Raw genomic sequence first — 144,179 nt, 5'->3', positions numbered from 1 at the left:
TTGACTGTATGTAAAAGTCTGACCCACTGGGAATGTGATGAAAGAAGGAAATCATTCTCTCTACTATTATTCTGACATTTCACATTCTTAAAATAAAGTGGTGATCCTAACTGACCTAAGACGATTAATTTTTACTAGGATTAAATGTCAGGAATTGTGAAGAACTAGATTAAATGTATTTGGCTCTGGTGTATATAAGCTTCCATCTTCAACTGTTCAGTATATGCAGATGATACAGTCATACCCTGCTGGCTCCTCCACGGATGTTGTGTTAAATGCTCTACAACAAAGCTTTCTTTGTGTCCAAAAAGCTTTCTCTGCCCTTAACCTCGTTCTGAACACCTCCAAAACAAAAGGTAATGTGGTTTGGTAAGAATAATGCCCCACTTCACACAGTCACGATTACTACCCCTGTGGATTTAGAGCTTGAGTCACCTCATACAATTACTTGGGAGTATGGCTAGACGGTATACTGTCCTTCTCTCAGCACATATCAGAGCTGCAGGTTAAATTAAATCTAGACTTGGTTTCCTCTATCAAAATCACTCCTCTTTCACCGCAGCTGCCAAAATAACCTTGATTTAGATGACCATCCTACCCATGCTAGATTACGGAGACATCATTTATAGATTGGCAGGTAAGGACCCTACTAGATTACGGAGACATCATTTATAGATTGGCAGGTAAGGGTGCTCTCAACGGGCCTGATGTTCTTTACCATTTGGCCATCAGATTTGCTACCAATACTCCTTAAAGGACACATCACTGCACTCTTTACTCCTCTGTAAAATGGTCATCTATGTATATCCGGCGCAAGACACACTGGTGGATGTTAATTTATAAAACTCTCTTAAAACTTCTTAAGGCTAGGGGGCAGTATTCAGAAATTTGGATGACTGAGGTGCCCAAAGTAAACTGCCTGTTACTCAGGCCCAGAAGCTAGGATATGCATATGCATGCTAGTATTGGATAGAAAACTCAAAATTTTCTAAAACTGTTAAAATAATGTCTGTGAATATAACAGAACTGATTTGGCAGGCGAAACCCCGAGGAAAATCCATCCATTACATTTTTTTGAGGTCATTGAATTTTCCAATGTTTTTCTATGGGGAAGCTGAATTATTAGGACCCAGATTGCAGTTCCTATGGCTTCCACTAGATGTCAACAGTCTTTTGAAATTGTTCCATTTTTTTTTTTAAACGAAGAAGTAGTCGTATTCTTTCTAAGTGTCACTCAGGTGGACTCTAGTCTTTTGCTGCGTGTGAATGAGAGCTCCTTGTTGTTTTCCTCCGGTATTGGAAACAGTTTATTCCGTCTTAAATTGTATCGATTATTTACATTTTAGGGAACCTGAGGTTGGATTAGAAACCTTGTTTGAAATGTTTGGTCCAAGTTTACAGGTCATTTATTAGATCCTTTGTAGGGATGTTGGGCGAGTTAGAACCGGTGTACTTCTGAATCAAACGCGCCAAATAAACAGACATTTTTGGGAAATAAAGAAGAACTTTATCGAACAAAACGACCATTCATTGTGTAACTGAGACCTTTGGGATTGCAAAGAGATGAAGATCTTCAAAGGTAAGCAATTTATTTTATCGCTATTTCTGACTTTTGTGATGCATCTGTTTGGTTGGAAAATGTTTTTCATGCTTTTGTATGCGGGACGCTGTCCTCAGATAATCGCATGGTATGCTTTCGCCATAAGGCCTTTTTGAAATCTGACAAAGCAGCTAGATTAACAAGAAGTTCATCTTTAAGCCGATGTATAATACTTGTATTTTTATGAATGTTTATTACCACTATTTCTGTATTTTGAATTTGGCGCTCTGCAATTTTACCGGATGTTGTCGAGATGGGTCGCTAGCGGAACGCCTGCGCCAGGAAGGTTAAGCCTCACTCACGTCCTATCTGAGACATCTACTGCAGCCCTTATCCTCCACATACAACACCCATTCTGCCAGTCACATTCTGTTAAAGGTCCCCAAAGCACACACATCCCTGGGTCGCTTTTCTTTTCAAGTTCGCTGCAGCTAGAGACTGGAACAAGCTGCAACAAACACTCAAACTGGACAGTTTTTTCTCAATCTCTTCATTCAAAGACCCAATCATGGACACTCTTACTGACAGTTGTGGCTGCTTTGCGTGATGTATTGTTGTCTCTACCTTCTTGCCCTTTGTGCTGTTGTCTGTGCCCAATAATGTTTGTACCATGTTTTGCGCTGCTATCATGTTGTGTTGCTACCATGCTGTGTTGTGGTCTTAGGTCACTCTTTATGTAGTGTTATTGACTCTCTTGTCTGTTCTTTATTTATATATATATATATATTGATTTTAAGTGAATACCAGTCCCTATCCCCGCAGGAGGCCTTTTGGTAGGCCATCATTGTAAATAAGAATCTGTTCTTAACTGACTTGCCTAGTTAAATAAAAGGTTAAATAAAGGTTAAATAAATAGAACAAACAGCATGATTCCTCAAAAGAAAACAAGAAAATGAATGCCTGGACCACCATTTTGTAATGCATTCAACTCAAATGAAAAAGCAGTACCAATGTTCTTCATGTTAAGTTGGCTATGAAGGAGGAGAGAAATGTGAAGAAGCAGCAGCAGTAGTACCAATGTGCTTCTCAAACTAGCACCAGTCCGGGGGTCCCCATATTTCCATTTGTCAATTAAAAACCTTGCTACCAATCCATGGCTATTCATTGCTTCAATCACTTGAACCATCTGTTGTGGGAAGTACTGCATCTCTGCTGGCTAGAGTCCATTTTGTCATTGTCTATCTCAGCAGCCATGCTGTTTGAGGTCAATGTGAAGCCATGCTGTTTGAGGTCAATGTGAAGCCATGCTGTTTGAGGTCAATGTGAAGCCATGCAGTTTGAGGTCAATGTGAAGCCATGCTGTTTGAGGTCAATGTGAAGCCATGCTGTTAGAGGTCAATGTGAAGCCATGCTGTTTGAGGTCAATGTGAAGCCATGCTGTTTGAGGTCAATGTGAAGCCATGCAGTTTGAGGTCAATGTGAAGCCATGCAGTTTGAGGTCAATGTGAAGCCATGCTGTTTGAGGTCAATGTGAAGCCATGCTGTTTGAGGTCAATGTGAAGCCATGCTGTTTGAGGTCAATGTGAAGCCATGCTGTTTGAGGTCAATGTGAAGCCATGCTGTTAGAGATCAATGTGAAGCCATGCTGTTAGAGGTCAATGTGAAGCCATGCTGTTTGAGGTCAATGTGAAGCCATGCTGTTTGAGGTCAATGTGAAGCCATGCTGTTTGAGGTCAATGTGAAGCCATGCTGTTTGAGGTCAATGTGAAGCCATGCTGTTTGAGGTCAATGTGAAGCCATGCTGTTTGAGGTCAATGTGAAGCCATGCTGTTTGAGGTCAATGTGAAGCCATGCTGTTTGAGGTCAATGTGAAGCCATGCTGTTTGAGGTCAATGTGAAGCCATGCTGTTTGAGGTCAATGTGAAGCCATGCTGTTTGAGGTCAATGTGAAGCCATGCTGTTTGAGGTCAATGTGAAGCCATGCTGTTTGAGGTCAATGTGAAGCCATGCTGTTTGAAGTCAACGCAGCATGTCCTTGGTTGAAAGCCCTATAACCACCATCACCAAGTATGATTCTAGTATGTTGTCCTCCTTCAATCTGCTGTAGAGGGACACTTGATGGGACTATGACATCCGTATGTACAGCCAGTAACTCCAGGGACGTTCCCATAGTCATCGAACTCTACCTTGTAGTTGGCTTGGGCAGCATCAGGAACTTGACGTACACTGAACAAAAATATAAAAAACGCAATATGTAAAAATCTTGGTCCCATGTTTCAGGAGCCGAAAAAAAAGAAAAGATCCCAGACATTTTCCATTCGCTCAAATTTTGTGCACAACATTTGTGCACAACAATCCATCCACCTGTCAGGTGTGGCAAATCAAGTAGCTGATTAACTAGTTGCTCCTACCCTCTACTTTTTTGAACATTTTGTTAAAAATTGCGCAACATTTCAGCGCCCTGCTACTCATGCCAGGAATATAGTACGTTCATATGGTTAGAATGTGTGGATAGGAAACCCTCGGACGTTTTTAAAACTGGTTAAATCACGACTGTGGCTATTACATAACGTGCGTTACATCGGAAAGCGCAGGAAAACCTGATCACAGAAAATGGAAATAAATATCCTTGCGCCACTTCCAGCAATTGTTAACAGTGAGCCGAATTAGATAAGACCGAGCATTCAACTCCCACAGCATCCCCATGTTGTCTAGAGTCTTGTGAATTGAATCATCTTTGATTCTTGGTTGAACCGAAACAGGGGCACCACTTACCTCCGGTCTCCGCCCAGATCATTCCGGAAGAGCTCTCTCGTGAAATTTTTTCGAAGACGACAGCTAATGATTTTTACATCGCCTATGGATGATTTTTATCGCTTATTAACGTTTACTAATACCTAAAGTAGCATTACAAACGTATTTCGAAGTGTTTTGTGAAAGTTTATCGTCTACTTTTTGAATTTTAAAAAATGACGTTACGTTGTGAAATCGCTGTTTTTTTCGTTTATCACACAGTCTACATATAACGATATCTTGGCTTTATATGGCCCGATTTAATCGAAATAAAGACCCAATAGTGTTTATGGGACATCTAGGAGTGCCAACAAAGAAGATGGTGAAAGGTAATGACTGTTTTCTATTTTATTGTGCGGTTTGTGTAACGCCGAAATGCTAATTATTTTGTTTACGTCCCCTGCTGTGCTTTTGTGTTGTAGTGTATTGGTGCATGCTATCAGATAATAGCTTCTCATGCTGTCGCCGAAAAGCATTTAAAAAATCTGACTTGTTGCCTGGATTCACAACGAGTGTAGCTTTAATTTGATACCCTGCATGTGTATTTTAATGAACTTTTGAGTTTTAACTAATACTATTATCATTTAGCGTAGCGCATTTGCATTTCCAGAGCTCTAGTTGGGACGCAAGCGTCCCAAGTAGAGGCAAGAGGTTAAACAGCCTGATCATTACACAGGTGTGCCTTGTGCTGGGGACAATAAAAGGCCACTAAAAATTTGCAGTTTTGTCAAATAACACACGTCTCAAGTTGAGGGAGCATGCAATTGGAATGCTGACTGCAGGAATGTCCACCAGAGCTGTTGCCAGAGAATTGACAGTTCACGTCACTCTTTTGAGTATTTGTCAGTACATCCAACTGGCCTCACAACTGTAGAACACACGTAACCACGCCAGCCCAGAACCTCCACATCCGGCTTCACCTGCGGGAAAAATAATGAAACTGGGTTTGCACAAACAAAGAATTTCTGCACAAACTGTCAGAAACAGTCTTGTCGTCTCCACCAGGGTCTTCACCTGACTGTAGTTTGTGTCACGAACCGGCTCGAAGCCCGTAACAAAAAGGGAGACAACGTGGAGATAAAAAAATACCAAAACATATACATTAACTGAAGTAAAGTAAGTACAACTAACAATGGTGCGTGTTTAGTCAGTAGTGTAAGTGAGTGGTCGCGTCTACACATGTGATAATTAGGGGTGTTGAAAAGGTGCCAACGCAAACAAACCAAATAGCCACATAAATGCCACAACCCAAATCTGTCTGTGTCTGCATGGAGAGAGTCTCCCAATGAATGTGGAAAAGGTCTATTTATCCTGGGACACACCCAGGCCCAGGTGTTTCCCATGTCCCTGCCGACCCTCCCGGCTCCGCCCACCGGCATCCTAATAAGGAAACAAGAGCAAAGAGAGAGAATATGGCAGACAGAGTGGGAGGGTCGTTATATTTGGCATCGCAACAAACTTTAGTGGGCAAATGCTCACCATCGATGGACACTGGCACGCTGTGTGCTCTTTACAGATGGTTTCAGCAGTTTATCGATGGCAATTTGAATGCACAGAGATACCGTGACGAGATCCTGAGGCCCGTTGTTATTCGGGTTCATCCTTCTCTATCACCTCACGTTTCAGCATGATAATGAATGGCTCCATGTTGCAAGGATCTGTACACAATTCCTGGAAGCTGAACAATCACTCAGTTCTTCCATGGCCTGCATACTCGGACATGTCACCCATTGAGCATGTTTGGGATGTTCTGGATTGATGTGTACAACAGCGTGTTCTAGTTATCGCCAATATCGAGCAACTTCAAACAGATATTGAAGAGGAGTGGGGACAACATTCCACAATCAACAGTCTGATCAACTCTATGCGAAGGAGATGTGTCGCGCTGCATGAGGCAAACGGTGATACTGACTGGTTTTCTGATCCACGCCCCTACCTTTTTAAAATATATCTGTGACTAAACAGATGCATATCTGTATTCCTAGTCATGTGGAATCCACAGATTAGGGCCTAAACTTCAGTTCAACTGATTTGATCTCCTTAAATGAACTGTAACTCTTTGTGGACTATTCTGCATACAGGTTGGTTAAATTATAAATAATAATAACAAATAATAATAATAACACATCTCCTGTTTCATGATGGAAGGTTCCAGGTGATCAGAATGTTGGGGAGAAGGGATGGGACCTCCCCCTAAGACAGTCAGGTGATCAGAATGTTGGGAAGAAGGGATGGGACCTCCCCCTAAGACAGAGTCAGGTGATCAGAATGTCGGGAAGAAGGGATGGGACTTCCCCCTAAGACAGTCAGGTGATCAGAATGTTGGGAAGAAGGGATGGGACCTCCCCCTAAGACAGAGTCAGGTGATCAGAATGTTGGGGAGAAGGGATGGGACCTTCCCCTAAGACAGAGTCAGGTGATCAGAATGTTGGGAAGAAGGGATGGGACTTCCCCCTAAGACAGAGTCAGGTGATCAGAATGTTGGGGAGAAGGGAAGGGACCTCCCCCTAAGACAGAGTCAGGTGATCAGAATGTTGGGGAGAAGGGATGGGACTTCCCCCTAAGACAGAGTCAGGTGATCAGAATGTTGGGAAGAAGGGATGGGGAGAAGGGGGACTTCCCCTAAGACAGAGTCAGGTGATCAGAATGTTGGGGAGAAGGGAAGGGACCTCCCCCTAAGACAGAGTCAGGTGATCAGAATGTTGGGGAGAAGGGATGGGACTTCCCCCTAAGACAGAGTCAGGTGATCAGAATGTTGGGGAGAAGGGATGGGACCTCCCCCTAAGACAGAGTCAGGTGATCAGTACATGTCGGTAAGAAGGGATGGGACTTCCCCCTAAGACAGAGTCAGGTGATCAGTACATGTCGGTAAGAAGGGATGGGACTTCCCCCTAAGACAGAGTCAGGTGATCAGAATGTTGGGGAGAAGGGATGGGACCTCCCCCTAAGACAGAGTCAGGTGATCAGTACATGTCGGTAAGAAGGGATGGGACTTCCCCCTAAGACAGAGTCAGGTGATCAGTACATGTCGGTAAGAAGGGATGGGACTTCCTCCTAAGACAGAGTCAGGTGATCAGAATGTTGGGAAGAAGGGATGGGACTTCCCCCTAAGACACAGTCAGGTGATCAGTACATGTCGGTAAGAAGGGATGGGACTTCCTAAGACAGAGTCAGGTGATCAGAATGTTGGGAAGAAGGGATGGGACCTTCCCCTAAGACAGAGTCAGGTGATCAGAATGTTGGGGAGAAGGGATGGGACTTCCCCCTAAGACAGAGTCAGGTGATCAGAATGTTGGGAAGAAGGGATGGGACCTCCCCCTAAGACAGAGTCAGGTGATCAGAATGTTGGGAAGAAGGGATGGGACTTCCCCCTAAGACAGAGTCAGGTGATCAGTACATGTCGGTAAGAAGGGATGGGACTTCCCCCTAAGACAGAGTCAGGTGATCAGAATGTTGGGAAGAAGGGATGGGACTTCCCCCTAAGACAGAGTCAGGTGATCAGAATGTTGGGAAGAAGGGATGGGACTTCCCCCTAAGACAGAGTCAGGTGATCAGTACATGTCGGTAAGAAGGGATGGGACTTCCCCCTAAGACAGAGTCAGGTGATCAGAATGTTGGGGAGAAGGGATGGGACCTCCCCCTAAGACAGAGTCAGACGAAAGCCTTGGCTCAAAAGCAAACAAATTACGTCAGCTCCATTTTCTTTGTACGGAAAAAAAAGGTCAAGGAAATTTGATTTCATCAAAAATGATTCGGTGGGTTGCTCCGGTCTATAACCGTCCTTCTGTCTGGTCTCGGTGGTGCTCTGAGATCATCATTGAAATAGTCCAGGTAATCCAGTTTCTCTCATTGTCAAGGTCAACCTGGGGGCAAACGTCCATTGATCTGAAATTAAACCCGCCTTTGGACAGATTTAATTTAAAACCTTCACTTAGCTCTAGACTAACTAATTGGCCTCTTGGAATTCAAATTTATAATCCAGACTAGTGCAAGTCTGAGACTATATTAAACCATGTCTGGAAAATGCCATTTCAGTTCAAGTGCAAAACCGCCCTTCAATGTACGGTGTACCCAAATCATTATTGGCATTTCTTATTTCCATTTCATCTCTATTTTGACCAGGCATGTTCAGTGTCGCACCACAGAATTACAGACAAGGTTCTGCATACAGCTCATGTAATGCATTAGACAGGGGCTGCATAAACATCTTGTATTTTTTTGCATTATCATTCTGAGATACGTTTGTGTTAACTAACCCCCCAGGCCCGGTGTCGATTCCTCCACACAGCAGCATGTAATGGAGTCAGACAGCGAGGCGGCAGCACAGTCAGCACAGTCTTCTGATGCTAAACTTCTACACTCCACCCAATTAGCCCTGCTGACCGTGGTTGGCGTTTTACAATGTCACAGCTGTCTGGGGAAAGAGCTGGCAACAAAAGTACTGCGGCGAGGGACTACGCCACAATGTCCCCCAGCTGATTGACAACAAAGGAGATGAGGAGGTAAAAGGTCACGTGTGAAGGGTCAGTACAGGGACATATTTCACCATCGATTCAACAAGAGCCTGGTGGGTCTGGTGCTCTGCGGGTTTTATGTGGTGACAGATGATTTGAAAATAACTTTTGCAACTGGCTTCTTGAGTGTGGTTATATTTCAAATCGGATTTCTGTTTTTATTTATTTTATTTCACCCACCTTTATTTAACCAGGTAGGCAAGTTGAGAACAAGTTCTCATTTACAATTGCGACCTGGCCAAGATAAAGCAAAGCAGTTCGACAGATACAACGACACAGAGTTACACATGGAGTAAAAAAACATACAGTCAATAATACAGTATAAACAAGTCTATATACAATGTGAGCAAATGAGGTGAGAAGGGAGGTAAAGGCAAAAAAGGCCATGGTGGCAAAGTAAATACAATATAGCACAATAAAACACTGGAATGGTAGTTTTGCAATGGAAGAATGTGCAAAGCAGAAATAAAAATAATGGGGTGCAAAGGAGCAAAATAAATAAATTAAATACAGTTGGGAAAGAGGTAGTTGTTTGGGCTAAATTATAGGTGGGCTATGTACAGGTGCAGTAATCTGTAAGATGCTCTGACAGTTGGTGCTTAAAGCTAGTGAGGGAGATAAGTGTTTCCAGTTTCAGAGATTTTTGAAGTTCTTTCCAGTCATTGGCAGCAGAGAACTGGAAGGAGAGGCGGCCAAAGAAAGAATTGGTTTTGGGGGTGACTAGAGAGATTTACCTGTTGGAGCGTGTGCTACAGGTGGGAGATGCTATGGTGACCAGCGATCTGAGATAAGGGGGGACTTTACCTAGCAGGGTCTTGTAGATGACATGGAGCCAGTGGGTTTGGCGATGAGTATGAAGCGAGGGCCAGCCAACGAGAGCGTACAGGTCGCAATGGTGGGTAGTATATGGGGCTTTGGTGACAAAACGGATTGCACTGTGATAGACTGCATCCAATTTGTTGAGTAGGGTATTGGCGGCTATTTTGTAAATGACATCGCCAAAGTCGAGGATTGGTAGGATGGTCAGTTTTACAAGGGTATGTTTGGCAGCATGAGTGAAGGATGCTTTGTTGCGAAATAGGAAGCCAATTCTAGATTTAACTTTGGATTGGAGATGTTTGATATGGGTCTGGAAGGAGAGTTTACAGTCTAACCAGACACCTAAGTATTTGTAGTTGTCCACGTATTCTATGTCAGAGCCGTCCAGAGTAGTGATGTTGGTCAGGCGGATAGGTGCAGGTAGCGATCGGTTGAAGAGCATGCATTTAGTTTTACTTGTATTTAAGAGCAATTGGAGGCCACGGAAGGAGAGTTGTATGGCATTGAAGCTTGCCTGGAGGGTTGTTAACACAGTGTCCAAAGAAGGGCCGGAAGTATACAGAATGGTGTCGTCTGCGTAGAGGTGGATCAGAGACTCACCAGCAGCAAGAGCGACCTCATTGATGTATACAGAGAAGAGAGTCGGTCCAAGAATTGAACCCTGTGGCACCCCCATAGAGACTGCCAGAGGTCCGGACAGCAGACCCTCCGATTTGACACACTGAACTCTATCAGAGAAGTAGTTGGTGAACCAGGCGAGGCAATCATTTGAGAAACCAAGGCTGTCGAGTCTGCCGATGAGGATGTGGTGATTGACAGAGTCGAAAGCCTTGGCCAGATCAATGAATACGGCTGCACAGTAATGTTTCTTATCGATGGCGGTTAAGATGTCGTTTAGGACCTTGAGCGTGGCTGAGGTGCACCCATGACCAGCTCTGAAACCAGATTGCATAGCAGAGAAGGTATGGTGAGATTCGAAATGGTCGGTAATCTGTTTGTTGACTTGGCTTTCGAAGACCTTAGAAAGGCATGGTAGGATAGATATAGGTCTGTAGCAGTTTGGGTCAAGAGTGTCCCCCCCTTTGAAGAGGGGGATGACCGCAGCTGCTTTCCAATCTTTGGGAATCTCAGACGACACGAAAGAGAGGTTGAACAGGCTAGTAATAGGGGTGGCAACAATTTCGGCAGATAATTTTAGAAAGAAAGGGTCCAGATTGTCTAGCCCGGCTGATTTGTAGGGGTCCAGATTTTTCAGCTCTTTCAGAACATCAGCTGAATCGATTTGGGAGAAGGAAAAATGGGGAAGGCTTGGGCGAGTTGCTGTTGGGGGTGCAGTGCTGTTGACCGGGGTAGGAGTAGCCAGGTGGAAAGCATGGCCAGCCGTAGAAAAATGCTTATTGAAATTCTCAATTATGGTGGATTTATCAGTGGTGACAGTGTTTCCTATCTTCAGTGCAGTGGGCAGCTGGGAGGAGGTGTTCTTATTCTCCATGGACTTTACAGTGTCCCAGAACTTTTTTGAGTTAGTGTTGCAGGAAGCAAATTTCTGCTTGAAAAAGCTAGCCTTTTCTAACTGCCTGTGTATAACGGTTTCTAGCTTCCCTGAACAGCTGCATATCACGGGGGCTGTTCGATGCTAATGCAGAACGCCATAGGATGTTTTTGTGTTGGTTAAGGGCAGTCAGGTCTGGGGAGAACCAAGGGCTATATCTGTTCCTGGTTCTAAATTTCTTGCATGTTTATTTAAGATGGTTAGGAAGGCATTTAAAAAAAATATCCAGGCATCCTCTACTGACGGGATGAGATCAATATCCTTCCAGGATACCCCGGCCAGGTCGATTAGAAAGGCCTGCTCGCTGAAGTGTTTCAGGGAGCGTTTTACAGTGATGAGTGGAGGTCGTTTGACCGCTGACCCATTACGGATGCAGGCAATGAGGCAGTGATCGCTGAGATCTTGGTTAAAGACAGCAGAGGTGTATTTAGAGGGGAAGTTGGTTAGGATGATATCTATGAGGGTGCCCGTGTTTAAGGCTTTGGGGGGGTACCTGGTAGGTTCATTGATAATTTGTGTGAGATTGAGGGCATCAAGTTTAGATTGTAGGATGGCTGGGGTGTTAAGCATGTTCCAGTTTAGGTCGCCTAGCAGCACGAGCTCTGAAGATAGATGGGGGGCAATCAGTTCACATATGGTGTCCAGAGCACAGCTGGGGGCAGAGGGTGGTCTATAGCAGGCGGCAACGGTGAGAGACTTGTTTTTAGAGAGGTGGATTTTTAATGTAATGTTAGTTTTAATTTTAATAATTTGGTGTTTTAGAAGTTTTGTGTTTTGAGAATGTGCCCACTTTATAATGTTTTTATTTATATTTATTTTTTATTTCACCTTTATTTAACCAGGTAGGCCAGTTGAGAACACCTTTATTTAACCAGGTAGGCCAGTTGAGAACACCTTTATTTAACCAGGTAGGCTAGTTGAGAACACCTTTATTTAACCAGGTAGGCTAGTTGAGAACAAGTTCTCAGTTACAACTGTGACCCTGGCCAAGATAAAGCATAGCAGTGTGAACAGACAACACAGAGTTACACATGGAGTAAACAATTAACAAGTCAATAACACAGTAGGAAAAAAAAAGAGAGTCTATATACATTGTGTGCAAAAAGTCCATTAGGTGCATGAGGCACTTTTGAACACCTCCTGGCTGCAAAAGCCATGTCCAAATTATTTGTGATTAGAGCTAAAAACATAGTTTCAATACCAGGCACAGACAGGGTCTTAGATAATGCAGAAACCTGAAATCTCTATGCAGCGGCACGAGGAGCCTGGATGTCTGCCAATGCCATGCTTCCCATAAATAAACTAACACATTTTTTACAACACAGCGTTTGAACCTCTGACGCTGGACCGAAAAAAAGGATTCTTCATTACTAAGTAATGTCAATTATACATTCTGTTGCCCTCTGATTCTTTGATACTACTTGGCTGAAAGTAGGAGATGGGAGCTGCCAATACTGCATGTCTGAATTATTCAGTGTTCCTCAAAATGAAAGATTTGGGCAGTGATTCTGTTCCAGCTGTTCTAGAATCCTGCTTACATGCCTTCCAAATAAGTCATGGCAACAAGCAGAACTCTATCAATACAGTCAGCTAATGGTGTTTTTTAAACTTTACTCCTTACGACCGGTCTCTTACCGCTGTCATGCTTGGTTTGGTTCTCGCTGACGGGGGGAAGAGAGGGTCAGAAGCAGGGCGGATCAATAGATGTCAGGAGAGAGCACACAATCTTTATTCAACACCCATCCACCACCACCCACCCCCACCCTCCGATCTCCCTCTGCCATGGCCGTGGGAAGATGTTTATTATTATTTTACTTGTGTCACGTTCGTCTTAATGATGAGACCAAGGCGCAGTGTGATAAGCATACATTCTTCTTTAATTAACGAAGAACACTAAACAAACTAACGTGACACTATATAACGCGAGTGCTGACAGGCAACTACACATAGACAACATAACAAAAATGGAAAATGGCAACTTAAATAGGATCCCCAATCAGAGACAACGGTAAACAGCTGTCTCTGATTGGGAACCAATTCAGGCCACCATAGACCTACATATACCTAGACATACCAAAACCCCATGGAATTACAAAAACCCTAGACAAGACAAAAACACCTCCCCAGGGCAAGGTCAGGAGATACAGCCTGGATTTGATTGGAAGATCCTGCTCTCTTTCCCTGCCATCCTCGTCACCAGAACACTAACTACAGCTCTACATACTTATCTAAAGCCCTTAACCAGATAAGACAGTCATTAAGATAATCATTGATAATTCATTGAGCTCCAAAGTATTGGGACAGTAACCCATTTGTTGTGGTTTCAGCTCTGTACTCCAGTGCTTTGATTTGAAATGATACAATGACTAGGGGGTTAAAGTTCAGCCTGTCCGCTTTAATTTGAGGGTATTTTCAATCATATCGGGTGAACCGTTTAGAAATTACAGCACTTTTTGTACATAGTCCTCCATTTTAGGGGCCCGAAAGTATTGGGACAAATTTACTTAATTTAGTCGAAAGTTTTGTATTTGGCTCCATATTCCTAGCACGCAATGATTACTTCAAGCTTTTGACTGTACAAAATTGGATGCATTTGCGGTTTGTTTTGGTTGTGTTTTCAGATTATTTTGTGCCCAACACAAATGAATGGTAAATAATGTATTGTCATTGGAGTCACTTTGGTTGTAAATAAAGAACAGAATGTCTGAACTTTAACCTCAGTCATTGTATCATTTCAACTCCAAATTGTTGGAGTACAGAGCCCCCCAAAAATAGTCATTGTCCCAATACTATTGCTGCTCACTGTAGCACACACACTGGTATGTAACAGAGTTAAGAACATAACGTAAGCTCACGCTGGTATGTAACAGAGTTAAGAACATAACGTAAGCTCACACTGGTATGTAACAGAGTTAAGAACATAACGTAAGCTCACACTGGTATGTAACAGAGTTAAGAACATAACGTAAGCTCACGCCACAGCTAACTTGAAATGTCGTGGACGGAGGCATCCAATTGGTACCTTTTGGCAACGGTGTAAAAATAAGTTTTAAAGTTTTTTTGGAGGGTATCTGTACTTTACTATTTATGTTTTTGACAACTTTTACTTCACCAGAGAAAATACCAAAAGTTGGTCCAAATTCCAGCATTTATCAAGGGAATGTCTGGTTTCCGAGCTGGTCATGGGTGCACCTCAGCCACGCTCAAGGTCCTGAACGATATCGTAACCGCCATCGATAAAAGACAACACTGTGCAGCTGTTTTCATCGACCTGTCCAAGGCTTTCGACTCTGTCAATCACCACATTCTTATCGACAGACTCAACAGCCTTGGTTTCTCTAATGACTGACTCGCCTGGTTCACCAACTACTTCTCAGACAGAGTTCAGTGTGTCAAATCGGAGGGCCTGTTGTCCGGACCTCTGGCAGTCTCCATGGGGGTGCCACAGGGTTCAATTCTCGGGCCGACTCTCTTTTCTGTATACATCAATGATGTCGCTCTTGCTGCGGGTGATTCTCTGATCCACCTCTATGCAGACGACACCATTCTGTATACTTCAGGCCCTTGTTTGGACACTGTGTTAACTAACCTCCAGACGAGCTTCAATGCCATACAACACTCCATCCGTGGCCTCCAACTGCTCTTAAATGTAAAACTAAATGCATGCTCTTCAACCGATCGCTGCCCGCACCTGCCCGCCCATCCAGCATCACTACTCTGGACGGTTCTGACTTAGAATATGTGGACAACTATAAATACCTAGGTGTCTGGTTAGACTGTAAACTCTCATTCCAGACTCACATTAAGCATCTCCAATCCAAAATGAAATCTAGAATCAGCTTCCTATTTCACAACAAAGCATCCTTCACTCATGCTGCCAAACATACCCTCGTAAAACTGACCATCCTACCGATCCTTGACTTCGGCGATGTCATTTACAAAATAGCCTCCAACACTCTACTATGCAAATTGTATGCAGTCTATCACAATGCCATCCGTTTTGTTACCAAAGCCCAATATAGTACCCACCACTGTGACCTGTATGCTCTCGTTGGCTGGACCTGCTTTATATTCGTCGCCAAACCCACTGGCTCCAGGTCATCTATAAGTCTTTGCTAGGCAAAGCCCCGCCTTATCTCAGTGCACTGGTCACCATAGCAACACCCACCCATAGCACACGCTCCAGCAGGTATATCTCACTGGTCACCCTCAAAGCCAATTTCTGCTTTGGCCGCCTTTCCTTCCAGTACTCTGGTGCCATTGACTGGAACGAACTGCAAAAATCACTGAAGCTGGAGACTCATATCTCCCTCACTAACTTTAAGCACAGCTGTCAGTGCAGGTCACAGATCACTGCACATGTACATAGCCCATCTTTAAATAGCCCATCCAACTACCTCATCCCCCATACTGTTATTTATTTTACTCCTTTGCACCCCAGTATCTCTACCTGCACACTCATCTTCTGCACATCTATCACTCCAGTGTTTAATTTATTTATTAGTCAAATTTTATTAGTCAAATTATTTGTTGGAACGTTGTCAAGCGGTCACGTGTGTTAACAAAGGTCCTGAGTTCCAGCCAGGTATCAGGTGGAAGTGGTAGTGGCTAAGCAAGCAATGTGATGTCTAACCCAGGCAGAATGTGTATGTGTGTTCTTGTTGCTCCACAGCTGTGGGTTCCCATGGCAACAACTCACAATCCCAACTCAATCTGTTTTGGTTTGGAGAGATGATTTATCACCAATGAAGCTCAGTACCCTGTGATGAAGCAGGGATCAACAGTTGCTTCCCTCCAGGTGGGTTCATGAACTTGACAAAATGACAAGCCGCTTCTATCAAAAGGCCAATTTGTTTTAAAAAGGTTTACTCCACCAGTAGGTATATAATGCTGGTGACATTGCCTGTGTCTGAAATGGCACCCTATTCCCTATAGTGCACTGGTTTTGAATAGAGCCTTGACCAAAAGTAGTGCACTATATAGGACTGTTGGGGTGACCATATTACTGCCACACGAGTCATGAAGGCAGTCAAATTTCACGTGACCGTTTAGTCACGGTAATTAGGCTTCTCCAAGCTCTGATGCTGCTGATGGTCATTAGTAGCCTACTGAACTTTCTAACTGCCTGGTACTCAGCACTCTATTGTCCCTCTAATCACTCTGACATCAATGCAAATGTGATCGAAAAGGTTATCAAACACTTTACGAGAGCCCATATTGCGCAACATTTCTATACGTTTTTAAATTGCGGGAGAATGGAGTGATGGCCGCTAATAAAAAGAGGAGGATCCCATCAGCTTTCTATAGGCTAGACCTACCATATTTATTTCTCAACTTTCCTAATATTAAGCACATTGCTTATATTTACAACAGGAGTATAGCCTACCTGGCTGGCATGGAAATCAACCACGGGCAAAAGCGTCCTCCATTCACTATTTAAGCGCATAGATGACACACATTTTTCCCCGCTGCCCGTTTCAAGACAGGTGCATGATTAAGGTCCATTCTAAATCAAAACCAATTGCATTATTTATTATATGTAAAGATTCGAATCAGTCTCACACCTCATGTAGTCTTGCCCATAGGCCTATATGTTTTGATAAGGTTTATATGGCCAAATAAGGTCTTAAAATCTTAAAATGAAGCACATTAATCTGCTTTACAAGGGGTGTAGAGCCTAACTACATACATAAGCAGTGTGTCAGTTTCAAGTTTGGGGAAGATCATTTTAACCATAAAAAATGCATCATCCTAATAAAAGCATTGCATTCCTAATCACATTTGTGGTCACTTTTGGTGTTTTCCAGCTAATGGAATATTGGTGCTTATAGCCTACTACCATGTGCTCTTTGCTGCTCTGATAATGTAAAGAAATAGACTCATAGTTTATCAACATTTTAAGCTAAACAATCTGATCTTTTGCGTCAGCCACATTGCTTAAAACGTTTTTTTGGATGCTAGTGGTTGTATTAATTTGGGATTTACTGTACCCCACAACTGTCCCAGACTACGTTTGTAATATTTATTTATCGCACAGAACAGGTCAACTGTTGTACTATGGACATAGGTTAGTGCTTTTGTTCGGTGTACTCATTTTGTTGGCTGACGAAAAGTAAACGTGGACAGTTCTTCAAATATCTTCAATATGCACCTCGGAATTGGATAAGGATGCGCGCAGTTGCGTCCCGACGTGTCCGTCTTCCCTTGTAGCCAGTGAGAAAGACTCGATCACGTGACCGAGAGCCATGTGGGTGCAGCACTCCGGGCCGCAAAAAGCATGGATTGTGTTTCGGGTGCATTACGGCCACAAAGGGGATTGCGCTGTGAATGAGAGAGACTATTGGTGTGTACAGCCTGCGCAAAAACACAAAGCAGAGCTCATTCGTTTCAAGCGACTTTAAAAAAAATCATAATTAGTCTCAGCCTTAGAATGTATTAAAAATCTAAACATGTAGCCCAACACTTGTAGAACAACTAAAAAGCTACATTCATAACTAAGGATAGAGTACCTATTTATTTGACAGCTCAACACAGAAGCCCCATGTGCACACTCCCTTAAATCGTCTGGAGAAAATATTTATATTTTATTCATCTTTTTTTCCAATTGTATTCTTCATACTATAAAATATATATTGTAAATGCCATGGAATTGGAAGCAAAACTTGTCTGTTAAATGAACTAGTGTAGCCCACAGCCATTTGGCACAGCCACATCATGACAACTCAGTGCTCTATTATGTTCTTCAGACAGACTACATTTTCTTCACAACATGTTTCTTTAGACCTGTCTAAAATAAATCATAGATTTATTGTGAAGGTGTAGGCTATATTACATGGATTTATTGTGAAGGTGTAGACTATATTACATGGATTTATTGTGAATGTGTAGGCTATATTACATGGATTTATTGTGAAGGTGTAGACTATATTACATGGATTTATTGTGAAGGTGTAGGCTATATTACATGGATTTATTGTGAATGTGTAGGCTATATTACATGGATTTATTGTGATGGTGTAGGCTATATTACATGGATTTATTGTGAATGTGTAGGCTATATTACATGGATTTATTGTGAATGTGTAGGCTATATTACATGGATTTATTGTGAATGTGTAGGCTATATTACATGGATTTATTGTGAATGTGTAGGCTATATTACATAGATTTATTGTGAATGTGTAGGCTATATTACATAGATTTATTGTGAATGTGTAGGCTATATTACATGGATTTATTTTGTTTTAAATGTTCCAAAGGTCTGCATCAGTGGCTTGTAGGCTGTGTGAAAGCCAGGAGATGTGCTAAATGTCTTTTCTTAATTAACTGTCATTTACCATGAGACCCGACAGTTATTTGCTTTGACAATCACTGGCTGAAGCTATCGTGACCACCACAGCCCTAGCACTATAGAGCCTGCCATTTATACCACCACAGCCCTAGCACTATAGAGCCTGCCATTTATACCACCACAGCCCTAGCACTATAGAGCCTGCCATTTATACCACCACAGCCCTAGCACTATAGAGCCTGCCATTTATACCACCACAGCCCTAGCACTATAGAGCCTGCCATTTATACCACCACAGCCCTAGCACTATAGAGCCTGCCATTTGAGCCTCAGTCCGTCAAAGTAAAGGCAGGAGTAGAGAGAGCACAATAAAGCCCTGTTGCTAGGGAACGTAAACATCTTACCTGTGGAAAACAACTTGTTTACAAAACAAGTCAGAAAGAAAATACGTTGACATTCTATGGCAAGTATACTACAGTACATTATCTAATATTGCCAAATGAGCTTTGGCATTCTTAACCCGTCCTTAAGCAGTCTACGAAAAATACTTTCCAGTTCATTTCAACACATACAAAAGGACATTAAGCACCAGTGGGATAAATGTCCAAGGACACTAACATAGTCAATGAGAGCCACTGACAAGGACACTAACATAGTCAATGAGAGCCACTGACAAGGACACTAACATAGTCAATGAGAGCCACTGACAAGGACACTAACATAGTCAATGAGAGCCACTGACAAGGACACTAACATAGTCAATGAGAGCCACTGACAAGGACACTAACATAGTCAATGAGAGCCACTGAGACACACTGAGAGACTGAAGGACACTAACATAGTCAATGAGAGCCACTGACAAGGACACTAACATAGTCAATGAGAGCCACTGATAAGGACACTAACATAGTCAATGAGAGCCACTGACAAGGACACTAACATAGTCAATGAGAGCCACTGACAAGGACACTAACATAGTCAATGAGAGCCACTGATAAGGACACTAACATAGTCAATGAGAGCCACTGACAAGGACACTAACATAGTCAATGAGAGCCACTGACAAGGACACTAACATAGTCAATGAGAGCCACTGACAAGGACACTAACAAAGTCAATGAGAGCCACTGACAAGGACACTAACAAAGTCAATGAGAGCCACTGACAAGGACACTAACATAGTCAATGAGAGCCACTGACAAGGACACTAACATAGTCAATGAGAGCCACTGACAAAGAAACTAACATAGTCAATGAGAGCCACTGACAAGGACACTAACATAGTCAATGAGAGCCACTGACAAGGACACTAACATAGTCAATGAGAGCCACTGACAAGGACACTAACATAGTCAATGAGAGCCACTGACAAGGACACTAACATAGTCAATGAGAGCCACTGACAAGGACACTAACATAGTCAATGAGAGCCACTGACAAGGACACTAACATAGTCAATGAGAGCCACTGACAAGGACACTAACATAGTCAATGAGAGCCACTGACAAGGACACTAACATAGTCAATGAGAGCCACTGACAAGGACACTAACATAGTCAATGAGAGCCACTGACAAGGACACTAACATAGTCAATGAGAGCCACTGACAAGGACACTAACATAGTCAATGAGAGCCACTGACAAGGACACTAACATAGTCAATGAGAGCCACTGACAAGGACACTAACATAGTCAATGAGAGCCACTGACAAGGACACTAACATAGTCAATGAGAGCCACTGACAAGGACACTAACATAGTCAATGAGAGCCACTGACAAGGACACTAACATAGTCAATGAGAGCCACTGACAAGGAAACTAACATAGTCAATGAGAGCCACTGACAAGGACACTAACATAGTCAATGAGAGCCACTGACAAGGACACTAACATAGTCAATGAGAGCCACTGACAAGGACACTAACATAGTCAATGAGAGCCACTGATAAGGACACTAACATAGTCAATGAGAGCCACTGATAAGGGCATTAACATAGTCAATGAGAGCCACTGACAAGGACATTACCAGAGCCAAATGGAATGATTTTGCACAGAGATGGAAGCTTTCAACAAGACCACAGCAAGACTAGTTTAAATGTCCAAATGAATCCACGTCCCAGGCATCAGTATACAGCTCCAGTTAAAGGCTTATACTGCAATTCTGAGCACCATGTTATTTCCAAATTTGCAGTGCTCATCTTTTTATTTAATTTGGGGTTGAGCCATTCAGCTGGATCTACACAACCGATGGCCTGAGACACAGCTTATTTTTGGAGTGTAATGTCTCTTTACAAGCTGCAATTCACATAGTGAAACTGCCACTTCCGTTTGCTATATTACAACAAAGATTTTACCTCAAACAACAAACGCAAGTTTTCACATGGACATCACTGCACATACGATAGTAAATACTCTGCTGTTGGCTGGTTGCTAAATTCCTCAAATCACGGATCTCAGCTTTTTAAACAGGCACACCATCCACTCAAGTAACCATCCACTGAGTAAGACTCAATCAACCTGCAGTGTGGCAAGCTTAGGCCGGGTGAGTCCATGAGCAGTTACCTTCCTCTGCTGTCCACTCAGAGATAGCGCCAATAACATCTACCAGAGCAGCACTGAACCCTTCACGCTTTCGTCAATGTACCCTCCCTAACTGTCAAAATTGATATTTGAAGGAGCTCCTCAGGCAAAATGAAGTTCTGACATGGTTATTTTAGTGGGATGTGTCAAGTGTGTTGGGTGGTTGAAATTTAAATAAGTTTGAGGACCTGTTTGATTTGAACAGTCAAACAACGTTTTCAGCAACCTCTGAAAAGAGCTGTGGCACATACTATACTGTCAACCCTATTTTTTATACTCAACAAGCACCATACACACATTTCTGACCAACCTAAGGCAATGAACACCCTTTGGGGGTTTCAAACAAAGCCTGAAAAGTCTGAATAGAACAGGCCAGTGTTCTTACTCAGCAAGAGTGATCTCTGTTTTGACCGGAAGCCTTTTTAAAAAGGCCAGGGCATGGCGAGTCTTGATCTGTAACAACAGCTTGGTACTTTGAGCAAAGTGTCGAGATGTCAAAGGATTTTGTTTGGGAAACCTCTGGAGGAATTCTTCAAACTGGCCTTGTGCCCATCAAACCTTTTTTTCCCAAAGATGCTGCGTACACCGTTCCATTTACAGCATAGGCTCTGGATAGTGAACTGTGCACTTATACCAACATCAGTGTCAATACAGTATCAAAGTACAGACATTTTAAGAATTTAAATGTTTGCTTACAGTGTATTTGTTTAGGAATCAAATCTATAAGAATAGGTTATAGGAATAATATAGTCGAGTGCAGATTTAACATGTTAAAATTGTGTCCTTGGATTTGAGTGAGACACTGTACGGTCTGTCTCTATCATGACAGACGAGTGGCCTTGTAATTGATGCGACGCAGGCCCATGACATGTTTACGGAGATGTCACCTCGCTCCCTCTGTGGGGAAACTGGGTTTGTTTGTTAAGCCTCAGTTACACAGGATCAAAAATAAACTAATTTGCGGAGATGGAGGGAACGCATGAATAATATATGATATCCTTCTTGTCCTAAATTGATTTGTGCAAAACTCCTGTGGGTAACATTTCAGAGCTTGTTAAAATACTGGTACTTCAACCGAGTATACTGCAGGCCCTAGCACAGCATCTTCCACTAAATTGTCTATGCATTGATGGCCATTAGCTGCCCATGCTCACTTGACATATTCACAGATAGGCCGACAGTGCATTCAGAAAGTATTCATTACCCACTTATTCCACATTTTGGTGTTGTGATACAGCCTGAAATCTCATTTAAAATACAGTTGAAGTCGGAAGTTTACACTCACTTAGTTTGGAGTTATTAAAACTCGTTTTTCAACCACTCCACAAATTTCTTGTTAACAAACTATAGTTTTGGCAAGTTATTTCAGTTATAATTCACTGTATCACAATTCCAGTGGTTCAGAAGTTTACATACACTATGCCTTTAAACAGCTTGGAAAATTTCAGAAAATTATGTCATGGCTTTAGAAGCTTCTGATAGACTCAAATGATGTCAATTAGCCTATTGGAGGAGGTGTACCTGTGGCTGTATTTCAAGGCCAACCTTCAAACTCAGTGCCTATTTTCTTGACATCATGGGAAAATCAAAAGAAATCAGCCAAGACTTCAGAAAATTTTTTGTAGACTCCACCTCCACAACAGTACACAAGTATAAACACCATGGGACCACGCAGCCGTCATACCACTCAGGAAGGAGACGCGTTGTGTCTCCTAGAGATGAACATACTTTGGTGAGAAAAGTGCAAATCAATCCTAGAACAACAGCAAAGGACCTTGTGAAGATGCTGGAGGAAACAGCTACAAAAGTATCTATATTCACAGTAAAATGAGTCCTATAATCTTTACCTGAAAGACCACTCAGCAGGGAAGAAGCCACTGCTCCAAAACCAACAAAAAAAAGCCAGACTACGGTTTGCAACTGCACATGGGGACAAAATGTGTACTTTTTGGAGAAATGTCCTCTGGTCTGATGAAACAAAAATAGAACTGTTTGGCCATAACGAGCATCGTTATGTTTGGAGGAAAAGGGGGGAGGCTTGCAAGCCGAAGAACACCATCCCAACCGTGAAGCACGGGGGTGGCAGCATCATGTTGTGGGGGTGCTTTGCTGCAGGAAGGACTGGTGCACTTCACAAAATAGATCGCTTCATGAGGCAGGACAATTATGTGGATATATTGAAGCAACATCTCCAGACATCAGTCAGGAAGTTAAAGCTTGGTCGCAAATGGGTCTTTCAAACGGACAATGACCCCAAGCATACTTCCAAAGTTGTGGCAAAATGGCTTAAGGACAACAAAGTCAAGGTATTGGAGTGGCCATCACAAAGCCCTGACCTCAATCCTATAGAAAACTTGTGGGCAGAACTGAAAAGGCGTGTACTGAAAAGGCGAGCAAGGAGGCCTACAAACCTGATTCAGTTACACCAGGTCTGTCAGGAGGAATGGGTCAAAATTCACCTAACTTATTGTGGAAAGCTTGTGGAAGGCTACCTGAAGCGTTTGACCCAAGATAAACAATGCTACAAAATACTAATTGAGTGTATGTAAACTTCTGAGCCACTGGGAATGTAATGAAATAAATAAAGGTTGAAATAAATCATTCTACTATTATTCTGCCATTTCACATTCTTAAAGTAAAGTGGTGATCCTAACTGACCTAAGACAGGGAATTTTTACTATGATTAAATGTCAGGAATTGTGAAAAACTGAGTTTAATGTATTTGGCTAAGGTGTATGCAAACTTCCGACTTTAACTGTATGTATTCACATTTGGCAACGATTAGAGCTGTGAGTTTTTCTGGGCAAGTCTAAGAGCTTTGCACACCAGGATTGTACAATATTATGCACATTTTTTTAACTCTTCAAGCTCTGTCAAGTTGGTTGTTGATCAATGCGAGACACCAATTTCTAATTCTTGCCAAAGATTTACGATGTGTTTACAATACCGCGTTGGTAATGAAGCATTATTTATTCGACCGCAACTTCTGGGGTAGCTAGCATTAGCTTGGTACCTAGCTAGCACCAATACAACCAGCCTGAAAACAATGACCAGAAGAAACTGCAGTCATTTTCATAGTTCTTAGCAATGATTGTGAGTAATCCTTGTGAGTAAGTATTAGCTAGGTTGCCACTTGTTAGCCTATTGAAATTGAGCTTTAGTTCATGAAAACAAATAGCTAGCCAGCTACTTAACCCTGTTGCCCAAAGCTAAAGTTATAGGCAGCCAGCTAGCTTTATCTGTTTTGTGACACTCGACCGGACCGGGTTATGTGTTGCCACAATAAGGATTAGGAATAATAGTGTAATTTGCTGTTTGCCTTCAAAATAAAAGTATGTCATTGACTGATGGCATAATTCTATTTGTATTAATTTGCATCAGTCAATGACATACTTTTATTTTGAAGGCTAACTGCAAAGTCCACTATTGTGGCTAGCTTCACATAGATGGGTCCGACCACCATTAATCAAATAAGAACGGTCTTATAAATTTGTGTTATTTTAGATGATGACACCTAGCTATATAGTTAGCTAGGTAACTATAGCTACTGAAACAGATGTCGTTTTGCTATGTTTATGGGGAAGAACATTGTTTGCATCCATGAGCTATCTAGGTTTAAAAAAACATGTTTTTAATGTCCAGCACTGTAGGTGCTCGAGACTACTTTACCGGCATCATAGCATATGTATCGACGAATCGTTGTGACATATAAAATACGAGTGACAGTGTAATCAATGTGTAAAAATGTATGAATGAGTTAAATTATGTGACATGCAGTCATATTCAGGTTCTGATTGGTCAACAAGCTTATCTGACATGTCAAATAGTGTTATTTGACGTGTATCTTTTTTTTGACACGCAAAGACCCAAACGGCGTTCCATAGAAATCCTGGTTGAGAATGAAACAACTGAACGAAACAGCAAGTAAGTGAAAGAAAGAGGTTTTGATGATCAAAATCAAATGTTATTGGTCACATACACATGGTTAGCAGATGTTATTTGTCACATACACATGGTTAGCAGATGTGATTGGTCACATACACATGGTTAGCAGATGTTATTGGTCACATACACATGGTTAGTAGATGTTATTTGTCACATACACATGGTTAGCAGATGTTATTGGTCACATACACATGGTTAGCAGATGTTATTGGTCACATACACATGGTTAGCAGATGTGATTGGTCACATACACATGGTTAGCAGATGTGATTGGTCACATACACATGGTTAGCAGATGTTATTTGTCACATACACATGGTTAGCAGATGTTATTTGTCACATACACATGGTTAGCAGATGTTATTGGTCACATACACATGGTTAGCAGATGTTATTGGTCACATACACATGGTTAGCAGATGTGATTGGTCACATACACATGGTTAGCAGATGTTATTGGTCACATACACATGGTTAGCAGATGTTATTTGTCACATACACATGGTTAGCAGATGTGATTGGTCACATACACATGGTTAGCAGATGTTATTGGTCACATACACATGGTTAGCAGATGTTATTGGTCACATACACATGGTTAGCAGATGTTATTGGTCACATACACATGGTTAGCAGATGTTATTGGTCACATACACATGGTTAGCAGATGTTATTTGTCACATACACATGGTTAGCAGATGTGATTGGTCACAGACACATGGTTAGCAGATGTTATTGGTCACATACACATGGTTAGCAGATGTGATTGGTCACATACACATGGTTAGCAGATGTTATTGGTCACATACACATGGTTAGCAGATGTTATTGGTCACATACACATGGTTAGCAGATGGTTATTGGTCACATACACATGGTTAGCAGATAGTATTGGTCACATACACACGGTTAGCAGATGTTAATGAGAGTGTAGTGAAATCCTTGTGCTTCTAGTTCCGACCATGCAGTAATATCTAACAAGTAATCTAACCTAACAATGTCACAACAACGACCTTATACACACACAAGTGTAAAGAAATTAATAAGAATATGTACATAAAAATAAATGAATGAGCGATGGCCGAACGGCATAGGCAAGATGCAGTAGATGGTATAGAGTACAGTATATACATATGAGATGACTAATGTAGGGTATGTAAAAAAATATATAAAGTGGCATTGTTTAAAGTGACTAGTGATACATTTATTACATCCAATTTTTAATGATTAATGTGGCTAGAGATTTGAGTCAGTATGTTGGCAGCAGCCACTCAATGTTAGTGATGGCTGTTTAACAGTCTGATGTCCTTGAGATAGAAGCTGTTCTTCAGTCTCTCGGTCCCAGCTTTGATGCACCTGTAATGACCTTGTCTTCTGTATGATAGCAGGGTGAACAGGCAGTGGCTCGGGTGGTTGTCGTCCTTGATTAGCTTTATGGCCTTCCTTTGACATCGGGTGGTGTAGGTGTCCTGGAGGGCAGGTAGTTTTCCCCCGGTGATGTGCTGGGCAGACCTCACTACCCTCTGGAGAGCCTTACGGTTGTGGGCGGAGCAGTTGCCTTACCAGGCGGTGAAACAGCCCGACAGGATGCTCTCAATTGTGCATCTGTAAAAGTTTGTGAGTGTTTTTGGTGACAAGCCGCATTTCTTCAACCTCCTGAGGTTGAAGAGGCGTTGCTGCGCCTTCTTCACCACGCCGTCTGTGTGGGTGAACCATTTCAGTTTGTCCGTGATGTGTACGCCGAGGAACTTAAAACTTTCCACTACTGTCCCGTTGATGTGGATAGGGGGCTGCTCCCTCTGCTGTTTCCTGAAGTCCACAATCATCTCCTTTGTTTTGTTGACATTGAGTGTGAGGTTATTTTCCTCACACCAGGGGAATAACCTCACACTCAATGTCAACAAAACAAAGGAGATGAGGGCCCTCACCTCCTCCCTGTAGGCCGTCTTGTCGTTGTTGGTAATCAAGCCTACCATTGTAGTGTTGTCTGCAAACTTGATGATTGAGTTGGAGGCGTGCATGGCCACGCAGTCATGGGTCAACAGGGAGTACAGGAGAGGGCTGAGAACGCACCCTTGTGGGGCCCCAGTGTTAAGGATCGGCGGTGTGGAGATGTTGTTGCCTACCCAGGGTCTCGAGCTTAATGACGAGTTTGGAAGGTACTATGGTGTTAAATGCTGAGCTGTAGTCGATGATCAGCATTCTTACATAGGTATTCCTCTTGTCCAGATGGGTTAGGGCAGTGTACAGTGTGATTGCGATTGCATCGTCTATGGACCTATTGGAGAGGTTAACAAATTGGAGTGGGTCTAGTGTGTCAGGTAGGGTGGAGGTGATATGGTGCTTGACTAGTCTCTCAAAGCACTTCGTGATGACAGAAGTGAGTGCTACGGGGCGATAGTCGTTTAGCTCAGTTACCTTAGCTCTCTTGGGAACAGGAACAATGGTGGCCCTCTTGAAGCATGTGGGAAAAGTCGAACGAGCACTAGATGGCGTGAGCGAGCAAGATGAAACATCAATCCGTGAGCTAACACTCGTGTAGAGAGAGAAGAAATGTGGCCGAGCGCAAATTAAACTTGTGACTGAGCGAGCAGAACTGCATTTCAGCAGTAAATAAATTTGAGGGCAGACATTTTTGTTCGCCTGAAGAAATCCTTACGACATGTAAGGGAATTACCCCCCTGTATTGGACAAAAATGAATGGGATGTCATTGGCATCGGACAAACCATATACACATCGTCCAATACCACCCAATTCGGCGTTGATTCATGCAAAGTGTATTGCAAATGCCATATGGCAATTGCCAGTTGTAACACTTTAAAAATTCAACAGGTGGCGAATCCGCTCCACCGTGGTTTTTCATATTGGATATGTAACCCAAGTCAACATCCAAAAGCAACATTTTGAAAAAATGATTTTTTTGTCAAAAACTTATCACCCCTTAAAAAAGTGCTTTCTGGACCGTTTTTCGAAATTCTTTCAATTTTTTTTGTCAATTACACATGTATAAGAACTGTAACAACATACTTTTGTCCAATTTTATTATCATAATTTTTATTTTATTTTTTTTACATGCGCATGAGGAATATGTTTTGTCCATTTTCAATATGATTTCATAGGAAGTCAAAAGTCAAAGTCAAAAGTCACTTTTTTTGGGGGCCAATAGTTGCTCCTTTCCATCGCTCCTTGTGTTGACTTCATCATGTCCATTTTGTGATGTTTTTCACTGTTGAATCATATTGCAAGTCGTGCATGCCATAAGAAATTTGACATGCTCAAAAATCCTGCAGAAATGCAAAATTGACTGGCCTGATGAACACAGGATGGCCTGGCAGTGATAGTTGTTCCTTTCCATCACTCGTTGTGTTGACTTCATCATGTCCATTTTGTGATGTTTTTTCACTGTTGAATCATATTGCAAGTGCGCGTGCATTTGCAATATGGTTCAATGGGCATTTACCATATGAAATTTGACATGCTCAAAAATGCAAAATTGACTGGCCTGATGAACACAGGATGGCCGAGCAGTGAGAGTTGTACCTTTCCATCACTCGTTGTGTTGATTTCATCATGTCCATTTGTTTATGTTTTCTCACTTTTGCAAAGTCACTGTGCATTTGCAATATGGTTCAATGGGCATGTACCATCACGAATTTGTCATGCTATAAAAATCCTGCAGGAATGCAAAATTGACTGGCCTGATGAACACAGGATGGCCTGGCAGTGATAGTTGTTCCTTTCCATCACTCGTTGTGTTGATTTCATCATGTCCATTTGTTTATGTTTTCTCACTTTTGCAAAGTCACTGTGCATTTGCAATAGGGTTCAATGGGCAGGTACCATCACGAATTTGTCATGCTATAAAAATCCTGCAGGAATGTGAAATTGACTGGCCCGATGAACTCGGGATGGCTGGGCAGTGATTCTGGTTCATCTCAATGGCTCGTTAGGGTTGATTTCAGAATGTCACTTTGGTGATGGTACCTCACTATTTAAACATATTGCAAATGGACAAGAGTCACCAGCAAGTCAACGTCCATCAGTCAATTAGATATCATTCTGACACCAAACTGATACAAACTGACACTAAACCCACTTTTTCCAACTCGTTTAGTAGCCAACTATCACATACTTCAGAGCTGGCCCAAAATTCACAACGCCTTCGTTTCAAACCATAAAAAAACCATAAAACACGTAGTTACATTCTAGCTGCGGGTCCATTTCTTATGTTACGTGTAGGCCTAGCTGAGGCAACCCCGAATCCCAAGTTTCGGCTTGACCGGTCATTTGGTGTCCGAGCAAAACCCTAATTGGTGCTGAAAATCCACTTTTTTCCATGACTTGCTACGGGGTCCTGAATGAGCTATCGGACAGAAACGTTGGGGTCTGTCTATATGGGCCGAGACGGTCGCAATGCACCTAGTCTTGCGACTCTGGGACATTTCTAAATGTCGCCATTTTCGTGATGCAAAAATGAATTGCAGTCATTGCAAATGTACGAAGCTGTTTCTCGGTCCGAGAACCGTCTAGAGCCACGTAACTCACCACGCACTATCGACCTAAGGTCTAGAACAGGATTCTAAAGTTTCGGAACTCTAGGTCTGACGGTTCTTTAAAAGTTCCAACAAGGTTTACTAATGCAGGCAGTGTGGGTCCCTACTTCCAAGCTGTGTGTGTGTGTGATTTAGTTTTCCTTTTAAATTTTATGGGACAAATGACTGATTTACAGTTCATGGGGGTTGCCTAATCACATATATGAAGTTTTGGAAAGATCTGACTTTTTTAACCCCTCGAAACAGCCCAAGAGACACCAATTATGGCACTTCCGGTTGGCACAGGAAGCTATAAGTCAACACATATCCTCACTGGGGTATGCTTTTACAGAATCCTGAGTTTTAAGTCCTTACGTTAAGAATTGACTGATTTACACAGGGTTGAATGCACTATGTCTATCAAACTGCAGGCAGGGTATGGATAAACACTTTTAGGGTGATTTTAACCACTTCCGGTTGGTCCAGGAAGCTTAGAATCAACACAGGTAGACCTCGTAGTGGCCTGATGGACTGTCATCGAAGACAGGTTCATACGACGTTCATAACCCACATAGGCTTCAGGTTGAATTTAGGGGTGCAGGCAATGTATTCCTATGGGGAGAGAAGTCCATGCAAACTCTTTGAAGTAAACACCTTCTTTTAACTATTAAGGGTTAATGCCACACGGTCAAGGTTAGGCTTGCACAGATCGGAAGGACCTTAGGGTGAGAAGCACAATTCGACCTCAGGTATGTTCCTAACGGTTCTCTCACTGTCACCCAAAAGCAAATGACGTTGTGGGGCAGGCTTCATTTTGGGCCTACTTTTCTAATGGTCGCTGCGCTTAGACCGAGCAAGCTACGGTCAAGCGGGATATCTCGTTGAACTCGGCACGGCCTAGAGATTATGTTTATGCCATTGCCTGCTCTCTGTGTCTTTGAGCACCGCACTTTTTCACTCCATCCTTGCTGTGTGTGTGTGTGAGAGAGCTTTTCTTTGACATCTGTTGGGAGAAATGACTGATTTACAGTTCATGAGGGTTACCTAGTCACACATATGAAGTTTAGGAAAGATGTGACTTTTTTAACCCTTCAAAACAGACAGTGTGACCCAATTAAAGGCACTTCCGGTTGGCACAGGAAGCTATAAGTAAACAGATGTCTTGATTGACATAGCCACTTACAGAATCCTGAGTTTTAAGTCTTTAAGTTAAGAATTGACTGATCTACGATCTACACAGGGTTGAATGTAGTCATTTTCACCTTTGAAGGTTATGTACATCAAAACACCTTTTGGGTCAATTTAACCACTTCCGGTTGCTCCAGGAAGCTTAGAATCGACACAGGTAGACCTCATAGTGGTCTGATGGACTGTCATAGAAGACAGGTTCATAAGGCATTCATAACCCACATAGGCTTCAGGTTGAATTTAGAGGTGCAGGCAATGTATTCCTATGGGGAGAGAAGTCAATGCAAACTGTTTGATGTAAACACCTTCTTTAAACTGGTAAGGGTTAATGCCACACGGTCAATGTTAGGCTTGCACGGATCGGGAGGACCTCAGGTACGTTCCTGAGGTCGAATTGTGCTTCTCACCTTAACGGTTCCTTCACTGTCACCCAAAAGCAAATGACATTGAGGGCCAGCCTTCATTTTGGGCCTACTTTTCTAATGGTCGCTGTGCTTAGATCGAGCGAGCTACGGTCAAGCGGGGCATCTTGTTGAACTCGGCACGGCCTAGAGAATATGGAAATGCCATTGTAGGCTTTGTGTGTCTTTAAGCACCGCACTTTGTCACTCCATCCTTGCTGTGTGTGTGTTTCTGTGTGTGTGTGTGTGTGAGAGAGAGCTTTTCTTTGACATCTGTTGGGAGAAATGACTGGCTTACAGTTTATGGGGGTTGCCTAATCACACATATGAAGTTTTGAAAAGATCTGACCTTTTTAACCCATGGAAACTGCCACTGTGACACCATTTAAGGCACTTCCGGTTGGCACAGGAAGCTATAAATAAACTCATATCCTGATTGGGGTATGCCTTTACAGAATCCTGAGTTTTAAGTCTTTACGTTAAGAACTGAGTTATTTACGGAGGGTTTAGTGAGTGTGTTATTTCAGAAAATCATAGAAAATCACAGAAATCTCGCAGAGCTCCGCAGCACACTTTAAAAAGATTCGTAAGAACACCCTGCAACTGGATCTGTAACCGTTGAAAAAAAAAAACCTATCCGTGAACATCACCAATCTGTCATTGTACGATTTCTCTTAAATTACGATAGATAAATGGCTGGTTCTTTTTTTATTGACACCGGAGGCTCCTTGACTTTGACGTGAAGTGGAAAAATAATTTCTCTATTTTCATTTTGGACCTTTAATCCCAGATAAATGGCCATAACTCAAAAACCGTTGAGGCCTAGTTCGGGGCCAACTGCCCATTATGCCAAATTTTCAGTTTTCGAGATAAGGCCCTGTCGTGAATCGTGATGTTTTGTCCAATAGCAATATGATTGCTTGTGCCCTCTTGTGGGATTTTCCGGGACAGCGGAAAAATGACCAAAATCTGATTATTTTTGTAAAACGGAAACCGAATGTCCGACAAAGTTAATTTGATGACTTCCCGGTAGGTCCGGCCCTGCCGCTCGGCCTGACGCCGTCCGCAAATTTTACAAACGTTTTCGGACGTCTAGTAAGGGACCGTACATTTGCAATATGGACTTTCTCACTAACCATACAGCTACTGCCGAAATGTTCCCTTAAGGTATGTCAAGTCTCAAATCACTGCACTCACAAGTATGCCACTTCCGGTTGTCTTTTGCCCCCCCCACACCAAAAGCCATTTTGCTCTCACAACTGCTTACTATAATTGCATAACGTGGAAATTCTAGCCAATGAACATAGCCTGTAGCAGTCTACTGAAACGCAATTGGTCAGGTTTTTGGACTAATCACGACTTGAATCTGTAACCGGATTTTTGACCATGGAAATGAAAAGGGACTGTGAAAGGTGAACGATGGCTGAAATAAAAGAGGTATGTTCGATAGTTTCAGTAGAGAAACTAGCTAACCAACTAGCTAGCTAATCAACTATGATTTCATGACGTACGTAGTTGTTTGGTCTTCTGTTATTAAAGCAGGATATTGATGAGGCAAGCTAGGTGTGCTAGGAAGCTAATGCTAGCTAACTATTGTTTATCTATGTAGTTTATCCAAAGCTGTTTCTATTATTGGTTAGAAAGATGGTTCTATACTGAATGTGATAGTCATTGCTAAACAATAGGGATGAAGTGGACAGTGGTCGCTCCACTAAAAGTTGTGTGATTATGATGCGGGACTTAGAGATACTTTGTGGTTTAGTACGGTACCCTGCGTCACCACTTCAATGCTCCAGACCACCACAAGGGGGAGTTAGAGCACTGATTATGCTTTTGGGTCCTACTGTGTCTCTAACTGACAATGAACGGGCGACATAAACCTACATAGAAAGTGATAATTGTGCACGACTTCAGTAATACTTACTAAAACTGCTGTTACACCAAGGCTTTTATTATTTTATTAGGATTATTTTTCTCTCACTGTAGTACTGTAGCCCACTCCCAACCGGTCAAGCTGTACAGAGCCTGGGTGGCGCAACGGTCTAAAACAGTGTCAAGCTGTGTTGCTACAGATGCTGGTTCAATAACCGTGCCGGCCTCGACTGGGAGACCCATGAGATGACTGTAGGTTTTTTGGTTTCTCTCCCTCTAAAAACATAAATAAATAACAAACAGGTTTTATACACAAATTAGTAACAATGTCTCACCCCATGTTCAAGAATGGCTAATTTTACATGATTTGAAAACAAAATAATCTCCAAAATATTTATATTTTTTAAACAAAGCGATTATTTTTTAAATTTAGAATTATATAAAAGCCCTTTTGGATATTCTCACAGATATAAAGTCAGTAAAAAAAACATCCCTTTCTCAGGACCTGTTTTTCACAGATAATTCGTAAAAATCCAAATAACTTCACAGATCTTCATTGTAAAGGGATTAAAACATACATGTATGCTCATTTAGGTTTCTCTTAAAGCGCCAATCAGCAGTTGAAACAAAAGCGTTCTCCTAGCTCGTTTCGTAAAAATCTGAGGGACGTGGCTGGAGAAAATGTAACCATTCAAATTCATAGACAGCTATAGATGCAAGGACTGACCATCGTGCCTCCTAAAACCCCATTGGGAGGAGACAACCCAAGGTTCCTCGCCGAAGACCTCCAAATGGGTTTTAAGAAGTATGCGAGAGGAAGTGAGGAGTTGAGCAGAGATGCATTGGGACAGGGCTCATGTCATTGTTTTAGGTGGAATCGGATGTTGAATGATACATTTATTCTGTTGGCACTTCTATTTTTACTCTTGTGCTCTTTCCACAGATGGCTCTGGCTTGCTGATAACATCTGATCAGATGAGACTCTGTGCGTGATTTGACTCCTCTATTACTGAATCTATTTAATAAAACTTCCCATGTAAAATGATAAACAAGACAATGTAGACTATGGTAGCTCCCAATCAGACAATCACTATAATATTTAGTTAAATCTGTTTTCCCGCAGTGCAATGTTTGGTGAATGTATGTGCAATGTTTGGTGATTGCATGGTGTTTTGATCCTCAGTCCTCCTTTTGAATGCTGTGTATACTGATTAAGTTCTAAAACAACCATCAGAGTCCATCCTCACCTCCTCCATCACTGCAACGGATTGTCTGGGCTGCTTAGAGGGTCCTGCAAGACTCCAGGGCAAGGAAGCGGGCTGGAAAGATAGTGGCCGACCCCTTCCACACCCTCTTCCAAAGACTCCCCTCTCGCAAACTGTTCAGGTCAAGCGTGACCAAAACCTCCCACCACCTGAACAGTTTTTTTCCCTGGTATCTCTGTATATTCAAACTGCTATAGATAAAATGCAATTGTGTTCGTTGTCCGTAGAGTATGGCTGCCTCAATGTTGAGGTCCGGGGTTGGCATGGTTACACGTGGTATGCGGTTGTGAGGCCGCAACATTGGAGGCGGCTTATGGTAGAGAAATTAACATTCAATCATATGGCAACAGCTCTGCTGGACTTTCCTGCAGTCAGCATGCCAATTGCAAAACTTGAGACATCTGTGGCATTGTGTTGTGTGACAAAACTGCACATTTGAAAGTGGCCTTTTATTGTTCCCAGCATAAGATGCAACTGTGTAATGATCATCTCTGGCAGAGGAGTGCACCGAAAGGGCACTCTCGTGTGACTCGGCCGAATATCGAACTCCCAAATCTCTGTGCAGACAATGACCACAAGGGCACTGAGTTGGTACACTACATCTACACTCAAAAGTATGCATGGTTACACATTGTATGCGGTGGTCCATACAGAAATGGTTCGTCGAGACTTTAGCATACTACAGTCATCAGCATTTCCAAAATAAAACACTGTAATAAATAACGGAAGAATATCTTCACTTTTCCTTATGCAAAACCATAGACTGAGCTGTGATGGACATTTTTATCATGTGAAGAGGCAGCCTTGAAAATGTTAATCTTGTCTTAGTGTCATAAATAATCTTTGATTCCTGCCTGTGCTTGGTAAAGGCATGGAAGGGGGGCGGGGGAGGACATGACCTCCTCCTTAGGACCATCTGGCAGAACGCCCAGAATATGTTCTATAAGATAGGAAATGGTGCCAGACATGCCGGAACCAACCCTATGTAACGTGTCAGTAACCAGTTTATAAAGGATCATTTCCCATCTGACCTAAATTGACGAGACACGCCCAGACCAGGCCCTTACTGTGAGCTGCCTAGGAGGAGACATCCGCAAACAACTGAGGGACGGCAACTCATTTCAGTAAGTCAAATTAAATGAATCAAAAAGTATAAACATTGAAAAGAGAATTACCCAATAAAACATTAAAATGCTATTAACATTAAAATACTAGAACCAAATCAAGTAATAGCACGAAGTGAATGTGGATGTGAGTGTAGTGAATGTGAAAGTTGTGTGAGTGTGGACTTACTGAGTGACTGTGTGAAAGTGTGTGTGTTATAGAGTCAATTGCATTTATGGCTATGTAAGCTATTGATACTATGGATGCTGTAGGGACTGTCGCTATAGGGACCATAGATGCTATAGGGACTGTGATGCTCAGGGACTATAGATACTGTAGAGACTATGACGGCTGTAGAGACTGTAGAGGAATCGCGGCGTTGATACATATGACAGAAAAAGGGCTACAGCTAGTCTTAGTTAAATAAAATAAATACATTATTAGAGACAAGACACGTTGCCATGCCCCGCTGACAGCTGTTTGTAGGCATTTATAAGAGAAATGTCTACGTGGTCTGTAGCCATTGATAATAGCAAAGGTGCTATTCAAAGATTCTATATGTATCGTGAAGATCCATAAGGTGCATAGGAAGTAACGACATGAGAATCGTTGAAGATGCACATGGGGTAATATGGGAGATTACCAAGTATATGTGGGAATAGTACTAAGTGAATGTGGATGTGAAAGTTGTGTGATATGACATATTAAACTGATTCAAATTTGGATATTAAGCTGATTCAAATTTAGATATGACGTACTGAGTGAATGAGGACTATCAGGGGACTATCTCCAGTGTGAATGTGGAGTGAATGGGAGTTGAGTTGTCCAGTTCTGTATAAGCAGAGCCCCCCCCATCTATAATGTTATCCAGGGGTTCCGTCCACCACCACCCATTTTAGTCTGGGAGAACTACTAATAATATGAGTGTTATTGAATACAGGGTGTTTTTTATATATATATATATATATATATATATATATATACACATATATAGGAAGTAGCAGTTTATAGGCATTTTTGAATTGTCTATGTGGTCTGGAACCACTGTCTCTGGGAGGATATAACTGTTGAAGATACACACTGTGCATAGATGCACATGGAGTGGATGTGGCTGTGAATACCTAAGTATAGTTAAATAAAAGAAAATAATGAATACCCCAACCAGCTCTACATATGTGTGAGCTGAGTTATGACTTTATACACCCTGCTATATTGAGGATAAAGAGTTAGCTGTCTAACAGACTCCCATTGTGGACCCATATAGCCGCTCCAGCAGACTCGCATTCTGAAAAAAAAAAACTCAGCCTCACCTGTATTCTTCATGCCCCTCTCTGAGGCACACCTGCTGTGTAACCAAAAACTAGGTTCACTTTGTTGCCTCCCGCTGCTGCCTTTGGACAGATATTATTCAGAATAGGCCCACTCCTTCAGTACATTGATAAGAGAAACGAGAGAGTGAGATGAAGTGATTTACGAGCTGGTGCGGCCCGAGCCAAGGTCCTCTAATCATGAAACCCTGGATTTTACCCTAACACAAATGTTTCATCTGAATGAGGGAAGGCAGGAAGGAGAGAAGGAGGGAAGGAAGAAGGGCGAGCGAGAGCGACAGAGGGGGAGAAAAGGAGACAGAAGAGCAAGAGGGAGGGAGGGGAAAGCAGAACTAATGTTGAATCAGAGACCAGAATCACACTGATGTGACAGTACCATCAGCGGACGGTGGCCACTTGCAGGGACTGTATGTTGTAATAATGTCTCCAGTAAACATGTGAGAGACATGGCAACACACCTACTATAAAAACACTGATTGCTTGAGAGAAGAAGCAGCGATTTGGGTATCTGCAAAAGTCACACACACACACACACACACACACACAAAATTTGCCGACGAGCAATTTCCCTGACAGTGGGAGAGAAAGGACAGTGATCGGGACATTAGGGTTGATATCAGGGAGCCGCCATATCATCCTCTGAACGTTCACAACGAAAGGTTAGGGCTGCAGTAGGGCTGAGCAATGGACCAGGCACGTGTGTGTATACGAAGGTGTGAGAGTGATTGGGAACGGGATCAGTGTCAGACCAACACTTCTGCCTTTGCTCCTCTCCAACTGATGGCCACGTTTTCCTCAAATGCCTCAAAAAGCCCTTCATTGCGTTACCACTGTACATAACCCAGCCGCATTCTATCCGCCACTTCATCATTCGCTGCCACGGCTATGGCGCGGTACGTCCCCGAACATCACACTCGGCGTGGCTGGAGGCATTAAATCCAGATGGGTAGAATGATTAGCGCTACGGCGGGGTGGATGCAAATGCAAATCCAACACTTATTCCAGGCCTCAGAAATGCGCTGCGCTATCTATAATTGGTTCCTGCTCAGTGAACTCTTGCCTGGCCCCTTAGGGAGAACCTGAATCTTTTTAAACCCCCAAGCACAAAGCTCTGGCGTTTGGCTGTGGGCGAGGGGAATCCCTTCTGGAGCATGCAGTCAGAGGCCTGTGCATTAATCAGGAGCCCCTGATGATCTGCCCTCTAACCAGGGCTGGGACTTTAAGACCACCCCCTCCACCCATAGACACCATTGGACAGCAAAGAACTTGGAGGTATGATCTGATTCACCCACTGTGTCCTCATGTAAAGACTGAACACCGGTGCTGCCAGTAGACATAGTACTCTGGTCTGTATATGATGGGTTGTGTAGTTTCACTCTGATAGCACAGCAGCTACATACATACTATTTTTTTTATTTTTTTTAAGGATTGTGATCATTTTTGACAGTACAGCTGGAAACAGAGAGGGAGACAGTAGGGGCATAGACAGAGGGTGGCATATGTGGTCCACAGTCAGGAGCTTAAAGGCAAGAGGAAGAGGACAAATGTTAATTTCTTCCATTACCTACATGACATATCTCTTCAGAGGCGCACACTCATCCCATTACCTACATGACATATCTCTTCAGAGGTGCACACTCATCCCATTACCTACATGACATATCTCTTCAGAGGTGCACACTCATCCCATTACCTACATGACATATCTCTTCAGAGGCGCACACTCATCCCATTACCTACATGACATATCTCTTCAGAGGCGCACACTCATCCCATTACCTACATGACATATCTCTTCAGAGGTGCACACTCATCCCATTACCTACATGACATATCTCTTCAGAGGTGCACACTCATCCCATTACCTACATGACATATCACTTCAGAGGCGCACACTCATCCCATTACCTACATGTCATATCTCTTCAGAGGTGCACACTCATCCCATTACCTACATGACATCTCTCGTCAGAGGTGCACACTCATCCCATTACCTACATGACATGTCTCTTCAGAGGTGCACACTCATCCCATTACCTACATTACATCTCTCTTCAGAGGCGCACACTCATCCCATTACCTACATGTCATATCTCTTCAGAGGTGCACACTCGTCCCATTACCTACATGTCATATCTCTTCAGAGGTGCACACTCATCCCATTACCTACATGACATATCTCTTCAGAGGTGCACACTCATCCCATTACCTACATGACATGTCTCTTCAGAGGTGCACACTCATCCCATTACCTACATGACATATCTCTTCAGAGGTGCACACTCATCCCATTACCTACAGGACATATCTCTTCAGAGGTGCACACTCATTCCATTACATCTCTCTTCAGAGGCACACACTCATCCCATTACCTACAGGACATCTCTCTTCAGAGGTGCACACTCATTCCAGGCGCACACTCTCATTTTATTGAACAATGGCCGACACCGGTAGTTACCAGCGAGGGGGAATGGATGTAACTTTTTTGGGGCGAACAAATTCACATAGAAAATATATATAGTTATAACAGTAGAGGTGTGTGGGAAAAATCATTGGGGAAGCCAAGTTTCCAACCCCCCCCCAAAAGCCACATTACAATGTGTGTTGTGACAATCGCATTGTTTGCTCGCTAAGCTGTTAACTCATATGCCTTGCGACCGTGACAAAACGACTGTGGCAGAATACATTGAAACACACCTGTTTTTAATCACAAAACCGGATAGCAACCTCTGTCCAGTCAAGTCCACAAAGCATATTGCATGTACATTAACAGACAAGTTACATGAATTACAGCATGGAAAAGCAAGTTAATGTTTCCGACATTTTCGGACGACTAAACCGCTATTAATTTAGAACCACTGAGAGTTTACCGCCAAGTCGTAAAAGAAAAATAGGAGCTGCCTCCACTATTTTAACATCTAAATCACCTCTGCTTATTCTAATACAGTGACAACTAAAAGATGCCAAAAACAAATGTAGTTCAAATCAACATAAGCTAAACATGTGTCTGTCCATGGTTCTGATTTCTGTGTGCGTGCGTGCGTATTCATAGGCAACATTAGCTAGTTAACATTAGCCTTTTACATCTAGCTACATATTGAACTTAACATCCTCTCAGACCAGGGGCCCAACAATGTATGAATTAATGGTTGGATCAGAATCTCCGTTATAATCATTAGCCAGTATGGAGAATTATGAAGAAAAAAAACAAGTTAAAATCCCTATCTCCATCATGGCTAATTTAAGGCCAATTTTAGCTACCCACCAGAGGACAACACAACGAGATGGAACAAGTCAAGTGACGCCAAATCCAAGCTGGCTTCGCTTGACACTGTTTTTCGCTCCAGGACCATTTTACAGTTGAGCTCGCTCAGTTTAGCTCAACACTGAATGGCACATTTATTATAAAAAATTTTAAAAAATCAAGGGAGTCCAGATGCTTGCTGGCTACACTTGCCTTCAATGCTACAGGCAGGAAAATGTCACTCGTTCAGACCAGACAGATGGGCTACATGTAGAAAGAGGGGGGCGCTATTCCCATTCGCTCGGATGCTTTCTCCTGTGAGCTACATTCAGCCTCTTGCGACATGAAGGAAAATTATGAAACAGATGAAAGATACATAATTACATTTTTTTTTTTGGGGGGGGGGGGCCTGGCTTCCCTTGGCATCCTTGAATACACACCACTGCGTTATAGATCTGTCATTTTAATTGAAAGCAAGTCTAAGAGCATTAGATCTGTTCTATGTTCCGTATTTCTATATTTCCCATTTTTAAGTTTAGTTTTTTGGGACTTTTATTTTGTTTTGTACACCAGCTTCTAACAGCTGAAAATACAATATTTTTTGCTTATATTTCAGAGGTTTAGATGGTACAATGATTTTCACACACACACGCACATGCACACACATACACACACACACACACACACATGCGTGCACACGCACGCACGCACACTAAATTGTAAAGTGTTTTATCTGTAACGTCTTTGTCGTTACAGTATGTGTGTCAGACCCCAGTAAGACTAGCGGTCTCCATTGGCGTCGGCTAACGGGGATCCTAATAAATCAAAATCAAAACCAACACTTGTGCTTGTTTTGTCACATAAACTGAAACTAGGCAAACTATTAAGAGTTTTAACAACCAGGAAAAATGGCAGAGCGATTTCTGCATAGTACAGCATTAACCGGAGGAGATGGGGTCTGAATTAAAGGCCCACGGTCAGAGGGAAGGGAAACGCAAGATTGCTTAGACTGCGACATTAACAGGTGAAATGGCCACAGTCTCACACATATGTATGGAAAGCCTTGACAAAAGACATTTGTGTTGACTCAGATTAGATGGATTGCCTCAGACACTATGGTTCCTCTGAATAGAAATGTTAAATCAAACAAAATGACTGTTATTCATAAGACCCCACCATTTGGCGGTATGTAGCTTGTTACCGATCACAATATGATAAAATCGGCCATGTACAGTACAATACATATTGTGACAGATGGTACTTACATAAAGTAGATGGGGTATCCGCCTTCAAAATACCAGCAGTACTTTTTGGCCTCTATGCACTGCAAGAGGGAGAGGAAGAAAGTAAGTCCATGCTCTTTACATAATGAAATAAAACAAATAGTCCCTCCTGCCCCACCCACAGTGAATACTATGACCAGACATTGGACAGACCATCTCTCCCACAGTGCAGACTGTATGACCTGACATCGGCTTCAAGCCTACATTTACTAAGTCTCGTTATTTCAGGCGTCAACCAGGTTGTTTAATAACCGCCATTCGCCGTCAAGTTAGCGCTAGACGAATCGGCATATGCTCTGGGCTTCACTGTTGAAGAGATTATTTTCTCCACCTACAGAGAATTGGATAAGAATTTGAGACAGTCTTGCGATAAAGAGCGTACCAACAAACCATTTCAGAGCGGCATGCCATCTGCCTGCATCCCATTACGCCAGGATTCGTTCATCCCGGGCAGGAGTTGTTTCTTAATCAATACGCCTTGCGGCAACCCTACGCAGCTGCCTCCAACCGCACTCTATCAAAATGCTGACTGAGGCAGTCTCTGTAAAGCGTAAGGCATATTTCAGTTTTATAGCCCTCATAAGATGTGCTTTGTAGCTTAGTAGTGCGCTCTCCATCCTTTCTACACAAAGCAAGGAGCGATAAAAAAAAAATATAGGCAAGATGAGGAAAAGGAGGATCTGTCCTGGGAGTGTTATGCACAAGGCCAGGCATAACCTCCATGGCTTTATGCGCAAGTAATGCTTTTCATTGAAAAATTAGGCACCATGTTGAAGCTTTGAAAGATAAATGAAACCGCTCTGTTCACATATGAAAAACACGTTGGTTATAATACAGCACTGAAACTGGTATGCTTTGCAGTGTCAAGATGATCCGTTTGCGAATGAACAACCTTTATGGGTTTGTTAACCCATGCAAATATTCTTGCTGTTTTAAATCATACATACAGCTTCTCTGGCAGCCCTGGCTTTATGCAACACACAATACAGTCCTGCGCAAAGCCTCACTGCCGACTCAGTGATATGACAGATGTAGTGTAAACAGCATAGTGGATCATACAGTGTTGTCTAAATAAAAACAAAAGGATGCCCCTTTGCTCTTCAATGTAACTGAAATCCACTGGCCTCCAACATAAAGGCTATAAAGTCAGACCTGGGCTGCATCTTAGTAGTCTGTGGCTGGCTCAGAATAGGTGACCATGATGCCCTACTGCTCTCACCTGCCCAGTTGTGGAAAAAAGTCAGACTATTGAGGTGCACCCACATACATCTCTCAACGAGGTGAGGGATTAACTATAGAAGACATTGAAGCCTGGCTCATCTTTGGAGAGCTGTGGGTGGAGAGGCTTTTATATAGAAGTGAAAATGGCCGCCAAAGGACTGGCCGGATGGATGGCAGACTGAGGTGACATTTCATCCCAGGAGCATCCAGGAATCCCCTTTGTGGTTTGTGCCATGTGTTTTTCCCCCACAATGTGTGGCCACTGAGCGCACAACGGATGTGGGTTCTACCCAATGAGTTATACCCACACACACGATGAGTGACAAGGGGCTCTGTTTTGGAGCCACCGTGCCTCCCTTTTGGTACACCCCACCACACATTTGTTTTTGCCATGTTTATTCTATTAGACACCTTAATGCACATATGTTTTATTATGAGCCAATATAGTCCTTGAAACATTTAATTAAAACATTTTACATTTTAAATACTGTAGGATTCCATTCATTCCTATGGAAGACTGCTTCTTCTGAGGAGTGGTGGCTTCAAAGCCTCTCATTGGCCAATACATAGTGTCGGCAATACAGGGTTTATACACACACACACACACACACACACACAAAAAAAAATACAAACGCAATTTCAACAATTTTACTGAGTTACAGCTCATAAGAAAATCAGTCAATTTAAATGAATTAAATAGGCCCTAATCTATGGATTTCACATGACTGGGAATACAGATATGCATCTGTTGGTCACAGATACCTTAAACAAGGTAAGGGTGTGGATCAGAATACCAGTCAGTATCTGGTGTGACCACCATTTGCCTCATGTAGCTGGACACATCTCCTTCACATAGAGTTGATCAGGCTGTTGATTGTGACATGTGGAATGTTGACCCACTCCTCTTCAATGGCTGTGCGAAGCTCAGGGAACTGGAACACATTGATCCAGAGCATCCTAAACATGCTCAATGGGAGACATGTCTGGCGTGTATGCAGGCCATGGAAGAACTGGGACATTTTCAGCTTCCAGGAATTGTGTAAAGATCCTTGCGACATGGGGCCTTGCATTATCATGCTGAAACATGATTTGAAGGCAGTGGATGAATGGCACAACAATGGCCCTCAGGATCTCGTCATGGTACCTCTATGCATCGAAATTGCCGTCAATAAAATGCAATTGTGTTCGATGTCCATAGCTTATGCCTGCCCATACCATCACCTCACCACTGGTCACTGTTCAAAACGTTGCCATCAGCAAACCGCTTGCCCACACTACACCATACACACTGTCTGCCAACTGCCCGGTACAGTTGAAACCAGGACTTATCTGTGAATAGCACACTTCTCCAGCGTGCCAGTGGCCATCGAAGGTGAGCATTTGCCCACTGAACTGCAGTCAGGTCAAGACCCTGGTGATGACGACGAACACGCCCATGAGCTTCCTTTAAGACGGTTTGACAATTTGTTCAGAAATGATTTGGTTGTGCAAATCCCACAGTTTCATCAGCTGGTATCATCAGATGGTCCCACAGTTTCATCAGTTTGTACGGGCAGCTGGTATCATCAGATGGTCCCACAGTTTCATCCGTTTGTATGGGCAGCTGGTATCATCAGATGGTCCCACAGTTTCATCCGTTTGTAAGGGCAGCTGGTATCATCAGATGGTCCCACAGTTTCATCCGTTTGTACGGGCAGCTGGTATCATCAGATGGTCCCACAGTTTCATCCGTTTGTATGGGCAACTGGTATCATCAGATGGTCCCACAGGTGAAGAAGGTGGACGTGGAGGTCCTGGGCTGGCATGGTTATACGTGGTCTTCGGTTGCGAGACCGGGTTGGACATACATACCAAATTCTCTAAAACGACATTGGATGCGGCTTACGGTAGAGAAATTACCATTCAATTATCTGGAAACAGCTCCAGTGGACATTCCTGCAGTCAGCATGCCAATTGCACGCTCCCTCAAAACATCTATAGCATTGTGTTGAGTGACAGAACTAGACATTTTAGTGGCATTTTATTGTCCCCAGCACAAGGTGCACCTGTGTAATGATCATGCTGTTTAATCATCTTCTTGATCTGCCACACCTGTCAGGCGGATGGATTATCTTGGCAAAGGAAAAATGCTCACTAACAGGGATATTATTTCGAAGTAAACAGCTGGAGGCAGGGCTTTCTCCTATAGAGCTCCGTTTTTATGGAATGGTCTGCCTACCCATGTGAGAGACGCAGACTCGGTCTCAACCTTTAAGTCTTTACTGAAGACTCATCTCTTCAGTGGGTCGGTCATATGATTGAGTGTAGTCTGGCCCAGGAGTGTGAAGGTGAACGGAAAGGCTTTGGAGCAATGAACCCCCCTTGCTGTCTCTGCCTGGCCGGTTCCCCTCTCTCCACTGGGATTCTCTGCCTCCAACCCTATTACAGGGGCTGAGTCACTGGCTTACTGGTGCTCTTCCATGCCATCCCTGGGAAGGATGCGTCACTTGAGTGGGTTGTGTCACTGACGTGATCTTCCTGTCTGGGTTGCCGCCCCCCCCCCCCGGGTTGTGCCGTGGCGGAGATCTTGGGCTATACTCGGCCTTGTCTCAGGATGGTACGTTGGTGGTTGATGATATCCCTCTAGTGGTGTGGGGGCTGTGCTTTGGCAAAGTGGGTGGGGTTATATCCTTCCTGTTTGGCCCTGTCCGGGGGTATCATCGGATGGGGCCACAGTGTCTCCTGACCCCTCCTGTCTCAGCCTCCAGTATTTATGCTGCAGTATTTTGTGTCGGAGGGCTAGGGTCAGTTTGTCATATCTGGAGTACTTCTCCTGTCTTATCCGGTGTCCTTTGTGAATTTAAGTATGCTCTCTCTAATTCTCTCTTTCTCTCTCTCAGAGGACCTGAGCCCTCAGACCATGCCTCAGGATTACCTGGCATGATGACTCCTTGCTGCTATGGAACCCTGACCTGTTCACCGGACGTGCTACCTGTCCCAGACCTGCTGTTTTCAACTCTCTAGAGACAGCAGGAACGGTAGAGATAGTCTTAATGATCGGCTATGAAAAGCCAACTGACATTTACTCCTGAGGTGCTGACTTGCTGCACCCTCGACAACTACTGTGATTATTATTATTTGACCCTGCTGGTCATTTATAAACATTTGAACATCTTGGCCATGTTCTGTTATAATCTCCACCCGGCACAGCCAGAAGAGGACTGGCCACCCCTCTAGGTTTCTTCCTAGGTTTTGGCCTTTCTAAGGAGTTTTTCCTAGCCACCGTGCTTCTACACCTGCATTTCTTGCTGTTTGGGGTTTTAGGCTGGGTTTCTGTACAGCACTTTGAGATATCAGCTGATGTACGAAGGGCTATATAAATACATTTGATTTGAAATTGAATTTGATATAAACAAATTCGTGCTCAAAACTTGATCGAACACTACACTAACCCACACTACACATCCCTACCCAAGCTTAAGGTGCTTAAAGTACTTGAATTTGGCACTCTCAAATATGTTTATGAAAAATATTAGAAAATTAATTTCCAGGCAGACAACCAAGTTCCATTTGGGCTGGGCGGTATACCGTATTTGATGATGCAGGTGACCGGTTTGGGTTTTACTTTACATTTATACCTGTATTTGAATGTTTGGTTTGTTAAATGTGATACACCATGTGTAATGTCAATATTTATTGTTTACTTCGCTACTTGAGTCATCGCTCTCCACTCTTTCTCTCCGTGACACTTTCCACAAAGACCTAGCCACGCCCCCTGTTACTCAAGGAGCACATTTGATGCTCCTCAACCACGACAATGCTGTTTTCACTTTGCTTCGTAATATAAATCCACTAGCGTTCTATAATGGCACTATTAGTTTGTTTTTCTTACATCAGCTAGGTTTGTCTTTTCTTAGCATGTTGCCCTAAATCTTGTGAGATGCTAATTGTTAGCCGCTAATGCTAATAGCTAGCTAGCTCATAAAATGTACTGAGTAAGAGCAAATGTAGCAAGCTAATACTGCCTGATAAAGCAGTGATGGCTTCGACCTAAAATCAGCATGTTGGTTGTGCAACAGTATCTTTTAAATCAAAGAGGAATATGCAAAGCAAGAATATGTTAGCTACATGAAAATGAGAAAACATGCAATGTAGTCTAAGCTTATAGGGTCCCCCAGGAAACACTTATCAACACTTTAGTTCCTACCCTGTCACAATAACTCCTCCCCTGGCATTTTAATTCATTGTATTCTCAAACACTGTATTCAAAGTGCCCACTATTATATTCTAACTATAGAATTAGAATAGTCATTATATTTCCATGATTCCAACATAACATTTGGTTCAAAATAAGTCCTATATTATGTGCCCATATCGTGCAGCCCTACGTGGCAGTGTGGACATTATCTCTACTGAGCAGTGGTGTAAAGTACCTAAGTAAAATTACTTTCAAGTACTACAAAAGTATTGAAAGTATTTTTACTTAAGTCATATTTTTTTGGTATCTGTACTTTACTATTTTATTTTTGACAACTATTACTTCACTACATTCCTAAATAAAATACTGTACTTTTTACTCCATACATTTTCCCTGACACCTAAAAGTAGTCGTTACATTTTTAATGCTTAGCAGGGTAGGAAAATGTTCCAATTCACCAAGAGAACATCCCTGGTCATCCCTACTGCCTCTGATCTGGAGGACTCACTAAACAGAGAACATCCCTGGTCATCCTTACTGCCTCTGATCTGGAATACTCACTAAACAGAGAACATCCCTGGTCATCCTTACTGCCTCTGATCTGGAATACTCACTAAACAGAGAACATCCCTGGTCATCCTTACTGCCTCTGATCTGGAATACTCACTAAACACACACGCTTTGTTTGTAAATTGTCTTGAGTGTTGGAGTGTTCCCCTGGTTATCCGTAAATAAAAATAAACAAGAAAATGGTGCCATCTGGTTTGATTAATAAGGAATTTGAAATGATTTACACTCTTGATACTTAAGTACATTTGAACAATTACATTTAATTTTGGTTGGCCATATTGCCCAGCCCTAGCCAGGCGGGTACAGAACTGACTGATTAGGCGCCGCCAAACGTCAATTCGATACCTAAAATGCAAATGGCGAATCAATCCTACCTTTTGTGCGTAAGGAACATTTTCAGGATCTTTTATTTCAGCTCATAAAACATGGGACAAACACTTTACGTGTTGCGTAGATCACTGGTTCTACCGCTTAACGACTCTAGGATGTTTCCTAGCTCTCACCACCAGAGAAGGGGGACAGTCAATGAAGGTTGGGAATAGGGCCATACAATTGAGCATTTGGAAGGGGTTGGCTGTTGGGAAGAATGGACAATACGGGGACTCCCTGGCAGCGAAGCCCTGGCAGGAAGAGGGCCGCCATGGTTGGAACAAACTGCCTGTTTGTGGGACCAAACTCCCGACTGTGGCACTGCCAAACAGCAGGGTCCACAGCTATGTAGTAGCTCAGGAGCTGAGAACCCCCCCCCCCCCCCCCCCCAGATACCCAGGCCAACCACAAAGACCACAACACTCCCACTGCACACGCTTAGTTAAAGTAGGGGAGTTTGCAAGTATGTTAAATTATCCCTCTAATGTATTATCTGAAGACCTGCCAGAGCGTCAGTTGCTTGGTCGGCTGTTGGTTGTCCCCTTTCGGCTACAGAGACAAGACGAGCGAGTGACCGTTTAAACAACAGCAAACTGCGGCATCCTGCTTGGTTTAATCCCAGATGGGCGGGGATTTTGGGAGGACACGTGTTATTGGTTTAGGAGTAGAACTGGCTATTTTTTATTCAGCCTCAGCCATTTGAAGCCTTGATAAAGTGATAAAACTACTCCAGAGATTTTATTAACTCACAGTTGACGCAGGCCATCGGACAGTTTTACGGCTGGTTTAATGTAAAGTGAAGTGGAGAAATCCATCAAAAATAGGATCGCAAAGCTAATTTACATCCAAAAGGATATAGGATTGCTACATTATTTTAAAACTGCTGCATTAATCCGAACCAGTCATTCATTAGTCATATCATGTCACTGTACTGTAACCTGGGTCATAAATCATAGACAATGGAGGTAGAGTCATAATGTGAAGACTACTATTACATTTACTAGATTATAAAAATGGTCAAGTTGATGAGATACTGTTTGGCTCACTACAACCAAACCTCATGGTTGTGCTTAGTTTGTGATAATAATAATAATGGTGGCAGTTCTGGGAGGCTTCTATTAAAGTACAAGCCCTTTGTAATGACATTTCTACAAAATAAACTACTTAAATATAATAGACCGCAATTTGGTAATCACAGAAAATAAACAACCACGTACCCATGGCGATGACGAATAAGATCTACATTTTAAAATGTGGCCAAGCATGACCTAGCCCAGACCGACCAAGCCCAGACCGAACCCCTCTTTGCTGTCATACTGCCAACAAAACAACTCGTCAACCAAATGGGTAAGTAAACATAAAACAAAGCTGTCCCTCCACGTTTCAAGACATTGACCAAGCAGAGACATCTCTAATGCATTCGACCATTGAGGTTTTCCCCCATGGATAGTAGAGTCCTCATGTGATTGAGAGACTATTCAAAGAGCAGAAGATAGTTTGGTAGTGTGACAGTGGAAGCTAGCTGAAGCGGTGGTGATAACCCAGAATGTATCCTAATACCTTTAGTCAGTATAGAACTACAGTACAAGATGAGGTACAATCCCCTCAAGGAACACCCATTGTTGAAATAAGATCTGGTGGGGTCTCCTCCCTCTAATGCCATTCTGGTAGTCGAGTTGTGAAGATATAGAGTAGCGCCTATCTATTGGAATCCAAAGTAACAAAGAGCCCAATACTGTAGGCTATGCTTTTTTTGGCTATAAGATACAAACGTCATACTGGACACATCAAAACATGTACACTTGATTTCTGCTGAGTCAAAAGCTCACAAAACCATAATAGCGCCGCCTTCTACAAAGAGGAGCCTGTGAAAAAGACAGTCCACACTAAAGCTTATATCCAGCTTCCTCCCAGTCACAGAGCTGCTATCTTAATGCCAGAGAGTGTTAGGGAAGTTAATGCAGCCCCACCCTGGCAGGGTGGGGGGGGGCAGTGACCTTCCTGCATGGAGAGGCTGACTCGTCTCATAGGGTCGCTGAACCGCAAACCCTCCAATCTCCACAGAACCTGACACCTCGAGCACCACAGAAGCTTCTGGTCTCATTCCTACCGGGGAGCTTTCCACTGCCATAGTGAGCTGGCCAGGCGAGGTTCATCTCAAAACTAACCTGCCACTTTAAAAATCTATAGCCAGTCCCCCCACATCAACTGATATGCCTTTCCAACTAAGCACCCAAAGACATTTGACAATTGAGTTGAGCACACCAATTCTGGATTCATGACCAAGCAAAGCTTAGTTATTACAGCCTGCACCTAAACTGTTTCCCCTACAGCCTGCACCTAGACTGTTTCCCCAACAGCCTGCACCTAGACTGTTTCCCTACAGCCTGCACCTAGACTGTTTCCCTACAGCCTGCACCTAGACTGTTTCCCCTACAGCCTGCACCTAGACTGTTTCCCTACAGCCTGCACGTAGACTGTTTTCCCTACAGCCTGCACCTAGACTGTTTCCCCTACAGCCTGCACGTAGACTGTTTTCCCTACAGCCTGCACCTAGACTGTTTCCCTACAGCCTGCACCTAGACTGTTTCCCGTACAGCCTGCACCTAGACTGTTTCCCCTACAGCCTGCACCTAGACTGTTTCCCCTACAGCCTGCACCTAGACTTTTTCCCCTACAGCCTGCACCTAGACTGTTTCCCCTACAGCCTGCACCTAGACTTTTTCCCCTACTTGACTTACTCACTTTATTCAATAAAAAAAAGACAGTATTTCAATTCCAGCGGTAATCATACATTTCTTATGCTGCGATCTTACACTTCTTGTGAAGTAGGTTGGTGGTTGGTGAAAGTAGATCGGCAGACATGGTATAACTTAGATATTGCTTGAACTTCAGCGTGAGTCAACGTTAGTGTCAATTTGCCTGCGTGCTAAACGGTCTGTTATTGACTAAGCATGGATTAACCTTGTACATTAGTTACTTTAATAACATAACTGAAATTACATATTACAGGGCATGAGCATGAGCATCCACGGGATGCTGCTCCCGAGTGGCGCAGCGGTCTAAGGCACTGCACCTCATTGCTAGAGGCCTCACTACAGACCCTGGTTCGATCCCTCGTGATCGGCGCACAATCGGCCCAGCATCGTCCGGGTTAGGGGAGGCTTTGGCCAAGGTAGGCCGTCATTGTAAATAAGAATTTGTTCTTAACTGACTTGGCTAGTTAAATAAAAGGTTAAATAAAAAATAGGAGCCAAGTACATTGGACAGCATGATATCCTGCACAGAGTAAGGTTCAACTGATTTAGCATAATTGAAAAGATAAAAATATCTTGTGTAATGAAAATGGACTTGACAGAAACCAAAACAGTCTTGTTGCAGTGTTATGATAGTCCAAGCACAGAGGTTTTCCTAGGGCATGGCTTGATTAGAAACCATTTAGAATTGTTCATTTTTGAAAAATATATATATTTTAAAGTAGTGAAATTGGCAAAAAAAAGTCCAACAATCTTTTAGATTGTGATGTTCAGTGTTTCAAGGGGGCAATTCCACATGTATGTTTCTCATACAAATGTGTGGCTCGTGAATGAGTTAGTAAGTCTGTCTCCAAATGTTAATAAAGAAGAGAGATATTGAAAGGGCCATGATAAAGTTAGGAACCCAGACAGTATCACTTACGGTTGTACAGAAATAAAAAAATAATTTCCTTGTAACCATTTTCGCACTCGATTTGGTCAATATTACCTACATGAAGAGTTCCGTCTTGTTACGGAGGAATGGACAGAAAGACAAAGGGTTAGCCAAATTGCATCATACTGTAGCCTACACTGTATATCATCTGATGGGGGCAGATGCTTCGTTCTTTGAAAATATTGTTAAATATATCCACCATGACAAATTAACAGTAAAGCATCATTCACGTCATAATATTTTCTTTACCAACATAATTAAAATTCTAATTTGATCAAAAAGGTACAGCGTAATCCCATAAACGCCCGTTATATAGTTGGCAATAGCCGATGTTGTCTAAGGGCTGCTCACCTCTAAAAATATCAAAAACGTCAGGACTATCCCAGGGAGTAGATTCTTCATCTCTCCTTGCCGAATTTCAAACTCCGTTTTGAATGAAAAGATGAACAAAGACTTTTTCACAATGTCGATTTCATTCCACAACAAAACGTTCAGCAGCTTCCCCGCATCACACAAAGCATACGACCGACGAGCCTCCGCGTAACCCAGCTGTCAATGCGGGATAGGAGCAGTGACAGCGCCAATGTTAGCTCGAGTTCCTGTTGGTCTAGTGGCATTGTTTCCGCGATTAGATCATATCATTTTGAAGCAAAACTGCTCCAAAGAAAGATAAAAAAAAACAAGGTAGTCAATGGCATTATGCAGGCTATCCTAACAGCTGCATTACATTAGGATTTACGGTAATCGACGCCCCTTTTCGCTAACAAAACAGCCCGGAAGATACTCCTGTTTAGGTAAATCAAATAAGGTGAATCAAAAGGTTGTCTAATCCTGTCCCTCCCCATAATGCAATTGAGGAATTATTGGTTCTGAAAATGTGAAATATGATAACTGGAATATGTATAATCACAGAGGGAGTGAAGACACCTCATGATCGTATATGCAATGAGATTCTCTGACATTTCATCTAGGTGCAGTAGCCTATTATAAACTCGGCAACAACAACAAAAATTGTCCCTTTTTCAGGACCCTGTCTTTCAAAGATAATTCGTAAAAATCCAAATCACTTCACAGATCTTCATTGTAAAGGGTTTAAACACTGTTTCCCATGCTTGTTCAATTACATTACATTACATTTAAGTCATTTAGCAGACGCTCTTATCCAGAGCGACTTACAAATTGGTGCATTCACCTTATGACCTCCAGTGGAACAGTAGTGCATCTAAATCTTTTCAGGGGGAGGGGGGGTGAGAGGGATTACTTTATCCTATCCTAGGTATTCCTTAAAGAGGTGGGGTTTCAGGTGTCTCCGGAAGGTGGTGATTGACTCCGCTGTCCTGGCGTCGTGAGGGAGTTTGTTCCACCATTGGGGGGCCAGAGCAGCGAACAGTTTTGACTGGGCTGAGCGGGAACTGTACTTCCTCAGTGGTAGGGAGGCGAGCAGGCCAGAGGTGGATGAACGCAGTGCCCTTGTTTGGGTGTAGGGCCTGATCAGAGCCTGGAGGTACTGAGGTGCCGTTCCCCTCACAGCTCCGTAGGCAAGCACCATGGTCTTGTAGCGGATGCGAGCTTCAACTGGAAGCCAGTGGAGGGAGCGGAGGAGCGGGGTGACGTGGTTCAATGAACCATAAACAATGAATTAACATGCACCTGTGGAACGGTCGTTAAGACACTAACACCTTACAGATGGTAGGCAATTAAGGTCACAATTATGAATACTTAGGACACTAAAGAGGGCTTTTTACTGACTTTGAAAAACACCAAAAGAAAGATCCCTAGGGTCCCTGCTCATCTGCGTGAACGTGCCTTAGGCTTGCTGCAAGGAGGCATAAGGACTGCAGATGTGGCCAGGGCAATAAATAAATTGCAATGTCCGTACTGTGAGACTCCTAAGACAGCGCTACAGGGAGACAGGGTGGACAGCTGATCATCCTCGCAGTGGCAGACCACGTGTAACAACACCTGCACAGGATCGGTACATCCAAACATCACACCTGCGGGACAGGTACAGAATGGCAACAACAACAGCCAGAGTTACACCAGAAATGCACAATCCCTCCATCAGTGCTCAGACTGTCCGCAATACACTGAGAGAGGCTGGACTGAGGGCTTGTAGGCCTGTTGTAAGGCAGGTCCTCACCAGACATCACCGGCAACAACGTCGCCTATGGGCACAAACCCACCAACGCTGGACCAGACAGGACTGGCCAAAAGTGCTCATCACTGACGAGTTGCGGTTTTGTCTCACCTGGTGTGATGGTCGGATTCGCGTTTATCGTCGAAGGAATGAGCGTTACACCGAGGCCTGTACTCGATTTGGAGGGAAGGGTCCGTCATGGTCTGGGGCGGTGTGTCACAGCATCATCGGACTGAGCTTGGTGTCATTGCCTGGCAATCTCAACGCTGTGGGTTACAGGGAAGACATCCTCCTCCCTCATGTTTTATTTATTTTTTATTTCACCTTTATTTAATAACCAGCTGGCCAGTTGAGAACAAGTTCTCATTTACAACTGAGACCTGGCCAAGATAAAGCAAAGCAGTGCGACACAAACAACAACACAGAGTTACACAAACAAACGTACAATCAATAACACAATAGAAATAAAATAAAAAATCTATGTACAGTGTGTGCAAATGTAGAAGAGTAGGGAGGTAAGGCAATAAATAGGCCATAGAGGTGAAATAATTACAATTTAGCATTAATACTGGAGAGATAGATGTGAAGATGATGATATGCAAGTAGAGATACTGAGGTGCAAAAGAGCAAGAGGGTAAGTAATAATATGGGGATGAGGAAGTTGGGTGTGCTATTTACAGATTGGTTGTGCAGTTGCAAACCGTAGTCTGGCTTCTTTAATGGCGGTTTTGGAGCAGTGGCTTCTTCTTCACTGAGCAGCCTTTCAGGTTATGTCAATATAGGACTCGTTTTACTGTGGATATAGATACTTTTGTACCCGTTTCCTCCAGCATCTTCACCAGGTCCTTTGCTGTTGTTCTGGGATTGATTTGCACTTTTCGCACCAAAGTACATTCATCTCTAGGAGACAGAACGCAACTCCTTACTGATAGGACGGCTGCGTGGTCCCATGGTGTTTATACTTGCATACTATTGTTTGTACAGATGAACGTGGTAGATTCAGGCATATGGAAATTGCTCTCAAGGATGAACCAGACTTGTGGAGGTCTACAATTATTTTTGTCTTGTCAGTCTTGGCTGATTTCTTTTGATTTTCCCATGATGCCAGGCAAAGAGGCACTGAGTTTGAAGGTAGGCCTTGAAATACATCCACAGGTACACCTCCAATTGACTCAATTGATGTCAATTAGCCTAACAGAAGCTTCTAAAGCCATTGACATAATTTTCTGGAATTTTCAAGGCTGTTTAAAGGCACAGTCAACTTAGTGTATGTAAACTTCTGTCCCACTGGAATTACATTTACATTTACATTTAATTGTGATACAGTGAATTATAAGTTAAATAATCTTTCTGTAAACAATTGTTGGAAAAGTGACTTGTGTCATGCACAAAGTAGATGTCCTAACCGACTTGCCAAAACTATAGTTTGTTAACAAGACATTTATGGAGTGGTTGAAAAACGAGGTTTAATAACTCCAACCTAAGTGTAAATAAACTTCCGACTTCAACTGTAACTGAAATATCACATTTACATAAGTATTCAGGCACTTTTGGCAGGGAATACAGCCGTGAATCTTCTTGGGTATGACACGACATGCCTGGCATACCTGTATTTGGGAAGTTTCTCCCATTCTTCTCTGCAGATCCTCTGAAGATCTTTCAGGTTGGATGGGGAGCGTCGCTGCACAGCTATTTTCAGCTCTCTCCAGAGATGTTTGATTTTTAAGTCCGGGTGGGCCACCCTCTGGCTGGGCCACTCAAGGACGTTCAGACACTTGTCCCATAGCCTGTCCTGCATTGTCTTGGCTGTGTGCTTAGGGTCGTTGTCCTGTTGGAAGGTGAACCATCGACCCAGTCTGACTTCCTAAGCGCCCTGGAGTAAGTTTTCATCAAGGATCTCTCTGTACTTTGCTCCGTTCATCTTTCCCTGAATCCAGACAAGTCTCCCAGTCCCTGCCCCTGAAAACATTGAACAGTTGTAATTTAGCCTAGTGTAAACATTGTAAGTAGACTACCTACTTTTGGTTTTAGTGCCACTTTATACAAGGGACCCTTATATTCTACAACAATAGAACATAGAACATTCATAGAACATTCCACAGAACATTCTACAACAATAGAACCACAGAACATAGAACATTCATAGAACATTCTACAACAATAGAACCACAGAACATTCATAGAACATTCCACAGAACATTCTACAACAATAGAACCACATAACATAACAAGTATTTTATTGTCCCTAACATAAGCAGGCAAAATCTAGCAACCTAAAAGTATAAAAACAAACCGGTGAAAGCAGAGGTTTCTGTCACACAGGTGTATTCACCAGTGTCTGTTGTCATGGTAGCAGTGTTATCATCTTAACAAAGAGAAGAGGTGTGGCGACAATGCCTTTTCTCAACACACACCTCTTGTGTATAATTGGCCTGTCTTTGTCATGACGGAGGATGATTGGCTGTGATAAATGGATCCCAACTTACCTTCAACCACTTAGTCATCTTGACCATGCGTAATTGGGATGACTTGAGGTAACCCATTCAGTGCAAGGAAGAAACCTGACTACGTGTGGTGTGCTAACTTTTTTAGGACAAGGCTATTGCTCATCCGCAGTGTGAAAAACGTATCCAAAAAATTGTACAACCTTACCGTGAAATGCTTACTTACAGGCCCCTAACCAACAATGAAATGCTTACTGACAAGTGCTTAACCAACCATGCATTTAAAGAAATAGAGTTAGGAAAATATTTACTGAATAAACTAAAGTAAGAAATAACAATAACGAGGCTATATACGGGGGTACTGGTACAGAGTCAATGTTCCGGGGGTACAGATTAGTCGAGGTCATTTGTACACGTAGGTAGGGGTAAAGTGACAGTGCATAGATAAACAGCGTGTAGCAGCAGTGTAAAATCAAGGGGGGGTGTAAATAGTCCGGGTGGCCATTTGAATAAGTGTTCAGCAGTCTTATGGGTAGAAGCTGTTAAGGAGCCTTTTGGACCAATACTTGGCTCTCCGGTACCGCTTGCCGTGCGGTAGCAGAGAACAGACTATGAATTGGGTGACTAGAGACTTCGACTAGAGACTTTTTTGGCCTTCCAATGACACCACCTAGTATATAGGTCCTGGATGGCATTAAGCTTGGCCCCAGTGATGTAATGAGCTATACGCACTACCCTCTGTAGCGCCTTATGGTCGGATGTCGAGCTGTTGCCATACCAGGCGGGGATGCAACTGGTCAGGATGGTGCAGCTGTAGAACTTTGAGGATCTGGGGACCCATGCCAAATCTTTTCAGTCTTCTGGGGGGGAAAAAGCATTGTCGTGCCCTCATGCCTTTCTTGGTGTGTTTGGACAACGATAGTTTGTTGGTGACATGGACACTGGGAAACTTGAAACTCTCGACCCGCTGCAATTCAGCCCTGTTGATGTTAATGGGGGGCTGTTCGGCCCTCCTTTTCTTATAGTCCACGATCAGCTCCTTTGTCTAGCTCACGTTGAGGGAGAGGATGTTGTTCGGTGATCAGGCCTACCACTGATGTGTTTTCAGCAATCTTAATAATGGTGTTGGAGTTGTGCTTGGCGATGCAGTAGTGGGTGAAGAGGGAGTACAGGAGGGGACTAAGCACGCACCCCTGAGGGGCCCCAGGGTTGAGGATCTACTTTATTTTACTGAGTTACAGTTCATAGGAGGAAATCAGTCAATTGAAATAAATTCATTAGGCCCTAATCTATGGATTTCACATGACTGAGCAGGAGCGCAGCCCTGTGTGGGCCTGGGAGGTCATAGGCCCACCCTCTTGCCAGCCAGGTCCACCCACTGGGAAGCCAGGGCCAGCCAATCAGAATGTGTTTATGAAATGTAGTGAACCATAAAAGCCTTGTAATACAGACACATTACAAACCAACCATCAGGACAACCAGCTCATTTAGAAAATGTAATGGGAAAAACAGGGGAATGTAATGGGAAAAACAGGGGAATGTAATGGGAAAAACAGAGGAATGTAATGGGAAAAACAGAGGAATGTAATGAGAAAAACAGGGGAATGTAATGGGAAAAACAGGGGAATGTAATGGGAAAAACAGGGGAATGTAATGGGAAAAACAGAGGAATGTAATGGGAAAAACAGGGGAATGTAATGGGAAAAACAGGGGAATGTAATGGGAAAAACAGGGGAATGTAATGGGAAAAACAGAGGAATGTAATGGGAAAAACAGAGGAATGTAATGGGAAAAACAGAGGAATGTAATGGGAAAAACAGGGGAATGTAATGGGAAAAACAGAGGAATGTAATGGGAAAAATAGGGGAATGTAATGGGAAAAACAGAGGAATGTAATGGGAAAAACAGAGGAATGTAATGGGAGAAACAGAGGAATGTAATGGGAAAAACTGGGGAATGTAATGGGAAAAACAGAGGAATGTAATGGGAAAAACAGAGGAATGTAATGGGAAAAACAGGGGAATGTAATGGGAAAAACAGGGGAATGTAATGGGAAAAACAGGGGGATGTAATGGGAAAAACAGGGGAATGTAATGGGAAAAACAGGGGAATGTAATGGGAAAAACAGAGGAATGTAATGGGAAAAACAGGGGAATGTAATGGGAAAAACAGGGGAATGTAATGGGAAAAACAGGGGAATGTAATGGGAAAAACAGGGGAATGATGACCTGCAAAATCAATCTAAAGATTCTCTGTCAAAGTAGTTAGATCACATACATCTCCAACAGTCTTCCCACATCCATTTCCTTCTCGCGTTATACGGTCATGTGGTAATTGTTACTTATTGGACTATTTTGCTATCAGGCTGCAGTAATGACACTTAGGACTAAGTTACTGCCACTACTTCAATGTACACTGAACAAAAATCTTATTAAAACAATGCAATTTCAAAGCTTTGACTGTGTTACAGTTCATATAATGAAATCAGTCAATTGAAATGATTTCATTAGGCCCTAATCTATGGATTTCACATGACTGGGAATACAGATAAGCATTTGCTGGTCACAGGGACGGATGAATGGCACGACAATGAGCCACAGAATTTCTTCATGGTATATCTGTGGATTCATATTACAATCAATAAAATGCAATTGTGTTCGTTGTCCGTAGCTTATGCCTGCCCATACCTTAACCCCACCATGGGGCATCAGCAAACTGCCTGCCTACACAACGCCATACACGGTCTGTGGTTGAGGACAGTTTGACGTACTGCCAAATCCTCTAAAACAACGGAGGTGGCTTATGGTAGAGAACTTAACTTTAAATTCTCTGTCACGATCTCTGGTGGACATTCCTGCAGTCAGCATACCAATTGCACACTCCCTCATTTTTTGGTGGCCTTTTTATGTCTCCAAGACATGGGGCACCTGTGTAATGATCTTGCTGTTTAATCAGCTTCTTGAAATGCCACACTTGTCAGGTGGATGGATTATCTTGGCAAAGGAGAAATGCTCACTAACAGGGATGTAAACAAATTTGTACACAGAATGAGATAAATCAAGTCTGGGATGTTTTATTTCAGCTCATGAAACCAACACTTTACATGTTGCGTTTATAATTGTTCTGTGTAGTTAGTAAAATACTGTAGTTAACCAAATAGCTATCCGGAATGTCTGCATTACCTATCCGGAATGTCTGCATTACCTATATGGAATGTCTGCATTACCTATCCGGAATGTCTGCATTACCCATATGGAATATCTGCATTACCTATCCGGAATGTCTGCATTACCCATATGGAATGTCTGCATTACCTATCCGGAATGTCTGCATTACCTATATTGTCTGCATTACCTATCCGGAATGTCTGCATTACCTGTTTCTACACTAACTGACTCATCATATATGCTGAAGCTACTGTTCATTTGCTGTCACTTTTGTCACTAGTTATATGTACATATCTACCTCAATTACCTCGTAACCCTGCACAGCAATTCAGTACTGGTACCCTGCGTATATAGAAAAGTTACTCATTGTATTATTATTTTACACCTGTTTAACAAATCATGTCAAATAAAATGATTTGAGTAAGTGGCATCTCTCTGCAGCCATTTGCAGCATATAATGCTGCTATATTCCTGAGGGGGAGTAAGGTGCTTTCCTTAGCATGGACACATTATGGGGTTTCCCCAAATAGACAATATTATAAATTGTGTTCATGTCTGAGTGGATATCATGAATGAGGTCTTGTATCATATTTGCTGCCAGGACTATGGAGAGATTTGGCAAAATACAGGATAATCCGTTACGTTAGTAGATGTGTTTTCACATAATATGAACACAATAATATCTGCATTTTACAACAAATAGATTTAAGGTTTTCTACAAATTGAATGACCCATCTACGTTGGGTAGTGAGTGACTCCCATGCTCCTGGGATCTATTCAAGTAGCAATTCAGAAAGAATCGTCCATCAACTTAACCTAAAAAAAACATGGTAACGCATATTAGCTAAACTAGCCGAACAACCCATCGGCATCAACTTAGTTGTGATCTGAAGTGGAAAGTGGTGATGACCTCCAATACAAGAGAGCGATTTAGCCTCACAATGAGCTTCTTTTTTTTTCTTCAGTTGAGCTATTTTGAGAACACTAGTGTCGGTCTGGTCTTACTGAATTGTAGATGCTACACCTACTGTCAGTTCTTACAGATGCTGCTTTCGTGCAAATGTTTTCCAAGTTTTCTCCTGTGGCCGTCAGTGCATCCAATTCTCACTGAATTATACATGCTACACCTACAGTCGGCATCCCCGCATCCAATGCTCACTGAATTATACATGCTACACCTACTGTCTGCATCCCCGCATCCAATGCTCACTGAATTATACATGCTACACCTACTGTCTGCATCCCCGCATCCAATGCTCACTGAATTATACATGCTACACCTACTGTCTGCATCACCGCATCCAATTCTCACTGAATTATACATGCTACACCTACTGTCTGCATCACCGCATCCAATTCTCACTGAATTATACATGCTACACCTACTGTCTGCTTCACTGCATCCAATTCTCACTGAATTATACATGCTACACCTACTGTCTGCATCCCCGCATCCAATTCTCACTGAATTATACATGCTACACCTACTGTCGGCATCCCCGCATCCAATGCTCACTGAATTATACATGCTACACCTACTGTCTGCATCCCCGCATCCAATTCTCACTGAATTATACATGCTACACCTACTGTCTGCATCACTGCATCCAATTCTCACTGAATTATACATGCTGCACCTACTGTCTGCATCACCGCATCCAATTCTCACTGAATTATACATGCTACACCTACTATCGGCATCCCCGCATCCAATGCTCACTGAATTATACATGCTACACCTACTGTCTGCATCCCCGCATCCAATTCTCACTGAATTATACATGCTACACCTACTGTCGGCATCCCCGCATCCAATGCTCACTGAATTATACATGCTACACCTACTGTCTGCATCCCCGCATCCAATGCTCACTGAATTATACATGCTACACCTACTGTCTGCATCCCCGCATCCAATGCTCACTGAATTATACATGCTACACCTACTGTCTGCATCCCCGCATCCAATGCTCACTGAATTATACATGCTACACCTACTGTCTGCATCCCCGCATCCAATGCTCACTGAATTATACATGCTACACCTACTGGCTGCATCACCGCATCCAATTCTCACTGAATTATACATGCTACACCTACTGTCTGCATCACCGCATCCAATTCTCACTGAATTATACATGCTACACCTACTGTCTGCATCCCCGCATCCAATTCTCACTGAATTATACATGCTACACCTACTGTCTGCATCAGTGCATCCAATTGTGGTTCAATACCAGTTCAAAGCCAGACGAAGGTCAGAATAAAATGTACTTAAATCCAATGCTTGAAAATTCTATAACCTTTGAATTATGAAATTAAATAAATTTAACTATACTGAACAAATATATAAACACAACATGTAAAGTGTTTGTTCCATGAGCTAAAATAAAATATAGACATTTTCTATATGCACAAAGCTTATTTCTCTCCAATGTTGTGCACAAATGTATTACATCCCTGCTAGGGAGCATTTCTCCTTTGCCAACATAGTCCCATCCACCTGACAGGTGTGGCATATCAAGAAGCTGATTAAACAGCATGATCATCACACAGGTGCACCTTGTGCTGGGGGCAACCAAAAGCCACTAAAATGTGCAGTTTTGTGACAACACAATGCCACAGATGTCTCAAGTTGACGAAGTGTGCAATTGGCATCCTGAGTGCAGGAATGTCCACCAGAGCTTTTGTCATATTCAGCACTCCATGCATCTGGGCTGATCTACAGGAGGAGACCGTCCTTTATCTCCATGCATCTGGGCTGATCTACAGGAGGAGACCGTCCTTTATCTCCATGCATCTGGGCTGATCTACAGGAGGAGACCGTCCTTTATCTCCATGCATCTGGGCTGATCTACAGGAGGAGACCATCCTTTATCTCCATGCATCTGGGCTGATCTACAGGAGGAGACCGTCATTTATCTCCATGCATCTGGGCTGATCTACAGGAGGAGACCGTCCTTTATCTCCATGCATCTGGGCTGATCTACAGGAGGAGACCGTCCTTTATCTCCATGCATCTGGGCTGATCTACAGGAGGAGACAGTCATTTATCTCCATGCATCTGGGCTGATCTACAGGAGGAGACCGTCCTTTATCTCCATGCATCTGGGCTGATCTACAGGAGGAGACAGTCATTTATCTCCATGCATCTGGGCTGATCTACAGGAGGAGACCGTCATTTATCTCCATGCATCTGGGCTGATCTACAGGAGGAGACAGTCATTTATCTCCATGCATCTGGGCTGATCTACAGGAGGAGACCGTCCTTTATCTCCATGCATCTGGGCTGATCTACAGGAGGAGACAGTCATTTATCTCCATGCATCTGGGCTGATCTACAGGAGGAGACAGTCATTTATCTCCATGCATCTGGGCTGATCTACAGGAGGAGACCGTCCTTTATCTCCATGCATCTGGGCTGATCTACAGGAGGAGACCGTCCTTTATCTCCATGCATCTGGGCTTATCTACAGGAGGAGACCGTCCTTTATCTCCATGCATCTGGGCTGATCTACAGGAGGAGACAGTCATTTATCTCCATGCATCTGGGCTGATCTACAGGAGGAGACAGTCATTTATCTCCATGCATCTGGGCTGATCTACAGGAGGAGACCGTCATTTATCTCCATGCATCTGGGCTGATCTACAGGAGGAGACCGTCCTTTATCTCCATGCATCTGGGCTGATCTACAGGAGGAGACAGTCATTTATCTCCATGCATCTGGGCTGATCTACAGGAGGAGACAGTCATTTATCTCCATGCATCTGGGCTGATCTACAGGAGGAGACAGTCATTTATCTCCATGCATCTGGGCTGATCTACAGGAGGAGAACGTCATTTATCTCCATGCATCTGGGCTGATCTACAGACCGTCCTTTATCTCCATGCATCTGGGGAGAGGAGACAGTCATTTATCTCCATGCATCTGGGCTGATCTACAGGAGGAGACAGTCATTTATCTCCATGCATCTGGGCTGATCTACAGGAGGAGACAGTCATTTATCTCCATGCATCTGGGGCTGATCTATCTCCAGCATCTGGGCTGATCTACGTCCTCTTATCTCCATGCATCTGGGGATCTACAGGAGGAGACAGTCATTTATCTCCATGCATCTGGGCTGATCTACAGGAGGAGACAGTCATTTATCTCCATGCATCTGGGCTGATCTACAGGAGGAGACAGTCATTTATCTCCATGCATCTGGGCTGATCTACAGGAGGAGACAGTCATTTATCTCCATGCATCTGGGCTGATCTACAGGAGGAGACAGTCATTTATCTCCATGCATCTGGGCTGATCTACAGGAGGAGACCGTCATTTATCTCCATGCATCTGGGCTGATCTACAGGAGGAGACCGTCATTTATCTCCATGCATCTGGGCTGATCTACAGGAGGAGACCGTCCTTTATCTCCATGCATCTGGGCTGATCTACAGGAGGAGACCGTCATTTATCTCCATGCATCTGGGCTGATCTACAGGAGGAGACCGTCCTTTATCTCCATGCATCTGGGCTGATCTACAGGAGGAGACCGTCCTTTATCTCCATGCATCTGGGCTGATCTACAGGAGGAGACCGTCATTTATCTCCCTGCAGGCGGGGAGAGTAAACCGTGCTCATATCCAGCACTCCTGCTGCCTCCCTGTGATCTGAGCCTCCTCCCTTCAGCAGGAGGAAATCACAGCGAAGGAGAAAAGTGTATTTGCCTATCAACCATTTCCATGGAGAGATGGTTCAAAGGAGAGAGTGTTTTGGCCTCAAGTCTCGTTCCATAATGAAAGAGTTGGTATTTATACGTGGTTGGGGGGAGATGCTGTGTTGCCAGGGAGGACAATAGGTAAAGAGCGAGACATCTGCTGTACATGTTTCCCTTTGATGAAAGCGTTTCCTTAAAGGCTTGTTGTACAGAAGCGTTTGAACCGCACTAATAAGGATGATCCATCAAAATCGATTAAAAAAAACACGGTTGGACGTACGCTCTCAATAAATCCACAAAGCAAAACCTGCTCTGTACAACGTGGCCAAATCAGATTTGTTGATGGAGGGTGCAGGGTCAGAAAGTATGAGGACATTAGCAAGCAGAAAAGTAGCCAAAACAATCCTACAGATCCATAATGGGGCTGGGTTACAGTGTCACTGTCCTGCTCTCAACATGAAACAACCACACCAAGGCTGCCGCCATCATTACGATTGCGCTGACGAACGTGGCATTGGATCAGAATGGAATATACAGGGCATATAGAAGATGTGCTTTTACTGGGATGAATACGTAGCGGAGTGATTAGATATCCACTCTCACCGTGTTACCCTCTCATCATCCTGTTTGACGCATAATTCCATGTACGTGGCACCATCACATTAGATTAGTATCAGTGTATCCATCCACAGCAGGAAGTCAGGCGTGTGCTGTTCTCTCCAATATTGCCAGGCAACAGGGGACTACCTGCAGGGATGGCAATTGGGGTGGAGATGAGCGATAGCAGCCTTCCTACGATGTCCTCCTGCGGTCATACAACCAATTATAGACATCAAGACCTCCAACTCGCCCTAGAAAACCTCACAAAAGGAAGTGTTCTAACGTGATGTCATAGCTCAAACCTTCACAGATCTCCTACTGACATCAACGCAGGCATGGTTTATGTAGAAGGTTTCAGGGCTTTTGCACGGGTATAATCTCAGAATCCATAACCAAATATTTAATGTATTTCACAAGAGATTAACGCAGGTATGACAAGTAAGTTGAGTGTCAGACACTCATAGGTACAGTCTTCGCTAATAAGGCTAAGCTTAACAGGACACAACAACCACCAAACTCAGCGCTGATTAACACCAGGGATCCTGGACATTGCTTGGAGGTGGGCCTTGCTTGTGTACATTGACCCTAAACCTATTCGTTAGAATAGAAATCCAAGCAGAAACCCATTTCCTCACTCCTAGCCCTGGATCCACCTGGAGACACTATCCCTGTACAGTTGATCGTCACGTGCTGTTCCACTACATTGGCCAAATGTACCAAGTAAACATTGTCTACATGCAGAAAGATACATTTCTTCTCCTGGAATGATGTACAACAGACGGCCCAAAAATTCAGTTCACTGGAGCAGTTAGATCCTTGTTGATGCTCCTATGCTCCTCACGAGTAAGAAAGACATTTCTAAAGGAGTCCAACATCCATCCGTTCCAGAAATGCATCATGGGTATAAAGGCCTTGCCCGGTCAGTTGATTAGCCCAGCTAGGAGTGGTTCTGTCTCTTCCTTAGTAGAGGTAAGAGACTTTTAGCAGTGTGGTCATATTTGATGTGGGGAGGTTGTAGGTGTGAGTATCAGGGAACCATGGGACAGCTCCAGGTGACCTTTGAACTGAGCCTGCAACAATAGGTCAAGCTCACCAAGGAGTCAGCAGCGACAATCTACTAATTCAATTACAGTCTACATTTCCTCCAAGTGATATCCATTCAGACAGGGAGCAGCGAGGAACCTCGAGTTCCACACTAGAATTGGGGGAGACGTCCTTTGCCTCACTCATCTCTTTGTACAGTTCGCTACATTCTCTGTGTCACACCAAATACTACCATAGGCGATGTTCCTTTATCATATTACATCTCTAGTGTGTCTTCTGGACAGTGGTACGGTACGGCGCATATTGGCCTCAGCTAGTGTCCTGAGTTGCAAATTGTGAGTACACCAGCCGTGGTGAGGGTATGGGATAGCCTGTGCCACAGTGGTTCTCTTTGCTACAGTATTGACTGCCGACAGTCAGCTTCAAAGGCTACAATAAGCCTCCTATTGAGCAAGTGTCGAGGCCCCCACTGATTTTATCAAAAGCGGCAGGCTGAGTTGTGTAGTCAACTCTGTGGGGTACAACCAGGGACCTCCTGCAGTCACGCCATTGTACAACACCAGTTACTCTCCAGCCTGTGGAGTTAGCCACCGCAACACTAAACAGAATTTAGCACTTGAGCACGAGGCAAAAATTCACTCCTTAGGGGAGGAAGCGAGTAGACTAGCCGGTGAAATAAGATTCAGATTAATAACTCTAGTTGTCATGGCAATGGGTAAGAAGTGAGAAAGTGAGAGGAAAGCATACAGGCATGTAATTTGTTGTTGCAATCAAGAGGAGATGAAAGTGGAATTGGAGCCCAGCCATAGGGACCAGCTAGAGGGACCAGCCATAGGGACCAGCTAGAAGGACCAGCTAGAGGGACCAGCTAGAGGGACCAGCCATAGGGACCAGCTAGAAGGACCAGCCAGAGGGACCAGCTAGAGGGACCAGCCATAGGGACCCGCCATAGGGACCAGCTAGAGGGACCAGCTAGAGGGACCAGCTAGAGGGACAAGCTAGAGGGACTAGCCATAGGGACCAGCTAGAAGGACCAGTCAGAGGGACCAGCCATAGGGACCAGCTAGAGGGACCAGCCAGAGGGACCAGCCAGAGGGACCAGCCATAGGGACCAGCCATAGGGACCAGCTAGAGGGACCAGCTAGAGGGACCAGCCAGAGGGACCAGCTAGAGGGACCAGCCAGAGGGACCAGCCAGAGGGACCAGCTAGAGGGACCAGCTAGAGGGACCAGCTAGAGGGACCAGGCAGAGGGACCAGGCAGAGGGACCAGCTAGAGGGACCAGCTAGAGGGACCAGCCAGAGGGACCAGCCAGAGGGGACCAGCTAGAGGGACCAGCTAGAGGGACCAGCCAGAGGACCAGCCAGAGGGACCAGCCATAGGGACCAGCTAGAGGGACCAGCTAGAGGGACCAGCCAGAGGGACCAGCCAGAGGGACCAGCCAGAGGGACCAGCTAGAGGGACCAGCTAGAGGGACCAGCCATAGGGACCAGCCAGAGGGACCAGCCAGAGGGACCAGCTAGAAGGACCAGCCATAGGGACCAGCTAGAGGGACCTGCCAGAGGGACCAGCCATAGGGACCAGCTAGAGGGACCAGCCAGAGGGACCAGCCAGAAGGACCAGCCATAGGGACCAGCCAGAGGGACCAGCCATAGGGACCAGCCATAGGGACCAGCCATAGGGACCAGCTAGAGGGACCAGCCATAGGGACCAGCCAGAGGGACCAGCCATAGGGACCAGCCATAGGGACCAGCCAGAGGGACCAGCCAGAGGGACCAGCCATAGGGACCAGCTAGAGGGACCAGCCAGAGGGACCAGCCATAGGGACCAGCCATAGGGACCAGCTAGAAGGACCAGCCAAAGGGACCAGCTAGAGGGACCAGCCAGAGGGACCAGCCATAGGGACCAGCGAAAGGGACCAGCTAGAGGGACCAGGCAGAGGGAACAGCCAGAGGGACCAGCTAGAGGGACCAGCTAGAGGGACCAGCCAGAGGGACCAGGCAGAGGGACCAGCCATAGGGACCAGCCATAGGGACCAGCTAGAAGGACCAGCCATAGGGACCAGCTAGAGGGACCAGCCAGAGGGACCAGCCAGAGGGACCAGCCAGAGGGACCAGCTAGAGGGACCAGCCATAGGGACCAGCCATAGGGACCAGCCAGAGGACCAGCTAGAAGGACCAGCTAGAGGGACCAGCCAAGAGGGACCAGCTAGAGGGACCAGCCATAGGGACCCGCCAGAGGACCAGCCAGAGGGACCAGCCATAGGGACCAGCTAGAGGGACCAGCCAGAGGGACCAGCCAGAGGGACCAGCCAGAGGGACCAGCTAGAGGGACCAGCTAGAAGGACCAGCCATAGGGACCAGCTAGAGGGACCAGCCAGAGGGACCAGCCATAGGGACCCGCTAGAGGGACCAGCCAGAGGGACCAGCCAGAAGGACCAGCCATAGGGACCAGCTAGATGGACCAGCCATAGGGACCAGCCAGAGGGACCAGCTAGAGGGACCAGCCATAGGGACCAGCTAGAGGGACCAGCCAGAGGGACCAGCCAGAGGGACCAGCCAGAGGGACCAGCTAGAGGGACCAGCCAGAGGGACCAGCCAGAGGGACCAGCCATAGGGACCAGCTAGAAGGACCAGCCATAGGGACCAGCTAGAGGGACCAGCCAGAGGGACCAGCCATAGGGACCAGCGAAAGGGACCAGCTAGAGGGACCAGGCAGAGGGAACAGCCAGAGGGACCAGCTAGAGGGACCAGGCAGAGGGACCAGCCAGAGGGACCAGCTAGAGGGACCAGGCAGAGGGACCAGCCAGAGGGACCAGCCAGAGGGACCAGCCAGAGGGACCAGCCATAGGGACCAGCCAGAGGGACCAGCCATAGGGACCAGCCAGAGGGACCAGCCAGAGGGACCAGCTAGAAGGACCAGCCAGAGGGACCAGCTAGAGGGACCAGCCATAGGGACCCGCCAGAGGGACCAGCCAGAGGGACCAGCCAGAGGGACCAGCCAGAGGGACCAGCCAGAGGGACCAGCCATAGGGACCAGCCAGAGGGACCAGCCAGAGGGACCAGCCAGAGGGACCAGCCATAGGGACACATTTAATTGTGTTATTGATAGGGAATTAATTCAAATGAACTAAGAGGGCTCTGTCATGGTGTTGTATTGGTGATGGGAGAATTATGCTGCATTTGTAAACCATAACGAGAGAGATCTTTCATTGGCTCCCCTTTAAGTTGTTATCCAATGTACTGCAATGTACTGCAATCCACTATACTACAATCTACAAAGAGCTGGCACAGACACATAGACAAATGACGGATTCTGATTCAAATGAAGAGCAGGGAAACACATACCAGGCACTAATTGATGATAGTCAAGTTATGACGCATCAACACCAAAAGAAGTGGTGAATGAAAATGGATTATTTTAAACCTAGAAGTAATCCTATAGTTTGTTGCTATAGTAATCATATAGAGTTTCTTGCTATAGTAATCCTATAGTTTGTTGCTATAGTAATCCTATAGAGTTTCTTGCTATAGTAGTCCTATAGAGTTTCTTGCTATAGTAGTCTTGTTTCTTGCTATAGTAATCCTATAGAGTTTCTTGCTATAGTAGTCCTATAGAGTTTCTTGCTATAGTAGTCCTAAAGAGTTTCTTGCTATAGTAGTCCTATAGAGTTTCTTGCTATAGTAGTCCTATAGAGTTTCTTTAGTAATCCTATAGAGTTTCTTGCTATAGTAGTCCTATAGAGTTTCTTGCTATAGTAATCCTATAGAGTTTCTTGCTATAGTAATCCTATAGAGTTTCTTGCTATAGTAGTCCTATAGAGTTTCTTGCTATAGTAATCCTATAGAGTTTCTTGCTATAGTAGTCCTAAAGAGTTTCTTGCTATAGTAGTCCTATAGAGTTTCTTGCTATAGTAGTCCTATAGAGTTTCTTGCTATAGTAATCCTATAGAGTTTCTTGCTATAGTAGTCCTATAGAGTTTCTTGCTATAGTAATCCTATATAGTTTCTTGCTATAGTAATCCTATAGAGTTTCTTGCTATAGTAATCCTATAGAGTTTCTTGCTATAGTAGTCCTATAGAGTTTCTTGCTATAGTAATCCTATATAGTTTCTTGCTATAGTAATCCTAAAGAGTTTCTTGCTATAGTAATCCTATAGAGTTTCTTGCTATAGTAATCCTATAGAGTTTCTTGCTATAGTAATCCTATAGTTTCTTGCTATAGTAGTCCTATAGAGTTTCTTGCTATAGTAATCCTATAGAGTTTCTTGCTATAGTAATCCTATAGAGTTTCTTGCTATAGTAATCCTATAGTTTCTTGCTATAGTAGTCCTATAGAGTTTCTTGCTATAGTAATCCTATAGGATTTTCTATAGTAATAACTATAGGATTTTCTAGTCATTTTCAGGCCCAAGGACAAGGACAGATGGGATTCAATTTAGTAGAATCTGTGTCTTCGTCAGTTCTTTCCACAGCAATCACATCAGACTTTACCCTTGTGATGAAACCCTTTCCCATCAGTTTCCAATGAAAGTTACTGTATTTCACTGCCAATATCCTTCTGTAAAGTCTGTGCTATTGGCCTCTGCCAAACATCCACAGACAGCGCAAACAAAGGACAGTCTGAACATTGTGATAGACCATGCTGCCCTCTACAGGACACGATTATCAGTGTCATTCACATTCAGCAACAGTGAAACGTGAGTAGCCTGACTAGGATTCCTCTCCTTGTTTCCTTCCCTTCATCCACGCTGAAAGAGCTGTGGAACTATGACCGACTGGACTCGAACCCGAGGCTGTCTGCAACACAAGACAGTGTTAGCCGACTGAGCTAAAGTAAAGGTTCAAGCTCAGTGAACTACCTCTCCTACAAATAGGCTTTCTTCCATAGGTTTCCACATCAGTGACAGGATGTAGCACCCAAACCCTTTCCCTGAATATGAAAGACTTGACGGCCCTGCAATTCCTCCTATCAACATGCATCGGTTACTCAAAATAAACTGGAATGGTTTGCCAGAGACACAATAAATATGAAGGTGGGTGTCTTTTAATGTAGACTATAGCTGTCGGGGGAGTTAATATGAGTGTGCGGGTATTCTAATATAAACTATAGCTGTTGGGGAGTGGGGGGGCAGATGACAAATGTCCCCTTGTCAAACAGTCTGTCACAACAATTCATTATTCTGGAGTTCCATGTTCACCCTGTAATTGGTGCCATGCTTCATTTATGACAGCGTTCTGAGAGGTGTATCTATATGCATTTCCCCTCTCCAGTTCTCTCGGTATGTTAGTTTTAATGGGACCGGGGAGATGCTTATTCATTTCATCAATAACAAAGAGTCCTCTGTAGTGATGAGGGAAAAAAAATCCAGACTGAATTCCAACAAAGACTTACTTAACAGATCCTTGAATTGAACATTAAAAGATGGTACGCATTTCGCAACAATACACAGTAACCCTGCAGGCTAATGGCATCTTTCCTTGTCTTCACAGTTGAGAAGTATCCTTGATACAAATTGGCTTGTTAGGCCTAAGTACCGCCACCAGGCATTGTTAAAAACGAGTGGGTTAAATTAAGTCAGCACCGCCCTACTGAAATATGAAAACTATAGTCACACACACTCCATGTATAAACTCCCAGCAATTGAATGGGTATTTACCAACGCTTTGGGCATCACTGTGACTTCCACAGGGTCGGAGGAAGCTGTCACAGTGATGCCCAAAGCGTTGGTAAATACCCAATAAATTGCTGTGAGTTTATACATGGAGTGTGTGTGACCATATTTTTGATAGTTTATTCGCTGTTAGTCAGCACCTCCACACAAACCATCATTCTGGGTGTGCGCCAGCTCATGTTTAAAACAAAAACTAAAACTAAAACAACATGATTCAACGCATGTTACGTATTTGTAAACAATTCATTTCCTAACATGCTCAACAAATGGGTGAATTTAGATAAGATCTACATGTTTCAGATTGTAAATTAAACACCACAGCAGGAAATCAATTGCAATATTTATCTGATGTTAAGGTTTGTCTTAATGGGTCCCTTTGGATATGTCAATCAAATGTAGAGTGGGGCAAAAACGTATTTAGTCAGCCACCAATTGTGCAAGTTCTCCCACTTAAAAAAATGAGAGAGACCTGTAATTTTCATCATAGGTACACTTCAACTATGACAGACAAAATGAGGGAAAATTTTTCAGAAAATCACATTGTAGGATTTTTAATGAATTTATTTGCAAATGATGGTGGAAAATAAGTATTTGATCAATAACAAAAGTTTATCTCAATACTTTGTTATATACCCTTTGTTGACAATGACAGAGGTCAAACATTTTCTGGAAGTCTTCACAAGGTTTTCACACACTGCTGCTGATCTGCTGGCCTATTCCTCCATGCAGATCTCCTCTAGAACAGTGATGTTTTGGGGCTGTTGCTGGGCAACACGGACTTTCAACTCCTTCCAAAGATTTTCTATGGGGTTGAGATCTGGAAACTGGCTAGGCCACTCCAGGACCTTGAAATGCTTCTTACGAAGCCACTCCTTCGTTGCCCGGGCGGTGTGTTTGGGATCATTGTCATGCTGAAAGACCCAGCCACATTTCATCTTCAATGCCATTGCTGATGGAAGGAGGTTTTCACTCAAAATCTCACGATACATGGCCCCATTCATTCTTTCTTTACACGGATCAGTCGTCCTGGTCCCTTTGCAGAAAAAAATGTATCTTTTAAGATGACATACCACACTACTGCCAGACAAAATAATATGACTCATAAAATATTGATATATTCATCCATTGCACTTACCGCAAAGCCCTGTTCCATAGCTGTCCTCACCTCTCCCAAACTGGCTACATCAAGTTGGAGTGAATATAGAAACAGGTCTGTATGAATCAAGGTTTATAATTGTGTCAAACAAGCACTATTTATTTACAACCTTCCTTGAAGTAATCACTGATAAGAAATGACCCTGACAGGTGAAAGCCATGTGATGGAGGCCTTGCACTCACCTGTTAGATCACGTCTAATCAGTGATTAGTCAAGGACGGGAGGAAGAACGGATGCACTTTTAAGGAACGTTAATGACTCAAGTGTAGGTCCCAGAATAGAGCCAACATTGCCATCTAGTGGTCATTTGGGAGAAAACAATGTGTAGACCACATCCTTATTGTGTTCCTGACAAATATAATTTATAATTCTCTACCCAGACCCATATATTGTAAAATATGTCACAATTCTGTATGTTCTTTTAGGTGCACCAAAGACATGACTTACTCAATGGACTACTGGAAAATGTTTTAAATCTAAATTGCTGACTCAATAACTTCTTCCTAAAGATAATTGGGTGTTATTAAAAGAAGCCTTAACATCAGAAGTGGAGGGTGAGAGATGGACAAGGAGACAGAGGAGGAGAGGACCTGCAAGGCTAGAGTAGTCTTCTTAACTAACAGCTGTATATGAATGGCTAATGGGGCATCACTGATGCTTTGCTTCACCTCACCCAGGGGAGTGGGGCACCCAGGGGACAGGGGAACCCAGGGGACAGGGGAACCCGGGGGGAACTCGGGGAGCGGGAACTCGGGGAGCGGGGAACTCGGGGGAGCGGGAACTCGGGGGAGGGGAGCGGGGAACTCGGGAGCGGGAACTCGGGGAGCGGGGAACTCGGGGAGCGGGGAACTCAGGGGAGCGGGGAACTCAGGGGAGCGGGAACTCAGGGGGAGCGGGGAACTCAGGGGGAGCGGGGAACTCAGGGGGAGCGGGGAACTCAGGGGGAGCGGGGAACTCGGGGGACGCGGGGGACGCGGGGAACCTAGGGGACGCGGGGAACCTAGGGGACGCGGGGAACCTAGGGGACGCGGGGAACCTAGGGGACGCGGGGAACCTAGGGGACGCGGAGAACTCAGGGGTGCGGGCGGGGCACCCAGGAGAGCAGGAACCCAGCGAGCACAGCTGCCAGTGTGTCCATGCATCATCTCCTCTGAAATAAATACATCTTCATTCTAGGCCATAGTCCAGTATAAAAAACAAATGGTACTCAGAAAAAGGTTTAAGAGATATATCTTTATTTACAGTAGAACATCCCATAATAAGAAGCTTCTTGTTTGATGGAGACTATGCCTATTATTTGGGAATTAGGAAAGAAAACCAAGCGCTCTCTGCATATACAAGTGTCAATTATTTGAGATGCATATTTGAGATGCATGGGATGTTTTCAGTTCTGGGGCAAACGTGTGCAATGGCTTTTTCAACAGAATTATTTCGAGACGTACTCTTAAATCAACATAATGTTTTATATATATGTATAATTAACCCCCCTTTCCCCATACAGAAGATATCTATAACCTTAAACATAAAGAAAATACAAGGCAGACAAAACATGGACAAAAAAGATGCAATTCCATATCTAATTCTCCCAGCAAGGCACCAAAGAAAAAGGAAATAAAGCATCACAACAATGCTTAGTTTGGAGAAACGTCAAAACAAGGCTTAGTCTGGAGTAACGTCACAACAAGGCTTAGTCTGGAGAAACGTCACAACAAGGCTCAGTCTGGAGTAACGTCACAACAAGGCTCAGTCTGGAGAAACGTCACAACAAGGCTCAGTCTGGAGTAACGTCACAACAAGGCTTAGTCTGGAATAACGTCACAACAAGGCTTAGTCTGGAGTAACGTCACAACAAGGCTTAGTCTGGAGAAACGTCACAACAAGGCTCAGTCTGGAGTAACGTCACAACAAAGCTCAGTCTGGAATAACGTCACAACAAGGCTTAGTCTGGAGTAACGTCACAACAAGGCTTAGTCTGGAGAAACGTCACAACAAGGCTCAGTCTGGAGTAACGTCACAACAAGGCTCAGTCTGGAGAAACGTCACAACAAGGCTCAGTCTGGAGTAACGTCACAACAAGGCTCAGTCTGGAGTAACGTCACAACAAGGCTCAGTCTGGAGTAACGTCACAACAAGGCTCAGTCTGGAGTAACGTCACAACAAGGCTCAGTCTGGAGTAACGTCACAACAAGGCTTAGTCTGGAGAAACGTCACAACAAGGCTTAGTCTGGAGAAACGTCAAAACAAGGCTTAGTCTAGAGTAACTTCAAAACAAGGCTTAGTCTGGAGTAACGTCACAACAAGGCTTAGTCTGGAGTAACATTACAACAAGGCTCAGTCTGGAGTAACGTCACAACAAGGCTCAGTCTGGAATAACGTCACAACAGGGCTTAGTCTGGAATAACGTCACAACAAGGCTTAGTCTGGAATAACGTCACAACAAGGCTTAGTCTGGAGTAACGTCGCAACAAGGATTATTCTGGAGTAACATTACAACAATGCTTAGTCTGGAATAACGTCACAGAAGGCTCAGTCTGGAGTAACGCCACAACAAGCCTTAGTCTGGAGTAATGTCACAACAAGGCTTAGTCTGGAGTAATATTACAACAAGGCTCAGTCTGGAATAACATCACAACCAGGCTTAGTCTGGAGTAACGTCACAACAAGCCTTAGTCTGGAATAACGTCACAGAAGGCTCAGTCTGGAATAACGTCACAACACGGCTTAGTCTGGAATAACGTCACAACAAGGCTTAGTCTGGAATAACGTCACAACAAGGCTTAGTCTGGAGTAACGTCGCAACAAGGATTATTCTGGAGTAACATTACAACAATGCTTAGTCTGGAATAACGTCACAGAAGGCTCAGTCTGGAGTAACGCCACAACAAGCCTTAGTCTGGAGTAATGTCACAACAAGGCTTAGTCTGGAGTAACATTACAACAAGGCTCAGTCTGGAATAACGTCACAACAAGGCTTAGTCTGGAATAACGTCACAACAAGGCTCAGTCTGGAATAACGTCACAACACGGCTTAGTCTGGAGTAACGTCACAACAAGGCTTAGTCTGGAATAACGTCACAACAAGGCTCAGTCTGGAATAACATCACAACAAGGCTCAGTCTGGAATAACGTCACAACAAGGCTCAGTCTGGAGTTACGTCACAACAAGGCTTAGTCTAGAGAAACGTCAGGATGTATATGAAAAAGGGACAAAAAAACAGTTTGGTTTAATAATTCAGACCGTGAGGTGGGTTAGAAAAGTGTGAGATGTTTCTTGTGGTTTGTAAGTGCAATGTTTTTAACTGCTTTTCCCTAGATGTAAGAGCAGGAGTTTTTCCACCCAGGTTCTTTGCGAGCTACTAGTTGGTGCAGGCTTTGGCTCCAACCCATCACTAATGCACCTGATTCTACTAAGCAACTAATCAGGGTCGTAACAATCTGAATTATCTGGTGTGTCAGTGAAGGGCAGAAGGGAGACCCAACACCACCACTAGCTCTTCAGGACCACCTAGTGTAGAGGATGAGATGTGTGTGTGTGAGTCCTTCAGTAGATGAATTCTCCAGGAACCTCTTGGAGGGCGCTGAAGGGCTCCTCAAACTTGAAGCGTTTGGAGATGGCCTTCTGGTCGGGGGTCATGACCTCCTTGTCTGTTGACTGGCGGCACTGGCCCAGTGTGTAGGCCGCCATCACGATCAGCTCCTCAGTTTCGGGGCCTTCCTTATCCTCCCCCCTGATGGGGCTCTCGGGGCTGGCTGGCTCAGAGGTGCACTTGGTGGGGTTTACAGTCTCTTTCACCTCTACTGTCGCCTTGGCTTCCCTTTTCTCTTTTGGCTGGAGCCACTGGTGCTGCAGGCACTCTTCTGCCGTGGCACGGTTCCTGTTGGGAGAGAGGACTGTGTGAGGCCAGGGAATCATTGGAAACCTTTACCCCCATATTCACCTTCTCCACTGGCTTGGTTGGTTTGACCGAGTATGGCACTTTCAATACAAATTATGTGGATTTGATTCCCCAAGGGGCCTATCCTACTGTATATAGAATAGATGTTTGTGGTCTGGAGGTGTACATATCATAGAATAATAGTGAAGACATCAAAACTATGAAATAACAAATATGGAATAATGTAGTAACCAAAAAAGTGTTAAACATATCAAATATATTTTATATTTGAGATGATTCAAAGTAGCCACCCTTCGCCTTAATGACAGCTTTGCATACTCTTGGCATTCTCTCAACCACCTTCATGAGGTAGTCCCCTGGAATGCATTTCAATGAACAGGTGTGCCTTGTTAAAAGTTAATCTGTGGAATTTCTTTCCTTAATGCGTTTGGGCCAATCAGTTGTGTTGTTACAAGGTAGGAATGGTATACAGAATATAGCCCTATTTGGTAAAATACCTAGTCCATATTATGTCAACAACCGCTCGCAAAGAGAAATTACAGTCCGTCATTACTTTAAGACATGAAGGTCAGTCAATCCGGAACATTTCAAGGACTTGAACGTTTCTTCAAGTGCAGTCACAAAAACCATCAAGTGCTATGATGAAACTGGCTCTCACGAGGACTGCCACAGGAAAGGACGACCCAGAGTTACCTCTGCTGCAGAGAATAAGTTCATTCGAGTGACCAGCCTCAGATATCGGCAATTAACTGCACCTCAGATTGCAGCCCAAATAAATGCTTCATGGAGTTCAATTTCCGACATCTCAACATCAACTGTTCAGAGGAGACTGTGTGAATCAGGCCTTCATGGTTGAATTGCTGCAAAGAAACCACTCCAAAGGACACCAATAAGAAGAAGACCGGTGGAAATCTGTCCTTTGGTCTGATGAGTCCAAATTTGAGATTTTTGGTTACAACCGCCATGTCTTTGTGAGACGCATATTAGATGAAAGGATGCTCTCCGCATGTGTTGTTCTCACCGTGAAGCATGGAGGAGGAGGTGTGATGGTGCTTTGCTGGTGACACTGTCAGTGATTTATTTAGAATTCAAGGCACACTTAACCAGCATAGCTACAACAGCGATACACCATCCCATCTGGTTTGGGCTAAGTGGGACTATCATTTGTTTTTCAACAGTACAATGACCGAACTCACCTCCAGGCTGTGTAAGGGCTATTTGACCAAGAAGGAGAGTGATGGAGTGCTGCATCAGATGACCTGGCCTCCACAATCACCCAAACTCAATTGAGATGGTTTGGGATGAGTTGGACCGCAGAGTGAAGGAATAGCAGCCAACAAAGCATATGTGGGAACTCCTTCAAGACTGTTCTTTGTTTTGCTTCACGACTCGTCTAAAGGTACACATGAATGGCAGTATGGAGGTCGTTTTGTGCCAACAAAAATAAGGGGTTGAATGTGTATCTCTTAGATATAGGACATACACTTCAAAACCTTATTCCTTATGACATTTTTTTGACTGCATTGTTTTGCATTTATGAATGTGCTATTCAATGTGTTTCTTTGGGTTACAGTAGTAAATGCCAAATTCAATATTTTATCAAATACTTGTTAAATATAGATTTTTTTTATACCTACAATTCTGAATTCTAAATCAAATAGCTAAATGATCCATTGTATGACCTTCTTAAAACAATTCCATATGTCAGCTTAGAACCCCCTCCCCCCCCCCCCCAATGACCACATTACTCACTGGGGTTCTTTGACGAGCAGGAGCTTGATGAAGGCGATGGCGGCCTGGTCTACATGCTCCAGCTCGTCCTCCTGGTAACTGACATTGATCTGGGAGATGTTGAGGAAGGTCTCCTGCTTGTCCTCCCCCAGGAAGGGAGAGGTACCTGTCAGCATCACGTAGGTCAGCACCCCAATACTCCTGGTAGATACATACAGTGGCAAACAGTTAGACAGATATATATGTATATATACAATATATGACCAAAAGTATATGGACACCCCAATGCTCGTACAACATCTCATTCCAGAATCATGGGCATTAATATGGAGTTGGTCCTCCCCTTTGCTGCTATAACAGCCTCCACTCTTCTAGGAAGGCTTTCTACTAGATGTTGGAAAATTGTTGCTATAACAGCCTACACTCTTCTGGGAATGCCTTCCACTAGATGTTGGAACATTGCTGCTATAACAGCCTCCACTCTTCTGGGAAGGCCTTCCACTAGATGTTGGAACATTGCTGCTATAACAGCCTCCACTCTTCTGGGAAGGCTTCATCCATCGCTCCACAAAAGCCACGGCAACTATATCAAGGTCTCAGAGCGAGTTACGTCACCGACTGAAACGCTATTAACACGCACACTGCTAACTAGCTAGCCATTTCACATCGGTTACATCTCGGGAGTTGATAGGCTTGAAGTCATAAACAGCTTCAAGCCTATCATGAAGAGCTGCAGGCAAAGGTTTAAGAACAACTGCACTAAGATACTGTGAAAGGTCACTTACCACATGTCTGTTGCTGTGCTAATTGGTTCGTAATTAAGGATTTCTGGAGCTGCAAAAGAAAAAATGACTTTTTAACTATCCCTCTGAAGACTTGGAGTGACCATGATAGTCATAACAACATGGCCGCCGGTCAGGTCAGGGGTTGTGTGTTCGCTGCTCTACTCACCCACATACTCCGGGGTCCCCATGATCTCTCTGAGCTCCTGACTGCTGCTCACCATCCTGGACAGACCAAAGTCCACAATCTTGATGTCCCCCAGAGGAGCATCGCAGGTCAACAGAATGTTCTGGGGCTGGAGAGAAGAGCAGCGTGACAGCAGCATTAGAGAGGAGGTCTAGTGGGGACTATAGAGAGTAGGTCTAGTGGGGACTAACTGTACAGCAGCATTAGAGAGGAGGTCTAGTGGGCTCTATAGAGAGTAGGTCTAGTGGGGACTAACTGGACAGCAGCATTAGAGAGGAGGTCTAGTGGGGACTAACTGGACAGCAGCATTAGAGAGGAGGTCTAGTGGGGACTAACTGGACAGCAGCATTAGAGAGGAGGTCTAGTGGGGACTAACTGGACAGCAGTATTAGAGGAGGTCTAGTGGGGACTATAGAGAGGAGGTCTAGTGGGGACTAACTGGACAGCAGCATTAGAGAGGAGGTCTAGTGGGGACTATAGAGAGGAGGTCTAGTGGGGACTAACTGGACAGCAGAATTAGAGAGGAGGTTTAGTGGGGACTAACTGGACAGCAGAATTAGAGAGGAGGTCTAGTGGGGACTAACTGGACAGCAGAATTAGAGAGGAGGTTTAGTGGGGACTAACTGGACAGCAGAATTAGAGAGGTTTAGTGGGGATTAACTGGACAGCAGCATTAGAGAGGAGGTCTAGTGGGGATTAACTGGACAGCAGAATTAGAGATGAGGTTTAGTGGGGACTAACTGGACAGCAGCATTAGAGAGGAGGTCTAGTGGGGACTACCTGGACAGCAGTATAGAGAGGAGGTCTAGTGGGGATTAACTGGACAGCAGCATTAGAGAGGAGGTCTAGTGGGGACTAACTGGACAGCAGAATTAGAGAGGAGGTCTAGTGGGGACTAACTGGACAGCAGCATTAGAGAGGAGGTCTAGTGGGGACTAACTGGACAGCAGCATTAGAGAGGAGGTCTAGTGGGGACTAACTGGACAGCAGCATTAGAGAGGAGGTCTAGTGGGGACTAACTGGACAGCAGCATTAGAGAGGAGGTCTAGTGGGGACTAACTGGACAGCAGCATTAGAGAGGAGGTCTAGTGGGGACTAACTGGAGAGCAGCATTAGAGAGGAGGTCTAGTGGGGACTAACTGGACAGCAGAATTAGAGAGGAGGTTTAGTGGGGACTAACTGGACAGCAGAATTAGAGAGGAGGTCTAGTGGGGACTAACTGGACAGCAGAATTAGAGAGGAGGTCTAGTGGGGACTAACTGGACAGCAGCATTAGAGAGGAGGTCTAGTGGGGATTAACTGGACAGCAGAATTAGAGAGGAGGTTTAGTGGGGACTAACTGGACAGCAGCATTAGAGAGGAGGTCTAGTGGGGACTAACTGGACAGCAGCATTAGAGAGGAGGTCTAGTGGGGACTAACTGGACAGCAGCATTAGAGAGGAGGTCTAGTGGGGACTAACTGGACAGCAGCATTAGAGAGGAGGTCTAGTGGGGACTAACTGGACAGCAGCATTAGAGAGGAGGTCTAGTGGGGACTAACTGGACAGCAGCATTAGAGAGGAGGTCTAGTGGGGACTAACTGGACATTAGGATGTCTAGTGGGGACTAACTGGACAGCAGCATTAGAGAGGAGGTCTAGTGGGGACTAACTGGACAGCAGCATTAGAGAGGAGGTCTAGTGGGGACTAACTGGAGAGCAGCATTAGAGAGGAGGTCTAGTGGGGACTAACTGGACAGCAGCATTAGAGAGTAGGTCTAATGGGAGTAACTGGACAGCAGCATTAGAGAGGAGGTCTAGTGGGGATTAACTGGACAGCAGAATTAGAGAGGAGGTTTAGTGGGGACTAACTGGACAGCAGCATTAGAGAGGATGTCTAGTGGGGACTAACTGGACAGCAGCATTAGAGAGGATGTCTAGTGGGGACTAACTGGACAGCAGCATTAGAGAGGAGGTCTAGTGGGGATTAACTGGACAGCAGCATTAGAGAGGAGGTCTAGTGGGGACTAACTGGAGAGCAGCATTAGAGAAGAGGTCTAGTGGGGACTAACTGGACAGCAGCATTAGAGAGGAGGTCTAGTGGGGATTAACTGGACAGCAGCATTAGAGAGGATGTCTAGTGGGGACTAACTGGACAGCAGCATTAGAGAGGAGGTCTAGTGGGGATTAACTGGACAGCAGCATTAGAGAGGAGGTCTAGTGGGGACTAACTGGACAGCAGCATTAGAGAGGAGGTCTAGTGGTGACTAACTGGACAGCAGCATTAGAGAGAGGAGTGGGGTCTAGACAGCATAATTGGAGGACTAACTGGACAGCAGCATTAGAGAGGAGGTCTAGTGGGGGGCAGCATTAACTGGACTAACAGCAGCATTAGAGAGGAGGTCTAGTGGGGACTAACTGGACAGCAGTATAGAGAGGAGGTCTAGTGGGATTAACTGTACAGCAGCATTAGAGAGGAGGTCTAGTGGGGACTAACTGGACAGCAGCATTAGAGAGGAGGTCTAGTGGGGACTAACTGGACAGCAGCATTAGAGAGGAGGTCTAGTGGGGATTAACTGGACAGCAGCATTAGAGAGGAGGTCTAGTGGGGACTAACTGGACAGCAGCATTAGAGAGGAGGTCTAGTGGTGACTAACTGGACAGCAGTATAGAGAGGAGGTCTAGTGGGGACTAACTGGACAGCAGCATTAGAGAGGAGGTCTAGTGGGGACTAACTGGACAGCAGTATAGAGAGGAGGTCTAGTGGGATTAACTGTACAGCAGCATTAGAGAGGAGGTCTAGTGGGGACTAACTGGACAGCAGCATTAGAGAGGATGTCTAGTGGGGACTAACTGGACAGCAGCATTAGAGAGGAGGTCTAGTGGGGACTAACTGGACAGCAGCATTAGAGAGGAGGTCTAGTGGGGATTAACTGGACAGCAGCATTAGAGAGGAGGTCTAGTGGGGTCTAACTGTACAGCAGCATTATAAAGGAGGTCTAGTGGGGACTAACTGGACAGCAGCATTAGAGAGGTCTAGTGGGGACTAACTGGACAGCAGCATTAGAGAGGAGGTCTAGTGGGGACTAACTGGACAGCAGCATTAGAGAGGAGGTCTAGTGGGGACTAACTGGACAGCAGCATTAGAGAGTAGGTCTAGTGGGGACTAACTGGACAGCAGCATTAGAGAGGAGGTCTAGTGGGGACTAACTGGACAGCAGCATTAGAGAGGAGGTCTAGTGGGGACTAACTGGACAGCAGCATTAGAGAGGAGGTCTAGTGGGGATTAACTGGACAGCAGCATTAGAGAGGAGGTCTAGTGGGGACTAACTGGACAGCAGCATTAGAGAGGATGTCTAGTGGGGACTAACTGGACAGCAGCATTAGAGAGGAGGTCTAGTGGGGACTAACTGGACAGCAGCATTAGAGAGTAGGTCTAATGGGAGTAACTGGACAGCAGCATTAGAGAGTAGGTCTAGTGGGGTCTAACTGTACAGCAGCATTATAAAGGAGGTCTAGTGGGGACTAACTGGACAGCAGCATTAGAGAGGAGGTCTAGTGGGGACTAACTGGACAGCAGCATTAGAGAGGAGGTCTAGTGGGGACTAACTGGACAGCAGCATTAGAGAGGAGGTCTAGTGGGGACTAACTGGACAGCAGCATTAGAGAGGAGGTCTAGTGGGACTAACTGGACAGCAGCATTAGAGAGGAGGTCTAGTGGGGACTAACTGGACAGCAGCATTAGAGAGGAGGTCTAGTGGGGACTAACTGGACAGCAGCATTAGAGAGGAGGTCTAGTGGGGATTAACTGGACAGCAGCATTAGAGAGGAGGTCTAGTGGGGACTAACTGGACAGCAGCATTAGAGAGGAGGTCTAGTGGGGACTAACTGGACAGCAGCATTAGAGAGGAGGTTTAGTGGGGACTAACTGGACAGCAGCATTAGAGAGGAGGTCTAGTGGGGACTAACTGGACAGCAGCATTAGAGAGGAGGTCTAGTGGGGACTAACTGGACAGCAGCATTAGAGAGGAGGTCTAGTGGGGACTAACTGGACAGCAGCATTAGAGAGGAGGTCTAGTGGGGACTAACTGGACAGCAGCATTAGAGAGGAGGTCTAGTGGGGACTAACTGGACAGCAGCATTAGAGAGGAGGTCTAGTGGGGACTAACTGGACAGCAGCATTAGAGAGGAGGTCTAGTGGGGACTAACTGGACAGCAGCATTAGAGAGTAGGTCTAATGGGAGTAACTGGACAGCAGCATTAGAGAGTAGGTCTAGTGGGGATTAACTGGACACTGCAGCATAGAGAGCAGCATTTAAAGGAGGAGGTTTAGTGGGGACTAACTGGACAGCAGCATTAGAGAGGATGTCTAGTGGGGACTAACTGGACAGCAGCATTAGAGAGGATGTCTAGTGGGGACTAACTGGACAGCAGCATTAGAGAGGAGGTCTAGTGGGGATTAACTGGACAGCAGCATTAGAGAGGAGGTCTAGTGGGGACTAACTGGAGAGCAGCATTAGAGAAGAGGTCTAGTGGGGACTAACTGGACAGCAGCATTAGAGAGGAGGTCTAGTGGGGACATTAACTGGGGACTAAGCAGCATTAGAGAGGATGTCTAGTGGGGACTAACTGGACAGCAGCATTAGAGAGTAGGTCTAATGGGAATAACTGGACAGCAGCATTAGAGAGTAGGTCTAGTGGGGTCTAACTGTACAGCAGCATTATAAAGGAGGTCTAGTGGGGACTAACTGGACAGCAGCATTAGAGAGGAGGTCTAGTGGGGACTAACTGGACAGCATAATTAGAGAGGAGGTTTAGTGGGGACTAACTGACAGCAGCAGCAGCATTAGAGAGGAGGTCTAGTGGGGACTAACTGGACAGCAGAATTAGAGAGGAGGTCTAGTGGGGACTAACTGGACAGCAGCATTAGTGGGGATTAACTGGACAGCAGCATTAGAGAGGATGTCTAGTGGGGACTAACTGGACAGCAGCATTAGAGAGGAGGTCTAGTGGGGATTAACTGGACAGCAGCATTAGAGAGGAGGTCTAGTGGGGACTAACTGGAGAGCAGCATTAGAGAGGAGGTCTAGTGGGGACTAACTGGACAGCAGCATTAGAGAGGAGGTCTAGTGGGGATTAACTGGACAGCAGAATTAGAGAGGAGGTTTAGTGGGGACTAACTGGACAGCAGCATTAGAGAGGATGTCTAGTGGGGACTAACTGGACAGCAGCATTAGAGAGGAGGAGTGGGGTCTAGTGGGGACTAACTGGACAGCAGCATTAGAGAGGAGGTCTAGTGGGGACTAACTGGACAGCAGCATTAGAGAGGAGGTCTAGTGGGGACTAACTGGACAGCAGCATTAGAGAGGAGGTCTAGTGGGGACTAACTGGACAGCAGCATTAGAGAGGAGGTCTAGTGGGGACTAACTGGACAGCAGCATTAGAGAGGAGGTCTAGTAGGAGAGGGGATTAACTGGACAGCAGCATTAGAGAGGAGGTCTAGTGGGGACTAACTGGACAGCAGCATTAGAGAGGAGGTCTAGTGGGGACTAACTGGACAGCAGCATTAGAGAGGAGGTCTAGTGGGGACTAACTGGACAGCAGCATTAGAGAGGAGGTCTAGTGGGGACTAACTGGACAGCAGCATTAGAGAGGAGGTCTAGTGGGGACTAACTGGACAGCAGCATTAGAGAGGAGGTCTAGTGGGGACTAACTGGACAGCAGCATTAGAGAGGAGGTCTAGTGGGGACTAACTGGACAGCAGCATTAGAGAGGAGGTCTAGTGGGGATTAACTGGACAGAATTAGAGAGGAGGTTAGTGGGGACTAACTGACAGCAGCATTAGAGAGGAGGTCTAGTGGGGACTAACTGGACAGCAGCATTAGAGAGGAGGTCTAGTGGGGACTAACTGGACAGCAGCATTAGAGAGGAGGTCTAGTGGGGACTAACTGGACAGCAGCATTAGAGAGGAGGTCTAGTGGGGATTAACTGGACAGCAGCATTAGAGAGGTCTAGTGGGGACTAACTGGACAGCAGCATTAAAGAGGATGTCTAGTGGGGACTAACTGGACAGCAGCATTAGAGAGGAGGTCTAGTGGGGACTAACTGGACAGCAGCATTAGAGAGTAGGTCTAATGGGAATAACTGGACAGCAGCATTAGAGAGTAGGTCTAGTGGGGTCTAACTGTACAGCAGCATTATAAAGGAGGTCTAGTGGGGACTAACTGGACAGCAGCATTAGAGAGGAGGTCTAGTGGGGACTAACTGGACAGCATAATTAGAGAGGAGGTTTAGTGGGGACTAACTGGACAGCAGCATTAGAGAGGAGGTCTAGTGGGGATTAACTGGACAGCAGAATTAGAGAGGAGGTTTAGTGGGGACTAACTGGACAGCAGCATTAGAGAGGATGTCTAGTGGGGACTAACTGGACAGCAGCATTAGAGAGGAGGTCTAGTGGGGACTAACTGGACAGCAGCATTAGAGAGGAGGTCTAGTGGGGACTAACTGGACAGCAGCATTAGAGAGGAGGTCTAGTGGTGACTAACTGGACAGCAGTATAGAGAGGAGGTCTAGTGGGGACTAACTGGACAGCAGCATTAGAGAGGAGGTCTAGTGGGGACTAACTGGACAGCAGCATTAGAGAGGAGGTCTAGTGGGGATTAACTGGACAGCAGCATTAGAGAGGAGGTCTAGTGGGGACTAACTGGACAGCAGCATTAGAGAGGATGTCTAGTGGGGACTAACTGGACAGCAGCATTAGAGAGGAGGTCTAGTGGGGACTAACATTAGAGAGGAGGTCTAGTGGTAGACTGGACAGCAGCATCTAGACTAAGACAGCAGCATTAGAGAGGAGGTCTAGTGGGGACTAACTGGACAGCAGCATTAGAGAGTAGGTCTAGTGGGGACTAACTGGACAGCAGCATTATAGAGGTCTAGTGGGGACTAACTGGACAGCAGCATTAGAGAGGAGGTCTAGTGGGGACTAAAATGACAGCAGCATTAGAAAGGACATCTAGTGGGGACTAACTGGAGAGCAGCATTAGAGAGTAGGTCTAGCGGGGACTAACTGGACAGCAGCATTAGAGAGGAGGTCTAGTGGGGATTAACTGGACAGCAGAATTAGAGAGGAGGTCTAGTGGGGACTAACTGGACAGCAGCATTAGAGAGGAGGTCTAGTGGGGATTAACTGGACAGCAGAATTAGAGAGGAGGTTTAGTGGGGACTAACTGGACAGCAGCATTAGAGAGGATGTCTAGTGGGGACTAACTGGACAGCAGCATTAGAGAGGAGGTCTAGTGGGGATTAACTGGACAGCAGCATTAGAGAGGTCTAGTGGGGACTAACTGGACAGCAGCATTAGAGAGGAGGTCTAGTGGGGACTAACTGGACAGCAGCATTAGAGAGGTCTAGTGGGGACTAACTGGACAGCAGCATTAAAGAGGATGTCTAGTGGGGACTAACTGGACAGCAGCATTAGAGAGGAGGTCTAGTGGGGACTAACTGGACAGCAGCATTAGAGAGTAGGTCTAATGGGAGTAACTGGACAGCAGCATTAGAGAGTAGGTCTAGTGGGGTCTAACTGTACAGCAGCATTATAAAGGAGGTCTAGTGGGGACTAACTGGACAGCAGCATTAGAGAGGAGGTCTAGTGGGGACTAACTGGAGAGCAGCATTAGAGAGGAGGTCTAGTGGGGACTAACTGGACAGCAGCATTAGAGAGGAGGTCTAGTGGGGATTAACTGGACAGCATAATTAGAGAGGAGGTTTAGTGGGGACTAACTGGACAGCAGCATTAGAGAGGAGGTCTAGTGGGGACTAACTGGACAGCAGCATTAGAGAGGAGGTTTAGTGGGGACTAACTGGACAGCAGCATTAGAGAGGAGGTTTAGTGGGGACTAACTGGACAGCAGCATTAGAGAGGATGTCTAGTGGGGACTAACTGGACAGCAGCATTAGAGAGGAGGTCTAGTGGGGATTAACTGGACAGCAGCATTAGAGAGGAGGTCTAGTGGGACTAACTGGACAGCAGCATTAGAGAGGAGGTCCAGTGGGGACTAACTGGACAGCAGCATTAGAGAGGAGGTCTAGTGGGGACTAACTGGACAGCAGCATTAGAGAGGAGGTCTAGTGGGGACTAACTGGACAGCAGCATTAGAGAGGAGGTCTAGTGGGGACTAACTGGACAGCAGCATTAGAGAGGAGGTCTAGTGGGGACTAACTGGACAGCAGCATTAGAGAGGAGGTCTAGTGGGGACTAACTGGACAGCAGCATTAGAGAGGAGGTCTAGTGGGGACTAACTGGACAGCAGCATTACTAAGAGGAGGTCTAGTGGGGACTAACTGGACAGCAGCATTAGAGAGGAGGTCTAGTGGGGACTAACTGGACAGCAGCATTAGAGAGGAGGTCTAGTGGGGACTAACTGGACAGCAGCATTAGAGAGGAGGTCTAGTGGGGACTAACTGGACAGCAGCATTAGAGAGGAGGTCTAGTGGGGACTAACTGGACAGCAGCATTAGAGAGGAGGTCTAGTGGGGACTAACTGGACAGCAGCATTAGAGAGGATGTCTAGTGGGGACTAACTGGACAGCAGCATTAGAGAGGTCTAGTGGGGTCTAGCATTAGAGAGGAGGTCTAGTGGGGACTAACTAACTGGACAGCAGCATTAGAGAGGAGGTCTAGTGGGGACTAACTGGACAGCAGCATTAGAGAGGAGGTCTAGTGGGGACTAACTGGACAGCAGCATTAGAGAGGAGGTCTAGTGGGGACTAACTGGACAGCAGCATTAGAGAGGAGCATTAGCATTAGAGAGGAGGTCTAGTGGGGACTAACTGGACAGCAGCATTAGAGAGGAGGTCTAGTGGGGACTAACTACAGCAGCATTAGAGAGGAGGTCTAGTGGGGACTAACTGGACAGCAGCATTAGAGAGGAGGTCTAGTGGGACTAACTGGACAGCAGCATTAGAGAGGAGGTCTAGTGGGGACTAACTGGACAGCAGCATTAGAGAGGAGGTCTAGTGGGACTAACTGGACAGCATCATTAGAGAGGAGGTCTAGTGGGACTAACTGGACACTACCATTAGAGAGGAGGTCTAGTAGGGACTAACTTGGACAGCAGCATTAGAGAGGAGGTCTAGTGGGGAATAACTGGACAGCAGCATTAGAGAGGAGGTCTAGTGGGGACTAACTGGACAGCAGCATTAGAGAGGAGGTCTAGTGGGGACTAACTGGACAGCAGCATTAGAGAGGAGGTCTAGTGGGGACTAACTGGACAGCAGCATTAGAGAGGAGGTCTAGTGGGGACTAACTGGACAGCAGCATTAGAGATGAGTTCTAGTGGGGACTAACTGGACAGCAGCATTAGAGAAGAGGTCTAGTGGGGACTAACTACAGCAACATTACAGAGGTCTAGTGGGACTAACTGGACAGCAGCATTAGAGAGGAGGTCTAGTGGGGACTAACTGGACAGCAGCATTAGAGAGGAGGTCTAGTGGGACTAACTGGACAGCAGCATTAGAGAGGAGGTCTAGTGGGGACTAACTGGACAGCAGCATTAGAGAGGAGGTCTAGTGGGGACTAACTGGACAGCAGCATTAGAGAGGAGGTCTAGTGGGGACTAACTGGACAGCAGCATTAGAGAGGAGGTCTAGTGGGGACTAACTGGACAGCAGCATTAGAGAGGAGGTCTAGTGGGGACTAACTGGACAGCAGCATTAGAGAGGAGGTCTAGTGGGGACTAACTGGACAGCAGCATTAGAGAGTAGGTCTAGCGGGGACTAACTGGAGAGCAGCATTAGAGATGTCTAGTGGGGACTAACTGGACAGCAGCATTAGAGAGGAGGTCTATTGGGGACTAAATGGACAGCATTAGAGAGGAGGTCTAGTGGGGACTAACTGGACAGCAGCATTAGAGAGGAGGTCTAGTGGGGACTAACTGGACAGCAGCCTTAGAGAGGAGGTCTAGTGGGGACTAACTGGACAGCAGCATTAGAGAGGAGGTCTAGTGGGGACTAACTGGACAGCAGCATTAGAGAGGAGTTCTAGTGGGGACTAACTACAGCAGCATTAGAGAGGAGGTCTAGTGGGGACTAACTGGACAGCAGCATTAGAGAGGAGGTCTAGTGGGACTAACTGGACAGCAGCATTAGAGAGGAGGTCTAGTGGGGATTAACTGGACAGCAGCATTAGAGAGGAGGTCTAGTGGGACTAACTGGACAGCAGCATTAGAGAGGAGGTCTAGTGGGGATTAACTGGACAGCAGCATTAGAGAGGAGGTCTAGTGGGACTAACTGGACAGCATCATTAGAGAGGAGGTCTAGTGGGACTAACTGGACACTAGCATTAGAGAGGAGGTCTAGTAGGGACTAACTTGGACAGCAGCATTAGAGAGGAGGTCTAGTGGGGACATTAACTGGACTAACTGGACAGCAGCATTAGAGAGGAGGTCTAGTGGGGACTAACTGGACAGCAGCATTAGAGAGGAGGTCTAGTGGGGACTAACTGGACAGCAGCATTAGAGAGGAGGTCTAGTGGGGACTAACTGGACAGCAGCATTAGAGATGAGTTCTAGTGGGGACTAACTGGACAGCAGCATTAGAGAAGAGGTCTAGTGGGGACTAACTACAGCAACATTACAGAGGTCTAGTGGGACTAACTGGACAGCAGCATTAGAGAGGAGGTCTAGTGGGGACTAAGTGGACAGCAGCATTAGAGAGGAGGTCTAGTGGCGACTAACTGGACAGCAGCATTAGAGAGGAGGTCTAGTGGCGACTAACTGGACAGCAGCATTAGAGAGGAGGTCTAGTGGGGACTAACTGGACAGCAGCATTAGAGAGGAGGTCTAGTGGGGACTAACTACATGGACCTCTTGAACATCTAAAACTAGATCGAAAGTACAGTATATATGTTCAGATAAATGGCTTTTTCTGCTACACAGATTTCTTTTGACAAAGAAATCGACCCCCCCCCGCATTCAGCCTTCCTCTGAATGTTTTAATCGCGACGTGGTGAACGTTGATGAATGGTTGGACCCCAGGAAGAGCAGCTGCTGCCTTTGTAACAGCTAATGGGGATCCTAATAAAATAAGGTAAAGCGTCTAACAGGGGTCAGGGACTGACCTTGATGTCCAGGTGCACCACGTTGTTCCTGTGGAGGAAGGAGACTCCCTCTAGGATCTGTCTCAACAGCCTCTTAATGTCCTCCTCTTTGAAGGCCTCGTCCCTCTCAGCTACACACTGGTGAAAGATCTCCCCTCCGGCTGCACTGTGGACACACATACAGACTGGTGAAAGATCTCATCTTGTCTGATTTGTCAGGCTTGCTATCTGCTGGTGTGCATTGGAAGACCTCAAGTACAAAACACATCTCTGCATTGAAGTCACATAGACCTCAAGGACAAAACACACATCTTACATGTACAAACAGCCAAACCTTTCATTTTGCATTTCACTACTCTGTCTCGGTCTATAGTGTCTGGACCTTGACCAGTGGTTTGCTGTGTTGTGTGGGAGTCTTGGATAACCTGATTGATGACTTTGTTTCTCCTGAGTGGTGGTTATGGTTAATGCTGCCTTACAGCTAGCGTAACCGGTGTGGGCTAGTAGCGTTTCAATCGGTGACGTCACTCGCTCTGAGACCTAGTTTCCCTTGCTCTGGAGCGATAGGTAACGGTGCTTGGTGGGAGGCCGGTGCTGATGTGTTCAGAGGTTCCCTGGTTGGAGCCCAGGATGGGGCAAGGAGAGGGATGGAAGCATTACTGTTAAACTAGGTCTGGACTGTAGCTTTAGGTATACAATGATGTATCATATATAGTGCATTCAGAAAGTATTCAGACCCCTTCACTTTTTGTTACTTTACAGCTTTATTCTAAAATGGATTAAATACATGTTTTCCTCATCAGTCTACACACAATACCCCATAATGACAAGGCAAAAACATGTTTTTAGAAAATAATAATATTAAAAATAGAAACAAAAATACCTTATTTACATAAGTATTAAGACCCTTTGCTATGAGACTCTAAATTAAATTCAGGTGCATCCTGTTTCCATTGATCATCCTTGAGATGTTTCTACAACTTGATTGGAGTCCACCTGTGGTAAATTCAATTGATTGGACATGATTTGGAACGGGACACAGCTCTCTATATAAGGTCCCACAGTTGACAGTGCATGTCAGAGCAAAAACCAAGCCATGAGGTCGAAGGAATTGTCCGTAGAGCTCTGAGACAGGATTGTGTCCAGGCACATATCTGGGTAAGGGTACAAAAAATGTCTGCAGCATTCAAGAACACAGTTTCCTCCATCCTTCTTAAATGGGAGAAGTTAGGAACCACCAAGACTCTTCCTACAACTGTCCACCCAGCAAAACTGAGCAATTGGGGGAGAAGGGCTTTGGTCAGGGAGGTGACAAAGAACTCAATGGTCACTCTGACAGAGCTCCAGAGTTCTTCTGTGGAGATGGGAGATCCTCCCAGAAGGACAACCATCTCTGCAGCTCTCCACCAATCAGGCCTTTATGGTAGTGGCCAGACAGAAGCCACTCCTCAGTAAAAGGCACATGACAGCCTGCTTGGAGTTTGACAAAATGCACCTAAAGACTCTCAGACCATGAGAAACAAGATTCTCTGGTCTGATGAAACCAAGATTGAACTCTTTGGCCTGAATGCCAAGACTCAAGTCTGGAGGAAACCTGGCACCATCCCTACGGTGAAGCATGGTGGCAGCATCAAGTTGGGGGGATGTTTTTCAGCAGAAGGAACTGGGAGACTAGTCAGGATCGAGGCAAAGTTGAATGGAGCAAAGTACAGAGAGATCCGTGATAAAAACCTGCTCCAGAGCGCTCAGGACATCATACTGGGGCGAAGGTTCACCTTCCAACAGGACAATGACCCTAAGCACACAGCCAAGACAATGCAGGAGTTGCTTCGGGACAAGTCTCTGAATGTCCTTGAGTGGCCCAGCCAGAGCCGGGACTTGAACCCGATCGAACATCTCTGGAGAGACCTGAAAATCCTGACCCACCATTTGGGCAAAGAAACTTCCCCAGCTACTTTAAAGCTTAAAAAAAATGTAAAAATCTGAATGTTGTTAGCCGCTTGGTACCAAAACAACAGAGCTGATTAAACTGAAGACCAGTATAAGGTGGGACAGCAGACAAGTTCAACTGGCAGAAAAAAAGTCATTAGACAATACGGCACAGAACCAAAACGCTTCCCGGTGTCCCACCTTATACAGTTTCTCCGATTTCGCTGTCTCTCTGTATTATCCACAGACACAGAGGGCTTAAAACGGTTCCTCTGTTATCAGGGCCAGTAATTATAGCCTAGTGCTTCCAGTTGGGCCTCTAACCACTGAGTCCACCAGGGTCAAGAAGGAATAGAAATCTGGCAGATTCATAACTAGGTGATTGCGGTTTTGGATGATGAGAGCACGTCTGGCCAGTCGGTATACTACTGTGGTGTGGTACTGTAGGGCCGAGTGTTCAACGCCCATCTAATCTGAGGGCACGTACACGCGCCACACTCATGAACTGTTAATGCCAAGATGTCACACACACACATATCACATGAGCAAAAAAACGTTCTTGGAATTTCTACGATTTAGAAATAGCTCTCAGTGCAGCAGGTTGGACTCAATAACTGGGTCCAGAGAACAGGATGCTCTGCCTTGTCTAACAGTGTATCAGGGATCCACTTTTATCTGTCCTATCTTTTATGACCGGGCGACAGTCAGTGGGTGACCTGGCGACAGCCAGTAGGTGACCTGGTGACAGCCAGTAGGTGACCTGGTGACAGCCAGTGGGTGACAGTCAGTGGGTGACCTGGCGACAGCCAGTAGGTGACCTGGCGACAGCCAGTAGGTGACCTGGTGACAGCCAGTAGGTGACCTGGTGACAGCCAGTAGGTGACCAGGGGAGAGTCAGTAGGTGACCGGGCGACAGTCAGCGGGTGACAGTCAGTGGGTGACCGGGCGACAGTCAGTGGGTGACCGGGCGACAGTCAGTGGGTGATCGGGCGACAGTCAGTGGGTGACCGGGCGACAGTCAGTGGTTGACCAGGTGACAGTCAGTGGGTGACAGTCAGTGGTTGACCAGGTGACAGTCAGTGGGTGACCAGGTGACAGTCAGTGGGTGACCAGGTGACAGTCAGTGGGTGACCTGGTGACAGTCAGTGGGTGACCAGGTGCGGGTCAGTGGGTGACCAGGTGACAGTCAGTAGGTGACCAGGTGACAGTCAGTGGGTGACCTGGCGACAGCCAGTGGGTGACCTGGTGACAGCCAGTAGGTGACCTGGTGACAGCCAGTAGGTGACCTGGTGACAGCCAGTAGGTGACCAGGTGACAGTCAGTAGGTGATAGTCAGTAGGTGACCAGGTGACAATCAGTAGGTGACCAGGTGACAATCAGTAGGTGACCAGGAGAGTTAGTAGGTGACCAGGAGAGTCAGTAGGTGACCAGGAGAGTCAGTAGGTGACCGAGCAACAGTCAGCGGGTGACAGTCAGCGGGTGACGTGGCGACAGTCAGTGGGTGACATGGCGACAGTCAGTGGGTGACCGGGCGACAGTCAGTGGGTGACCGGGCGACAGTCAGTGGGTGACCGGGCGACAGTCAGTGGGCGACAGTCAGCAGGTGACCTGGTGACAATCAATAGGTGGCCAGGTGACAGCCAGTGGGTGACCAGGTGACAGTCAGTGGGTGACCAGGTGACAGCCAGTGGGTGACCTGGTGACAGTCAGTGGGTGACCTGGTGACAGTCAGTGGGTGACCTGGTGACAGTCAGTGGGTGACCTGGTGACAGTCAGTGGGTGACCTGGTGAGAGTCAGTAGGTGACCAGGTGAGAGTCAGTAGGTGACTGGGTGACAGTCAGTAAGATGACCTGGTGACCGTTAGTAAGATGACTAGGTGACGAGGTGACAGTCAATAGGTGACCAGGTGACAATCAAAAAGTGACCTGGTGACAGTCAGTAGGTGACAGTCAGTAGGTGACCAGGTGACAGTCAGTAGGTGACAGTCAGTAGGTCACCAGGTGACAGTCAGTAGGTGACTGGGTGACAGTCAGTATGTGACTGGGTGACAGTCAGTAGGTGACGAGGCAACAGTCAGTAGGTGACCTGGTGACAATCAATAAGTGACCTGGTGACAATCAATAAGTGACCTGGTGACAGTCAGTAGGTGACCAGGTGACAGTCAGTAGGTGACAATCAATAGGTGACCTGGTGACAGTCAATAGGTGACCTAGTGACAGTCAATAGGTGACAGTCAGTAGGTGACCAGGTGACAGTCCGTAGGTCCGTAGGTGACTAGGTGACAGTCAGTAGGTGACCAGGTGAGAGTCAGTAGGTGACCTGGTGACAGTCAGTAGGTGACCTGGTGACAGTCAGTAGGTGACCTGGTGACAGTCAGTAGGTGACAGTCAGTAGGTGACTAGGTGACAGTCAGTAGGTGACCATTTGACAGCCAATAGGTGACCATTTGACAGCCAATAGGTGACCAGGTGACAGTCAGTGGGTGACCAGGTAACAGTCAGTGGGTGACCAGGTGGCAGTCAGTAGGTGACTAGGTGACAGTCACTAGGTGACAATCAGTAGGTGACTAGGTGACAGTCAGTAGGTGACAGTCAGTAGGTGACAGTCAGTAGGTGACTAGGTGGCAGTCAGTAGGTGACTAGGTGATAGTCAGTAGGTGACCTGGTGACAGTCAGTGGGTGACCTGGTGACAGTCAGTGGGTGACCTGGTGACAGTCAGTGGGTGACTAGGTGGCAGTCAGTAGGTGACTAGGTGGCAGTCAGTAGGTGACTAGGTGGTAGTCAGTAGGTGACTAGGTGGTAGTCAGTAGGAGACAGTCACTAGGTGACTAGGTGACATCAGTAGGTGACCTGGGGATAGTCAGTAGGTGACTAGGTGGCAGTCAGTAGGTGACTAGGTGACAGTCAGTAGGTGACAGTCAGTAGGTGACCTGGGGACAGTCAGTAGGTGACCAGGTGACAGTCAGTAGGTGACCTGGGGACAGTCAGTAGGTGACCTGGGGACAGCTCCTCAGAGGCTGAGTGAGAGAGAAATCTCGAGAACAAGTCATCCCTCCATCCTTCTCTTCCTCCTGGATGGAAACATTTCTCCCAGTCAGTGGTATGAGTTGTGTTTCTACAAGCGTTCATGTTCATTATGTTGCCTGCTAAAAGGAACCCCACTTGTTAGACAATGCCTGGAAAACTTTATGTCAAAGGCTATGTGCTCTCGTGCACTACTGTATATTTGTATTGGCCCCTTGCCAAGAACCCTGAGAGGATGTTTCCCTGTGCCATGGATTAATTAAATCAATGATGCACTGCTGGGAAAGATCGATCCAACGTTTATCACCAACCCATTTCAGCCAAACTGAACACAGGATCCGTCTGGTCTATTTCTGGTAACCTGTTTTGTTTCGCCACTCGAACTAGCAACACAAAAACTAGCCACTTTATCAATGGAGAGAAAGAGCTCAGTGTAGCTTCAGCCCGGAGATGAGATTAACCCTCCCTCATGGTTCATATCCTCCCTCTCTTTCTCTGGGCTGGAAGCCACAGCCCGGAACCTCGCGTGCCACCGTGGAGCACTACGGAGATAATGAACTCCCCGCTGGGGCCCAGAGAGGAGAGCCCAATGAGGCCACACTCCCTCATCCAGCCCCTGCCCTCGCCATCCTGCTTGGAAAAGCGCACTTTGGACCCTAGCTCGCTAATCCCCCCCATTCGACTTCCCTCCCCACTTCCCCTGTCTCGCTAATCCCCCCCATTCGACTTCCCTCCCCACTTCCCCTGGCTCGCTAATCCTCCCCATTCAACTTCCCTCCCCACTTCCCTGGCTCGCTAATCCCCCCATTCGATTTCCCTCCCCACTTCCCTGGCTCGCTAATCCCCCCATTCGACTTCCCTCCCCACTTCCCCTGGCTCGCTAATCCCCCCCATTCGATTTCCCTCCCCACTTCCCCTGGCTCGCTAATCCCCCACGTTCGACTTCCCTCCCCACTTCCCCTGGCTCGCTAATCCCCCCATTCGACTTCCCTCCCGACTTCCCTGGCTCGCTAATCCCCCCATTAGACTTCCCTCCCCACTACCCCTGGCTCGCTAATCACCCCCATTCGACTTCCCTCCCACTTCCCTGGCTCGCTAATCCCCCCATTCGACTTCCCTCCCCACTTCCCATGGCTCGCTAATCCCCCCATTAGAATTCCCTCCCCCACTTCCCCTGGCTCGCTAATCCCCCCATTCGACTTCCCTCCCCACTTCCCTGGCTCGCTAATCCCCCATTCGACTTCCTCCCCACTTCCACTGGCTCGCTAATCTCCCCCCCCCATTCGACTTCCCTCCCCACTTCCCCTGGCTTGCTAATTACCCCCATTCGACTTCCCACCCCACTTCCCCTGGCTCGCTAATCCCCCATTCGACTTCCTCACCACTTCCGCCTCATACTGTAATTGCATGATTACCACTCTATACTTTCAGGCCGTCCCTCATCTGTAGCCCATGCCCCTCCCGGTCCCTCATCTGTAGCCCATGCCCCTCCCGGTCCCTCTTCTGTAGCCCATAACCCTCCCGGTCCCTCATCTGTCGCCCATGCCACTCCCGGTCCCTCATCTGTAGCCCATGCCACTCCCTCATCTGTAGCCCATGCCCCTCCCGGTCCCTCATCTGTAGCCCATGCCCCTCCCGGTCTCTCATCTGTAGCCCATGCCACTCCCTCATCTGTAGCCCATGCCCCTCCCGGTCCCTCATCTGTAGCCCATTCCCCTCCCGGTCCCTCATCTGTAGCCCATGCCCCTCCCGGTCCCTCATCTGTAGCCCATGCCCCTCCCGGTCCCTCATCTGTAGCCCATGCCCTCCCTCCCGGTCCCTCATCTGTAGCCCATGCCACTCCCTCATCTGTAGCCCATGCCCTCCCGGTCCCTCATCTGTAGCCCATGCCCCCTCGGTCCCTCATCTGTAGCCCATGCCCCTCCCGGTCCCTCATCTGTAGCCCATGCCCCTCCCGGTCCCTCATCTGTAGCCCATGCCCCTCCCGGTCCCTCATCTGTAGCCCATGCCACTCCCTCATCTGTAGCCCATGCCACTCCCGGTCCCTCATCTGTAGCCCATGCCCCTCTCGGTCCCTCATCTGTAGCCCATCCCCCTCCCTCATCTGTAGCCCATGCCCCTCCCGGTCCCTCATCTGTAGCCCATGCCCCTCCCGGTCCCTCATCTGTAGCCCATGCCCCTCCCGGTCCCTCATCTGTAGCCCATGCCCCTCCCGGTCCCTCATCTGTAGCCCATGCCCCTCCCGGTCCCTCATCTGTAGCCCATGCCCTCCCGGTCCCTCATCTGTAGCCCATGCCCCTCCCGGTCCCTCATCTGTAGCCCATGCCACTCCCGGTCCCTCATCTGTAGCCCATGCCCCTCCCGGTCCCTCATCTGTAGCCCATGCCCCTCCCGGTCCCTCATCTGTAGCCCATGCCCCTCCCGGTCCCTCATCTGTAGCCCATGCCCCTCCCGGTCCCTCATCTGTAGCCCATGCCCCTCCCGGTCCCTCATCTGTAGCCCATGCCCCTCCCGGTCCCTCATCTGTAGCCCATGCCCCTCCCGGTCCCTCATCTGTAGCCCATGCCCCTCCCGGTCCCTCATCTGTAGCCCATGCCACTCCCTCATCTGTAGCCCATGCCCCTCCCGGTCCCTCATCTGTAGCCCATGCCCCTCCCGGTCCCTCATCTGTAGCCCATGCCCCTCCCGGTCCCTCATCTGTAGCCCATGCCCCTCCCGGTCCCTCATCTGTAGCCCATGCCCTCCCGGTCCCTCATCTGTAGCCCATGCCCCTCCCGGTCCCTCATCTGTAGCCCATGCCCCTCCCGGTCCCTCATCTGTAGCCCATGCCACTCCCTCATCTGTAGCCCATGCCCCTCCCGGTCCCTCATCTGTAGCCCATGCCCCTCCCTCATCTGTAGCCCATGCCACTCCCGGTCCCTCATCTGTAGCCCATGCCCCTCCCGGTCCCTCATCTGTAGCCCATGCCACTCCCGGTCCCTCATCTGTAGCCCATGCCCCTCCCTCATCTGTAGCCCATGCCCCTCCCGGTCCCTCATCTGTAGCCCATGCCCCTCCCGGTCCCTCATCTGTAGCCCATGCCCCTCCCGGTCCCTCATCTGTAGCCCATGCCTCCTCCCTCATCTGTAGCCCATGCCCCTCCCGGTCCCTCATCTGTAGCCCATGCCCTCCCTCCCTCATCTGTAGCCCATGCCCCTCCCGGTCCCTCATCTGTAGCCCATGACCCTCCCGGTCCCTCATCTGTAGCCCATGCCCCTCCCGGTCCCTCATCTGTAGCCCATGCCCCTCCCGGTCCCTCATCTGTAGCCCATGCCACTCCCTCATCTGTAGCCCATGCCACTCCCGGTCCCTCATCTGTAGCCCATGCCCCTCCCGGTCCCTCATCTGTAGCCCATGCCACTCCCTCATCTGTAGCCCATGCCACTCCCGGTCCCTCATCTGTAGCCCATGCCCCTCCGGTCCCTCATCTGTAGTCCCTCATCTGTAGCCCATGCCCCTCCCGGTCCCTCATCTGTGGCCCATGCCCCTCCCGGTCCCTCATCTGTCCCATCCTCCCTCATCTGTAGCCCATGCCCCTCCCGGTCCCTCATCTGTAGCCCATGCCCCTCCCGGTCCCTCATCTGTAGCCCATAGCCCATGCCGGTCCCTCATCTGTAGCCCATGCCCCTCCCGGTCCCTCATCTGTAGCCCATGCCCCTCCGGTCCCTCATCTGTAGCCCATGCCCCTCCCGGTCCCTCATCTGTAGCCCATGCCCCTCCGGTCCCTCATCTGTAGCCCATGCCCCCTCCCGGTCCCTCATCTGTAGCCCATGCCCCTCCCGGTCCCTCATCTGTAGCCCATGCCCTCCCGGTCCCTCATCTGTAGCCCATGCCCCTCCCGGTCCCTCATCTGTAGCCCATGCCCCTCCCGGTCCCTCATCTGTAGCCCATGCCCCTCCCGGTCCCTCATCTGTAGCCCATGCCCTGTCCCTCATCTGTAGCCCATGCCTCCCGGTCCCTCATCTGTAGCCCATGCCCCTCCCGGTCCCTCATCTGTAGCCCATGCCCCTCCCGGTCCCTCATCTGTAGCCCATGCCCCTCCCGGTCCCTCATCTGTAGCCCATGCCCCCTCCCGGTCCCTCATCTGTAGCCCATGCCCCTCCCGGTCCCTCATCTGTAGCCCATGCCCCTCCCGGTCCCTCATCTGTAGCCCATGCCACTCCCGGTCCCTCATCTGTAGCCCATGCCCCTCCCGGTCCCTCATCTGTAGCCCATGCCCCTCCCGGTCCCTCATCTGTAGCCCATGCCCTCCCGGTCCCTCATCTGTAGCCCATGCCCCTCCCGGTCCCTCATCTGTAGCCCATGCCCCTCCCGGTCCCTCATCTGTAGCCCATGCCCCTCCCGGTCCCTCATCTGTAGCCCATGCCCCTCCCGGTCCCTCATCTGTAGCCCATGCCCCTCCCGGTCCCTCATCTGTAGCCCATGCCCCTCCCGGTCCCTCATCTGTAGCCCATGCCCCTCCCGGTCCCTCATCTGTAGCCCATGCCCCTCCCGGTCCCTCATCTGTAGCCCATGCCCCTCCCTCATCTGTAGCCCATGCCCCTCCCGGTCCCTCATCTGTAGCCATGCCCCTCCCGGTCCCTCATCTGTAGCCCATGCCCCTCTCCTGTAGGTCCCTCCTCTGTAGCCCATGCCCCTCCCGGTCCCTCATCTGTAGCCCATGCCCCTCCCGGTCCCTCATCTGTAGCCCATGCCCCTCCCGGTCCCTCATCTGTAGCCCATGCCTCCCTCCCTCATCTGTAGCCCATGCCACTCCCGGTCCCTCATCTGTAGCCCATGCCCCTCCCGGTCCCTCATCTGTAGCCCATGCCACTCCCCTCATCTGTAGCCCATGCCACTCCCGGTCCCTCATCTGTAGCCCATCCCCTCCCTCATCTGTAGCCCATGCCCCTCCCGGTCCCTCATCTGTAGCCCATGCCCCTCCCGGTCCCTCATCTGTAGCCCATGCCCTCCCGGTCCCTCATCTGTAGCCCATGCCCTCCCGGTCCCTCATCTGCCCATGCCCATGCCACTCCCTCATCTGTAGCCCATGCCCCTCCCGGTCCCTCATCTGTAGCCCATGCCCTCCCGGTCCCTCATCTGTAGCCCATGCCACTCCCGGTCCCTCATCTGTAGCCCATGCCCCTCCCGGTCCCTCATCTGTAGCCCATGCCCCTCCCGGTCCCTCATCTGTAGCCCATGCCCCTCCCGGTCCCTCATCTGTAGCCCATGCCCTCCCGGTCCCTCATCTGTAGCCCATGCCCCTCCCGGTCCCTCATCTGTAGCCCATGCCCTCCCGGTCCCTCATCTGTAGCCCATGCCCCTCCCGGTCCCTCATCTGCCCATGCTCCCTCCCGGTCCCCATCTCCCGGTCCCTCATCTGTAGCCCATGCCACTCCCGGTCCCTCATCTGTAGCCCATGCCCCTCCCGGTCCCTCATCTGTAGCCCATGCCCCTCCCGGTCCCTCATCTGTAGCCCATGCCCCTCCCGGTCCCTCATCTGTAGCCCATGCCCCTCCCGGTCCCTCATCTGTAGCCCATGCCCCTCCCGGTCCCTCATCTGTAGCCCATGCCCCTCCCGGTCCCTCATCTGTAGCCCATGCCCCCTCCTCATCGTAGCCCATACCCTCCCGGTCCCTCATCTGTAGCCCATGCCCCTCCCGGTCCCTCATCTGTAGCCCATGCCCCTCCCGGTCCCTCATCTGTAGCCCATGCCCCTCCCGGTCCCTCATCTGTAGCCCATGCCCTCTCCCTGTAGTCCCTCATCTGTAGCCCATGCCCCTCCCGGTCCCTCATCTGTAGCCCATGCCCCTCCCGGTCCCTCATCTGTAGCCCATGCCCTCCCGGTCCCTCATCTGCCCAGTCCCCATGCCCCTCCCGGTCCCTCATCTGTAGCCCATGCCCTCCCGGTCCCTCATCTGTAGCCCATGCCCCTCCCGGTCCCTCATCTGTAGCCCATGCCCCTCCGGTCCCTCATCTGTAGCCCATGCCCTCCCGGTCCCTCATCTGTAGCCCATGCCCCTCCCGGTCCCTCATCTGTAGCCCATGCCCCTCCCGGTCCCTCATCTGTAGCCCATGCCACTCCGGTCCCTCATCTGTAGCCCATGCCCCTCCCGGTCCCTCATCTGTAGCCCATGCCCCTCCCGGTCCCTCATCTGTAGCCCATGCCCCTCCCGGTCCCTCATCTGTAGCCCATGCCCCTCCCGGTCCCTCATCTGTAGCCCATGCCCTCCCGGTCCCTCATCTGTAGCCCATGCCCCTCCCGGTCCCTCATCTGTAGCCCATGCCCCTCCCGGTCCCTCATCTGTAGCCCATGCCCCTCCCGGTCCCTCATCTGTAGCCCATGACCTCCCGGTCCCTCATCTGTAGCCCATGCCACTCCCGGTCCCTCATCTGTAGCCCATGCCCTCCCGGTCCCTCATCTGTAGCCCATGTCCCCACTCCGGTCCCTCATCTGTAGCCCATGCCCCTCCGGTCCCTCATCTGTAGCCCATGCCCCTCCCGGTCCCTCATCTGTAGCCCATGCCCCTCCCGGTCCCTCATCTGTAGCCCATGCCCCTCCCGGTCCCTCATCTGTAGCCCATGCCCCTCCCGGTCCCTCATCTGTAGCCCATGCCCCTCCCGGTCCCTCATCTGTAGCCCATGCCCCTCCCGGTCCCTCATCTGTAGCCCATGCCCCTCCCGGTCCCTCATCTGTAGCCCATGCCCTCCCGGTCTCCCGGTCCCTCATCTGTAGCCCATGCCCCTCCCGGTCCCTCATCTGTAGCCCATGCCCCTCCCGGTCCCTCATCTGTAGCCCATGCCCCTCCCGGTCCCTCATCTGTAGCCCATGCCCCTCCCGGTCCCTCATCTGTAGCCCATGCCCCTCCCGGTCCCTCATCTGTAGCCCATGCCCCTCCCGGTCCCTCATCTGTAGCCCATGCCCCTCCCGGTCCCTCATCTGTAGCCCATGCCCCTCCCGGTCCCTCATCTGTAGCCCATGCCCCTCCCGGTCCCTCATCTGTAGCCCATGCCCCTCCCGGTCCCTCATCTGTAGCCCATGCCCCTCCCGGTCCCTCATCTGTAGCCCATGCCCCTCCCGGTCCCACATCTGTAGCCCATGCCCCTCCCGGTCCCTCATCTGTAGCCCATGCCCCTCCCGGTCCCTCATCTGTAGCCCATGCCCTCCCGGTCCCTCATCTGTAGCCCATGCCCCTCCCGGTCCCTCATCTGTAGCCCATGCCCTCCCTCCCCCGGTCCCTCATCTGTAGCCCATGCCCCTCCCGGTCCCTCATCTGTAGCCCATGCCCCTCCCGGTCCCTCATCTGTAGCCCATGCCCCTCCCTCCGGTCCCTCATCTGTAGCCCATGCCCCTCCCGGTCCCTCATCTGTAGCCCATGCCCCTCCCGGTCCCTCATCTGTAGCCCATGCCCTCCCTCCCGGTCCCTCATCTGTAGCCCATGCCCCTCCCGGTCCCTCATCTGTAGCCCATGCCCCTCCCGGTCCCTCATCTGTAGCCCATGCCCCTCCCGGTCCCTCATCTGTAGCCCATGCCCCTCCCGGTCCTCCCTCATCTGTAGCCCATGCCCCTCCCGGTCCCTCATCTGTAGCCCATGCCTCTCCCTCATCTGTAGCCCATGCCCCTCCCGGTCCCTCATCTGTAGCCCATGCCGGTCCCTCATCTGTAGCCCATGCCACTCCCTCATCTGTAGCCCATGCCACTCCCGGTCCCTCATCTGTAGCCCATGCCCCTCCCGGTCCCTCATCTGTAGCCCATGCCCCTCCCGGTCCCTCATCTGTAGCCCATGCCACTCCCGGTCCCTCATCTGTAGCCCATGCCTCTCCCGGTCCCTCATCTGTAGCCCATGCCACTCCCGGTCCCTCATCTGTAGCCCATGCCCCTCCCGGTCCCTCATCTGTAGCCCATGCCCCTCCCGGTCCCTCATCTGTAGCCCATGCCACTCCCTCATCTGTAGCCCATGCCCCTCCCGGTCCCTCATCTGTAGCCCATGCCCCTCCCGGTCCCTCATCTGTAGCCCATGCCCCTCCCGGTCCCTCATCTGTAGCCCATGCCCCTCCCGGTCCCTCATCTGTAGCCCATGCCCCTCCCGGTCCCTCATCTGTAGCCCATGCCCCTCCCGGTCCCTCATCTGTAGCCCATGCCCCTCCCGGTCCCTCATCTGTAGCCCATGCCACTCCCGGTCCCTCATCTGTAGCCCATGCCACTCCCGGTCCCTCATCTGTAGCCCATGCCCCTCCCGGTCCCTCATCTGTAGCCCATGCCCCTCCCGGTCCCTCATCTGTAGCCCATGCCCCTCCCGGTCCCTCATCTGTAGCCCATGCCCCTCCCGGTCCCTCATCTGTAGCCCATGTAGCCCCCCTCCCTCATCTGTAGCCCATGCCCCTCCCGGTCCCTCATCTGTAGCCCATGCCCCTCCCGGTCCCTCATCTGTAGCCCATTCCCCTCCCGGTCCCTCATCTGTAGCCCATGCCCCTCCCGGTCCCTCATCTGTAGCCCATGCCACTCCCTCATCTGTAGCCCATGCCACTCCCGGTCCCTCATCTGTAGCCCATGCCCATCCCGGTCCCTCATCTGTAGCCCATGCCACTCCCGGTCCCTCATCTGTAGCCCATGCCCCTCCCGGTCCCTCATCTGTTGCCCATGCCCCTCCCGGTCCCTCATCTGTAGCCCATGCCCCTCCCGGTCCCTCATCTGTAGCCCAGCCCATGTAGCCCATGCCCCTCCCTCATCTGTAGCCCATGCCCCTCCCTCATCTGTAGCCCATGCCCCTCCCTCATCTGTAGCCCATGCCCCACCCTCATCTGTAGCCCATGCCCCTCCCGGTCCCTCATCTGTAGCCCATGCCCCTCCCGGTCCCTCATCTGTAGCCCATGCCCCTCCTGGTCCCTCATCTGTAGCCCATGCCACTCCCTCATCTGTAGCCCATGCCCCTCCCGGTCCCTCTCATGTCTACGGGTTTGCTCTAGTGCCCCAAAATACCAATCAGCTGTAAAAAAATAAAAAATAATAATAATCTCATCTCTCATCTCCCTCGTCTCAACTCTCTCCGTCTCAACTGTTTCCCCCCCTCATCTCCCTCCATCTCCCTCCCTCCGTCCCTCTCCTGCCGTGTCTCTCCCTCCGTCCCTCCCCCCGGTCCTCATCTGTCCCTCTCCTGCCGTGTCTCTCCCTCCGTCCCTCTCCCTCATCGTCCGTCCCTCTCCTGCCGTGTCTCTCCCTCCGTCCCTCTCCCATGCCCCTCCGTCCCTCTCCTGCCGTGTCTCTCCCTCCGTCCCTCATCCCCCCCCCTCTCCTGCCGTCTCCCTCCCTCCGTCCCTCTCCTGCCGTGTCTCTCCCTCCGTCCCTCTCCCGCCGTCCGTCCCTCTCCTGCCGTGTCTCTCCCTCCGTCCCTCTCCCGCCGTCCGTCCCTCTCCTGCCGTCTCCCTCCCTCCGTCCCTCTCCCGCCGTGTCTCTCCCTCCGTCTCCCTCCCTCCGCCCCTCTCCCGCCGTGTCTCTCTCTCCCTCCGTCCGTCTCTCTCCCTCCTCCGTCTCCCTCCCTCCGTCCCTCTCCCTCAGTCCCTCTCCCTCAGTCTCTCTCCCTCAGTCTCCCTCCCTCCTCCGTCTCCCTCCCTCCCTCCGTCTCCCTCCCTCCTCCGTCTCCCTCCCTCCCTCCGTCCCTCTCCCGCCGTGTCTCTCCCTCCCGTGTCTCTCCCGCCGTGTCTCTCCCTCCCTCCGTCCCTCTCCCTCCCTCCGTCCCTCTCCCGCCGTCTCCCTCCCTCCGTCCCTCTCCCGCCGTCTCCCTCCCTCCGTCCCTCCCCCGTCCCTCTCCCTCCTCCGTGTCTCTCCCTCCGTCTCCCTCCCTCCGCCCCTCTCCCGCCGTGTCTCTCTCTCCCTCCGTCCGTCTCTCTCCCTCCTCCGTCTCCCTCCCTCCGCCCCTCTCCCGCCGTGTCTCTCTCAGTCTCCCTCCGTCCGTCTCTCTCCCTCCTCCGTCTCCCTCCCTCCGTCCCTCTCCCTCCGTCCCTCTCCCGCTGCGTCTCTCCCTCCGTCTCTCTCCCTCCTCAGTCTCCCTCCCTCCGTCCCTCTCCCTCAGTCCCTCTCCCTCAGTCCCTCTCCCTCAGTCCCTCTCCCTCAGTCCCTCTCCCTCCAGTCTCTCTCCCTCCGTCCCTCTCCCTCCGTCCCTCTCCCGCTCGTCTCTCCTCCTCAGTCTCCCTCCCTCCGTCCCTCTCCCTCAGTCCCTCTCTCCCTCAGTCCTCTCCCTCAGTCCTCTCCCTCAGTCCCTCTCCCTCAGTCCTCTCCCTCAGTCCCTCCTCAGTCTCTCTCCCTCAGTCTCTCTCCCTCCGTCCCTCTCCCTCCGTCCCTCTCCCGCTGCGTCTCTCCCTCCTCTCTCCCTCCCTCCGTCCCTCTCCCTCAGTCTCTCTCCCTCAGTCCCTCTCCCTCAGTCCCTCTCCCTCAGTCCCTCTCCCTCAGTCCCTCTCCCTCAGTCCCTCTCCCGCCGTGTCTCTCCCTCCGTCTCCCTCCCTCCGCCTCTCTCCCTCCGTCCGTCTCCCTCCCTCCGTCCCTCTCCCTCAGTCTCTCTCCCTCAGTCTCTCTCCCTCAGTCTCTCTCCCTCAGTCTCTCTCCCTCAGTCTCTCTCCCTCCTCCTCTCCCTCCCTCCCTCCGTCTCCCTCCCTCCTCCGTCTCCCTCCCTCCTCCGTCTCCCTCCCTCCTCCGTCTCCCTCCCTCCCTCCGTCCCTCTCCCGCTGCGTCTCTCCCTCCGTCTCTCTCCCTCCTCCGTCTCCCTCCCTCAGTCCCTCAGTCTCTCTCCCTCAGTCTCTCTCCCTCAGTCTCTCTCCCTCAGTCTCTCTCCCTCAGTCTCTCTCCCTCAGTCTCTCTCCCTCAGTCTCTCTCCCTCAGTCTCTCTCCCTCAGTCTCTCTCCCTCAGTCTCTCTCCCTCCGTCTCTCTCCTCCGTCTCCCTCCCTCCTCCGTCTCCCTCCCTCCCCCCGTCCCTCTCCCGCCGTGTCTCCCGCCGTCTCTCTCTCTCTCCTCCTTTTTTGACAATATTATTTATTTCCTGGGTGTCTTCCTTGTGGTACAGTAGAGAGGTGGTCTGTCTTGTGGCAGGGGATGGGTAGAGTAAACTGAGGAATGAACAGCAGGTCAACAATGGAACTAAGACTGGGGGAGTGCAGCAACAATTAAGGGATATTCTATTCTAAAAGATTACATTCTAATACAAACAACAAACAAAATGGAATCCTGCAAATGCTATGCAACTGACCAATCCCACTCTTCACAAACTGAAATAGATGAAGCTATATTGTTGCACGGTATACCTGAAACTTTGATACCACGTAATGTGTCTCACGTCGTATAAGCAAATGAGAGGATCAATTCTATAACCACAGCCCCATACAGCGCGAGCGCACCTTTCGTACCTCTTGACTGTTCGACATAGCCTGCACTGGGAGTCTGGACTGTATCATGTTAGATCTCTACTCATGATGAACTGGGAGTCTGGACTGTATCATGTTAGATCTCTACTCATGATGAACTGGGAGTCTGGACTGTATCATGTTACCTCTCTACTCATGATGAACTGGGAGTCTGGACTGTATTATGTTACCTCTCTACTCATGATGAACTGAGAGTCTGGACTGTATCATGTTACCTCTCTACTCATGATGAACTGGGGATTCTGGACTGTATCATGTTACCTCTCTACTCATGATGAACTGGGAGTCTGGACTGTATCATGTTACCTCTCTACTCATGATGAACTGGGAGTCTGGACTGTATCATGTTAGATCTCTGATGCACAGAAGTTAAAACACTTGAATAATGTAACACGATATGTAGAAATGTTGAAACTTTTCATTACTGTTCGCAAAACAATGTCCATACAGGTTACAACACTTTACAATGGAAGAAGATACTGGTAGCTTCCAGCTTTGCAGGCTAACATTTCAGCTAAAGATATCATCAATTCACTACTCTTTCTTTGTGATAATATGCAAACCATAAAACAAATCAAAGCTTATTGTTACCACAAACTTGATTCATTCACTTAATTGTCTCTCCATCATGTCCAAAAATACTTACGGTAGTCCCGTCTCTTCCTCACCAAACTCAACTGACTGTGGGGCTGGGCGTGTGCCTTGTCATGAACAACCTAATTACTGGGTTTAAGGAGACAAGGCACACTTTTATAAAAGAAGAGATTTCTACTTCTATCCAACTGTTTTTGATCAGTACAATAAAATAACGGTGTCATCTGTAGCCACATGAAATCAGCAGCAAAACAACCTCAATAACTCAATGCATGCACACACTGCTATCGAATATGCATTCAGCTGTATTGTGGATAAGCTTAGGCTATAATCTTGATTTACCCAGTTTATCAATAGACAATTACCATTCAAATAAATTATTACCCTTATGTTATGTAGTTAGATTGTTTTTTACCAAAGTCAAATGAATTATATGATTGTGTAATTGATTCATTACATTTGCATGACTGTCTTATCAACTTAAAAATAAATCATATTGAACTCAAAAGACGGCCAACTACTGAACAGAGCAGTAGCTGAGTTGATTTGTCTGGATCAAGTGGCATTCTGGGACATTAGCTAATACACCTTTAATTTTTACCATGGTATAATTTTGGTATCGAGTATTGACTATCGTAATATTGAACCTGGTATCAGGATCGAAGTCAAAATTTTGGTATGGTGACAACACTGTAAGGCTGAAGTATGAGTCTCCTAGGCCGTCAGAGAATTTGTTCTTAACGGACTTGCCTAGTTAAATAAAAGGTCAAAGAACATGGAGAAATATTAACAAATGTTAACTAGAGTAATCTAATGTCCTAACGAGGGGTCATTCCAGTAGCGGCCCATTGAGGGAGTAGCATCCCCCACACACGGAATGTTCTAGTCTTGTTCAGGTGAGCGGTCACAGAGGGGCTCCATATGGACTGGAGTGACTGTTAGCAGAGGTCATGCAGAGGTGGGCGGTCAAGTCACAGAGGGGCTCCATATGGACTGGAGTGACTGTTAGCAGAGGTCATGCAGAGGTGAGCGGTCAAGTCACAGAGGGGATCCATATGGACTGGAGTGACTGTTAGCAGAGGTCATGAGGAGGTGAGCGGTCAAGTCACAGAGGGGCTCCATATGGACTGGAGTAACTGTTAGCAGAGGTCATGCAGAGGTGGGCGGTCAAGTCACAGAGGGGCTCCATATGGACTGGAGTGACTGTTAGCAGAGGTCATGCAGAGGTGGGCGGTCAAGTCACAGAGGGGCTCCATATGGACTGGAGTGACTGTTAGCAGAGGTCATGCAGAGGTGAGCGGTCAAGTCACAGAGGGGATCCATATGGACTGGAGTGACTGTTAGCAGAGGTCATGCAGAGGTGAGCGGTCAAGTCACAGAGGGGATCCATATGGACTGGAGTGACTGTTAGCAGAGGTCATGCAGAGGTCATGCAGTGTGGTGTCCTTGGCATTAGTTTAGGATGCTAATCTAGCAGGACAACCAATTATCTCCCTGCTAACGCTAACCCCTCTCCTACCCTCTAGGCTAGTTCAGGGCAGGCTTGGACACCACAGGGGTTCACTTAAAGCCTTTTTAGTCTGATTCATTGGGGGACGCCAAGACAGCCACAGATAACATGCAACACAGTAGGCTACTACACTGTACAGGGAGTTTGGGACCTTTGTTGGGAAATCAAGAAGCCATTTCACATTGTGTGTGAGATTAACTATATATTAGGCTTAGGTGTAATACTGTATATACTGTATACCGGGCTATTTTAACGGGATGATACTGTCCCCCCAAAAAATGATAAAGTCAATGATTGTCTCTAGCGCAGGGCTCCGGCTATGCATTCGGTTTGCCAACACTAGTTGTTGTATTGAAGGAGGGGCTTGGTGTGGTGGAGAAAGGAAGGTGCATCGTCTCCATTAAAACCCATAGATTCTATGATGTGCTCTTTAGGGCAGAGTTAGGGCATTCTTTTGGGCAGAGTTAGGGCATCCTTTTGGGCAGAGTTAGGGCATTCTTTTGGGCAGAGTTAGGGCATCCTTTTGGGCAGAGTTAGGGCATCCTTTTGGGCAGAGTTAGGGCATCCTTTTGGGCAGAGTTAGGGCATCCTTTTGGGCAGAGTTAGGGCATCCTTTTGGGCAGAGTTAGGGCATCCTTTAGGGCAGAGTTAGGGCATTCTTTTGGGCAGAGTTAGGGCATCCTTTTGGGCAGAGTTAGGGCATCCTTTTGGGCAGAGTTAGGGCATCCTTTTGGGCAGAGTTAGGGCATTCTTTTGGGCAGAGTTAGGGCAGAGTTAGGGCAGAGTTAGGGCAGAGTTAGGGCAGAGTTAGGGCAGAGTTAGGGCTGAGTTAGGGCTGAGTTAGGGCTGAGTTAGGACTGAGTTAGGGCTGAGTTAGAGCATTCTTTAGGGCAGAGTTAGGGCATTCTTTAGGGCTGAGTTAGGGCTGAGTTAGAGCATTCTTTAGGGCAGAGTTAGGGCAGAGTTAGAGCATTCTTTAGGGCAGAGTTAGGGCAGAGTTAGGGCATTCTTTAGGGCAGAGTTAGGGCATTCTTTGGGGCAGAGTTAGGGCATTCCCATGGTATTTGTATGGCTTGGTGTTTTCCATCAGACAGGCCCTCCCTCCCCTCTGTGACTGGATATAGGACAATTTGACTGGTTGACCACAGAACAGTCACCCACCCCCACACTGAAATGTCCTTATGATGGATGTCAAATTGGGCTGTTTTAAAGCCTAGTAGGTGTGAGTGTGTTTGCACGTGTAGGTGGGGGCATTGAAACGTGAGGGCAACAAGTGCCACTTGCGCTAGAGGCACGAGATTCTGCTGGGGGGGAAAAATATGAAATTTTACAGCTCAAACACTATGGCCCGGCCCAATGAAGTAGTTTAACATAAGAAAGGCAGAGAGTGAGAGGGCGGGAGATGGTGTGGAGATGGAGTCTGCTCTGCAGTAATGGTCAAGTAGAATAACATTTGTTTCTGCTGTTCTGAAACAGACACACACCACACTAGGGTTGAATATTTTCCTCGTATTTTTACAAATGTTCCATCCTGAGAATAAATCACTTTTCTCCCACGCCCTATGACTATTCTACATTCTTTTGTGTTACAAAGTGAGAGAAAAATGTATGTCTTTTTTTTTAATGTCAAAGTGGAAGATTTTTTATTTCTTTATTTGATTTTTTACAAATGTCAGAATTTTTGAAAAATAAACACTAATATAATATATAAACACTAATATATCTATAAACACTAATATATCTATTATTATTATATATCTTAACTATTCAAGTATTCAACCTTGAGTCAAAACATGTTAGAATCACCTTTGGGCAGCTATTACAGCTGTGCGTCTTTCTGGGTAATTTTCTACGAGTTTTCCACACCTGGATTGTGCAACATTTGCCAATTATTATTTTCAAAATTCTTAAGAAACTGTCAAATTGGTTGTTGATCATTGCTAGACAATTTTCAGGTCTTGCCATAGATTTTTAATCAACATTGGCCTCATGGTGAAATCCCTGAGTGGGTTCTTTCCTCTCTGGCAACTGAGTTAGGAAGGACGCCTGTAGTGACTGTGTGTATTGATACACCATCCAATATATATATATATATATAAATATATATGAGAGAGAGAGAGAGAGACAGAGAGACAGAGAGAGAGACAGAGAGAGAGACAGAGAGAGAGACAGAGAGAGAGACAGAGAGAGAGAGAGACAGAGAGAGAGACAGAGAGAGAGACAGAGACAGAGAGAGAGACAGAGAGAGAGACAGAGAGAGAGAGAGAGACAGAGATAGAGACAGAGAGAGAGAGAGAGAGACAGAGAGAGACAGAGAGAGACAGAGAGAGACAGAGAGAGAGACAGAGAGAGACAGAGAGAGAGAGAGAGACAGAGAGAGAGAGAGAGAGAGAGAGAGACAGAGAGAGAGAGAGAGACAGAGAGAGACAGAGAAAGACAGAGAGACAGAGAGAGAGAGAGAGAGAGAGAGACAGAGAGAGAGAGAGACAGAGAGAGGCAGAGACAGAGAGAGACAGAGAGAGAGAGAGAGACAGAGAGAGAGAGAGAGAGAGAGAGAGAGAGAGAGACAGAGAGAGAGAGAGAGACAGAGAGAGACAGAGAGAGACAGAGAGAGACAGAGAGAGACAGAGAGAGACAGAGAGAGAGAGAGAGAGACAGAGAGAGACAGAGAGAGAGAGAGAGAGAGAGAGAGAGAGACAGAGAGAGAGACAGAGAGAGACAGAGACAGAGAGAGAGACAGAGAGAGAGAGAGAGAGACAGAGAGAGAGAGAGAAAGACAGAGAGAGAGAGAGAGAGAGAGAGAGAGAGAGAGACAGAGAGAGAGAGAGACAGAGAGAGGCAGAGACAGAGAGAGACAGAGAGACAGAGAGAGAGAGAGAGAGAGAGAGAGAGAGAGAGAGAGAGAGAGAGAGAGAGAGAGAGACAGAGAGAGAGAGAGAGAGAGAGAGAGAGAGAGAGAGAGAGAGAGAGACAGAGAGAGACAGAGAGAGAGAGAGAGACAGAGAGAGACAGAGAGAGAGAGAGAGAGAGAGAGAGAGAGAGAGAGAGAGAGAGAGAGAGAGAGATGCTGCAGTCAGTCAAACTGCCATGTGGGAGGAGAGAATCGACCCAAGGTGCCATGTAGGGAAGGAGGGACACACTCAAGAGTGTATGCACATGTAGAAACAGCAGTGGAGGGGTAGTTTCCACGGGCAGGCGGGGTAGTTTCCACGGGCAGGGAGAAGAGAGGGAAGTTCTGTCGGGCTAGATGCTGTGACCTCTCCCTCTATCTCTCCACACCACAGGGAAGTCTTTCACACACACACAGGGGTCACATGAGAACCAGGTCAGGTCTCATTGGTCAACAACACTGGTATCTCTCTACCACTCATAAACATGTTTTTGATACATTGAAAGGACTGTTTAGAATGATATGCTCTTAATTAGTGTTCATATTTTAATATTCCAATATTGTAATAGAAAAAAGCCAAGTAGTTTGACTTGATGACTCAGATGTTATTATTGGTTAGGTACAGAGGGCTAATAGTTTTTCTTCTGCAGTGAGTTTGAACCCAAAGAGCCTGGTGACCAGTATGGATCCTGTCTGGGAAACCAATCAGCCAATCAGTGTGATGGATCCTGTCTGGGAAACCAATCAGCCAATCAGTGTGATGGATCCTGTCTGGGAAACCAATCAGCCAATCAGTGTGATGGATCCTGTCTGGGAAACCAATCAGCCAATCAGTGTGATGGATCCCTGACAAATCTCTCACCCTAACAAACCCAAAGTTCAATGTCAGCATGTGACACAGGAGAAACCCGGTCCCCAACACAATGCATGTGTGTGTCTGTGTCTGTGTGCCCCATCCAGTGGAGCAGAGATGAGCAGAGAGGAAGAGAGGAGGGGGGATAGCACGTTGTTGAAATAGCCAGTGCTCACTGAGGCATGGGGAGTATTGCCCTGGTCTTTGGGACTGGATTACTGCTCTCTATGGCCAACGATTTTTACTCGCTCTGTCTCTCCCACTCTCCCTCCCTCCCTCTATCCAGGGAGGCCTCTCTGTCCCTCCCTCCCTCCCTCTATCCAGGGAGGCCTCTCTGTCCCTCCTCCCTCCCTCTATCCAGGGAGGCCTATGTCTCGCCCTCCCGCCATCTATCCAGGGAGGCCTCTTTGTCCTTCCCTCTCTCGATCCAGGGAGGCCTGTCTCGCCCTCCCTCCATCTATCTATCCAGGGAGGCCTCTCTGTCCCTCCCTCCCTCTAGCCAGGGAGGCCTCTCTGTCCCTCCCTCCCTCCCTCTATCCAGGGAGGCCTATGTCTCGCCCTCCCTCCATCTATCCAGGGAGGCCTCTTTGTCCTTCCCTCTCTCTATCCAGGGAGGCCTCTTTGTCCTTCCCTCTCTCTATCCAGGGAGGCCTCTCTGTCCCTCTCTCTCTCTCTATCCAGGGAGGCCTCTCTGTCCATCCCTTTCTCTATCTAGGGAGGCCTCTCCCTCCCTCCCTCCCTCCATCCAGGGAGGCCTCTCCCTCCCTCCCTCTATCCAGGGAGGCCTCTCTGTCCTCTCTCTCTCTCTCTATCCAGGGAGGCCTCTCTGTCCATCCCTTTCTCTATCTAGGGAGGCCTCTCCCTCCCTCCCTCCATCCAGGGAGGCCTCTCTGTCCCTCCCTCTCCCTCCCTCCCTCCCCTCCTCCCTCCTCCCTCTATCCAGGGAGGCCCCCCCAGTTTCAGGGAGTTCAATGTCTCTACCTCACATAAGTCACTGACACAATCGTTCATTTTTTATTTGTGTTTATCCTAGTCCTGCAATAATTTCTCCTTGACTATGTACAGTAACCCCCCTCTCCTATACTGTCATTCTCCTTCTCTCAGTCCTCTCTCTCTCTGTGTCTCTGTGTACAGGACAGAGGGATAGTCATGGAGGACAGGGTTTCACTGCAGTCTCAATATTTAATGACTTGCCGTGGACCTGCTGCCTTTCAATGAACCATCTGGGTCATGAGCTTTTTATTATTCACCAGCCCGGTGAGGAGGCAGGAAGCTAGGAGATCAGTCTGCTGTGCTGGGAGATCAGTCTGCTGTGCTGGGATATCAGTCTGCTGTGGTAGGAGTCAGTCTGCTGTGCTGGGAGATCAGTCTGCTGTGCTGGGAGATCAGTCTGCTGTGCTGGGAGATCAGTCTGCTGTGCTAGGATATCAGTCTGCTGTGCTGTGCTAGGATATCAGTCTGCTGTGCTAGGATCATATCAGTCTGCAGTCTAGGATATCAGTCTGCTGTGCTGGGATCAGTCTGCTGTGCTGGGATATCAGTCTGCTGTGCTGGGAGATCAGTCTGCTGTGCTGGGAGATCAGTCTGCTGTGCTAGGAGATCAGTCTGCTGTGCTAGGAGATCAGTCTGCTGTGCTGGGAGATCAGTCTGCTGTGCTGGGATATCAGTCTGCTGTGCTAGGATATCAGTCTGCTGTGCTAGGATATCAGTCTGCTGTGCTGGGAGATCAGTCTGCTGTGCTGGGAGATCAGTCTGCTGTGCTGGGAGATCAGTCTGCTGTGCTGGGAGATCAGTCTGCTGTGCTGGGAGATCAGTCTGCTGTGCTGGGAGATCAGTCTGCTGTGCTGGGAGATCAGTCTGCTGTGCTAGGAGATCAGTCTGCTGTAGGAGATCAGTCTGCTGTGCTGGGAGATCAGTCTGCTGTGCTGGGAGATCAGTCTCTGTGCTAGGAGATCAGTCTGCTGTGCTAGGAGATCAGTCTGCTGTGCTAGGAGATCAGTCTGCTGTGCTGGGAGATCAGTCTGCTGTGCTAGGAGATCAGTCTGCTGTGCTAGGAGATCAGTCTGCTGTGCTAGGAGATCAGTCTGCTGTGCTGGGAGATCAGTCTGCTGTGCTGGGAGATCAGTCTGCTGTGCTAGGAGATCAGTCTGCTGTGCTAGGAGATCAGTCTGCTGTGCTAGGAGATCAGTCTGCTGTGCTGGGAGATCAGTCTGCTGTGCTGGGAGATCAGTCTGCTGTGCTGGGAGATCAGTCTGCTGTGCTAGGAGATCAGTCTGCTGTGCTGGGAGATCAGTCTGCTGTGCTGGGAGATCAGTCTGCTGTGCTAGGAGATCAGTCTGCTGTGCTGGGAGATCAGTCTCTGTGCTGGGAGTGCTAGGAGATCAGTCTGCTGTGCTAGGAGATCAGTCTGCTGTGCTGGGAGATCAGTCTGCTGTGCTAGGAGATCAGTCTGCTGTGCTAGGAGATCAGTCTGCTGTGCTAGGAGATCAGTCTGCTGTGCTAGGAGATCAGTCTGCTGTGCCCGCGAGCCTGTGGGTCAAAAGTGATACGTAGGAGTTGAGCTTCCTTTTCCATGACCTGAATTACACTGGGTATGAGATCCCATCACCTATCCAGCTTCTTCAGATCAGTGTAGATGAAGGAGATGGAGTCATATTGAGACTACTGAGATACTCAAGGCTGTGTGAATGTACAGTACGTACATAACCAGATGCTGTCCAGGTCTGAAGAGGATTAAAACAACTTAAAGAGGGGCAGACCTCTTCACGTGTCTGCATCATCTCTGCACCGTAACGCTGAGGACGTGGCATTGTTTCCACGACATATTGGCATAGTGCTATACTCACAACTGGAGGACAAGCACCATCTCGGAGGCCATCTCGTAGACCTGGTACAGGTTGACCACCCGCTGGCTGGCCGTGGCGAGCTCCAGAACGGCCATCTCGTGGATGATTTCCAGCCTGCAGTCCTGGCCCTTCCTCCTCTTCCTCATGAACTTGGCGGCGTACTCCTGCCCCGTGCACTTCTCCACACACTTCCTCACCACGGCAAACTTCCCCCTGAGGAGAAGAGGATGTTGCGTTAACAGTAATGTTTCACTGAGAGATTGTAATTCTGGTTCTGAGAATAAGGTAGACTGGAAAAAGCCTCATGCTATTTACAGTAGAGTAGGTTTATTTATTCACCATCAAAGTTATTATAAAGCCTTTTTAACTGTGATAACTGTAACCATGGTAACTGTGACTATGGTAACCGAAGGCAGTCTTTCATTTGTGAATGCCAAGTTGACTATACGACCTAGTTTCGCTGACCCAATAGGCCGATACTGTCTTTCTACCAACTCACAAGAACGACACAAAGCCGCAATGAACGTTTGAATTTCAAGTCTTGTGAAACTAAATGAAGTAATCCCAGTGCATCTCATTAGAGATGAATGCCATTACAAAACAAAGGAACCAACGTACAAGCAGCGTATTTACACAAACCTTTTTTCCCCCGTGAAACCCTTTCATCTCAGTGAGAGAAGAGACTTGAGCTGTGTGTGTGTGTGTGTGTGTGTGTGTGTGTGTCTGATGGCGTGGGTGAGAGAGAGAAAGAGAGGGGTGTTCCAGTGATTCTGAAACCGGCACACTTGTTATCGTTGGGAGCTGAACATCCCTTTGTCTCCTTGGCATTTCTACAGGATGAAGTCATCCCCCGTCCCCAGAACCCGAGCTGGCCCCTTTCTCACCGTTACAACCGTCTGCTTTGTGACTCTGACCCACTTTGAATGTGGACTGGGATGATGCAGGTGCAGGGGCCTGGTCTGGTGTGAAGAACACTCAGCGAGTGTGTTGTGTCCCAAATGGTGCCCCATTCCCTATGTAGTGCACTGCTTTTGACCAGGACCCATAGGGAATAGAGGGTCCTCTCTGAGAGAAAGGAGTGCATGAAGATGACAAACCAACACCAAGATGACACGCCCACATCAAGATGACACGCCCACATCAGCCCCCCCTCTTGGCTGCTGTCAACTGTCAGACTCCAGCCACCCCAGTCATAGACTGTTCTCTCTGCTACCTCACGGCAAGCGGTACCAGAGTGGCAAGTCAAGGTCCAAGAAGCTTCTTAACAGCTTCTAACCCCAAGCCATAAGACTTCTGAACAGCTAATCAAAGGGCTACCCAGACCCCCCTTCTACACTGCTGCTACTCTCTGTTTACGATTGATGCATAGTCAGTCTAACTCTAACTACGTGTACATCTTACCTCAATTACCTGGACTAACCGGTGCCCCTCCACATTGGACTCTTGACCATATAAAGGCTCGCTTGTTATTTTACTGCTACTGTTTAATGATTTGTTACTTTTAGGTTTTTTAGTTTATTTTACACGCCAAATTTTTCAGTTTTTGATTTGTTAAAAAAGTTAGAAATATCCAATAAATGTCGTTCCACTTCATGATTGTGTCCCACTTGTTGTTGATTCTTCACAAAAAAATACAGTTTTATATCTTTATGTTTGAAGCCTGAAATGTGGCAAATGGTGGCAAAGTTCAAGGGGGCCGAATACTTTCGCAAGGCACTGTATATGTTTTACTTAACACTTTTTTTTTTCAGCATTAATGGTTAAGGGCTTGTAAGCATTTCACTGTAAGGTCTACACCTAAAATGTATTTGATTTGTTTACAGTCAACGCACTAAAACACTGGACCAATGGCTTCGTTACGTTCTGTAAGAGGATATGACTTTTTTATTTATTTATTTTACAACTTTCGATCCTAAATGTGTAGCAGAGACAATTAAATGAAGCATTGCTGCTAGGTAGAAACAGTGTAGACTGTAGACAGTGATACAAATGTTGTGTTGTATTGTTTCCAGGGCAACGCAACAAACCTCACATTTATATACAATTGAAGTAATGGTATTGACTTAACTAAGGGTATTGGCCAGGACCAGGAAAGGTTATTGGAACTGAGAGGTTTGCAGTGGAAAAGTCCAGAGCCAAATCTCTGCTAACGAATGATGACTTCGGGAGGCTGGGGTGACTTTGGGAGGCTGGGGTGACTTTGGTAGGCTGGGGTGACTTTGGGAGGCTGGGGTGACGGGATGACTTTGGGAGGCTGGGATGGGGGGGTAACTTTGGGAGGCTGGGATGACGGGGTGACTTTGGGAGGCTGGGATGACGGGGTGACTTTGGGAGGCTGGGATGACGGGGTGACTTTGGGAGGCTGGGGTGACTTTGGGAGGCTGGGTGGGGTGACTTTGGGAGGCTGGGGTGACTTTGGGAGGCTGGGGTGACACACAGTGTTTTGTGAGCGATAGCCATGAGTGCCCACAAACACACACCAGGATTTTTACAGATCACGTCAAAACAGAGTGGCCGTCGAGAAAAGTCGGAGCGTGGCTGACCTCTGGAAGTGGGCCAAGTTGCCACGGGTGGACTTTGAGTAAACACCCACCTAAAAATCCTTCCCTGACCTTCGCTCCCCTCATACAAGCCTTAGAGCTTGAAACTCGGGAACCTCAACCACATATCACATGCTCCCTTTTGTATCCAAACTGCTTGACCCCTCATTGCACACGCAGATGAAGTTCAATGGTGTCAGACTGTCCTCCTTTCAAGGAAAGAAAACAGCAGGATTGGGGTCAATTTAGAAAGTAAACCAAAGTCCAATTCCAATTTCTAATTTTCCTCATTGAAAAGCATTGAAGAGAAATTGGAATTTCACTCCACTTCCAGAATTGACTGGAATTTAAATGGGATTCACCACAAACACAGTGAAACACAGTGAAACACAATGGTCTTGAATGTTGAGTTTACTGCTCTCATTGAACAGCAGTCATATGTCTCAGGCTGTCTTTACTGTATGTTGATATGGATGGATGGATGGATGGATGGATGGATAGGGGCATCCTCCCTTTCCTCTCCTGAGAGCAGTGTCACCAGCCTGCATCATGTATAATACTGTCTACAATACTGTGTAAAATACAGTGCTTTCTCCTGAGAGCAGTGTCACTAGCCTGCATCATGTACAATACTGTCTACAATACTGTGTACAATACATGTACAATACTGTGTACAATACATGTACAATAATGTGTACAATACTGTGTACAATACATGTACAATACTGTGCTTTCTCCTGAGAGCAGTGTCACCAGCCTGCATCATGTAAAATACTGTCTACAATACTGTGTAAAATACAGTGCTTTCTCCTGAGAGCAGTGTCACTAGCCTGCATCATGTACAATACTGTCTACAATACTGTGTACAATACTGTGCTTTCTCCTGAGAGCAGTGTCACCAGCCTGCATCATGTAAAATACTGTCTACAATACTGTGTAAAATACAGTGCTTTCTCCTGAGAGCAGTGTCACTAGCCTGCATCATGTACAATACTGTCTACAATACTGTGTACAATACAGGGCTTTCTCCTGAGAGCAGTGTCACCAGCCTGCATCATGTAAAATACTGTCTACAATACTGTGTAAAATACAGTGCTTTCTCCTGAGAGCAGTGTCACTAGCCTGCATCATGTACAATACTGTCTACAATACTGTGTACAATACATGTACAATACTGTGCTTTCTCCTGAGAGCAGTGTCACCAGCCTGCATCATGTATAATACTGTCTACAATACTGTGTACAATACAGTGCTTTCTCCTGAGAGCAGTGTCACTAGCCTGCATCATGTCAAATACTGTGTAAAATACTGTGTAAAATACTGTGCTTTCTCATGAGAGCAGTGTCACTAGCCTGCATCATGTCAAATACTGTCTACAATACTGTACTTTCTCCTGAGAGCAGTGTCACTAGCCTGCATCATGTCAAATACTGTGTAAAATACTGTGTAAAATACTGTGCTTTCTCCTGAGAGCAGTGTCACTAGCCTGCATCATGTCAAATACTGTCTACAATACAGTGCTTTCTCCTGAGAGCAGTGTCACTAGCCTGCATCATGTCAAATACTGTGTAAAATACTGTGCTTTCTCCTGAGAGCAGTGTCACTAGCCTGCATCATGTCAAATACTGTGTAAAATACTGTGTAAAATACTGTGCTTTCTCCTGAGAGCAGTGTCACTAGCCTGCATCATGTCAAATACAAATACTGTGTAAAATACTGTGCTTTCTCATGAGAGCAGTGTCACTAGCCTGCATCATGTAAAATACTGTCTACAATACTGTACTTTCTCCTGAGAGCAGTGTCACTAGCCTGCATCATGTCAAATACCGTATACAATACTGTGTACAATACTGTACTTTCTCCTGAGAGCAGTGTCACTAGCCTGCATCATGTAAAATACTGCGATGGCGTGACAGCGACTGGGAAGCCAAGAGGGATAGATCTGACTAGCGAAGAGAAAACACCCAGTGCAGTCATGCACCTGACGCCACCATGCTGAACGTCATTGTCATGTTGTCGGGGCAGGAGTGGAAACGGACGGGATGAAATGGAGTTGGTTTGGGACTCTAGAGAACCTACATCAAGGGGGGGAAAAACACAACGTACTGGACAGTATATTTCTGTGAAAAACAACTACAACAAAACAGCCAAGTTCGTGATGTAATAAGGTCATGGTGTTTTTAGTCTTGTTAAATATATAATATATACAGTACTAGTCAAAGGTTTGGACACACCCTACTCATTCAAGGTATTATTATTTATTTATTTTACTATTTTCTACATTGTAGAATAAGAGTGAAGACAGAAAAACTATGAAATAACACATGGCTTCATGTAGTAATCAAAAAAAGTGTTAAACAATTCAAAATATATTTTATATATTTGAGATTCTTCAAAGTAGCCACAATTTGCCTTGATGACAGCTTTGCACACTTGTCATTCTCTCAACCAGCTACCAAATATACCTTAATTTGATATATCGCATCCCACAACTGTCCCAGACTATGTTTGAAATATTTATGTATTGCACAGAATGTCAACTTTTGTACTATGAGGGATAGTAGATTGACATAGGCGAGTGCTTTTTCTGTTAAGTAAATGTGGACAGTTCTTATATCTTCAATATGCACCTCGTAATTCAATAAGGACGTGCACAGTTGCATCCCTGATGTGTCTGTCTTCACTTGTAGCCTGTGTGAAAGACCCGATCATGTGACGGGCATGGGCTAATAAGAATTGAGATATCAGAGAGCCATGTGAGTAAGAGGTGCTTCGGAGCACGCAGCCGGGAGCAGGGAATTCTAATCATTATCTTCAGCAAAAGACATGGATTTTTATAGGGGGCACACGAAGGGAATCTGCCGGGAAATTCGAGGCATTATCAAGTACTTGTCAGATTTTGAATGAGAGACTGGTGAAGTGTGTGCAGCCTGCACGACAAAAAAAGAAAACAGAGCACTTTATGTATCATCAAATCATCACTAGAGTCGCATCATGTAGCCTTAACATTTATTAATATCACCACATATAGCCCAATGTTTGTATCACAACTAAAGTTATATAACTCTAAATTAAGCATATAAACTCAGCAAAAAAAGAAACATCATCTCACTGTCAACTGCGTGTGTTTTCAGCAAATGTAACATGTGTAAATATTTGTATGAACATGACAAGATTCAACAACTGAGACATAAACTGAACAAGTTCCACAGACATGTGACTAACATAAATGTAATAATGTGTCCCTGAACAAAGGGGGGGTCAAAATCAAAAGTAACAGTCAGTATCTGGTGTGGCCACCAGCTGCATTAAGTACTGCAGTGCATCTCTTCCTCATGGACTGCACCAGGTTTGCCAGTTCTTGCTGTGAGATGTTACCCCACACTTCCACCAAGGAACCTGCAAGTTCCCAGACATTTCTGGGGGGAATGGCCCTAGCCCTCACCCTCCGATCCAACAGGTCCCAGACGTGCTCAATGGGATTGAGATCCGGGCTCTTCGCTAGCCATGGCACAACACTGACATTCCTGTCTTGCAGGAAATCACACACAGAACGAGCAGAATGGCTGGTGGCATTGTCATGCTGTAGGGTCATGTCAGGATGAGCCCGCAGGAAGGGTACCACATGAGGTCTGAGCACTGATGGAGGGATGGTGCGCTCCTGGTGTAACTCGGGCAGTTGTTGTTGCCATCCTATACCTGTCCCGCAGGTGTGATGTTCGGATGTACCGATCCTGTGCAGGTGTTGTTACAAGTGGTCTGCCACTGCGAGGACGATCAGCTGTCTGTCCTGTCTCCCTGTAGCGCTGTCTTAGGCGTCTCACAGTACAGACATTGCAATTTATTGCCCTGGCCACATCTGCAGTCCTCATGCCTCCTTGCGACATGCCTAAGGCACGTTCACGCAGATGAGCAGGGACCCTGGGCATCTTTCTTTTGGTGTTTTCAGAGTCAGCAGAAAGCCCTCTTTAGTGTCCTAAATTGGCCTAACTGTGACCTTAATTTCCTAACCTTCTGTAAGCCGAACATCCACAGGTGCATGTTCATTAATTGTTTATGGTTCATTGAACAAGCATTGCAAAGAGTGTTTAAACCCTTTACAATGAAGATCTGTGAAATTATTTGGATCTTTACAAATGATCTTTGAAAAACAGGGTCCTGAAAAAGAGACGTTTCTTTTCAACATTTTTTTTTTAACATTACATGAGTTTTTCTGGATTTTTTTGTTGTTATCCTGTCTCTCACTGTTCAAATAAACCTACCATTAAAATTATAGACCGATCATTTCTTTGTCAGTGGCAAACGTACAAAATCAGCATGGGATCAAATACTTTTCCGCCTCTCTGTAAATGAGTCATCCCGCAGTGTTAGTCACCCTGATAAAGACAGCTTGTCTGTCCAAACGTTGGACATAAATATATTTGCATCTGAGCTCCTAGAGCGTGCGGCTCTCCTTTATTTTTTTAACTGAAATAAAAGATCCCAGAAATGTTTCATACGCACAAAAATCTTATTCCTCTCAAATGTTGTGCACAAATTTGTTTACATCCCTCTTAGTGAGCATTTCTCCTTTGCCATCTGACAGGTCTGGCATATCAAGAAGCTGATTAAACAGCATGATCATTACACAGGTGCACCTTGTGCTGGGGACAATAAAAGGTCACTCTAAAATGTGTAGTTTTGTCACACAACACAATGCCACAGTCTCAATTTAAGGGGAGTGTGCAGTTGGCATGCTGACTGCAGGAATGTCACCCAGAGCCTTGGCCAGAAAATGTTATGTTATTTTCTCTACCTTCAGCCACCTCCAATGTCATTTTAGATCATTTGGCAGTACATCCAACCAGTCTCACAACCGCAGACCACGTGTAACCACGCCGACACAGGACCTACACATATGGCTTCATCACCTGCAGGATCCTCTGAGACCAGCCACCCGGACAGCTGATAAAACTGAGGTGTATTTATGTCGGTAATGAAGCCCTTTTGTGGGGAAAAAACACATTTTAAATGGCTGAGACTGGCTCCCAAGTGGGTGGGCCTATGCCCTCCCAGGCCCACACATGGCTGTACCCCTGCCCAGTCATTTGAGATCCATAGATTAGGACCTAATTTATTTATTTACTTTTTCCAATATAACTTAATATAATGCCAGGGAATTCTAAGCAAATATTATCTGCTAAATGAATTAGTGTATTCCACAGCATTTTGCCAGACCAGGGCTTACCATCAAATCGAATGTATTGATCACATACACGTATTTAGCAGATGTTATTGCAGGTCTAACGAAATACTTGTAAAAGTATGCCAAGTATGCTATTCTGCTCTTCTGAAAATAGACTACATTTTCTTCATATCATGTTTCTTTAGACCTGTCTAAAATAAATAATGGATTTATTGTGAAGGTGTAGGCTATATGACATGGATTTATTAGACTTTTTAAAATGTCGATTTTCCAAAGGTCTGCATCAGTGCCCCTGAACAAGGCAATGAATCCGGCAGTTATTTGCCTGACAAAATATCATTACCGTCACGGCCCTAGATTCATTACCGTCACAGCCCTAGACTCATACCGTCACGGCCCTAGATTCATTACCGTCACGGCCCTAGACTCATTACCGTCACGGCCCTAGACTCATTACCGTCACGGCCCTAGACTCATTACCGTCACGGCCCTAGACTCATTACAGTCACGGCCCTAGACTCATTACAGTCACGGCCCTAGACTCATTACAGTCACGGCCCTAGACTCATTACCGTCACGGCCCTAGATTCATTACCGTCACGGCCCTAGATTCATTACCGTCACGGCCCTAGATTCATTATTACCGTCACGGCCCTAGATTCATTATTACCGTCACGGCCCTAGATTCATTATTACAGTCACGGCCCTAGATTCATTACCGTCACGGCCCAGATTCATTATTACCGTCACGGCCCAGATTCATTATTACCGTCACGGCCCTAGATTCATTACTACAGTCACGGCCCTAGATTCATTACTACAGTCACGGCCCTAGATTCATTATTACCGTCACGGCCCTAGATTCATTATTACCGTCACGGCCCTAGATTCATTACTACAGTCACGGCCCTAGATTCATTATTACCGTCACGGATTCATTATTACCGTCACAGACCCTAGATTCATTATTACAGTCACGGCCCTAGATTCATTACTACAGTCACGGCCCTAGATTCATTATTACCGTCACAGCCCTAGATTCATTATTACCGTCACGGCCCTAGATTCATTATTACCGTCACGGCCCTAGATTCATTACCGTCACAGCCCTAGATTCATTATTACCGTCACAGCCCTAGATTCATTATTAGCCCTAGATTCATTAGTCACAGCCCTAGATTCATTCATTACCGTCACAGCCCTAGATTCATTATTACCGTCACAGCCCTAGATTCATTATTACCGTCACAGCCCTAGATTCATTATTACCGTCACAGCCCTAGATTCATTATTACCGCCCTAGATTCATTATTACCGTCACAGCCCTAGACTCATTCAGTCACGGCCCTAGACTCATTACCTAGACTCATTACAGTCAGCCCTAGACCTAGTCATAGACTCATTACCGTCACGGCCCTAGATTCATTACCGTCACAGCCCTAGATTCATTACCGTCACAGCCCTAGATTCATTACCGTCACAGCCCTAGATTCATTATTACCGTCACAGCCCTAGATTCATTATTACCGTCACAGCCCTAGATTCATTATTACCGTCACGGCCCTAGATTCATTATTACCGTCACGGCCCTAGATTCATTATTACCGTCACGGCCCTAGATTCATTATTACAGTCACGGCCCTAGATTCATTATTACAGTCACGGCCCTAGATTCATTACTACAGTCACGGCCCTAGATTCATTACCGTCACGGCCCAGATTCATTATTACCGTCACGGCCCTAGATTCATTATTACAGTCACGGCCCTAGATTCATTATTACAGTCACGGCCCTAGATTCATTACTACAGTCACGGCCCTAGATTCATTATTACCGTCACGGCCCTAGATTCATTATTACCGTCACGGCCCTAGATTCATTATTACCGTCACGGCCCTAGATTCATTATTACCGTCACAGCCCTAGATTCATTATTACCGTCACAGCCCTAGATTCATTATTACCGTCACAGCCCTAGATTCATTATTACCGTCACAGCCCTAGATTCATTTACCGTCACAGCCCTAGATTCATTATTACAGTCACGGCCCTAGATTCATTATTACCGTCACAGCCCTAGATTCATTATTACCGTCACAGCCCTAGATTCATTACCGTCACAGCCCTAGATTCATTATTACCGTCACAGCCCTAGATTCATTACCGTCACAGCCCTAGATTCATTATTACCGTCACGGCCCTAGATTCATTACTACAGTCACAGCCCTAGATTCATTATTACCGTCACAGCCCTAGATTCATTACCGTCACAGCCCTAGATTCATTATTACCGTCACAGCCCTAGATTCATTATTACCGTCACGGCCCTAGATTCATTATTACCGTCACGGCCCTAGATTCATTATTACCGTCACAGCCCTAGATTCATTATTACCGTCACAGCCCTAGATTCATTATTACCGTCACAGCCCTAGATTCATTATTACCGTCACAGCCCTAGATTCATTACCGTCACGGCCCTAGATTCATTACCGTCACGGCCCTAGATTCATTACCGTCACAGCCCTAGATTCATTACCGTCACAGCCCTAGATTCATTATTACCGTCACAGCCCTAGATTCATTATTACCGTCACAGCCCTAGATTCATTACCGTCACGGCCCTAGATTCATTACCGTCACAGCCCTAGATTCATTACCGTCACGGCCCTAGATTCATTATTACCGTCACAGCCCTAGACTTTTTATTTTGTATTTATTTTACCAGGTAAGTTGACTGAGAACACATTCTCATTTACAGCAATGACCTGGGGAATAGTTACAGGGGAGAGGAGGGTGGGGGGGTGAATGAGCAAATTGTAAACTAGGGATGATTAAGTGGCCATGATGGTATGAAGGCCAGATTGGGAATTTAGCCAGGACTGGGCTGAGGCTCTGTCCAGCACAGATGTACTACATACAGCTGGGTCCACCTTTACTTTTGAAAACACTTCCCTTTGAAAAATATAAAGACTGGAGGATTTTTAAAAAAACTAGCCTCTTCGGCTTGTCCACAGAGGACTAAATGCCTTTAGTTAGGCTAAATATTTGAGGGTGGAATTCTCTAGGTTGGGTTTCTATGGGAAGAAGCCAGTAAAAGGCTGGTTTTCAGATGGTTGTATAATTCATACTCTTGAGGATGTGGCTAACAAAGGCGTTTGTTATTGTCTGAAGTCAGTCTGACAGCTGTGACTGAGTGACAAGGTCAGTGAGCAAGGTGACAAGGTCAGTGACTTGGACACTGAACACTCCTCCTCAGTCACAGCATCCAATGAAAGCCAAAAAGGAATGTGGAGAGCAGATGTAATCTTTTGCATTTACAACATCTTAGCGGGCAGCATGTAATCATTCAAGTTCAGAATAAATCGTTTTGGTGCTATAGAGAACCTAGCTGAAGAGAGTTTCACCTGACGACGGCATGGCTGATTCTTACAGGCTTTCACCTGACGACTGCATGGCTGAGTCGTACAGGCTTTCACCTGACGACGGCATGGCTGAGTCTTACAGGCTTTCACCTGACGACGGCATGGCTGATTCTTACAGGCTTTCACCTGACGACTGCATGGCTTGAGTCTTACAGGCTTCCACCTGACAACTGCATGGCTGAGTCTTACAGGCTTCCACCTGACGACTGCATGGCTGAGTCTTACAGGCTTCCACCTGACGACGGCATGGCTGAGTCTTACAGGCTTCCACCTGACGACTGCATGGCTGAGTCTTACAGGCTTCCACCTGACGACTGCATGGCTGAGTCTTACAGGCTTCCACCTGACGACTGCATGGCTGAGTCTTACAGGCTTCCACCCACCTGAGTCGGCTTCCACTGCATGGCTGAGTCTTACAGGCTTCCACCTGACGACTGCATGGCTGAGTCTTACAGGCTTCCACCTGACGGCATGGCTGAGTCTTACAGGCTTCCACCTGACGACTGCATGGCTGAGTCTTACAGGCTTCCACCTGACGACTGCATGGCTGAGTCTTACAGGCTTCCACCTGACGACTGCATGGCTGAGTCTTACAGGCTTTCCCCTGACGACTGCAAGGCTGAGTCTTACAGGCTTTCCCCTGACGACTGCAAGGCTGAGTCTTACAGGCTTCCACCTGATGGCATGGCTGAGCCAATCCTTCGTACCTCCACGACTGATACACTAACCAAGTCCCTGCTGCCGCAAGGCTTCTTAAAACCTGAATAATACAGTGACATATTGTATCGCATCGTTTTGACAATATTGCAATTGGTTTTCAGCACTTGTCTATGAATGATGAAAACTAGTTATCATGGCTCTCTCTGGTCCCTCTGTAGCAGACATATTGTGAGCATTATGCTTGGAACATCAAATCACAATAAAACCTCAGCATCAAATCGCAATACTTATCCGCACCTAAACATAGTAAAGTCCCTCAGGATGGTAATAATATGGTATGGTGAGATCCCTCAATATGGTATGGTGATAATATGGTATGGTGAGGTCTCTCAGTATAGTGATAATATGGTATGGTGAGATCTCTCAATATGGTAATAATATGGTATGGTGATAATATGGTATGGTGAGATCTCTCAATATGGTAATAATATGGTATGGTGATAATATGGTATGGTGAGATCTCTCAATATGGTAATAATATGGTATGGTGATAATATGGTATGGTGATAATATGGTATGGTGAGGTCTCTCAGTATAGTGATAATATGGTATGGTGAGATCTCTCAATATGGTATGGTGATAATATGGTATGGTGAGATCTCTCAATATGGTAATAATATGGTATGGTGATAATATGGTATGGTGAGATCCCTCAATATGGTATGGTGATAATATGGTATGGTGATAATATGGTATGGTGAGGTCTCTCAGTATAGTGATAATATGGTATGGTGAGGTCCCTCAGTATGGTGATAATATGGTATGGTGAGGCTCCTCAGTGTGGTGATAAAATGGTTTGGTGGTAATATGGTATGGTGATAATATGGTATGGTGAGGTCCCTCAGTATTGTGATAATATAGTATGGTGAGGTCTCTCAGTATGGTGATTATATGGTATGGTGAGGCTCCTCAGTGTGGTGATAATATGGTTTGGTGGTAATATGGTGAGGTCCCTCAGTATGGTGATACTATGGTATGATGAGGTCCCTCAGTATGGTGATAATATGGTATGGTGAGGCTCCTCAGTATGGTGATAATATGGTTTGGTGGTAATATGGTATGGTGAGGTCCCTCAGTATTGTGAAGTTATGGTATGGTGATAATATGGTATGGTGATAATATGGTATGGTGAGGTCTCTCAGTATGGTGATAATATGGTATGGTGATAATATGGTATGGTGATAATATGGTATGGTGAGGCCCCTCAGTATGGTTATAATATGGTATGGTGAGGCCCCTCAGTATGGTTATAATATGGTATGGTGATAATATTGTATGGTGAGGTCTCTCAGTATGGTTATAATATGGTATGGTGATAATATTGTATGGTGAGGTCTCTCAGTATGGTTATAATATGGTATGGTGATAATATTGTATGGTGAGGTCTCTCAGTATGGTTATAATATGGTATGGTGATAATATTGTATGGTGAGGTCTCTCAGTATGGTTATAATATGGTATGGTGATAATATTGTATGGTGAGGTCTCTCAGTATGGTGATAATATGGTATGGTGAGGTCCCTGGTAATTCCCAGAGGCAGGGTCCTAGTATAGAGGCAGGTATCACCTTTACAATTGTCTTATATAAAGAAATAAACCCTGCCCTAGATGAGGTTTGCGTGGTGGCAGTGGTGCGGCCCAGCCCTAGCCTATCCAACGCCCCGCCCTAGCCTAACCAGCGGCCCAGCCCTAGCCTATCCAACGCCCCGCCTTAGCCTAACCAGCGGCCCAGCCCTAGCCTATCCAACACCCCACCCTAGCCTATCCAACGCCCCGCCATAGCCTATCCAACGCCCAGCCCTAGCCTATCCAACGCCCCGCCCACCACTGCATCCTCGTCCCGTCCGGACTCTCACCCACTGGGTGGTCATGAGGCTTTGATACCAAAACGTTTCAGATAATTCCGATCCAATGCTGTGTGACGTTCATCAAGTCGGCCATGAATCTGTGCTATGTTTACAGTACTGGACACGGGGTGTTGGACACGGGGTGCTGGACACGGGGTGCTGGACACGGGGTGCTGGACACGGGGTGCTGGACACGGGGTGCTGGACACGGGGTGCTGGACACGGGGTGCTGGACACGGGTTCTAGACCTGGAATGCTCTAAGGCTCACTCCAGGGGAGAGACAACTAGACTATTTATATTGCGTATAGCTGGGCCACTATCTGCATGCTACTGAGGAGAAAACTCAGACTGTACCCTCAATGCAAGTAGTGCACACTATACAAAAATGTTCCAAGTTCAGCAGGCACACAACAGCCTTTGATTTAAGGCTTGTGTACATGGAGAAACTTTTAAAACAGACCACAGCCTTTTCTGCAGCCATGTCAGCACATTTCCAAAAGCCGGTGGCCTCACACAGACAACACCCTGAAAGAGATGGCTGTCATGTGTACACAGAAAGCGGGTGACTGCTGGATCACAGTCACATTGACATTTTTGACCAAAACTGTAAAACTGCACGTTTGGACCATTTGAGCTTTTGGGCTAAAGATCCATTAAAAAAAATAATAAAAGCTTGAGACAAAGTTGTTGACAGAGCTTAACTTTATTGAATTAGACTCGGCAGGATCGTCCCCTTAGAAATGTCCTCTACATAGATGATTGGTCCAATATGTAAGAGATACACACAGTGGGTATGGGTAGAGTGATAAGAGGTCATCAGGTGTCTGTAAATCTGGCTCTGACAGACCGATGCTTAAGAAAAGTGAGGCCAGTACTCTTAGGACTCTTACCACCTGTATAATCATGGCATTAAAGTTGTTGCTATGTTAGACATAGACTGATGGAGCGGCCCGATCATCTAACCGGTAGGTGTCAAACTCTCATGTTACTGAGCATTCGGTAAAAACCTTCTGTTCGGCTATTTCGTGGCCAGTCAATAGGATTAAAAACCTTCTGTTCGGCTATCTCGTGGCCAGTCAATAGGGTTAAAAACCTTCTGTTCGGCTATCTCGTGGCCAGTCAATAGGGTTAAAAACCTTCTGTTCGGCTATCTCGTGGCCAGTCAATAGGGTTAAAAACCTTCTGTTCGGCTATCTCGTGGCCAGTCAATAGGGTCAAAAACCTTCTGTTCTCGTGGCCAGTCAATATCTCTGTTGGCCAGTCAAGGGTTAAAAGGGTTATTAAAAACCTTCTGTTCTCGTGGCCAGTCAATATAAAAACCTTCTGGCTATCCAGTCAATAGGGTTAAAAACCTTCTGTTCGGCTATCTCAGTCAATAGGGTTAAAAACCTTCTGCCAGTCAATAGGGTTAAAAACCTTCTGTTCGGCTATTTCGTGGCCAGTCAATAGGGTCAAAAACCTTCTGTTCGGCTATCTCGTGGCCAGTCAATAGGGTCAAAAACCTTCTGTTCGGCTATCTCGTGGCCAGTCAATAGGGTCAAAAACCTTCTGTTCGGCTATCTCGTGGCCAGTCAATAGGGTCAAAAACCTTCTGTTCGGCTATCTCGTGGCCAGTCAATAGGGTTAAAAACCTTCTGTTCGGCTATCTCGTGGCCAGTCAATAGGGTTAAAAACCTTCTGTTCGGCTATCTCGTGGCCAGTCAATAGGGTTAAAAACGCTGGTATCACAGTGCAGGTTCTATAGAATGCAGACAAGGTCTCCAGCTGACAGAAGAGTTGACAGGATACCAAAAGCCAGACTACATTATAGTCATTCAGCTTTTTTCATTCATTTTATCCAGACCGACTTACAAGAGCAGACTAGAGTTTTTTTATTTGTCTATTTTTATTTCACCTTTATTTAACCAGGTAGGCCAGTTGAGAACACCTTTATTTAACCAGGTAGGCCAGTTGAGAACTCCTTTATTTAACCAGGTAGGCCAGTTGAGAACTCCTTTATTTAACCAGGTAGGCCAGTTGAGAACACCTTTATTTAACCAGGTAGGCCAGTTGAGAACTCCTTTATTTAACCAGGTAGGCCAGTTGAGAACGAGTTCTCATTTACAACTGGGATTTTTCAGTTTGGGTATTCGAGCCAGCTACCTTTCGGGTGAACAGCCCAACGTTCTTAACCGCTAGGCTAACTGCCACTTGTAGCAGTGTCCTCAGATGTCAGAGAGAGAGAGAGAGAGGGGGCTTTCAGCCTGGGGATCTGAATGGCTTTCCCCAGCAGTTGCCCATAGGAGCAAAGGCCCATGTTTTTAATGCGTTTTTTAAAGTATGTTTTGGCAATAGGTCACTAGACTCACTACAAACACAACCACTCTACATATGGGGGGGGGGCCTGTTGCTGAAATCCTAATCTTTCACACTGCCAGTATGAGGGGAGAGTCACATAGAAGGGAGGTTACCGTGTTTGTCGGCCTGCTCCCTGCGTCTGTCACTGTTTTGGCAGCCCGGTAATCAACTACTTTTCTTCTAGTGTTGTTTTCACAGGTTTGCAGTGTCACCCGAGTGTCCTGAGTAGGTGCGGCCATCTTCTCAAAGAGCTCCATTAATCATCAACGGCTGCAATGGCCTCATCACCTTTAGAACAAACAGCAAGGCAGAGCAAAGAGCTCCTACTGACTGCTCATTTTCCTCAATAAGAAAAGGGCCTTTGAGCTCTTTACCAACGCCAGGACTGAAACCAGAGGCCTGTTTACTCCGTGCCTAATGAACTCTGACATTATGTGACCCCCTGTGTGTAGAGGAGTGGGACAGAGAGAGAGGAAGATGGGTTGCCTATTCATTTGTTCTTTGGGCACAGAGAGGGACATTTTCTGAATACCTTGGGAAAGGGCATTACCTCATCGCCCTCCCCTGGGCTGCCTCGTCGCCCTCCCCTGGGCTGCCTCGTCGCCCTCCCCGGGGCTGCCTCGTCGCCCTCCCCGGGGCTGCCTCGTCGCCCTCCCCGGGGCTGCCTCGTGTGGGCTGCCTCGTCGCCCTCCCCTGGGCTGCCTCGTCGCCCTCCCCTGGGCTGCCTCGTCGCCCTCCCCGGGGCTGCCTCGTCGCCCTCCCCGGGGCTGCCTCGTCGCCCTCCCCGGGGCTGCCTCGTCGCCCTCCCCGGGGCTGCCTCGTCGCCCTCCCCGGGGCTGCCTCGTCGCCCTCCCCGGGGCTGCCTCGTCGCCCTCCCCTGGGCTGCCTCGTCGCCCTCCCCTGGGCTGCCTCGTCGCCCTCCCCTGGGCTGCCTCGTGTGGGCTGCCTCGTCGCCCTCCCCTGGGCTGCCTCGTCGCCCTCCCCTGGGCTGCCTCGTCGCCCTCCCCTGGGGATGTCGGTTTCTAAATCCCACCGTGTCTTTTCAGTGCGGCTCAGGATCCGTTACATTGTGGTTAATCGGCCACAATAAAAGACGCGGGTCACTCGCCACGCCTATGTGGAGATGAACTATTTCCATACTCGTGTTAGACTTCCTCGCCTGGATTTCTCTCTCTCGGCACAGGCTCAGTACATGTGAAAGGGCATGACAGATTGAATTTGCTGAGGGAGAAAGGTAACACCACAGCATGTAGCACCATTTTAATCCTACAGGGTCTCAACGGCATGCGTTAATAATCAACAGAAAACCCACAGGCCCAGTTGATGACAGAAATGAGAGATTTCTTGCTGAGGCGTGCAACAGCTGTAGGAGGACAGCTGTTTAATCAACGTCATTAAATTGCTTTGAAGGGAGGAAGAATAGAGTGACATACACCCCTCCCTGCCCTGCCCATCATCTCTTGACACAAGAGAGTACAGAGGATGGGGTTCAATAACAAACTTGGCTTTCACATGTCCTCCCCCCTCATTTCTCAGCGGTTGGCTGTTTCCACGGCGCTCAGCAAATGTTGCCTCCGGCCCTGCCGCGAGACTCAAACAACATGAAAAGCTTGGGCGATGATGTCATGGTATCCTGCCTGACTGTCAAGACACATAGATTCCTTCTGTGAGAAACAGAGGGGGAGGTTTTGTTCAAAACATGATAGGGGTTAGTAAAAGGGGTTTGGGACCGGGACCACACTGACAGGCAGGCACACACACACACACACACACATACACGACGATGTGAGCTATCCCAAGGAGTGTGTGTGTGCAGATGACTTGATGTTTTAGATGCTGGGGGAGTATGGGAGGGCGTACCACCCGCCCACAGCCTGCTGTAACTGCAGTCTAACCCTTCGGGGAAAGAGAAATTCTAAAACGACACACTCTCTTATTAATCCATGATGAGAGAGCATTTTTTTCTCCCCTGATGAGACACTGAAAGACCACTGGAACGTTATGGGAAAAACATCAGAACTTTTCTTCAAAACATTCAATGGTGACATGACAGGATTATTTGAAGAGTTTTAGCACTACTTTCAGTCACACAGGCCTTAGTAATATGAACAGGCTTTAATTTTGGCATAGAGACTAAACTACTTGAAGAACTGAATATCCCATATGGCTATTGTTTTAAAGATGTAAACCTAGTTTAATTTATTAGAGCAGGACTGGCAAGATTCAAAAGAGATGAAGCAAAGTGGAAATAAATGTGATGGACTTCACCAGAGAGCAGTAGAACGTGCTCTAGCCTCGCTCTATTTAATCCTGGGTTAATGTGCTCTAGCTTCGCTCTATTTAATCCTGGGTTAACATGCTCTATCCTCGCTCTATTTAATCCTGGGTTAACATGCTCTAGCCTCGCTCTATTTAATCCTGGGTTAACGTGCTCTAATCTCTCTATTTAATCCTGGGTTAACGTGCTCTAGCCTCGCTCTATTTAATCCTGGGTTAACGCGCTCTAGCCTCGCTTTATTTAATCCTGGGTTAACATGCTCTAGCCTCATTCTATTTAATCCTGGGTTAACATGCCCTAGCCTCGCTCTATTTAATCCTGGGTTAACGTGCTCTAGCCTCGCTCTATTTAATCCTGGGTTAACGTGCTCTAGCCTCGCTCTATTTAATCCTGGGTTAACGTGCTCTAGCCTCGCTCTATTTAATCCTGGGTTAACGTGCTCTAGCCTCGCTCTATTTAATCCTGGGTTAACATGCTCTAGCCTCGCTCTATTTAATCCTGGGTTAACGTGCTCTAATCTCTCTATTTAATCCTGGGTTAACGTGCTCTAGCCTCGCTCTATTTAATCCTGGGTTAACGTGCTCTATCCTCGCTCTATTTATTCCTGGGTTAATGTGCTCTAATCTGTCTACTTAATCCTGGGTTAATGTGCTCTAATCTCTCTACTTAATCCTGGGTTAATGTGCTCTAGCCTCGCTCTATTTAATCCTGGGTTAACGTGCTCTAGCCTCTCTCTACTTAATCCTGGGTTAACGTGCTCTAGCCTCTATGTAATCCTGGGTTAACGTGCTCTAGCCTCTCTATTTAATCCTGGGTTAACATGCTCTAGCCTCTCTCTACTTAATACTGGGTTAACGTGCTCTAGCCTCTCTCTACTTAATACTGGGTTAACGTGCTCTAGCCTCTCTCTACTTAATCCTGGGTTAACGTGCTCTATCCTCTCTCTACTTAATCCTGGGTTAACGTGCTCTAGCCTCTCTCTACTTAATCCTGGGTTAACGTGCTCTAGCCTCTATGTAATCCTGGGATATATTGGTGTCATCTGTATGCTGCCTGAGGCATGTGATAGAGTTGTTTTTAACTGAAACCATAATAAAAATACTTAAAAAGCTCCAAATATTTAGACTACAGCAAGACTGACGCTTTTAGCCCTGTTACCAACCTAATTCCTTGACGAACTAAACTACGAGTGGTTGCACACCTATACAACGAGTATAGCCTTTAAACTACTCATTTATCCAGTGAATTCCTTGGAACCAAAGGCCTGAAGACACAATCTTAAAGGGGCAGTGCAGTCAAAAACAGGTTTTCCTGTGTTTTATGGATATTTCCACACCATGAGGTTTAAATAATACTGTGTGAAATTGTGAAAATGACAATACCATTTTAGTGTAAGAGCTGTTTGAAAAGACCGCCTAAAATGTCAGCTCGTTTTGCACTGTGGAGTATTGGCCTGCCTGACAAGGGCACCTGGGGGTATAGGTTAATAGACAAATAACAAATAAACAAATCTCTCTGCCAATAACAGACAGTTTGCAGGTTACATATCCTTTCCATTAGGCTCCTTGTTCAAATCACTTACAGACAGTCGTGGCAAAATTATTGCTTGAGAAAATGCCTTTTGCCTGATTGGTGGAGTGTTGCAGAGATGGGAGAACCTTCTTGAAGGACAACCATCTCCACAGAGGAACTCTGGAGCTCTGTCAGAGTGACCATCGGGTTCTTGGTCACCTCCCTAACCAAGGCCCTTCTCCCCCGATCACTCAGTTAGGTAGAGTCTTGGTGGTTCCAAACTTCTTTCATTTAAGAATGATGGAGGCCACTGTGTTCTTGGGGACCTTCAACGCTGCAGAATTTTTTTGTACCCTTTCCCAGATCTGTGCCTCGACACAATCTTGTCTCTGAGCCCTACAGACAATTCCTTCGACTTCAAGTGGTCTGAATACTTTCGGAATGCACTGTAGATCCACATTGTTCTGGTACTGGTATTCCCTGTATACAGCTCCACATTGTTCTGGTACTGGTAATCCCTGTATATATAGTGGAGCAAAAAAGTATTTAGTCAGCCACCAATTTTGCAAGTTCTCCCACTTAAAAAGATGAGAGAGGCCTGTAATTTTCATCATAGGTACTCTTCAACTATGACAGACAAAATGAGAAAAAAAAATCCAGAAAATCACATTGTAGGATTTTTAATGAATTTATTTGCAAATTATGGTGGAAAATAAATATTTGGTCACCTACAAACAAGCAAGATTTCTGGCTCTCACAGACCTGTACCCTCTTCTTTAAGAGGGTCCTCTGTCCTCCACTCATTACCTGTATTAATGGCACCTGTTTGAACTTGTTATCAGTATAAAAGACACCTGTCCACAACCTCAAACAGTCACACTTCAAACTCCACTATGGCCAAGACCAAAGAGCTGTCAAAGGACACCAGAAACAAAATTGTAGACCTGCACCAGGCTGGGAAGACTGAATATGCAATAGGTAAGCAGCTTGGTTTGAAGAAATCAACTGTGGGAGCAATTATTAGGAAATGGAAGACATACAAGACCACTGATAATCTCCCTCGATCTGGGGCTCCACGCAAGATCTCACCCCATGGGGTCAAAATTATCACAAGAACGGTGAGCAAAAATCTCAGAACCACACGGGGGGACCTAAGTGAATGACCTGCAGAGAGCTGGGACCAAAGTAACAAAGCCTACCATCAGTAACACACTACGCCGCCAGGGACTCGAATCCTGCAGTGCCAGACGTGTCCCCCTGCTTAAGCCAGTACATGTCCAGGCCCGTCTGAAGTTTGCTAGAGAGCATTTGGATGATCCAGAAGAAGATTGGGAGAATGTCAAATGGTCGGATGAAACCAAAATATAACTTTTTGGTAAAAACTCAACTCGTCATGTTTGGAGGACAAAGAATGCTGAGTTGCATCCAAACAACACCATACCTACTGTGAAGCATGGGGGTGGAAACATCATGCTTTGGGGCTGTTTTTCCGTGTAACGGAAAGAATGAATGTATTGTGAGATTTTGAGTGAAAACCTCCTTCCATCAGCAAGGGCATTGAAGATGAAACTTGGCTGGGTCTTTCAGCATGACAATGATCCCAAACACACCGCCCGGGCAACGAAGGAGTGGCTTCGTAAGAAGCATTTCAAGGTCCTGGAGTGGCCTAGCCAGTCTCCAAATCTCAACCCCATAGAAAATCTTTGGAGGAAGTTGAAAGTCCGTGTTGCCCAGCAACAGCCCCAAAACATCACTGCTCTAGGAGATCTGCATGGAGGAATGGGACAAAATACCAGCAACAGTGTGTGAAAACCTTCTGAAGACTTACAGAAAACGTTTGACATCTGTCATTGCCAACAAAGGGTATATAACAAAGTATTGAGATAAACTTTTGTTATTCACCAAATACTTATTTTCCACCATAATTTGCAAATAAATTCATAAAAAAATCCTACAATGTGATTTTCTGGATTTACTTTTCTCATTTTGTCTGTCATAGTTGAAGTGTACCTATGATGAAAATTACAGGCCTCTCTCATCTTTTTAAGTGGGAGAACTTGCACAATTGGTGGCTGACTAAATACTTTTTTGCCCCACCGTAGTCTCTTAATTAATAACTACATATCTGGTACTGGTACTTCCTGTATATAGCTCCAGATTGATCTGGTACTGGTACTTCCTGTATAGAGCTCCACATTGATCTGGTACTGGTACTTCCTGTATAGAGCTCCACATTGATCTGGTACTGGTACTTCCTGTATATAGCTCCAGATTGATCTGGTACTGGTACTTCCTGTATAGAGCTCCACATTGATCTGGTACTGGTACTTCCTGTATAGAGCTCCACATTGATCTGGTACTGGTACTTCCTGTATAGAGCTCCACATTGATCTGGTACTGGTACTTCCTGTATAGAGCTCCACATTGATCTGGTACTGGTACTTCCTGTATAGAGCTCCACATTGATCTGGTACTGGTACTTCCTGTATAGAGCTCCACATTGATCTGGCACTTCCTGTATATAGCTCCACATTGATCTGGTACTGGTACTTCCTGTATATAGCTCCACATTGATAGCTCCACACACGAGCACAGTCGAACACACAGGGGACACGAGCACAGTAGAACACACAGGTGACACGAGCACAGTAGAACACACAGGGGACACGTGCACAGTTGAACACACAGGGGACACGTGCACAGTCGAACACACAGGTGACACGAGCACAGTAGAACACACAGGTGACATGTGCACAGTAGAACACACAGGTGACACGAGCACAGTAGAACACCCAGGTGACACAAGCACAGTAGAACACACAACTCAGATTGAGTTCCAGGCTAAATAACCAGGTTCATAATCTCCTGGCGGCTGAAGTACTTACAAACAACCCAACCAAATGAAACAGCTTAGTAGTGTAATTTATTAGTCAAGTGCTTACTTCAGCTTTACAGACAGATAACTTCATTAATCACATGATTTACAGAAATAAGCATACAAAGCCAACCAAAACAAAACACTACTGCCTCAATTCAGGCGTCCAGACATCGTAATAGAATGTTTCTCATCGAGGCGGTAAAGGACTAATGGTCATAATATCAGTTGGTACAGTATGACCACTGTAGATTGTTAGCCATCATGCATCTCCAGCTAACTTCATGACATCCATGCCTTATGGATGAAAAATCTATTTGTAATCTGATCATTGCACCATACAAATACGTTAGACATGTGCATAGGCTCGGCCTAATTCAATTTAATGGGGAATGTTGAGTGTCACAGTAACAGAGGTGGTTTCAGGACTAAAGTGAATTCCAGCTACATCTGAGACCTGGGAACAGTGATTCCTTATGGGCCTTTTCTAAAAATACTCTAGCCAATGTTCCATGAAGTTCTCCTATGGCAAAATGTAACTCCTGTTCCCATTGGCAGGCACTAAGCTTCAGTCTCAGGCTAGATAGCAGTTTCCATGGTATTCTGCCAAACAAACACACACATAGCAGAGGCAGCCAATCAGATACCATGAAGAAATGATCCTACAGACAGAGAGTTCACATTTTTTAAATTATTTTTCTACAGTTTGATGACCCATGATAAATTAATTAACAGTGAGTACGTACATAGCAACAAACATCAGCTAGAGATTGTGGGGCTTTGGCCAGAGGATGCTTGTGACCAGTCACCAGATGGGTACTTCCCTAGCAGCTGGTCACTGGGAAGAGGGAACGATGATCTGATTCGGATGTGGCTTAGTCAAACACTTTGAAGTGAGTGCCTTTGGCTAATCTCAGACACAACGTCAGGTCATGTGATGCAAAGTCACATTCTGAATGTCCCTCTTATGAAATAAATGGCTGAAAACATCAGACAGACATGCATAGCTCAAATGCCTTCTATAAAAGGACAATGCCTTTGACATCCAACAGGACTCACGCACTTCTTATCGGTTTAATCCAATCAGAGGAGATATACCGTAGGTCAGGAATCATCAATTAGCCGGTGGGGATGGATTTTTTTTTTCATTTTATTGAGTAGGTGGTCAGGGGGCTGGAACATAATTACAAATCATTTGTAGACTGCAAATTGACCACAAGAAACCCAAACAGATATAATATTTGACTAAAACATAATCATTTCAAACTTTGCTTACAAGATCATATATATATATATATATATCTATTGGGGATGCGTGGGATTACTTTGGAACACATTTCCAAAATGTAAATCACATGGAGCTGATTAGTTAGTGTTTTTACATATTTTATGTAAAACAATAAAAAAAAATATATATATAAATATTGGAAATGTGTTCCAAAGTAATCCCATATATATGTATATATGTATATATATATATATATATATATATGTTACCCTGCTGTAGGTTTTGCTTGGGGTCAACATGGTGCCATTCATAGGGTTGAGTGTGGTGTTTGCATTGCCTAGTCTAAGTGGCGCTCTTTACAATGCTCACAGGGCAGAAGACACACTGCCCTAACTTTGACTAGCATGTTAAGAGAGCTGTGTGGAAAGAGGAGGCTGAGACATTTACACTCCTAAAAAAACACACACTGGAATCCCCCTTCGTTCTCTGTCAGTGAAGCAGAGAAAGAACCACAGAGTTGGCTCCCAAGAAGTGGACTAAAGCCATTATTCAGTGGTGAAGTTTGGAGTTTCAAAGCGTCAATGACAAGATAGTCTTCAAGTATTTCCTTTGGCATCATTGAATTGAGAGAGTAAATACAGCCGGCTATGCAGTATTTACCAGGCGTTTCATCATACTTTATAACATGGAGGGAGCTGCATTTAGGCTAAGTCGCTGGTGCAACTAAAGGCAATTTGAAACATACAGCCCATTGCTGCAAATTACAACATACATCCCATTGCCAAAGTGTTTGTGAACTGCATTTAGGAAGGAATGGAATCTGTCCCAAGACAAGGCCTAGTGAAGACTGGCTGAAAACTGAGGGGCATTGCATTTTTCCTTACAGAAAATAACTCATGTGCTTCAGTGATACTTATTTTTTATATATTTTTTTAACAATTTATCAGACACATCAGCTCACATTGCAGTTCAAACACTCAGCAAAGATATGACGACTCGAGTGACCTTGCTGTGGAGAAAATGCAAGCCCACCGCTATAGCCTGCCATGCATAGCCTTCTCCAGCATTCTCAAACAAGAGAGGCGTGATTTTTCAGCTGGCACCCTATACGCAAGGGTGAACATTAAATGCACGAATGGCTTGTCTCCAAGTGCGCGGTGACATTGACGCAAGTCCCCCTTCAACGGCTTCCCCAATTTACACGGATGTCTACAATCAAAAATACATGTTGCAAAACCCTTAACTGTTGGACAGAATATCATGGCGTAAATTTAAATAAAATAATGTCAAATAACTTGCGGTGCAGACAAATACCTACACAATGACAGCAGGAAAGGAGATGTGACTACCTCATCTAACTAGAGATAGCTAGTAGCTCCCGCTTCTAACTATCACAGCCAGAAACGGGGATATTTGAATATCAACTATTCAATAAATGGCAACATTTTTTTTGCACTACATCTTCAGTATTATCAGAAGTATGGAAACAGACAGACACAGTAGCTCAGAAGTTCTTCAGACAATTCACAGAGAGACAAGCTGGATAGATGCTCAGCACCAGATCTACAGTAACGTTATTTACTAAGAACTTATTAACGTTGGTTACCTGCCAAGTTCTTTGCCCGGAATGATGGTGTAGTGGTCAGTGAATGGTTCATTCTTGATAAGAGTTTTGATCTCGGAAAGTAGCCCAAAACAGTTCTGGTTTGGTTCGGCTACCTGGCCATAGTGGCACCGCGTTCGGCTCCTTGTCTCTCGGCTCCGGGGACATTCAGGAATCATCGCGTCGATTCGATCCGGGCTGAATGTTTTACAGCGTGCGGTCTTTCCTGTCACTTTAAAACAAAACAGACAACGACAGCAACCCCAACTTCCCTAGTAGGCTGGAAGACTAGTAGTAGTTGGCTACAATATGACCACAAAAGTAGCAGTACTTCACTGCTTTAGGAGTGATAAAATAAGACCGCATCCCTCATGGATATTTCAGAGGAGAAAACTGTTACTTTCATGTGTAATTAAAGGATGTCGAAGCGTGCAACAATGTTTCAATATTTTAAACTCAACTGACTGTTTGTAACCGGGTTGTCTAATCTGATTTAGCTCGCTCATCTGTCTGAACAACGGATGAAATAATATATTACACATTTACAGTCAGACACTCTGTCTCTGTCACCGTGGTAGCACTCTTGATTGACAAGCAATTAGACCAAATAGGGCGGCGCGTGCTTCTTCACAACAGGCAGGGGGAGGGCTCTCCACATCAATAATGTATAAAAACCCTGGAGTGTCCTGTTATGCATTGGCCAATGAGTGGATTTGTCGGCCATATTGTCCCTCCTCAGAAACGCAGTCCTCCATAAGAATGGATGGAATTCTACAGCATTTAATTTAAATGTTTCAAGGACAAAATTCATGTATTTAAGTGTTTTTTTGTTAACATTAGTACTTCATTTTTAATGTTTATGTTTAGCTCACATAATATGGGCCGTATTCATCGATCTGGCCAAGGCTTTCGACTCTGTCAATCACCATATTCTTATCAGCAGACTCAACAGCCTTGGTTTCTCAAATGACTGCCTTGCCTGGTTCACCAACTACTTCTCAGACAGAGTTCAGTGTGTCAAATCGGAGGGCCTGCTGGCAGTCTCTATTGGGGTGCCACAGGGTTCAATTCTCGGGCCGACTCTTTTCTCTGTATATATCAATGATGTCGCTCTTGCTGCGGGTGATTCTCTGATCCACCTCTACGCAGACAACACCATTCTGTATTCTTCTGGCCCTTCTTTGGAGACTATGTTAACTAACATCCAGATGAGCTTCAAAGCCACACAACTCTCCTTCCGTGACCTCCAACTGCTCTTAAATGCAAGTAAAACTAAATGCATGTTTTTCAACTGATCGCTGCCCACACCTGCCCGCCCGTCCAGCATCACTACCCTGGACGGTTCTGACTTGGAGTATGTGGACAACTACAAATACATAGGTGTCTGGCTAGACTGTAAACTCTCCTTCCAGACTCATATTAAGCATCTCCAATCTAAAATGAAATCAATTCCTCCTTTGGCCGCCTTTCCTTTCAGTTCTCTGCTGCCAATGACTGGAACGAACTGCAAAAATCACTGAAGCTGGAGACTCATATGTCCCTCACTAACTTTAAGCACCAGCTGTCAGAGCAGCTCACAGATCACTGCACCAGTACATAGTCCATCTGTAAATAGCCCATCCATCTACCTCATCCCCATACTGTTATTTATTTAAATTTTTTTGTTCCTTTGCACCCCAGTATCTCTACTTGCACACTCATCTTCTGCACATCTATCACCCCAGTGTTTAATTGCTATATTGTAATTATTTCGCCACTATGGCCTATTTATTTCCTTACCTCCCTTATCCTACCTCATTTGCACATGCTGTATATAGACTTTTTCTATTGTATTATTGACTGTATGTGTGTTTATCCCATGTGTAACTCTGTGTTGTTGTTTGTGTTGCACTGCTTTGCTTTATCTTGGCCAGGTCGCAGTTGTAAATGAGAAATTGTTCTCAACTAGCCTACCTGGTTAAATAAAGGTGTTCTCAACTGGCCTACCTGGTTAAATAAAGGTGTTCTCAACTAGCCTACCTGGTTAAATAAAGGTGTTCTCAACTAGCCTACCTGGTTAAATAAAGGTGAAATAAAAATGAGAAAAACATGTGTATTAAGATAGTAGAATAAATGTGTCAAAAACAAATGTACACATTAATAAATGCATTTCTATAGCTTCCAACATATTTTTTTACAATGGAGAGGGAGTAACAAGATTGAGGCCTGGAGGCTTCAAAACAGCGCCCTCTATTAGTCATCTATTGTATATATATAAATCCATACCAGTTAGATCTGGTTACAGTGGGTGCAGTGCCAACAGTCTTATTCAATTAACTTCAATTTGCTTTAAATATCCTAACTGGTAATCGGACACAGCACAACCATTAGGTCACTGGGAGAATTCCCAGGAAGATGTAATCCATCGATTGTCAATACATTCCACTTGTCTAACCTGGATCCATTTTCATAGTATTTTGTCAGAGTAAAATCTGGGCAATGTGCACAAACCTGAACACATTAACCAGCGAGAGTCATCAAAATAGAAGAGAGAAGGGTAGAATACAATATAATTCTTTATTGTTGATCTAGTAGTAGTAGTAGTATTCATAGTATTATTATTATTAGTAGTAGTAGTGGTAGTAATACAAATAGTAGCAGAATTAGTGTTGGTTGTAGTAGTGGTAGTAGTAGTAGTAGTAGTAGTGTTAGTAGTAGTAGTAGTAGTAGTAGTAGTAGTAGTAGTAGTGATAGCAGTAATGATAGTAGTAGAGAGATTGGAAACCCAAATTGGTCTACACGGACAAGTTCTGGCCTGGTTTAGATCTTATTTGTCGGAAAGATATCAGTTTGTCTCTGTGAATGGTTTGTCCTCCGACAAATCAACTGTAAATTTCGGTGTTCCTCAAGGTTCCGTTTTAGGACCACTATTGTTTTCACTATATATTTTACCTCTTGGGGATGTTATTCGAAAACATAATGTTAACTTTCACTGCTATGCGGATGACACACAGCTGTACATTTCAATGAAACATGGTGAAGCCCCAAAATTGCCCTTGCTAGAAGCATGTGTTTCAGACATAAGGAAGTGGATGGCTGCAAACTTTCTACTTTTAAACTCGGACAAAACAGAGATGCTTGTTCTAGGTCCCAAGAAACAAAGAGATCTTCTGTTGAATCTGTCAATTAATCTTAATGGTTGTACAGTCGTCTCAAATAAAACTGTGAAGGACCTCGGCGTTACTCTAGACCCTGATCTCTCTTTTGAAGAACATATCAAGACCATTTCAAGGACAGCTTTTTTCCATCTACGTAACATTGCAAAAATCAGAAACTTTCTGTCCAAAAATGATGCAGAAAAATTAATCCATGCTTTTGTCACTTCTAGGTTAGACTACTGCAATGCTCTACTTTCCGGCTACCTGGATAAAGCACTAAATAAACTTCAGTTGGTGCTAAATACAGCTGCTTGAATCCTGACTAGAACCCCAAAAAATGATCATATTACTCCAGTGCTAGCCTCTCTACACTGGCTTCCTGTCAAAGCAAGGGCTGATTTCAAGGTTTTACTGCTAACCTACAAAGCATTACATGGGCTTGCTCCTACCTATCTCTCTGATTTGGTCCTGCCGTACATACCTACACGTACGCTACGGTCACAAGACGCAGGCCTCCTAATTGTCCCTAGAATTTCTAAGCA

General features: G+C 46.3%; 2 protein-coding genes across 2 annotated transcripts in view; both read right to left on the bottom strand.

Annotated features, from left to right (window-relative positions):
• Nucleotides 1–51,996, bottom strand: part of LOC115120810 (WW domain binding protein VOPP1-like) — a 65,444-nt gene extending 13,448 nt beyond the window's left edge. The window contains exons 1-2 of the mRNA XM_029649789.2: nt 51,632–51,996; nt 41,236–41,294 (exon numbers count right to left, since the gene is read on the bottom strand). Of these exons, the coding sequence (XP_029505649.1) occupies nt 41,236–41,294; nt 51,632–51,682 (110 nt within the window). The 5' untranslated portion in view covers nt 51,683–51,996. The remainder of the gene's footprint in view (nt 1–41,235; nt 41,295–51,631) is intronic.
• A 21,420-nt stretch (nt 51,997–73,416) lies between these two features.
• Nucleotides 73,417–141,078, bottom strand: LOC115120811 (serine/threonine-protein kinase 17A-like). Its single transcript, XM_065006901.1, has 7 exons — nt 140,504–141,078; nt 114,949–115,161; nt 89,892–90,036; nt 78,781–78,907; nt 78,615–78,663; nt 77,851–78,030; nt 73,417–76,077 (listed from the first exon to the last, which is right to left on the bottom strand). Exons 1-7 carry the CDS (start codon nt 140,677–140,679, stop codon nt 75,744–75,746), a joined length of 1,224 nt encoding a protein of 407 aa, XP_064862973.1. The 5' UTR covers nt 140,680–141,078; the 3' UTR covers nt 73,417–75,743.
• Nucleotides 141,079–144,179: the final 3,101 nt, after the last annotated feature.

This window comes from Oncorhynchus nerka, linkage group LG22 (genome assembly GCF_034236695.1).
Source record: "Oncorhynchus nerka isolate Pitt River linkage group LG22, Oner_Uvic_2.0, whole genome shotgun sequence".
NCBI classification, from domain to species: Eukaryota; Metazoa; Chordata; class Actinopteri; order Salmoniformes; family Salmonidae; genus Oncorhynchus; species Oncorhynchus nerka.
This window is presented reverse-complemented; position numbering and strand designations above follow the sequence as displayed.

Coding starts and splice junctions, on each gene's coding strand:
- LOC115120811 (XM_065006901.1), bottom strand. CDS start 140,679: ATGATTCCTGAATGTCCCCGGAGCCGAGAGACAAGGAGCCGAACGCGG. Junction 115,162..140,503: donor CCGGGCAAAGAACTTGGCAG/GTAACCAACGTT, acceptor TCTTCTCCTCAG/GGGGAAGTTTGCCGTGGTGA. Junction 78,908..89,891: donor TGGTGCACCTGGACATCAAG/GTCAGTCCCTGA, acceptor TCTTCTCTCCAG/CCCCAGAACATTCTGTTGAC.